This window comes from Scyliorhinus torazame, chromosome 31 (assembly GCF_047496885.1).
Source record: "Scyliorhinus torazame isolate Kashiwa2021f chromosome 31, sScyTor2.1, whole genome shotgun sequence".
Classification (NCBI taxonomy): Eukaryota; Metazoa; Chordata; class Chondrichthyes; order Carcharhiniformes; family Scyliorhinidae; genus Scyliorhinus; species Scyliorhinus torazame.
The window spans coordinates 34,196,701-34,340,148 of NC_092737.1; the positions used below are offsets into that span (position 1 = coordinate 34,196,701).

Sequence of the window (143,448 nt, forward strand, 5' to 3'; positions counted from 1 at the left end):
CTCCCCATTCCCAACTCCCCATCCCCAACACCCCATCCCCAACAACCCGTCCCCAACTCCCCGTCCCCAACTCCCCATCCCCAACTCTCCGTCCCCATCCCCAACTCCCCATCCCCAACTCCCCATCACCAACTCTCCATCCCCAACTCTCCATCCCCAACTCCCCATCCCCAACACGCCATCCCCATCCCCAACACCCCATCCCCATCCCCAGCACCCCATCCACACCTCCCCATTCCCAACTCCTCATCCCCAACACCCCATCACCAACTCCCGAACCCCATCTCCCCATTCCCAACACCCCTTCCCCAACTCCCCTTCCCCAACACTCCATCCTCAACCCCAACTCCACTTCCCCAACACCCAATCCCCATCTCCCCATCCCCAACTCCCCTTCCCCAACTTCCCATCCCCAACGCTGCATTCCCAACCCCAACTCCCCATCCCCACCAACTCCCCATCCCCAACTCTCCATCCCGAACTCTCCATCCCCAACCCCAACTCCCCATCCCCAACTCCCCGTCCCCCACTTCCCATCCCCAACTCCCCATCCCCAACACCCCATCCCCAACTCCCCTTCCCCAACTTCCCATCCCCAACTCTCCATCCCCAACCCCAACTACCCATCCCCACCAACTCCCCATCCCCAACTCACCAACCCGAACTCTCCATCCCCAACCCCAACTCCCCGTCCCCCACTCACCATCCCCAACTCCCCGTCCCCAACACCCCGTCCCCAACTCCCCGTCCCCAACTCCCCGTCCCCAACTCCCCGTCCCCAACTCCCCGTCCCCAACTCCCCGTCCCCAACTCCACGTCCCCAACTCCACGTCCCCAACTCCCCGTCCCCAACAACCCGTCCCCAACAACCCGTCCCCAACTCCCCGTCCCCAACTCCCCGTCCCCAACACCCCGTCCCCAACTCCCCGTCCCCAACTCCCCGTCGCCAACTCCCCGTCCCCAACTCCCCGTCGCCAACTCCCCGTCCCCAACTCCCCGTCCCCAACTCGCCGTCCCCAACTCGCCGTCCCCAACTCGCCGTCCCCAACTCCCCGTCCCCAACTCCCCGTCCCCAACTCCCTGTCCCCAACTCCCCATCCCCAACACCCCGTCCCCAACTCCCCGTCCCCAACTCCCCAACACACCATCCCCAACTCCTCATCGCCAACACCCCATCCCCAACTCCCCGTCCCCAACTCACCGTCCCCAGCACCCCATCCCCAACTCCCCATCCCCAACTCACCATCCCCAACACCCCATCACCAACTCCCCATCCCCAACATCCCATCCCCAACCCCAACTCCCCATCCCCAACCACAACTCCCCATCCCCACCAACTCTTCATCCCCAACTCCCCGTCCCCAATACCCCGTCCCCAACTCCCCGTCCCCAACTCCCCGTCCCCAACACCCCGTCCCCAACTCCCCGTCCCCAACTCCCCGTCCCCAACTCCCCGTCCCCAACTCCCCGTCCCCAACTCCCCGTCCCCAACTCCCCGTCCCCAACTCCCCGTCCCCAACACCCCGTCCCCAACACCCCGTCCCCAACACCCCGTCCCCAACTCCCCATCCCCAACACCACATCCCCAACTCTCCATCCCCAACTCCCCGTCCCCAACTCCCCGTCCCCAACTCCCCGTCCCCAACTCCCCGTCCCCAACACCCCGTCCCCAACACCCCGTCCCCAACACCCCGTCCCCAACTCCCCATCCCCAACACCACATCCCCAACTCCCCGTTCCCAACTCCCCGTCCCCAACTCCCCGTCCCCAACTCCCCAACCCCAATACCCCATCCCCAACTCTCCATCTCCAACTCCCCAACCCCAACACCCCATCCCCAACTCTCCATCCCCAACCCCAACTCCCCATCCCCAACTCTCCATCCCCAACTCTCCATCCCCAACTCCCCATCCCCAACTCTCCATCCCCAACACCCCATCCCCATCCCCAACTCTCCATCCCCAACTCTCCATCCCCAACTCTCCATCCCCAACTCTCCATCCCCAACTCTCCATCCCCAACTCCCCATCCCCAACACCCCATCCCCAACTCCCCATCCCCAACAACTCCCCATTCCCAACTCCCCATTCCCAGCTCCCCATCCCCAACTCCCCATCCCCAACTCTCCATCCCCAACTCCCCGTCCCCAACTCCCCAACCCCAATACCCCATCCCCACCTCCCCAACCCCAATACCCCATCCCTAACTCTCCATCCCCAACTCCCCAACCCCAACACCCCATCCCCAACTCTCCATCCCCAACTCCCCACCCCCAACTCCCCATCCCCAACACCCCATCCCCATCCCCAACTCCCCATCCCCACGAACTCCCCATTCCCAACACCCCATCCACAACTCCCCATTCCCAACTCCCCATCCCCAACACCCCATCCCCAACGCCCCGTCCCCAACAACCCATCCCCAACTCCCCGTCCCCAACTCCCCGTCCCCAACTCCCCATCCCCAACTCCCCATCCCCAACTCTCCGTCCCCAACTCCCCGTCCCCATCCCTAACTCCCCATCACCAACTCTCCATCCCCAACTCTCCATCCCCAACTCACCATCCCCAACACCCCATCCCCATCCCCAACACCCCATCCCCATCCCCAGCACCCCATCCACAACTCCCCATTCCCAACTCCCCATCCCCAACACCCCATCACCAACTCCCGAACCCCATCTCCCCATCCTCAACACCCCTTCCCCAACTCCCCTTCCCCAAATCCCCATCCCCAACACTCCATCCTCAACCCCAACTCCCCTTCCCCAACACCCAATCCCCATCTCCCCATCCCCAACTCCCCTTCCCCAACTTCCCATCCCCAACGCTGCATTCCCAACCCCAACTCCCCATCCCCAACTACCCATCCCCACCAACTCCACATCCCCAACTCTCCATCCCCAACCCCAACTCCCCATCCCCAACTCCCCGTCCCCCACTTCCCGTCCGCCACTCCCCATCCCCAACTCCCCATCCCCAACACCCCATCCCCAACTCCCCTTCCCCAACTTCCCATCCCCAACTCTCCATCCCCAACCCCAACTACCCATCCCCACCAACTCCCCATCCCCAACTCACCAACCCGAACTCTCCATCCCCAACCCCAACTCCCCATCCCCAACTCCCCGTCCCCCACTCACCATCCCCAACTCCCCATCCCCAACACCCCATCCCCAACTCCCCGTCCCCAACACCCCATCGCCAACTCTCCATCCCCAACCCCAACTCCCATCCCCAACTCCCCATCCCCAACTCCCCGTCCCCAACTCCCCGTCCCCAACTCCCCGTCCCCAACTCCACATCCCCAACACCCCGTCCCCAACACCCCGTCCCCAACTCCCCGTCCCCAACACCCCGTCCCCAACTCCCCGTCCCCAACTCCCCGTCCCCAATTCCCCGTCCCCAACTCGCCGTCCCCAACTCGCCGTCCCCAACACCCCGTCCCCAACTCCCCGTCCCCAACTCCCCGTCCCCAACTCCCCGTCCCCAACTCCCCGTCCCCAACTCCCCATCCCCAACTCCACGTCCCTAACTCCCCAACACACCATCCCCAACTCCCCATCCCCAACTCCCCGTCCCCAACTCACCGTCCCCAGCACCCCATCCCCAACTCTCCGTCCCCAACTCCCCATCCCCAACTCTCCATCCCCAACTCTCCATCCCCAACTCTCCATCCCCAACTCCCCATCCCCAACTCCCCATCCCCAACACCCCATCCCCATCCCAACGAACTCCCCATCCCAACGAACTCCCCATCCCAACGAACTCCCCATCCCAACGAACTCCCCATCCACAACTCCCCATTCCCAACGCCCCATCCCCAACAACCCATCCCCAACTCCCCGTCCCCAACTCCCCATCCCCAACTCCCCGTCCACAACTCCCCGTCCCCATCCCCAACTCCCCATCACCAACTCTCCATCCCCAACTCTCCATACCCAACTCCCCATCCCCATCCCCAACACCGCATCCCCATCCCGAGCACCCCATCCACAACTCCCGAACCCCATCTCCCCATCCTCAACACCCCTTCCCCAACTCCCCTTCCCCAAATCCCCATCCCCAACACTCCATCCTCAACCCCAACTCCCCTTCCCCAACACCCAATCCCCATCTCCCCATCCCCAACTCCCCTTCCCCAACTTCCCATCCCCAACGCTGCATTCCCAACCCCAACTCCCCATCCCCACCAACTCCCCATCCCCAACTCTCCATCCCGAACTCTCCATCCCCAACCCCAACTCCCCATACCCAACTCCCCATCCCCCACTTCCCATCCCCAACTCCCCGTCCCCCACTCCCCATCCCCAACTCCCCATCCCCAACACCCCATCCCCAACTCCCCTTCCCCAACTTCCCATCCCCAACTCTCCATCCCCAACCCCAACTACCCATCCCCACCAACTCCCCATCCCAACTCACCAACCCGAACTCTCCATCCCCAACCCCAACTCCCCATCCCCAACTCCCCGTCCCCCACTCACCATCCCCAACTCCCCATCCCCAACACCCCATCCCCAACTCCCCGTCCCCAACACCCCAACTCCCCATCCCCAACTCCCCATCCCCAACTCCCCGTCCCCAACTCCCCGTCCCCAACTCCACATCCCCAACTCCCCGTCCCCAACACCCCGTCCCCAACTCCCCGTCCCCAACTCCCCGTCCCCAACACCCCGTCCCCAACTCCCCGCCCCCAACTCCCCGTCCCCAACTCCCCGTCGGCAACTCCCCGTCCCCAACTCCCCGTCCCCAACTCCCCGTCCCCAACTCGCCGTCCCCAACACCCCGTCCCCAACTCCCCAACACACCATCCCCAACTCCTCATCCCCAACACCCCATCCCCAACTCCCCGTCCCCAACTCATCGTCCCCAGCACCCCGTCCCCAACTCCCCGTCCCCAACTCCCCGTCCCCAACTCCCCATCCCCAACTCCCCATCCCCAACTCACCATCCCCAACACCCCATCACCAACTCCCGAACCCCATCTCCCCATCCTCAACACCCCTTCCCCAACTCCCCTTCCCCAAATCCCCATCCCCAACACTCCATCCTCAACCCCAACTCCCCTTCCCCAACACCCAATCCCCATCTCCCCATCCCCAACTCCCCTTCCCCAACTTCCCATCCCCAACGCTGCATTCCCAACCCCAACTCCCCATCCCCAACTCCCCATCCCCACCAACTCCCCATCCCCAACTCTCCATCCCCAACCCCAACTCCCCATCCCCAACTCCCCGTCCCCCACTTCCCGTCCGCCACTCCCCATCCCCAACTCCCCATCCCCAACACCCCATCCCCAACTCCCCTTCCCCAACTTCCCATCCCCAACTCTCCATCCCCAACCCAAACTACCCATCCCCACCAACTCCCCATCCCCAACTCACCAACCCGAACTCTCCATCCCCAACCCCAACTCCCCATCCCCAACTCCCCGTCCCCCACTCACCATCCCCAACTCCCCATCCCCAACACCCCATCCCCAACTCCCCGTCCCCAACACCCCATCGCCAACTCTCCATCCCCAACCCCAACTCCCATCCCCAACTCCCCATCCCCAACTCCCCGTCCCCAACTCCCCGTCCCCAACTCCCCGTCCCCAACTCCACATCCCCAACACCCCGTCCCCAACACCCCGTCCCCAACTCCCCGTCCCCAACACCCCGTCCCCAACTCCCCGTCCCCAACTCCCCGTCCCCAACTCCCCGTCCCCAATTCCCCGTCCCGAACTCGCCGTCCCCAACTCGCCGTCCCCAACACCCCGTCCCCAACTCCCCGTCCCCAACTCCCCGTCCCCAACTCCCCATCCCCAACACCCCGTCCCCAACTCCACGTCCCTAACTCCCCAACACACCATCCCCAACTCCCCATCCCCAACTCCCCGTCCCCAACTCACCGTCCCCAGCACCCCATCCCCAACTCTCCGTCCCCAACTCCCCATCCCCAACTCTCCATCCCCAACTCTCCATCCCCAACTCTCCATCCCCAACTCTCCATCCCCAACTCTCCATCCCCAACTCCCCATCCCCAACTCCCCATCCCCAACACCCCATCCCCATCCCAACGAACTCCCCATCCCAACGAACTCCCCATCCCAACGAACTCCCCATCCACAACTCCCCATTCCCAACTCCCCATCCCCAACGCCCCATCCCCAACAACCCATCCCCAACTCCCCGTCCCCAACTCCCCATCCCCAACTCCCCGTCCACAACTCCCCGTCCCCATCCCCAACTCCCCATCACCAACTCTCCATCCCCAACTCTCCATACCCAACTCCCCATCCCCATCCCCAACACCGCATCCCCATCCCGAGCACCCCATCCACAACTCCCGAACCCCATCTCCCCATCCTCAACACCCCTTCCCCAACTCCCCTTCCCCAAATCCCCATCCCCAACACTCCATCCTCAACCCCAACTCCCCTTCCCCAACACCCAATCCCCAACTCCCCATCCCCAACTCCCCTTCCCCAACTTCCCATCCCCAACGCTGCATTCCCAACCCCAACTCCCCATCCCCACCAACTCCCCATCCCCAACTCTCCATCCCGAACTCTCCATCCCCAACCCCAACTCCCCATACCCAACTCCCCGTCCCCCACTTCCCATCCCCAACTCCCCGTCCCCCACTCCCCATCCCCAACTCCCCATCCCCAACACCCCATCCCCAACTCCCCTTCCCCAACTTCCCATCCCCAACTCTCCATCCCCAACCCCAACTACCCATCCCCACCAACTCCCCATCCCAACTCACCAACCCGAACTCTCCATCCCCAACCCCAACTCCCCATCCCCAACTCCCCGTCCCCCACTCACCATCCCCAACTCCCCATCCCCAACACCCCATCCCCAACTCCCCGTCCCCAACACCCCAACTCCCCATCCCCAACTCCCCATCCCCAACTCCCCATCCCCAACTCCCCGTCCCCAACTCCCCGTCCCCAACTCCACATCCCCAACTCCACATCCCCAACTCCCCGTCCCCAACACCCCGTCCCCAACTCCCCGTCCCCAACTCCCCGTCCCCAACACCCCGTCCCCAACTCCCCGCCCCCAACTCCCCGTCCCCAACTCCCCGTCGGCAACTCCCCGTCGGCAACTCCCCGTCCCCAACTCGCCGTCCCCAACACCCCGTCCCCAACTCCCCAACACACCATCCCCAACTCCTCATCCCCAACACCCCATCCCCAACTCCCCGTCCCCAACTCATCGTCCCCAGCACCCCGTCCCCAACTCCCCGTCCCCAACTCCCCGTCCCCAACTCCCCATCCCCAACTCCCCATCTCCAACTCCCCATCCCCAACTCACCATCCCCAACACCGCATCACCAACTCCCGAACCCCATCTCCCCATCCTCAACACCCCTTCCCCAACTCCCCTTCCCCAAATCCCCATCCCCAACACTCCATCCTCAACCCCAACTCCCCTTCCCCAACACCCAATCCCCATCTCCCCATCCCCAACTCCCCTTCCCCAACTTCCCATCCCCAACGCTGCATTCCCAATCCCAACTCCCCATCCCCACCAACTCCCCATCCCCACCAACTCCCCATCCCCAACTCTCCATCCCCAACCCCAACTCCCCATCCCCAACTCCCCGTCCCCCACTTCCCATCCCCAACTCCCCGTCCCCCACTCCCCATCCCCAACTCCCCATCCCCAACACCCCATCCCCAACTCCCCTTCCCCAACTTCCCATCCCCAACTCTCCATCCCCAAACCCAACTACCCATCCCCAGCAACTCCCCATCCCCAACTCACCAACCCGAACTCTCCATCCCCAACCCCAACTCCCCATCCCCAACTCCCCGTCCCCCACTCACCATCCCCAACTCCCCATCCCCAACACCCCATCCCCAACTCCCCGTCCCCAACACCCCATCGCCTACTCTTCATCCCCAACCCCAACTCCCCATCCCCAACTCCCCATCCCCAACTCCCCGTCCCCAACTCCCCGTCCCCAACTCCCCGTCCCCAACTCCCCGTCCCCAACTCCACATCCCCAACTCCCCGTCCCCAACACCCCGTCCCCAACACCCCGTCCCCAACTCCCCGTCCCCAACACCCCGTCCCCAACTCCCCGTCCCCAACTCCCCGTCCCCAACTCCCCGTCCCGAACTCGCCGTCCCCAACTCGCCGTCCCCAACACCCCGTCCCCAACTCCCCGTCCCCAACTCCCCGTCCCCAACTCCCCGTCCCCAACTCCCCGTCCCCAACTCCCCGTCCCCAACTCCCCGTCCCCAACTCCCCGTCCTCAACTCCCCGTCCCCAACTCCCCATCCCCAACACCCCGTCCCCAACTCCCTAACACACCATCCCCAACTCCTCATCCCCAACACCCCATCCCCAACTCCCCGTCCCCAACTCCCCATCCCCAACTCTCCATCCCCAACTCTCCATCCCCAACTCTCCATCCCCAACTCTCCATCCCCAACTCCCCATCCCCAACTCCCCATCCCCAACTCCCCATCCCCAACACCCCATCCCCATCCCCAACTCCCCATCCCAACGAACTCCCCATCCCAACGAACTCCCCATTCCCAACACCCCATCCACAACTCCCCATTCCCAACTCCCCATCCCCAACACCCCATTCCCAACGCCCCATCCCCAACAACCCATCCCCAACTCCCCGTCCCCAACTCCCCATCCCCAACTCCCCGTCCCAAACTCCCAGTCCCCATCCCCAACTCCCCATCACCAACTCTCCATCCCCAACTCCCCATCCCCAACACCCCATCCCCATCCCCAACACCCCATCCCCATCCCCAACACCGCATCCCCATCCCCAGCACCCCATCTACAACTCCCGAACCCCATCTCCCCATCCTCAACACCCCTTCCCCAACTCCCCTTCCCCAAATCCCCATCCCCAACACTCCATCCTCAACCCCAACTCCCCTTCCCCAACACCCAATCCCCATCTCCCCATCCCCAACTCCCCTTCCCCAACTTCCCATCCCCAACGCTGCATTCCCAACCCCAACTCCCCATCCCCACCAACTCCCCATCCCCAACTCTCCTTCCCGAACTCTGCATGCCCAACCCCAACTCCCCATCCCCAACTCCCCGTCCCCCACTTCCCATCCCCAACTCCCCGTCCCCCACTCCCCATCCCCAACTCCCCATCCCCAACACCCCATCCCCAACTCCCCATCCCCAACTCCCCGTCCCCCACTCACCATCCCCAACTCCCCATCCCCAACACCCCATCCCCAACTCCCCGTCCCCAACACCCCATCCCCAACCCCAACTCCCCATCCCCAACTCCCCGTCCCCAACTCCCCGTCCCCAACTCCACATCCCCAACTCCACATCCCCAACTCCCCGTCCCCAACTCCCCGTCCCCAACACCCCGCCCCCAACTCCCCGTCCCCAACTCCCCGTCGGCAACTCCCCATCCCCAACTCCCCGTCCCCAACTCCCCGTCCCCAACTCCCCGTCCCCAACTCCCCGTCCCCAACTCCCCGTCCCCAACTCCCCGTCCCCAACTCGCCGTCCCCAACACCCCGCCCCCAACTCCCCGTCCCCAACACCCCGTCCCCAACTCCCCGTCCCCAACTCCCCGTCCCCAACTCCCCGTCCCCAACTCCGCGTCCCCAACTCCCCGTCCCCAACTCCCCGTCCCCAACTCCCCATCCCCAACTCCCCGTCCACCCGTTCCCAACCCCAACTCCCCGTCCCCAACTCCCCGTCCCCAACTCCCCGTCCCCAACTCCCCGTCCCCAACACCCCGTCCCCAACACCCCGTCCCCAACTCCCCGTCCCCAACACCCCGTCCCCAACTCCCCGTCCCCAACTCCCCGTCCCCAACGCCCCGTCCCCAACTCCCCGTCCCCAACTCCCCAACTCGCCGTCCCCAACTCGCCGTCCCCAGCTCGCCGTCCCCAACTCCCCGTCCCCAACTCCCCGTCCCCAACTCCCCGTCCCCAACTCCCCGTCCCCAACTCCCCATCCCCAACACCCCGTCCCCAACTCCCCGTCCCCAACTCCCCGTCCCCAACTCCCCAACACACCATCCCCAACTCCTCATCCCCAACACCCCATCCCCAACTCCCCGTCCCCAACTCACCGTCCCCAGCACCCCATCCCCAACTCCCCATCCCCAACACCCCTTCCCCAACTCCCCATCCCCAACACTCCATCCTCAACCCCAACACCCCTTCCCCAACACCCAGTCCCCAACTCCCCATCCCCAACACCACATCCCCAACACCCCGTCCCCAACTCCCCGTCCCCAACTCCCCGTCCCCAACTCCCCATCCCCAACACCACATCCCCAACTCCCCATCCCCAACTCCCCATCCCCAACTCTCCATCCCCAACTCCCCGTCCCCAACTCCCCAACCCCAATACCCCATCCCCACCTCCCCAACCCCAATACCCCATCCCCAACTCTCCATCCCCAACTCCCCAACCCCAGCACCCCATCCCCAACTCCCCATCCCCAACTTCCCATCCCCAACTCCCCTTCCCCAACTCCCCATCCCCAACACTCCATCCTCAACCCCAACACCCCTTCCCCAACACCCAGTCCCCAACTCCCCATCCCCAACACCACATCCCCAACACCACATCCCCAACTCCCAGTCCCCAACTCCCCGTCCCCAACTCCCCGTCCCCAACTCCCCGTCCCCAACTCCCCGTCCCCAACTCCCCGTCCCCAACTCCCCGTCCCCAACTCCCCGTCCCCAACTCCCCGTCCCCAACTCCCCGTCCCCAACTCCCCGTCCCCAACTCCCCGTCCCCAACTCCCCGTCCCCAACTCCCCGTCCCCAACTCCCCGTCCCCAACTCCCCGTCCCCAACTCCCCGTCCCCAACTCCCCGTCCCCAACTCCCCGTCCCCAACTCCCCGTCCCCAACACCCCGTCCCCAACTCCCCGTCCCCAACTCCCCAACACACCATCCCCAACTCCTCATCCCCAACACCCCGTCCCCAACTCCCCGTCCCCAACTCATCGTCCCCAGCACCCCGTCCCCAGCACCCCGTCCCCAACTCCCCGTCCCCAACTCCCCATCCCCAACACCCCATCCCCAACCCCAACTCCCCATCCCCAACCCCAACTCCCCATATCCACCAACTCTTCATCCCCAACTCCCCATCCCCAATACCCCGTCCCCAACTCCCCATCCCCAACCACAACTCCCCATCCCCACCAACTCTTCATCCCCAACTCCCCATCCCCAATACCCCGTCCCCAACTCCCCGTCCCCAACTCCCCGTCCCCAACTCCCCGTCCCCAACTCCCCGTCCCCAACTCCCCGTCCCCAACTCCCCGTCCCCAACTCCCCGTCCCCAACTCCCCGTCCCCAACTCCCCGTCCCCAACTCCCCGTCCCCAACTCCCCGTCCCCAACTCCCCGTCCCCAACACCCCGTCCCCAACTCCCCGTCCCCAACTCCCCGTCCCCAACTCCCCGTCCCCAACTCCCCGTCCCCAACTCCCCGTCCCCAACTCCCCAACCCCAACTCCCCGGCCCTAACTCCCCGTCCCCAACACCCCGTCCCCAACTCCCCGTCCCCATCTCCCCGTCCCCAACACCCCGTCCCCAACTCCCCGTCCCCAACTCCCCGTCCCCAACTCCCCGTCCCCAACTCCCCGTCCCCAACTCCCCGTCCCCAACTCCCCGTCCCCAACTCCCCGTCCCCAACTCCCCGTCCCCAACTCCCCGTCCCCAACTCCCCGTCCCCAACTCCCCGTCCCCAACTCCCCATCCCCAACTCCCCGTCCACCCGTTCCCAATCCCAACTCCCCGTCCCCAACTCCCCGTCCCCAACTCCCCGTCCCCAACTCCCCGTCCCCAACACCCCGTCCCCAACTCCCCGTCCCCAACACCCCGTCCCCAACACCCCGTCCCCAACTCCCCGTCCCCAACTCCCCGTCCCCAACTCCCCGTCCCCAACTCCCCGTCCCCAACTCCCCGTCCCCAACGCCCCGTCCCCAACGCCCCGTCCCCAACTCCCCAACTCGCCGTCCCCAACTCGCCGTCCCCAGCTCGCCGTCCCCAACTCCCCGTCCCCAACTCCCCGTCCCCAACTCCCCGTCCCCAACTCCCCGTCCCCAACTCCCCGTCCCCAACTCCCCGTCCCCAACTCCCCGTCCCCAACTCCCCGTCCCCAACTCCCCGTCCCCAACTCCCCATCCCCAACACCCCGTCCCCAACTCCCCGTCCCCAACTCCCCAACACACCATCCCCAACTCCTCATCCCCAACACCCCATCCCCAACTCCCCGTCCCCAACTCACCGTCCCCAGCACCCCATCCCCAACTCCCCATCCCCAACTCCCCTTCCCCAACTCCCCATCCCCAACACTCCATCCTCAACCCCAACACCCCTTCCCCAACACCCAGTCCCCAACACCCCGTCCCCAACTCCCCGTCCCCAACTCCCCGTCCCCAACTCCCCGTCCCCAACTCCCCATCCCCAACACCACATCCCCAACTCCCCATCCCCAACTCCCCATCCCCAACTCTCCATCCCCAACTCCCCGTCCCCAACTCCCCAACCCCAATACCCCATCCCCACCTCCCCAACCCCAATACCCCATCCCCAACTCTCCATCCCCAACTCCCCAACCCCAGCACCCCAACCCCAGCACCCCATCCCCAACTCCCCATCCCCAACTCCCCATCCCCAACTCCCCATCCCCAACTCCCCATCCCCAACTCCCCTTCCCCAACTCCCCATCCCCAACACTCCATCCTCAACCCCAACACCCCTTCCCCAACACCCAGTCCCCAACTCCCCATCCCCAACACCACATCCCCAACTCCCAGTCCCCAACTCCCCATCCCCAACACCACGTCCCCAACTCCCCGTCCCCAACTCCCCGTCCCCAACTCCCCGTCCCCAACTCCCCGTCCCCAACTCCCCGTCCCCAACTCCCCGTCCCCAACTCCCCGTCCCCAACTCCCCGTCCCCAACTCCCCGTCCCCAACTCCCCGTCCCCAACTCCCCGTCCCCAACTCCCCGTCCCCAACTCCCCGTCCCCAACTCCCCGTCCCCAACTCCCCGTCCCCAACTCCCCGTCCCCAACTCCCCGTCCCCAACTCCCCGTCCCCAACTCTCCGTCCCCAACTCCCCGTCCCCAACTCCCCAACCCCAATACCCCATCCCCACCTCCCCAACCCCAATACCCCATCCCCAACTCTCCATCCCCAACTCCCCAACCCCAACACCCCATCCCCAACTCTCCATCCCCAACTCCCCATCCCCAACTCCCCATCCGAAACTCTTCATCCCCAACACCCTAACCCCATCCCCAACTCCCCATCCCCAACTCTCCATCCCCAACTCTCCATCCCCAACTCTCCATCCCCAACTCTCCATCCCCAACTCTCCATCCCCAACTCCCCATCCCCAACTCCCCATCCGAAACTCTTCATCCCCAACACCCTAACCCCATCCCCAACGCCCCGTCCCCAACAACCCATCCCCAACTCCCCGTCCCCAACTCCCCATCCCCAACTCTCCGTCCCCAACTCCCCGTCCCCATCCCCAACTCCCCATCACCAACTCTCCATCCCCAACTCTCCATCCCCAACTCCCCATCCCCAACACCCCATCCCCATCCCCAACACCCCATCCCCATTCCCAGCACCCCATCCACAACTCCCCATTCCCAACTCCCCATCCCCAACACCCCATCACCAACTCCCGAACCCCATCTCCCCATCCCCAACACCCCTTCCCCAACTCCCCTTCCTCAAATCCCCATCCCCAACACTCCATCCTCAACCCCAACTCCCCTTCCCCAACACCCAATCCCCATCTCCAACTCCCCTTCCCCAACTTCCCATCCCCAACGCTGCTTTCCCAACCCCAACTCCCCATCCCCACCAACTCCCCATCCCCAACTCTCCATCCCGAACTCTCCATCCCCAACCCCAACTCCCCGTCCCCCACTCACCATCCCCAACACCCCGTCCCCAACTCCCCGTCCCCAACACCCCAACACACCATCCCCAACTCCTCATCCCCAACTCCCCGTCCCCAACTCACCGTCCCCAGCACCCCATCCCCAGCACCCCATCCCCAACTCCCCATCCCCAACTCCCCATCCCCAACTCACCATCCCCAACACCCTATCACCAACTCCCCATCCCCAACACCCCATCTCCAACCCCAACTCCCCATCCCCAACCACAACTCCCCATCCCCACCAACTCTTCATCCCCAACTCTTCATCCCCAACTCCCCATCCCCAACTCTCCATCCCCAACTCTCCATCCCCAACTCCCCATCCCCAACTCTCCATCCCCAACACCCCATCCCCATCCCCAACTCTCCATCCCCAACTCTCCATCCCCAACTCCCCATCCCCAACACCCCATCCCCATCCCCAACACCCCATCCACAACTCCCCATTCCCAACACCCCATCCCCAACTCCCCATCCCCAACTCCCCATCCCCAACTCTCCATCCCCAACTCCCCGTCCCCAACTCCCCAACCCCAATACCCCATCCCCAACTCTCGATCTCCAACTCCCCAACCCCAACACCCCATCCCCAACTCCCCAACCCCAACTCCCCATCCCCAACTCCCCATCCCCAACTCCCCATCCCCAACTCTCCATCCCCAACACCCCATCCCCAACTCTCCATCCCCAACTCCCCATCCCCAACACCCCATCCCCAAAACCCCATCCCCAACTCCCCATCCCCAACAACCCCCCATTCCCAACACCCCATCCACAACTCCCCATTCCCAACTCCCCATTCCCAACTCCCCATTCCCAACACCCCATCCCCAACTCCCCATCCCCAACAACCCATCCCCAACTCCCCATCCCCAACAACCCATCCCCAACAACCCATCCCCAACTCCCCGTCCCCAACACCCCATCCCCAACTCCCCAACCCCAACTCCCCAACCCCAACTCCCCAACCCCAACTCCCCAACCCCAACTCCCCAACCCCAACTCCCCATCCCCAACACCCCTTCCCCAACTCCCCTTCCCCAACTCCCCATCCCCAACACACCATCCTCAACCCCAACTCCCCTTCCCCAACACCCAGTCCCCAACTCCCCATCCCCAACACCACATCCCCAACTCCCCGTCCCCAACTCCCCAACCCCAATACCCCATCCCCAACTCTCCATCCCCAACTCCACAACCCCAACACCCCATCCCCAACTCTCCATCCCCAACTCCCCATCCCCAACTCCCCATCCCCACGAACTCCCCATTCCCAACACCCAATCCACAACTCCCCATTCCCAACTCCCCATCCCCAACACCCCATCCCCAACGCCCCATCCCCAACAACCCATCCCCAACTCCCCGTCCCCAACTCCCCATCCCCAACTCTCCGTCCCCAACTCCCCGTCCCCATCCCCAACTCCCCATCACCAACTCTCCATCCCCAACTCTCCATCCCCAACTCTCCATCCCCAACTCTCCATCCCCAACTCCCCATCCCCAACACCCCATCCCCATCCCCAACACCCCATCCCCAACACCCCATTCCCAACTCCCCATCCCCAACTCCCCATCCCCAACTCCCCATCCCCAACTCTCCATCCCCAACTCCCCGTCCCCAACCCCAATACCCCATCCCCAACTCTCGATCTCCAACTCCCCAACCCCAACACCCCATCCCCAACTCTCCATCTCCAACTCCCCAACCCCAACTCCCCATCCCCAACTCCCCATCCCCAACTCCCCATCCCCAACTCTCCATCCCCAACACCCCATCCCCAAAACCCCATCCCCAACTCCCCATCCCCAACAACTCCCCATTCCCAACACCCCATCCACAACTCCCCATTCCCAACTCCCCATTCCCAACTCCCCATTCCCAACACCCCATCCCCAACTCCCCATCCCCAACAACCCATCCCCAACAACCCATCCCCAACTCCCCGTCCCCAACACCCCATCCCCAACTCCCCAACCCCAACTCCCCAACCCCAACTCCCCAACCCCAACTCCCCATCCCCAACACCCCTTCCCCAACTCCCCTTCCCCAACTCCCCATCCCCAACACTCCATCCTCAACCCCAACTCCCCTTCCCCAACACCCAGTCCCCAACTCCCCATCCCCAACACCACATCCCCAACTCCCCGTCCCCAACTCCCCAACCCCAATACCCCATCCCCAACTCTCCATCCCCAACTCCACAACCCCAACACCCCATCCCCAACTCTCCATCCCCAACTCCCCATCCCCAACTCCCCATCAGAAACTCTCCATCCCCAACACCCTATCCCTATCCCCAACTCCCCATCCCCAACTCTCCATCCCCAACTGTCCATCCCCAACTCCCCATCCCCAACACCCCATCCCCAACACCCCATCACCAACTCCCGAACCCCATCTCCCCATCCCCAACACCCCTTCCCCAACTCCCCTTCCTCAAATCCCCATCCCCAACACTCCATCCTCAACCCCAACTCCCCTTCCCCAACACCCAATCCCCATCTCCAACTCCCCTTCCCCAACTTCCCATCCCCAACGCTGCTTTCCCAACCCCAACTCCCCATCCCCACCAACTCCCCATCCCCAACTCTCCATCCCGAACTCTCCATCCCCAACCCCAACTCCCCGTCCCCCACTCACCATCCCCAACACCCCATCCCCAACTCCCCATCCCCACGAACTCCCCATTCCCAACACCCAATCCACAACTCCCCATTCCCAACTCCCCATCCCCAACGCCCCATCCCCAACTCCCCGTCCCCAACTCCCCATCCCCAACTCTCCGTCCCCAACTCCCCGTCCCCATCCCCAACTCCCCATCACCAACTCTCCATCCCCAACTCTCCATCCCCAACTCTCCATCCCCAACTCCCCACCCCCAACACCCCATCCCCATCCCCAACACCCCATCCACAACTCCCCATCCACAACTCCCCATTCCCAACTCCCCATCCCCAACACCCCATCCCCAACTCCCGAACCCCTTCTCCCCATCCCCAACACCCCTTCCCCAACTCCCCTTCCCCAAATCCCCATCCCCAACACTCCATCCTCAACCCCAACTCCCCTTCCCCAACACCCAATCCCCATCTCCCCATCCCCAACTCCCCTTCCCCAACTTCCCATCCCCAACGCTGCATTCCCAACCCCAACTCCCCATCCCCAACTCTCCATCCCGAACTCTCCATCCCCAACCCCAACTCCCCATCCCCAACTCCCCGTCCCCCACTTCCTATCCCCAACTCCCCGTCCCCCACTCCCCATCCCCAGCTCCCCATCCCCAACACCCCACCCCAACTCCCCTTCCCCAACTTCCCATCCCCAACTCTCCATCCCCAACCCCAACTACCCATCCCCACCAACTCCCCATCCCCAACTCACCATCCCACACTCTCCATCCCCAACCCCAACTCCCCATCCCCAACTCCCCATCCCCAACTCCCCGTCCCCCACTCCCCATCCCCAACTCCCCATCCCCAACACCCCATCCCCAACTCCCCGTCCCCAACACCCTATCGCCAACTCTCCATCCCCAACCCCAACTCCCCATCCCCTACTCCCCGTCCCCAACTCCCCATCCCCAACACCCCACCCCAACTCCCCTTCCCCAACTTCCCATCCCCAACTCTCCATCCCCAACCCCAACTACCCATCCCCACCAACTCCCCATCCCCAACTCACCATCCCACACTCTCCATCCCCAACCCCAACTCCCCATCCCCAACTCCCCATCCCCAACTCCCCGTCCCCCACTCCCCATCCCCAACTCCCCATCCCCAACACCCCATCCCCAACTCCCCGTCCCCAACACCCTATCGCCAACTCTCCATCCCCAACCCCAACTCCCCATCCCCTACTCCCCGTCCCCAACTCCCCGTCCCCAACTCCCCGTCCCCAACTCACCGTCCCCAACACCCCGTCCCCTACTCCCCGTCCCCAACTCCCCGTCCCCTACTCCCCGTCCCCAACTCCCCGTCCCCAACTCCCCGTCCCCAACTCCACATCCCCAACTCCACATCCCCAACTCACCGTCCCCAACACCCCGTCCCCAACTCCCCGTCCCCAACTCCCCGTCCCCAACTCCCCGTCCCCAACTCCCCGTCCCCAACTCCCCGTCCCCAACACCCCATCCCCAACTCCCCGTCCCCAACTCCCCGTCCCCAACTCCCCGTCCCCAACTCCCCGTCCCCAACTCCCCGTCCCCAACTCCTCGTCCCCAACTCCCCGTCCCCAACTCCCCGTCCCCAACACCCCGTCCCCAACTCCCCGTCCCCAACTCCCCAACACACCATCCCCAACTCCTCATCCCCAACTCCTCATCCCCAACTCCCCGTCCCCAACTCACCGTCCCCAGCACCCCATCCCCAACTCCCCATCCCCAACTCCCCATCCCCAACTCACCATCCCCAACACCCCATCACCAACTCCCCATCCCCAACACCCCATCCCCAACCCCAACTCCCCATCCCCAACCACAACTCCCCATTCCCACCAACTCTTCATCCCCAACTCCCCGTCCCCAATACCCCGTCCCCAACTCCCCGTCCCCAACTCCCCGTCCCCAACTCCCCGTCCCCAACTCCCCGTCCCCAACTCCCCGTCCCCAACTCCCCGTCCCCAACACCCAGTCCCCAACACCCCGTCCCCAACACCCCGTCCCCAACTCCCCGTCCCCAACCCCCCGTCCCCAACCCCCCGTCCCCAACTCCCCGTCCCCAACTCCCCGTCCCCAACTCCCCTTCCCCAACTCCCCGTCCCCAACTCCCCGTCCCCAACTCCCCGTCCCCAACTCCCCGTCCCCAACTCCCCGTCCCCAACTCCCCGTCCCCAACTCGCCGTCCCCAACTCGCCGTCCCCAACTCCCCGTCCCCAACTCCCCGTCCCCAACTCCCCGTCCCCAACTCCCCGTCCCCAACTCCCCGTCCCCAACACCCCAACTCCCCGTCTCCAACTCCCCGTCCCCAACTCCCCGTCCCCAACTCGCAACTCCTACTCCCCGTCCCCAACGCCCCGTCCCCAACTCCCAGTCCCCAACTCCCCGTCCCCAACTCCCCGTCCCCAACTCCCCGTCCCCAACTCCCCGTCCCCAACTCCCCGTCCCCCAACTCCCCGTCCCCAACTCCCCGTCCCCAACTCCCCGTCCCCAACTCCCCGTCCGCAACTCCCCGTCCCCAACTCCCCGTCCCCAACTCCCCGTCCCCAACTCCCCGTCCCCAACTCTCCGTCCCCATCCCCAACTCCCCGTCCCCTACTCCCCGTCCCCAACTCCCCGTCCCCAACTCCCCGTCCCCCCGTTCCCGTCCCCAACTCCCCGTCCCCAACTCCCCGTCCCCAACTCCCCGTCCCCAACTCCCCGTCCCCAACTCCCCGTCCCCAACTCCCCGTCCCCAACTCCCCGTCCCCAACTCCCCGTCCCCAACTCCCCGTCCCCAACTCCCCGTCACCCCGTTCCCAACTCCCCGTCACCCCGTTCCCAACCCCAACTCCCCGTCCCCAACTCCCCGTCCCCAACTCCCCGTCCCCAACTCCCCGTCCCCAACTCCACATCCCCAACACCCCGTCCCCAACTCCCCGTCCCCAACACCCCGTCCCCAACACCCCGTCCCCAACTCTCCGTCCCCAACTCCCCGTCCCCAACTCCCCGTCCCCAACTCCCCGTCCCTAACTCCCCGTCCCCAACACCCCGTCCCCATCTCCCCGTCCCCATCTCCCCGTCCCCAACTCTCCGTCCCCAACTCCCCGTCCCCAACTCCCCGTCCCCAACACCCCGTCCCCAACTCCTCATCCCCAACACCCCGTCCCCAACTCCCCGTCCCCAACTCCCCGTCCCCAACACCCCGTCCCCAACACCCCGTCCCCAACTCCCCGTCCCCAACACACCATCCCCAACACACCATCCCCAACTCCTCATCCCCAACACCCCGTCCCCAACTCCCCGTCCCCAACTCCCCGTCCCCAACACCCCGTCCCCAACTCCCCAACACACCATCCCCAACTCCACATCCCAACACCCCGTCCCCAACTCCCCGTCCCCAACTCCCCGTCCCCAACTCCCCGTCCCCAACTCCCCGTCCCCAACTCACCGTCCCCAGCACCCCATCCCCTACTCCCCGTCCCCAACTCCCGTCCCCAACACCCCGTCCCCAACTCCCCGACCCCAACTCCCCAACACACCATCCCCAACTCCTCATCCCCAACACCCCATCCCCAACTCCCCGTCCCCAACTCACCGTCCCCAGCACCCCATCCCCAACTCCCCATCCACAACTCCCCATCCCCAACTCACCATCACCAACTCCCCGTCCCCAACACCCCGTCCCCAACACCCCGTCCCCAACTCTCCGTCCCCAACTCCCCGTCCCCAACTCCCCGTCCCCAACTCCCCGTCCCTAACTCCCCGTCCCCATCTCCCCGTCCCCATCTCCCCGTCCCCAACTCTCCGTCCCCAACTCCCCGTCCCCAACTCCCCGTCCCCAACTCCCCGTCCCCAACACCCCGTCCCCAACACCCCGTCCCCAACTCCCCGTCCCCAACACACCATCCCCAACACACCATCCCCAACTCCTCATCCCCAACACCCCGTCCCCAACTCCCCGTCCCCAACTCCCCGTCCCCAACTCCCCGTCCCCAACTCCCCGTCCCCAACTCCCCGTCCCCAACTCCCCGTCCCCAACTCCCCAACACACCATCCCCAACTCCACATCCCAACACCCCGTCCCCAACTCCCCGTCCCCAACTCCCCGTCCCCAACTCACCGTCCCCAGCACCCCATCCCCTACTCCCCATCCCCAACTCCCCGTCCCCAACTCCCGTCCCCAACACCCCGTCCCCAACTCCCCGTCCCCAACTCCCCAACACACCATCCCCAACTCCTCATCCCCAACACCCCATCCCCAACTCCCCATCCACAACTCCCCATCCCCAACTCACCATCCCCAACACCCCATCACCAACTCCTCATCCCCAACACCCCATCCCCAACCCCAACTCCCCATCCCCAACCACAACTCCCCATCCCCACCAACTCTTCATCCCCAACTCCCCGTCCCCAATACCCCGTCCCCAACTCCCCGTCCCCAACTCCCCGTCCCCAACTCCCCGTCCCCAACTCCCCGTCCCCAACTCCCCGTCACCAACACCCCGTCCCCAACCCCCCGTCCCCAACCCCCCGTCCCCAACTCCCCGTCCCCAACTCCCCGTCCCCAACTCCCCGTCCCCAACTCCCCAACCCCAACTCCCCTTCCCCAACTCCCCGTCCCCAACTCCCCGTCCCCAACTCCCCGTCTCCAACTCCCCGTCCCCAACACCCCAACTCCCCGCCCCCAACTCCCCGTCCCCAACTCCCCGTCCCCAACTCCCCGTCCCCAACTCCCCGTCCCCAACACCCCGTCCCCAACTCCCCGTCCCCAACTCCCCGTCCCCAACTCCCCAACTCCAACTCCCCGTCCCCAACTCCCCGTCCCCAACTCCCCGTCCCCAACTCCCCGTCCCTAACGCCCCGTCCCCAACTCCCCGTCCCCAACTCCCCGTCCCCAACTCCCCGTCCCCAACTCCCCGTCCCCAACTCCCCGACCCCAACTCCCCGTCCCCAACTCCCCGTCCCCAACTCCCCGTCCCCAACGCCCCGTCCCCAACTCCCCGTCCCCAACTCCCCGTCCCCAACTCCCCGTCCCCAACTCCCCGTCCCCAACTCCCCGTCCCCAACTCCCCGTCTCCAACCCCCCGTCCCCAACTCCCCGTCCCCAACTCCCCGTCCCCAACTCCCCGTCCCCAGCTCCCCGTCCCCAACTCCCCGTCCCCAACTCCCCAACTCCAACTCCCCGTCCCCAACTCCCCAACTCCAACTCCCCGTCCCCAACTCCCCGTCCCCAACTCCCCGTCCCCAACTCCCCGTCCCCAACTCCCCGTCCCCAACTCCCCGTCCCCAACTCCCCGTCTCCAACTCCCCGTACCCAACGCCCCGTCCCTAACGCCCCGTCCCCAACTCCCCGTCCCCAACTCCCCGTCCCCAACTCCCCGTCCCCAACTCCCCGTCCCCAACTCCCCGTCCCTAACGCCCCGTCCCCAACTCCCCGTCCCCAACTCCCCGTCCCCAACTCCCCGTCTCCAACTCCCCGTCTCCAACTCCCCGTCTCCAACTCCCCGTCCCCAACTCCCCGTCCCCAACTCCCCGTCCCCAACTCCCCGTCCCTAACGCCCCGTCCCCAACTCCCCGTCCCCATCTCCCCGTCCCCAACTCCGCAAATCCCCGTCCCCAACTCCCCGTCCCCAACTCCCCGTCCCCAACTCCCCGTCCCCAACTCCCCGTCCCCAACTCCCCGTCCCCAACTCCCCGTCCCCAACTCCCCGTCCCCAACTCCCCGTCCCCTACTCCCCGTCCCCAACTCCCCGTCCCCAACTCCCCGTCCCCAACTCCCCGTCCCCTACTCCCCGTCCCCAACTCCCCGTCCCCAACTCCCCGTCCCCAACTCCCCATCACCCAACTCCCCGTCCCCCCGTTCCCGTCCCCTACTCCCCGTCCCCAACTCCCCGTCCCCAACTCCCCGTCCCCAACTCCCCGTCCCCAACTCCCCGTCCCCAACTCCCCGTCCCCAACTCCCCGTCACCCCGTTCCCAACCCCAACTCCCCGTCCCCAACTCCCCGTCCCCAACTCCCCGTCCCCAACTCCCCGTCCCCAACTCCCCGTCCCCAACTCCCCGTCCCCAACTCCCCGTCCCCAACTCCCCGTCCCCAACTCCCCGTCCCCAACTCCCCGTCCCCAACTCCCCGTCCCCAACGCCCCGTCCCCAACTCCCCGTCCCCAACTCCCCGTCCCCAACACCCCGTCCCCAACTCCCCGTCCCCAACTCCCCGTCCCCAACTCCCCGTCCCCAACGCCCCGTCCCCAACGCCCCGTCCCCAACGCCCCGTCCCCAACTCCGCAAATCCCCGTCCCCAACTCCCCGTCCCCAACTCCGCAAATCCCCGTCCCCAACACCCCGTCCCCAACTCCCCGTCCCCAACTCCCCGTCCCCAACTCCCCGTCCCCAACTCCCCGTCCCCAACTCCCCGTCCCCAACTCCCCGACCCCAACTCCCCGTCCCCAACTCCCCGTCCCTATCTCCCCGTCCCCAACTCCCCGTCCCCAACTCCCCGTCCCCAACTCCCCGTCCCCAACTCCCCGTCCCCAACTCCCCGTCCCCAACTCCCCGTCCCCAACTCCCCGTCCCCAACTCCCCGTCCCCAACTCCCCGTCCCCAACTCCCCAAATCCCCGTCCCCAACTCCCCGTCCCCAACTCCCCGTCCCCAACTCCCCGTCCCCAACTCCCCGTCCCCAACTCCCCTTCCCCAACTCCCCTTCCCCAACTCCCCGTCCCCAACTCCCCTTTCCCAACACGCCGTCCCCAACACCCCGTCCCCAACACCCCGTCCCCAACACCCCGTCCCCAACCCCCCGTCCCCAACCCCCCGTCCCCAACCCCCCGTCCCCAACCCCCCGTCCCCAACCCCCCGTCCCCAACCCCCCGTCCCCAACTCCCCGTCCCCAACTCCCCGTCCCCAACTCCCCGTCCCCAACTCCCCGTCCCCAACTCCCCGTCCCCAACTCCCCTTTCCCAACTGCCCGTCCCCAACTCCCCGTCCCCGTCCCCAACTCCCCGTCCCCAACTCCCCGTCCCCAACTCCCCGTCCCCAACACCCCGTCCCCAACACCCCGTCCCCAACTCCCCGTCCCCAACTCCCCGTCCCCAACTCCCCGACCCCAACTCCCCGTCCCCAACTCCCCGTCCCCAACTCCCCGTCCCCAACTCACCGTCCCCAACTCCCCGTCCCCAACTCCCCGTCCCCAACTCCCCGTCCCCAACTCCCCGTCCCCAACTCCCCGTCCCCAACTCCCCGTCCCCAACTCCCCGTCCCCAACTCCCCGTCCCCAACTCCCCGTCCCCAACTCCCCGTCCCCAACTCCCCGTCCCCAACTCCCCGTCCCCAACTCCCCGTCCCCAACACCCCGTCCCCAACTCCCCGTCCCCAACTCCCCGTCCCCAACTCCCCAACACCCCGTCCCCAACTCCCCAACACCCCGTCCCCAACTCCCCAACTCCCCGTCCCCAACTCCCCAACTCCCCGTCCCCAACTCCCCAACTCCCCGTCCCCAACTCCCCAAATCCCCGTCCCCAACTCCCCCTCCCCAACTCCCCCTCCCCAACACCCCGTCCCCAACTCCCCGTCCCCAACTCCCCGTCCCCAACTCCCCCTCCCCAACACCCCGTCCCCAACACCCCGTCCCCAACACCCCGTCCCCAACACCCCGTCCCCAACTCCCCGTCCCCAACTCCCCGTCCCCAACTCCCCGTCCCCAACTCCCCGTCCCCAACTCCCCGTCCCCAACTCCCCGTCCCCAACTCCCCGTCCCCAACTCCCCGTCCCCAACTCCCCGTCCCCAACTCCCCGTCCCCAACTCCCCGTCCCCAACTCCCCGTCCCCAACTCCCCGTCCCCAACTCCCCGTCCCCAACTCCCCGTCCCCAACTCCCCGTCCCCAACTCCCCGTCCCCAACTCCCCGCCCCCAACTCCCCGCCCCCAACTCCCCGCCCCCAACTCCCCGTCCCCAACTCCCCGTCCCCAACTCCCCGTCCCCAACTCCCCGTCCCCAACTCCCCGTCCCCAACTCCCCGTCCCCAACTCCCCGTCCCCAACTCCCCGTCCCCAACTCCCCGCCCCCAACTCCCCGCCCCCAACTCCCCGCCCCCAACTCCCCGCCCCCAACTCCCCGCCCCCAACTCCCCGCCCCCAACTCCCCGCCCCCAACTCCCCGCCCCCAACTCCCCGCCCCCAACTCCCCGCCCCCAACTCCCCGCCCCCAACTCCCCGTCCCCAACTCCCCGTCCCCAACTCCCCGTCCCCAACTCCCCGTCCCCAACTCCCCGTCCCCAACTCCCCGTCCCCAACTCCCCGTCCCCAACTCCCCGTCCCCAACTCCCCGTCCCCAACTCCCCGTCCCCAACTCCCCGTCCCCAACTCCCCGTCCCCAACTCCCCGTCCCCAACTCCCCGTCCCCAACTCCCCGTCCCCAACACCCCGTCCCCAACTCCCCGTCCCCAACTCCCCAACACCCCGTCCCCAACTCCCCAACTCCCCGTCCCCAACTCCCCAACTCCCCGTCCCCAACTCCCCAAATCCCCGTCCCCAACTCCCCCTCCCCAACTCCCCCTCCCCAACACCCCGTCCCCAACTCCCCGTCCCCAACTCCCCCTCCCCAACACCCCGTCCCCAACACCCCGTCCCCAACTCCCCGTCCCCAACTCCCCGTCCCCAACTCCCCGTCCCCAACTCCCCGTCCCCAACTCCCCGTCCCCAACTCCCCGTCCCCAACTCCCCGTCCCCAACTCCCCGTCCCCAACTCCCCGTCCCCAACTCCCCGTCCCCAACTCCCCGTCCCCAACTCCCCGTCCCCAACTCCCCGTCCCCAACTCCCCGTCCCCAACTCCCCGTCCCCAACTCCCCGTCCCCAACTCCCCGTCCCCAACTCCCCGCCCCCAACTCCCCGCCCCCAACTCCCCGTCCCCAACTCCCCGTCCCCAACTCCCCGTCCCCAACTCCCCGTCCCCAACTCCCCGTCCCCAACTCCCCGTCCCCAACTCCCCGTCCCCAACTCCCCGTCCCCAACTCCCCGTCCCCAACTCCCCGTCCCCAACTCCCCGTCCCCAACTCCCCGTCCCCAACTCCCCGTCCCCAACTCCCCGTCCCCAACTCCCCGTCCCCAACTCCCCGTCCCCAACACCCCGTCCCCAACTCCCCGCCCCCAACTCCCCGCCCCCAACTCCCCGTCCCCAACTCCCCGTCCCCAACTCCCCGTCCCCAACTCCCCGTCCCCAACTCCCCGTCCCCAACTCCCCGTCCCCAACTCCCCGTCCCCAACTCCCCGTCCCCAACTCTCCTCTGCCCCCACACCCCCGGGTGTTCCGATATTCCTGGTGAGGAGGAACTCGGATTCTCACCTTCCGCCTCACTGCTGTCCTGCAGCGAATCCGGGTAGAGCAGAAAATCCTCATCCTCGTGGTAAGTATAAGCGGGAGCGGACACCGAGGTTGTGGCGAGCAGCAGGAGGAAGGAGAGGAACATTTCGGGTGAATATTTCTCCCTCTGTTGCTGCCGGGTGTGTTCTCAGTACTGTTCCCTGCCAGCAGGCGAAGGTTCAGAGCAGAATGAATACTCCTCCGATCTGCTGATAAAGTCAGACTGTGACATTCCGGCCCCTCCTCACTGCAACATCATTATCTGATTTAACCCAGGCTCTCACGCTCTCCCAACACACGTGGGCTATAACTGGGGGGGGCTTCTTCCAGAGAAAAGCAGCGTTGAAGAATGCTGGACAAAAAACCACCATCAATACAGCTTCTCTCAGACCTCCCCCCGTCACACCAGATCCACGTCTTCCCTGCCTCGCTCGCGGACTTGACCCCCAGCTCCAAGCTGACCACCCGGGATCGGCGATGGCCCCACACACCAGCCGGGTCAAGAGATGCCGGTCCCCAGAATTGTCTTCACCAAGAGGTCAGACGATCTTACAGACAAAGGTCGTGGCCATAATCGAATCCAGATTTTCCAGCCAAACACAACACGACTTTGTTCAAATCCTGATGTGAATTACAGTGAGGGGTGTGGGGTATATCAGTGTTACAGTGAGGGGTGTGGGGTATTTCAGAGTTTTACAGTGAGGGGTGTGGGGTATATCAGAGTGTTACAGTGAGGGGTGTGGGGTATATCAGTGTTACAGTGAGGGGCGTGGGGTATATCAGTGTTACAGTGAGGGGTGTGGGATATATCAGTGTTACAGTGAGGGGTGTGGTGTATATCAGAGTGTTACAGTGAGGGGTGTGGGGTTTATCAGAGTGTTACAGTGAGGGGTGTGGGGTATTTCAGAGTGTTACAGTGAGGGGTGTGGGGTATATCAGAGTGTTACAGTGAGGGGTGTGGGGTATATCAGTGTTACAGTGAGGGGCGTGGGGTATATCAGTGTGTTACAGTGAGGTGTGTGGGGTATATCAGAGTGTTACAGTGAGGGGTGTGGGGTATATCAGAGTGTTACAGTGAGGGGTGTGGGATATATCAGAGAGTGTTACAGAGAGGGGTGTGGGGTATATCAGTGTTACAGTGAGGGGTGTGGGGTATATCAGTGTGTTACAGTGAGGTGTGTGGGGTATATCAGTGTTACAGTGAGGGGTGTGGGGTATATCAGAGTGTTACAGTGAGGGGTTTGGGATATATCAGCGTGTTACAGTGAGGGGTGTGGGGTATATCAGTGTTACAGTGAGGGGTGTGGGGTATATCAGTGTGTTACAGTGAGGGGTGTGGGGTATATCAGTGTGTTACAGTGAGGGGTGTGGGGTACATCAGTGTTACAGTGAGGGGTGTGGGGTATATCAGTGTGTTACAGTGAGGGGTGTGGGGCATATCAGTGTAACAGTGAGGGGTGTGGGGTATATCAGTGTTACAGTGAGGAGTGTGGGGTATATCAGAGTTACAGTGAGGGGTGTGGGGTATATCAGAGTGTTACAGTGAGGGGTGTGGGGTATATCAGAGTGTTACAGTGAGGGGTGTGGGGTATATCAGAGTGTTACAGTGAGGTGTGTGGGGTATATCAGTGTTACAGTGAGGTGTGTGGGGTATATCAGAGTGTTACAGTGAGGGGTGTGGGGTATATCAGTGTTACAGTGAGGGGTGTGGGATATATCAGAGTGTTACAGTGAGGGGTGTGGGGTATATCAGTGTTACAGTGAGGGGTGTGGGGTATATCAGTGTTACAGTGAGGGGTGTGGGATATATCAGAGTGTTACAGTGAGGGGTGTGGGGTATATCAGTGTTACAGAGAGGGGTGTGGCGTATATCAGTGTTACAGTGAGGGGTGTGGGATATATCAGAGTGTTACAGTGAGGGGTGTGGGGTATATCAGTGTTACAGTGAGGGGTGTGGGATATATCAGAGTGTTACAGTGAGGTGTGTGGGGTATATGAGTGTTACAGTGAGGGGTGTGGGGTATATCAGTGTTACAGTGAGGGGTGTGGGATATATCAGAGTGTTACAGTGAGGGGTGTGGGGTATATCAGTGTTACAGTGAGGGGTGTGGGATATATCAGAGAGTTACAGTGAGGGGTGTGGGGTATATCAGAGTGTTACAGTGAGGTGTGTGGGGTATATCAGAGTGTTACAGTGAGGGATGTGGGGTATATCAGAGTGTTACAGTGAGGGGTGTGGGGTATATCGGAGTGTTACAGTGAGGGGTGTGGGGTATATCAGTGTTACAGTGAGGGGTGTGGGGTTTATCAGAGTGTTACAGTGAGGGGTGTGGGGTATATCAGAGTGTTACAGTGAGGGGTGTGGGGTATATCAGAGTTACAGTGAGGGGTGTGGGGTATATCAGTGTTACAGTGAGGGGTGTGGGGTATATCAGAGAGTGTTACAGTGAGGGGTGTGGGGTATATCAGAGTGTTACAGTGAGGTGTGTGGGGTATATCAGAGTGTTACAGTGAGGGGTGTGGGATATATCAGAGTGTTACAGTGAGGTGTGTGGGGTATATCAGAGTGTTACAGTGAGGGGTGTGGGGTATATCAGAGTGTTACAGTGAGGGGTGTGGGGTATATCAGTGTTACAGTGAGGGGTGTGGGGTATATCAGTGTTACAGTGAGGGGTGTGGGGTATATCAGACTGTTACAGTGAGGGGTGTGGGATATATCAGTGTTACAGTGAGGGGTGTGGGGTATATCAGTGTTACAGTGAGGGGTGTGGGGTATATCAGAGTGTTACAGTGAGGGGTGTGGGGTATATCAGTGTTACAGTGAGGGGTGTGGGGTATATCAGTGTGTTACAGTGAGGGGTGTGGGGTATATCAGTGTGTTACAGTGAGGGGTGTGGGGTATATCAGAGTGTTACAGTGAGGTGTGTGGGATATATCAGAGTGTTACAGTGAGGGGTGTGGGGTATATCAGTGTGTTACAGTGAGGGGTGTGGGGTATATCAGAGTGTTACAGTGAGGGGTGTGGGGTATATCAGAGTGTTACAGTGAGGTGTGTGGGGTATATCAGTGTTACAGTGAGGTGTGTGGGGTATATCAGAGTGTTACAGTGAGGGGTGTGGGGTATATCAGTGTTACAGTGAGGGGTGTGGGATATATCAGAGTGTTACAGTGAGGGGTGTGGGGTATATCAGTGTTACAGTGAGGGGTGTGGGGTATATCAGTGTTACAGTGAGGGGTGTGGGATATATCAGAGTGTTACAGTGAGGGGTGTGGGGTATATCAGTGTTACAGTGAGGGGTGTGGGGTATATCAGTGTTACAGTGAGGGGTGTGGGATATATCAGAGTGTTACAGTGAGGGGTGTGGGGGATATCAGTGTTACAGTGAGGGGTGTGGGTTATATCAGTGTTACAGTGAGGGGTGTGGGGTATATCAGTGTTACAGTGAGGGGTGTGGGATATATCAGAGTGTTACAGTGAGGGGTGTGGGATATATCAGAGTGTTACAGTGAGGTGTGTGGGGTATATGAGTGTTACAGTGAGGGGTGTGGGGTATATCAGTGTTACAGTGAGGGGTGTGGGATATATCAGAGTGTTACAGTGAGGGGTGTGGGGTATATCAGTGTTACAGTGAGGGGTGTGGGATATATCAGAGAGTTACAGTGAGGGGTGTGGGGTATATCAGAGTGTTACAGTGAGGTGTGTGGGGTATATCAGAGTGTTACAGTGAGGGGTGTGGGGTATATCAGAGTGTTACAGTGAGGGGTGTGGGGTATATCGGAGTGTTACAGTGAGGGGTGTGGGGTATATCAGTGTTACAGTGAGGGGTGTGGGGTATATCAGAGAGTGTTACAGTGAGGGGTGTGGGGTATATCAGAGTGTTACAGTGAGGTGTGTGGGGTATATCAGAGTGTTACAGTGAGGGGTGTGGGATATATCAGAGTGTTACAGTGAGGTGTGTGGGGCATATCAGAGTGTTACAGTGAGGGGTGTGGGGTATATCAGAGTTACAGTGAGGGGTGTGGGGTATATCAGTGTTACAGTGAGGGGTGTGGGGTATATCAGAGTGTTACAGTGAGGGGTGTGGGGTATATCAGAGTGTTACAGTGAGGTGTGTGGGGTATATCAGAGTGTTACAGTGAGGGGTGTGGGATATATCAGTGTTACAGTGAGGGGTGTGGGGTATATCAGAGTGTTACAGTGAGGGGTGTGGGGTATATCAGAGTGTTACAGTGAGGGGTGTGGGGTATATCAGAGTGTTACAGTGAGGGGTGTGGGGTATTTCCGAGTGTTACAGTGAGGGGTGTGGGGTATATCAGTGTTACAGTGAGGGGTGTGGGGTATATCAGAGTGTTACAGTGAGGGGTGTGGGATATATCAGAGTGTTACAGTGAGGGGTGTGGGGTATATTAGAGTGTTACAGTGAGGGGTGTGGGGTATATCAGTGTTACAGTGAGGGGTGTGGGGTTTATCAGAGTGTTACAGTGAGGGGTATATCAGTGTGTTACAGTGAGGGGTGTGGGGTATATCAGAGTGTTACAATGAGGGGTGTGGGGTATATCAGTGTGTTACAGTGAGGGGTGTGGGGTATATCAGAGTGTTACAGTGAGGGGTGGGGGTATATCAGTGTTACAGTGAGGGGTGTGGGGTATATCAGAGTGTTACAGTGAGGGTTGTGGGATATATCAGTGTTACAGTGAGGGGTGTGGGGTATATCAGAGTGTTACAGTGAGGGGTGTGGGGAATATCAGTGTTACAGTGAGGGGTGTGGGGTATATCAGAGTGTTACAGTGAGGGGTGTGGGGTATATCAGTGTTACAGTAAGGGGTGTGGGGTATATCAGAGTGCTACAGTGAGGGGTGTGGGGTATATCAGTGTTACAGTGAGGGGTGTGGGGTATATCAGAGTGTTACAGTGAGGGGTGTGGAGAATATCAGTGTTACAGTGAGGGGTGTGGGGTATATCAGAGTGCTACAGTGAGGGGTGTGGGGTATATCAGAGTGTTACAGTGAGGGGTGTGGGGTATATCAGTGTTACAGTGAGGGGTGTGGGGAATATCAGTGTTACAGTGAGGGGTGTGGGGTATATCAGAGTGTTACAGTGAGGGGTGTGGGGTATATCAGAGTGTTACAATGAGGGGTGTGGGGTATATCAGAGTGTTACAGTGAGGGGTGTGTGGGGTATATCAGAGTGTTACAGTGAGGGGTGTGGGGTATATCAGAGTGTCACAGTGAGGGGTGTGGTGTATATCAGGGTGTTACAGTGAGGGGTGTGGGGTATATCAGAGTGTTACAGTGAGGGGTGTGGGGCATATCAGAGTGCTACAGTGAGGGGTGTGGGGTATATCAGGGTGTTACAGTGAGGGGTGTGGGGTATATCAGAGTGTTACAGTGAGGGGTGTGGGGAATATCAGTGTTACAGTGAGGGGTGTGGGGTATATCAGAGTGTTACAGTGAGGGGTGTGGGGCATATCAGAGTGTTACAGTGAGGGGTGTGGGGTATATCAGAGTGCTACAGTGAGGGGTGTGGGGTATATCAGGGTGTTACAGTGAGGGGTGTGGGGTATATCAGAGTGTTACAGTGAGGGGTGTGGGGAATATCAGTGTTACAGTGAGGGGTGTGGGGTATATCAGAGTGTTACAGTGAGGGGTGTGGGGTATATCAGAGTGTTACAGTGAGGGGTGTGGGGTATATCAGAGTGTTACAGTGACGGGTGTGGGGTATATCAGAGTGTTACAGTGAGGGGTGTGGGGTATATCAGAGTGTTACAGTGAGGAGTGTGGGATATATCAGAGTGTTACAGTGAGGGGTGTGGGGTATATCAGAGTGTTACAGTGAGGGGTGTGGGGTATATCAGTGTGTTACAGTGAGGGGTGTGGGATATATCAGAGTGTTACAGTGAGGGGTGTGGGGAATATCAGTGTGTTACAGTGAGGGGTGTGGGGTTTGTCAGAGTGTTACAATGAGGGGTGTGGGGTATATCAGAGTGTTACAGTGAGGGGTGTGTGGGGTATATCAGAGTGTTACAGTGAGGGGTGTGGGGTATATCAGAGTTTCACAGTGAGGGGTGTGGGGTATATCAGAGTGTTACAGTGAGGGGTGTGGGGTATATCAGAGTGTTACAGTGAGGGCTGTGGGGTATATCAGGGTGTTACAGTGAGGTGTGTGGGGTATATCAGAGTGTTACAGTGAGGGGTGTGGGGTATATCAGAGTGTTACAGTGAGGGGTGTGGGGTATATCAGTGTTACAGTGAGGGGTGTGGGGTATATCAGAGTGTTACAGTGAGGGGTAGTGAGGGGTGTGGGGTATATCAGAGTGTTACAGTGAGGGGTGTGGTGTATGTCAGTGTTACAGTGAGAGGTGTGGGGTATATCAGAGTGTTACAGTGAGGAGTGTGGGGTATATCAAAGTGTTACAGTGAGGGGTGGGGGTATATCAGTGTTACAGTGAGGGGTGTGGGGTATATCAGAGTGTTACAGTGAGGGATGTGGGGAATATCAGAGTGGTACAGTGAAGGGTGTGGGGAATATCAGTGTTACAGTGAGGGGTGTGGGGTATATCAGAGTGTTACAGTGAGGGGTGTGGGGTATATCAGAGTGTTACAGTGAGGGGTGTGGGGTATATCAGAGTGTTACAGTGAGGGGTGTGGGGTATATCAGTGTTACAGTGAGGGGTGTGGGGTATATCAGAGTGTTACAGTGAGGGGTGTGGGGAACATGAGAGTGTTACAGTGAGGGGTGTGGGGAACATGAGAGTGTTACAGTGAGGGGTGTGGGGTATATCAGTGTTACAGTGAGGGGTGTGGGGTGTATCAGAGAGTTTACAGTGAGGGGTGTGGGATATATAAGTGTTACAGTGTGGGGTGTGGGGTATATCAGTGTTACAGTGAGGGGTGTGGGATATATCAGTGTCACAGTGAGGGGTGTGGGGTATATCAGAGTGTTACAGTGAGGGGTGTGGGGTATATCAGAGTGTTACAGTGAGGGTGTGGGGTATATCAGTGTCACAGTGAGGGGTATTTCAGAGTGTTACAGTGAGGGGTGTGGGGTGTATCAGAGTGTTACAGTGAGGGGTGTGGGATATATCAGAGTGTTACAGTGAGGGGTGTGGGGTATATCAGAGTGTTACAGTGAGGGGTGTGGGATATATCAGAGTGTTACAGTGAGGGGTGTGGTGTGTATCAGAGGGTTACAGTGATGGGTGTGGGATACATCAGAGTGTTACAGTGAGGGGTGTGGGGTATATCAGTGTTACAGTGAGGGGTGTGGGGTTTATCAGAGTGTTACAGTGAGGGGTGTGGGGTATATCAGAGTGTTACAGTGAGGGGTGTGGGGTATATCAGAGTGTTACAGTGAGGGGTGTGGGCTATATCAGAGTGTAACAGTGAGGGGTGTGGGGTATATCAGAGTGTTACAGTGAGGGGTGTGGGGTATTTCAGAGTGTTACAGTGAGGGCTGTGGGGTATATCAGTGTTACAGTGAGGGGTGTGGGGTATATCAGTGTTACAGTGAGGGGTGTGGGGCATATCAGAGTGTTACAGTGAGGGGTGTGGGGCATATCAGAGTGTTACAGTGAGGGGTGTGGGGTATATCAGAGTGTTACAGTGAGGGGTGTGGTGTATATGAGTGTGTTACAGTGAGGGATGTGGGCTATATCAGAGTGTTACAGTGAGGGGTGTGGGGTATTTCAGAGTGTTACAGTGCGGGGTGTGGGGTATATCAGAGTTTTACAGTGAGGGGTGTGGGATATATCAGAGTGTTACAGTGAGGGGTGTGGAGTATATCAGAGTGTTACAGTGAGGGGTGTGGGGTTTATCAGAGTGTTACAGTGAGGGTGTGGGGTATATCAGTGTCACAGTGGGGGGTGTGGGGTATATCAGAATGTTACAGTGAGGGGTGTGGGGTATATCAGTGTTACGGTGAGGGGTGTGGGGTATATCAGAGTATTACAGTGAGGGGTGTTGGATATATCAGTGTGTTACAGTGAGGGGTGTGGGGTATATCAGTGTTACAGTGAGGGGTGTGGGGTATATCAGTGTTACAGTGAGGGGTGTGGGGTATATCAGTGTTACTGTGAGGGGTGTGGGGTATATCAGAGTGTTACAGTGAGGGGTGTGGGGTATATCAGAGTGTTACAGTGAGGGGTGTGGGGTATATCAGTGTTACAGTGAGGGGTGTGGGGTATATCAGTGTTACAGTGAGGGGTGTGGGGTATATCAGAGTGTTACAGTGAGGGGTGTGGGGTATATCAGTGTTACAGTGAGGGGTGTGGGGTATATCAGAGTGTTACAGTGAGGGGTGTGGGGTATATCAGTGTTACAGTGAGGGGTGTGGGGTTTATCAGAGTGTTACAGTGAGGGGTGTGGGGTATATCAGAGTGTTACAGTGAGGGGTGTGGGGTATATCAGAGTGTTACAGTGAGGGGTGTGGGGTATATCAGTGTGTTACAGTGAGGGGTGTGGGGTATATCAGAGTGTTACAGTGAGGGGTGTGGGGTATTTCAGAGTGTTACAGTGAGGGCTGTGGGGTATATCAGTGTTACAGTGAGGGGTGAGGGGTATATCAGAGTGTTACAGTGAGGGGTGTGGGGTATATCAGTGTTACAGTGAGGGGTGTGGGGTATATCAGAGAGTTTACAGTGAGGGGTGTGGGATATATAAGTGTTACAGTGTGGGGCGTGGGGTATATCAGTGTTACAGTGAGGGGTGTGGGGTATATCAGAGTGTTACAGTGAGGGGTGTGGGGTATTTCAGAGTGTTACAGTGAGGGCTGTGGGGTATATCAGTGTTACAGTGAGGGGTGAGGGGTATATCAGAGTGTTACAGTGAGGGGTGTGGGGTATATCAGTGTTACAGTGAGGGGTGTGGGGTATATCAGAGAGTTTACAGTGAGGGGTGTGGGATATATAAGTGTTACAGTGTGGGGCGTGGGGTATATCAGTGTTACAGTGAGGGGTGTGGGGTATATCAGTGTTACAGTGAGGGGTGTGGGGTATATCAGAGTGTTACAGTGAGGGGTGTGGGATATATCAGTGTTACAGTGAGGGGTGTGGGGTATATCAGTGTTACAGTGAGGGGTGTGGGGTATATCAGAGTGTTACAGTGAGGGGTGTGGGATATATCAGTGTTACAGTGAGGGGTGTGGGGTATATCAGTGTTACAGTGAGGGGTGTGGGATATATCAGTGTTACAGTGAGGGGTGTGGGGTATATCAGTGTTACAGTGAGGGGTGTGGGATATATCAGTGTTACAGTGAGGGGTGTGGGGTATATCAGTGTTACAGTGAGGGGTATGGGGTATATCAGTGTTACAGTGAGGGGTGTGGGGTATATCAGTGTTACAGTGAGGGGTGTGGGGTATATCAGTGTTACAGTGAGGGGTGTGGGGTATATCAGTGTTACAGTGAGGGGTGTGGGGTATATCAGTGTTACAGTGAGGGGTGTGGGGTATATCAGTGTTACAGTGAGGGGTGTGGGGTATATCAGAGTGTTACAGTGTGGGGTGTGGGGTATATCAGTGTTACAGTGAGGGGTGTGGGGCATATCAGAGTGTTACAGTGAGGGGTGTGGGGTATATCAGAGTGTTACAGTGAGGGGTGTGGGGTATATGAGTGTGTTACAGTGAGGGGTGTGGGCTATATCAGAGTGTTACAGTGAGGGGTGTGGGGTATTTCAGAGTGTTACAGTGCGGGGTGTGGGGTATATCAGAGTTTTACAGTGAGGGGTGTGGGATACATCAGAGTGTTACAGTGAGGGGTGTGGGGTATATCAGAGTGTTACAGTGAGGGGTGTGGGGTTTATCAGAGTGTTACAGTGAGGGTGTGGGGTATATCAGTGTCACAGTGAGGGGTGTGGGGTATATCAGAATGTTACAGTGAGGGGTGTGGGGTATATCAGAGTATTACAGTGAGGGGTGTTGGATATATCAGTGTGTTACAGTGAGGGGTGTGGGGTATATCAGTGTTACAGTGAGGGGTGTGGGGTATATCAGTGTTACAGTGAGGGGTGTGGGGTATATCAGTGTTACTGTGAGGGGTGTGGGGTATATCAGAGTGTTACAGTGAGGGGTGTGGGGTATATCAGTGTTACAGTGAGGGGTGTGGGGTATATCAGAGTGTTACAGTGAGGGGTGTGGGGTATATCAGTGTTACAGTGAGGGGTGTGGGGTATATCAGAGTGTTACAGTGAGGGGTGTGGGGTATATCAGTGTTACAGTGAGGGGTGTGGGGTTTATCAGAGTGTTACAGTGAGGGGTGTGGGGTATATCAGAGTGTTACAGTGAGGGGTGTGGGGTATATCAGAGTGTTACAGTGAGGGGTGTGGTGTATATCAGTGTGTTACAGTGAGGGGTGTGGGGTATATCAGAGTGTTACAGTGAGGGGTGTGGTGTATATCAGTGTGTTACAGTGAGGGGTGTGGGGTATTTCAGAGTGTTACAGTGAGGGCTGTGGGGTATATCAGTGTTACAGTGAGGGGTGTGGGGTATATCAGTGTTACAGTGAGGGGTGTGGGGTATATCAGTGTTACAGTGAGGGGTGTGGGGTATATCAGAGTGTTACAGTGAGGGGTGTGGGGTATATCAGAGCGTTACAGTGAGGGGTGAGGGGTATATCAGAGTGTTACAGTGAGGGGTGTGGGATATATCAGAGTGTTACAGTGAGGGGTGTGGGGTATATCAGAGCGTTTACAGTGAGGGGTGTGGGATATATAAGTGTTACAGTGTGGGGCGTGGGGTATATCAGAGCGTTTACAGTGAGGGGTGTGGGATATATAAGTGTTACAGTGTGGGGCGTGGGGTATATCAGTGTTACAGTGAGGGGTGTGGGGTATATCAGTGTTACAGTGAGGGGTGTGGGGTATATCAGAGTGTTACAGTGAGGGGTGTGGGATATATCAGTGTTACAGTGAGGGGTGTGGGGTATATCAGTGTTACAGTGAGGGGTATGGGGTATATCAGTGTTACAGTGAGGGGTGTGGGGTATATCAGTGTTACAGTGAGGGGTGTGGGGTATATCAGTGTTACAGTGAGGGGTGTGGGGTATATCAGAGTGTTACAGTGAGGGGTGTGGGATATATCAGTGTTACAGTGAGGGGTGTGGGGTATATCAGTGTTACAGTGAGGGGTGTGGGGTATATCAGTGTTACAGTGAGGGGTGTGGGGTATATCAGTGTTACAGTGAGGGGTGTGGGGTATATCAGTGTTACAGTGAGGGGTGTGGGGTATATCAGTGTTACAGTGAGGGGTGTGGGGTATATCAGTGTTACAGTGAGGGCTGTGGGGTATATCAGAGTGTTACAGTGAGGTGTGTGGGGTATATCAGTGTTACAGTGAGGGGTGTGGGGTATATCAGTGTTACAGTGTGGGGCGTGGGGTATATCAGTGTTACAGTGAGGGGTGTGGGGTATATCAGTGTTACAGTGAGGGGTGTGGGGTATATCAGAGTGTTACAGTGTGGGGTGTGGGGTGTATCAGAGTGTTACAGTGAGGGGTGTGGGGTGTATCAGAGTGTTACAGTGAGGGGTGTGGGGTATATCAGTGTTACAGTGAGGGGTGTGGGGCATATCAGAGTGTTACAGTGAGGGGTGTGGGGTATATCAGAGTGTTACAGTGAGGGGTGTGGGGTATATGAGTGTGTTACAGTGAGGGGTGTGGGCTATATCAGAGTGTTACAGTGAGGGGTGTGGGGTATTTCAGAGTGTTACAGTGCGGGGTGTGGGGTATATCAGAGTTTTACAGTGAGGGGTGTGGGATATATCAGAGTGTTACAGTGAGGGGTGTGGGGTATATCAGAGTGTTACAGTGAGGGGTGTGGGGTTTATCAGAGTGTTACAGTGAGGGTGTGGGGTATATCAGTGTCACAGTGAGGGGTGTGGGGTATATCAGAATGTTACAGTGAGGGGTGTGGGGTATATCAGTGTTACAGTGAGGGGTGTGGGGTATATCAGAGTATTACAGTGAGGGGTGTTGGATATATCAGTGTGTTACAGTGAGGGGTGTGGGGTATATCAGTGTTACAGTGAGGGGTGTGGGGTATATCAGTGTTACAGTGAGGGGTGTGGGGTATATCAGTGTTACTGTGAGGGGTGTGGGGTATATCAGAGTGTTACAGTGAGGGGTGTGGGGTATATCAGAGTGTTACAGTGAGGGGTGTGGGGTATATCAGTGTTACAGTGAGGGGTGTGGGGTATATCAGTGTTACAGTGAGGGGTGTGGGGTATATCAGAGTGTTACAGTGAGGGGTGTGGGGTATATCAGTGTTACAGTGAGGGGTGTGGGGTATATCAGAGTGTTACAGTGAGGGGTGTGGGGTATATCAGTGTTACAGTGAGGGGTGTGGGGTTTATCAGAGTGTTACAGTGAGGGGTGTGGGGTATATCAGAGTGTTACAGTGAGGGGTGTGGGGTATATCAGAGTGTTACAGTGAGGGGTGTGGGGTATATCAGTGTGTTACAGTGAGGGGTGTGGGGTATATCAGAGTGTTACAGTGAGGGGTGTGGGGTATTTCAGAGTGTTACAGTGAGGGCTGTGGGGTATATCAGTGTTACAGTGAGGGGTGTGGGGTATATCAGTGTTACAGTGAGGGGTGTGGGGTATATCAGTGTTACAGTGAGGGGTGTGGGGTATATCAGAGTGTTACAGTGAGGGGTGGGGTATATCAGAGCGTTACAGTGAGGGGTGAGGGGTATATCAGAGTGTTACAGTGAGGGGTGTGGGGTATATCAGTGTTACAGTGAGGGGTGTGGGGTATATCAGAGTGTTACAGTGAGGGGTGTGGGATATATCAGTGTTACAGTGAGGGGTGTGGGGTATATCAGTGTTACAGTGAGGGGTATGGGGTATATCAGTGTTACAGTGAGGGGTGTGGGGTATATCAGTGTTACAGTGAGGGGTGTGGGGTATATCAGTGTTACAGTGAGGGGTGTGGGGTATATCAGAGTGTTACAGTGAGGGGTGTGGGATATATCAGTGTTACAGTGAGGGGTGTGGGGTATATCAGTGTTACAGTGAGGGGTATGGGGTATATCAGTGTTACAGTGAGGGGTGTGGGGTATATCAGTGTTACAGTGAGGGGTGTGGGGTATATCAGGGTTACAGTGAGGGGTGTGGGGTATATCAGTGTTACAGTGAGGGCTGTGGGGTATATCAGAGTGTTACAGTGAGGTGTGTGTGGTATATCAGTGTTACAGTGAGGGGTGTGGGGTATATCAGTGTTACAGTGAGGGGTATGGGGTATATCAGTGTTACAGTGAGGGGTGTGGGGTATATCAGTGTTACAGTGAGGGGTGTGGGGTATATCAGAGTGTTACAGTGTGGGGTGTGGGGTATATCAGTGTTACAGTGAGGGGTGTGGGGCATATCAGAGTGTTACAGTGAGGGGTGTGGGGTATATCAGAGTGTTACAGTGAGGGGTGTGGGGCATATGAGTGTGTTACAGTGAGGGGTGTGGGCTATATCAGAGTGTTACAGTGAGGGGTGTGGGGTATTTCAGAGTGTTACAGTGCGGGGTGTGGGGTATATCAGAGTTTTACAGTGAGGGGTGTGGGATATATCAGAGTGTTACAGTGAGGGGTGTGGGGTATATCAGAGTGTTACAGTGAGGGGTGTGGGGTTTATCAGAGTGTTACAGTGAGGGTGTGGGGTATATCAGTGTCACAGTGAGGGGTGTGGGGTATATCAGAATGTTACAGTGAGGGGTGTGGGGTATATCAGTGTTACAGTGAGGGGTGTGGGGTATATCAGAGTATTACAGTGAGGGGTGTTGGATATATCAGTGTGTTACAGTGAGGGGTGTGGGGTATATCAGTGTTACAGTGAGGGGTGTGGGGTATATCAGTGTTACAGTGAGGGGTGTGTGGTATATCAGTGTTACTGTGAGGGGTGTGGGGTATATCAGAGTGTTACAGTGAGGGGTGTGGGGTATATCAGAGTGTTACAGTGAGGGGTGTGGGGTATATCAGTGTTACAGTGAGGGGTGTGGGGTATATCAGTGTTACAGTGAGGGGTGTGGGGTATATCAGAGTGTTACAGTGAGGGGTGTGGGGTATATCAGTGTTACAGTGAGGGGTGTGGGGTATATCAGAGTGTTACAGTGAGGGGTGTGGGGTATATCAGTGTTACAGTGAGGGGTGTGGGGTTTATCAGAGTGTTACAGTGAGGGGTGTGGGGTATATCAGAGTGTTACAGTGAGGGGTGTGGGGTATATCAGTGTGTTACAGTGAGGGGTGTGGGGTATATCAGAGTGTTACAGTGAGGGGTGTGGGGTATTTCAGAGTGTTACAGTGAGGGCTGTGGGGTATATCAGTGTTACAGTGAGGGGTGTGGGGTATATCAGTGTTACAGTGAGGGGTGTGGGGTATATCAGTGTTACAGTGAGGGGTGTGGGGTATATCAGAGTGTTACAGTGAGGGGTGTGGGGTATATCAGAGCGTTACAGTGAGGGGTGAGGGGTATATCAGAGTGTTACATTGAGGGGTGTGGGATATATCAGAGTGTTACAGTGAGGGGTGTGGGGTATATCAGAGAGTTTACAGTGAGGGGTGTGGGATATATAAGTGTTACAGTGTGGGGCGTGGGGTATATCAGTGTTACAGTGAGGGGTGTGGGGTATATCAGTGTTACAGTGAGGGGTGTGGGGTATATCAGAGTGTTACAGTGAGGGGTGTGGGATATATCAGTGTTACAGTGAGGGGTGTGGGGTATATCAGTGTTACAGTGAGGGGTATGGGGTATATCAGTGTTACAGTGAGGGGTGTGGGGTATATCAGAGTGTTACAGTGTGGGGTGTGGGGTGTATCAGAGTGTTACAGTGAGGGGTGTGGGGTATATCAGTGTTACAGTGAGGGGTGTGGGATATATCAGAGTTACAGTGAGGGGTGTGGGGTATATCAGTGTTACAGTGAGGGGTGTGGGGTATATCAGTGTTACAGTGAGGGGTGTGGGGTATATCAGTGTTACAGTGAGGGGTGTGGGGTATATCAGTGTTACAGTGAGGGGTGTGGGGTATATCAGTGTTACAGTGTGGGGTGTGGGGTATATCAGTGTTACAGTTAGTGAGTGGTATTAGCGTTGACCAGTAATCGAGAGAGCCAGGGGACTGCTCCCACCCTGGTTGATGGTTAAATTTGAACTCATTAAAAATCCGGAATGAAACGTCTAGCGATGTCCAGAAACCATTGTCGATTGTCGTGAAAACTCATCTGCTTGACTAATGTCCTTTCGGGAAGGAATTCTGCCGTCCTTACCTGGGCCGGGATTCTCCTTTGCTTAGTCCTCATGCTGGCGGGAAAATTGACGCCAATGACTGCGACGTCAACGGGCCCCCCGACGTGAGGCATTCTCACCTGTCTCGGGGGCTTGGTGGACGCCGGAGGGGTTGGGGCCGCTCCAGCCGGCGCTGAGGGGACTGAGCGAGTTTGCGCATGCGGCAAAGGGCCGGCTTGACCTCGCGCGTGCGTGGAATTGGCGGCTTCTCCGCGCCGGCCATGGCGGAGCACTACAGGCTCGGTGGGCCCCGACCGCGGGCCAGGTCCCTCCCCCTCCCCCCCGAGGACTGCCTCAGCCGACTTACCTGCCAAATCCCGCCTGTACGTGAGTTGAGTGATTCACGCCGGACTGTCGAAAAAACGGATGGCCGCTCGGCCCATCGGGGCCTGGAGAATTGCCGGGGGGGGGGGGGGGGCCGCTGCTAACGGCCCCCGACCGGCGTGGCGTGATCCCTGACCCCGGCCGAAAAATGGTGCCGGAGATTCCGACAGCCGGCCGGGGGCTCGGAGAATCCCGCTGCTGGTCTTGTCTACAGGTCTCTCCAGATCCACCGCAATGTGGTTGACTCGAGGGCATTTCTGGATTGGCAAAACGTGGTGAGCTTGCTTGAGGTGCCCATAATCTCATGAATGAATAAAATTAGGATCAGTGGTTTAAAATATTTTATTGTAGAAGAAACTGCACGCTTCGCTAACTGGGATAAATAAGATAATAAACAACTAACACAACAACTATTGTGGATCTACTGCAAAGAGGTCCATCTCCCGACACGACCTACTCCCAACTCCCCGATCACAGGGGCACGTGATGGGTTTACAGTGCCACCTAGTGGTCGGAGGTCATGCATGACATTATGTACAAGCTAGCCTGACGCATAAAATCACAGCGGGCATTTCGAGGCAGTGACTGTAAAAGAGTGAGATTTGACTGGAGTGTGTTGAGTGACGGTCGAGGGGGGGGGGAAATTGGAAGCGGTAAGTGCATGAGTGATGGTTCATTGCTCACTCCTGCTGCCATCCTCTCTGCCCCCACCCCCCTCATTCAGTGCCCCGAGTGTCCACTGGGGGAGGAGGGTGAACGAGGGGTGAATTGTGCAGTCAGATAATTACCTCAGCACCCTCATGACCAGGCATGAGGGCTCCCACCCCCCTGATGTGTTGGGTGTTCTGGATCACATACAGGTCACCAACACTTGAAATAGTGCAACACTATTTTATTGTATCATTAACTGTTTAAACTTACTTCTTGAACCACTTGAACGATTAAACAGAAGAACAGAACAAATCAGAAAGTCCATCAGTCCACATAGTTCACAAATTAAGTCTCTGAGGTGGGCGACGAATTCTGGTTGACCGTCAGGGTGGCACACCACTCATCGTCTGGATCGATGCTGTATACCGACAGCGGCTGGTGTCTTTGCTTCGGGGACAGCCTGTTTTTTGTCACGACACCGACTCGAAAAGGCGCCTTCGGGTCCTCGGTGTCATTGCTGCGTGGGAGGTCTGCATCGGACTCAGTGACCGTGGGTTGAATGGCCCGGACATTCCTGCGAGGCTGGCTGAAGCGATATGAGTTGGCAGGCTGAGCTGCTCGGCAGCAGGCAGCATAGTGGCCAAGTCTTCCACATCGTAGGCATGGTCGAGATTTTGCGGGGCATTGCCGCTTTAAATGGGCGGAGCCCCAGTTGCCGCACGTCGTGACGTCAGCACGTTCACTGCGCCACCGCGCATGCGCGGTGCGGCCGTGCATGGTGCGCGCCTGCGCCTTACGTTCCTCAACGTCGCCGTCCCCTCGTTTGGTGCGTACAAGCGCGGGAGTCCGCGAAAAGCGCGCAAAATGGCCGCCCTCATCCAGGCTGAGGCCCTGGAGGTGCTCAATCACTTGGACCCGTTCTGCCTCGTGGGGACCTTGCCGCGCCGTTTCAGCCGCTTGGATGTGGGAATACTGACTCGTGGCGTTTTCATGTAGGACACAGGTCTCGATGGCGGTCACTAGGGTGAGTTGCTTTACTTTGAGGAGCTGCTGTCGTAGGGGGTCTAAACTAAACACCGAAAACGATCTGGTCGCGTATCATGGAGTCGGAGGTGGGCCCGTAGCTGCAAGACTGCGCAAGGATGCGGAGGTGCGTGAGAAAGGATTGGAAAGGTTCATCCTTACCCTGCAAACGATGCTGGAACACGTAGCGTTTGAAACTTTCATTCACCTCCACGCTGCAGAGTGTCAAACTTGAGGAGGTCCAACACTTGAAATAGTGCAACACTATTTTATTGAATCATTCACTGTTTAAACATACTTAGACTGTGGGTTAACACGATACGAGCTTTAACTAAAGACCTTTGCCTTGTCCTAACCAGTCGATGCACTCAGCACATGCTGAATGTCTGTGTTGCAGGCTGTGAGCTCTGTACTCCTAGCTAGCTGCTACTCGAATGAGCGGGAACTCTGATGCCCCCTGTCTTTATAGTACGTGTGCTCTCACTGGTGATTGGCTGCGGTGTTGTGTGTGTTGATTGGTCCCACTGTGTGTCCATCAGTGTGTGTCTGCACCATGATATACTGGTGTATATTATGACACCCCCCACATCTCCCCGACCACCCATCCCCTTCACTCCACGTGGACACCACCTCCCGGGGGAGGGACAGGGTCGGCAGCTTGCTGTGGGGATCGGGAGACAGGAGGTGGTCTTTCCCCAGCCTCACCTCAGCGGTTGAGACACCTTCCCCGGAGCACCGCACAGACGGAGGGTTACCTGAAAGAACTTAACCTCATTATGAGGTGACTGGAGCGTAGGAATAAGGAATTCACATTCCAGTTGCGCAGGGTTTTGGTGAGACCATGTCTGGAACACTGGGCGCAGATTCCGCCTCCACGTTGAAGAAAAGATAAACTGGCTTTGGAGGTGGTGCGGGGAAGGTTCACTCGACGGGTCACTGGGGTGGGAAGCTGAGGAAATGGCGATTATAGTCTCTGGAGTTCAGAAGAATGAGAAGGCGATTGGGCGGGGAGAGCGTGGGAGGGGGATTGGGAGGGGGAATTGGGGGGAGCTGGGGAGGGGGATTGGGAGGGGGGATGGGGGAGCTGGGGATTGGGGGCTGGGGGGGATTGGGCAGGGGGATTGGGGGGGATGGGGGAGCGGGGGATTGGGGAGAGCAGGGGATTGGGGGAGGGGGGATTGGGGGCTGGGGGGGATTGGGCTGGCGGGGGGATTGGGGGAGGAGGTTTGGGGGGAGGGGGGAAGCGCGGGATTGGGGGAGGGGGGAATGGGGGCTGGGGGGAGGGGGATTGGGGGGGGATTGGGGGCTGGGGAGGGGGATTGGGAGGGGGGATTGGGGGAGGGAGAATTGGGGGAGGGGGGATTGGGGAGGGGGGATTGGGGAGGGGGAATTGGGGGAGTTACAGAGATAGGGAGGGTTGTAGGGGATGGAGGAGGTTACAGAGTTAGGGAGGGTTGGAGGGGCTGGAGGAGGTTACAGAGATAGGGAGGGTTGTCGGGGCTGGAGGAGGTTACTGTGTGAGGCACGATCAATTGCACAAAGACGAGAGTAGGATGTAATCGAGGCTTTATTACACTGAGATGTGTGGCCTCCTACAGCAGCTGACAAAATGGCTGCTGTTCTGGGAGCACACATAGTTATACTCCGCCTACTGGGCGGAGCCAGCAGGCAGGGATCTACCCCCGTACCTGTACTATAGGGGCCTTACCGTAAAACACCCTCCTATATATACAATATATACATCAGTGCTGACTACCACATTCACCCCCTGTTAAAAAAAATGAGTCAGGCGGGGGTGGTGGAGAACTATATACAGAAAGTTGTGTTTTAAAAGTACAGATAATATTACAAAATCAGTCGTTCCGGTGCCTTGACCGCGTTGAGAGCGCCGCAGAGCTGGTGGTGACTCCGGCGGCGGCTTGGTCTTCGGTGACTCCGGGAGCGTGTCAAAATCCTCTTCATCCCCGGGTGTGAGCAAGGGGAGGACGGATTGTCCCGGAACGGGGGCTGCGCCGGGGGAGGGGAGGGTGGCGCCGGGGCCGGGGTGGGGGGGGGGGGAGGGGTGTGTGTGTGTGTGTGGAACCAGCTCCGCCTTGTGGAGTCGGACGTGTCTACGGAGGAGAACGGGTCCTAGAGCTGTGAGCCATGTCGGGAGCGACACCCCGGAGGTGGACTTCCTGGGGAAGGCAAAGAGACGTTCATGGGGGGCTGCATTAGTCCCGCTGCACAGGAGCGACCGAATGGAATGAAGTGCGTCGGAGAGGAACTCCTGCCAGCGGGAGGCCGGGAGGTTTCTGGACCGCAGGGCCAGCTGGACGGCCCTCCAGACCGTCCCATTCTCCCGCTCCACCTGCCCGTTTCCCCGGGGGTTGTAGCTGGTCGTCCTGCTGGGGGCGATACCCCCGCTGAGCAGGAACTGACGCAGCTCATCGCTCATGAATGAGGATCCCCGGTCGCTGTGGATGTAGGCGGGGAAACCGAACAGAGTGAAGATGGTGTTGAGGGCTTTGATGACGGTGGCAGGCGTCAGGTCGGGGCATGGGACGGCGAAGGGGAATCGGGCATTTCATCGACCACACTGAGAAAGTACGTGTTGCGGTCGGCGGAGCGGGGGGGGGGGGGGCCCTTTGAAGTCCACGCTGAGGCGTTCAAAGGGGCGGGAGGCCTTCACCAGGCGCGCACGGTCTGGCCGATAGAAGTGCGGCTTGCATTCCACACAGACCTGGCAGTCCCTGGTGATCGCCCTAACTTCCTCGATGGAGGAGGGCAGGTTGCGGGCCTTGATGAAATGGTAAAAATGTGTGACCCCTGGGTGACCAAGGTTGTCGATAGTGACTACGATAGTGACATTTAAGGGGCATCTTGACAAATACATGAATAGGATGGGAATAGAGGGATACGGACCCAGGAAGTGTAGAAGATTGTAGTTTAGTCGGGCAGCATGGTCGGCACGGGCTTGGAGGGCCGAAGGGCCTGTTCCTGTGCTGTACATTTACATAGAACATAGAACATAGAACAATACAGCGCAGTACAGGCCCTTCGGCCCACAATGTTGCACCGAAACAAAAGCCATCTAACCTACACTATGCCATTATCATCCATATGTTTATCCAATAAACTTTTAAATGCCCTCAATGTTGGCGAGTTCACTACTGTAGCAGGTAGGGCATTCCACGGCCTCACTACTCTTTGCGTAAAGAACCTACCTCTGACCTCTGTCCTATATCTATTACACCTCAGTTTAAAGTTATGTCCCCTCGTGCCAGCCATTTCCATCCGCGGGAGAAGGCTCTCACTGTCCACCCTATCTAACCCCCTGATCATTTTGTATGCCTCTATTAAGTCTCCTCTTAACCTTCTTCTCTCTAACGAAAACAACCTCAAGTCCATCAGCCTTTCCTCATAAGATTTTCCCTCCATACCAGGCAACATCCTGGTAAATCTCCTCTGCACCCGCTCCAAAGCCTCCACGTCCTTCCTATAATGCGGTGACCAGAACTGTACACAATACTCCAAATGCGGCCGTACCAGAGTTCTGTACAGCTGCAACATGACCTCCCGACTCCGGAACTCAATCCCTCTACCAATAAAGGCCAACACTCCATAGGCCTTCTTCACAACCCTATCAACCTGGGTGGCAACTTTCAGGGATCTATGTACATGGACACCTAGATCCCTCTGCTCATCCACACTTCCAAGAACTTTACCATTAGCCAAATATTCCGCATTCCTGTTATTCCTTCCAAAGTGAATCACCTCACACTTCTCTACATTAAACTCCATTTGCCACCTCTCAGCCCAGCTCTGCAGCTTATCTATATCCCTCTGTAACCTGCTACATCCTTCCACACTATCGACAACACCACCGACTTTAGTATCGTCTGCAAATTTACTCACCCACCCTTCTGCGCCCTCCTCTAGGTCATTGATAAAAATGACAAACAGCAACGGCCCCAGAACAGATCCTTGTGGTACTCCACTTGTAACTGAACTCCATTCTGAACATTTCCCATCAACCACCACCCTCTGTCTTCTTTCAGCTAGTCAATTTCTGATCCACATCTCTAAATCACCCTCAATCCCCAGCCTCCGTATTTTCTGCAATAGCCTACCGTGGGGAACCTTATCAAACGCTTTGCTGAAATCCATATACACCACATCAACTGCTCTGCCCTCGTCTACCTGTTCAGTCACCTTCTCAAAGAACTCAATAAGGTTTGTGAGGCATGACCTACCCTTCACAAAGCCATGCTGACTATCCCTGATCATATTATTCCTATCTAGATGATTATAAATCTTGTATTTTATAATCCCCTCCAAGACTTTACCCACTACAGACGTGAGGCTCACCGGTCTATAGTTGCCGGGGTTGTCTCTGCTCCCCTTTTTGAACAAAGGGACCACATTTGCTATCCTCCAGTCCTCTGGCACTATTCCTGTAGCCAATGATGACATAAAAATCAAAGCCAAAGGTCCAGCAATCTCTTCCCTGGCTTCCCAGAGAATCCTAGGATAAATCCCATCAGGACCCGGGGACTTATCTATTTTCAGCCTGTCCAGAATTGCCAACACCTCTTCCCTACGTACCTCAATGCCATCTATTCTATTAGCCTGGATCTCAGCATTCTCCTCCACAACATTATCTTTTTCCTGAGTGAATACTGACGAAAAATATTCATTTAGTATCTCGCCTATCTCTTCAGACTCCACACACAACTTCCCATCCCTGTCCTTGACTGGTCCTACTCTTTCCCTAGTCATTTGCTTATTCCTGACATACCTATAGAAAGCTTTTGGGTTTTCCTTGATCCTACCTGCCAAATACTTCTCATGTCCCCTCCTTGCTCGTCTTAGCTCTCTCTTTAGATCCTTCCTCGCTACCTTGTAACTATCCATCGCCCCAACTGAAACTTCACTCCTCATCTTCACATAGGCCTCCTTCTTCCTCTTAACAAGAGATTCCACTTCCTTGGTAAACCACGGTTCCCTCGCTCGACGCCTTCCTCCCTGCCTGACCGGTACATACTTATCAAGAACACGCAGTAGCTGATCCTTGAACAAGCTCCACTTATCCAGTGTGTCCAACACTTGCAGCCTACTTCTCCACCTTATCCCCCCAAGTCACGTCTAATGGCATCATAATTGCCCTTCCCCCAGCTATAACTCTTGCCCTGCGGTGTATACTTATCCCTTTCCATCATTAACGTAAATATCACCGAATTGTGGTCACTGTCCCCAAAGTGCTCTCCTACCTCCAAATCCAACACCTGGCCTGGTTCATTACCCAAAACCAAATCCAACGTGGCCTCGCCTCTTGTTGGCCTGTCAACATATTGTTTCAGGAAACCCTCCTGCACACACTGTACAAAAAACGCCCCATCTATTGTACTCGAACTATATCTTTTCCAGTCAATATTTGGAAAGTTAAAGTCTCCCATAATAACTACCCTGTTACTTTCGCTCTTATCCAGGATCATCCTCGCCATCCTTTCCTCTACATCCCTAGAACTATTAGGAGGCCTATAAAAAACTCCCAACAGGGTGACCTCTCCTTTCCTGTTTCTAACCTCAGCCCATACTACCTCGGAAGAAGAGTCCCCATCTAGCATCCTCTCCGCCACCGTAATACTGCTCTTGACTAGCAGCGCCACACCTCCCCCTCTTTTGCCTCCTTCTCTGAGCTTACTAAAACACCTAAACCCCGGAACCTGCAACATCCATTCCTGTCCCTGCTCTATCCATGTCTCCGAAATGGCCACAACATCGAAGTCCCAGGTACCAACCCATGCTGCCAGTTCCCCTACCTTGTTTCGTATACTCCTGGCATTGAAGTAGACACACTTCAAACCACCTACCTGAACGCTGGCCCCCTCCTGCGACGTCAAATCTGTGCTCCTGACCTCTATACTCTCATTCTCCCTTACCCTAAAACTACAATCCAGGTTCCCATGCCCCTGCTGCATTAGTTTAAACCCCCCCAGTTTAAAGTTTAAACCCCCCCTTAGTTTAAAGAGCACTAACAAATCTCCCCCCCAGGATATTTGTGCCCCTCAGGTTCAGATGTAGACCATCCTGTCTGTAGAGGTCCCACCTTCCCCAGAAAGAGCCCCAGTTATCCAGAAATCTGAATCCCTCCCGCCTGCACCATCCCTGTAGCCACGTGTTTAATTGCTCTCTCTCCCTATTCCTCATCTCACTATCACGTGGCACGGGCAACAACCCAGAGATAACAACTCTGTTTGTTCTAGTTCTGAGCTTCCATCCTAGCTCCCTGAAAGCCTGCCTGACATCCTTGTCCCCTTTCCTACCTATGTCGTTAGTGCCAATGTGGACCACGACTTGGGGCTGCTCCCCCTCCCCCCTAAGGACCCGGAAAACACGATCCGAGACATCACGTACCCTTGCACCTGGGAGGCAACATACCAAACGCGAGTCTCTCACGCTCCCACAAAATCTCCTATCTGTGCCCCTGACTATAGAGTCCCCAATTACTAATGCTCTGCTCCTCTCCCCCCTTCCCTTCTGAGCAACAGGGACCCGTACCCCATGCCAGAGGCCCGTACCCCATGGCTTACCCCTGGTAAGTCCCCCCCCCCACAAGTATCCAAAGCGGTATACTTGTTTCTCAGGGGAACGACCGCAGGGGATCCCTGCACTGACTGCTTTTTCCCAGTCCCTCTTACAGTTACCCACCTATCTCCAATCTTTGGTGTAACTAATTCCCTGAAGCTGCTATCTATGACCCCCTCTGCCTCCCGAATGATCCGAAGTTCTTCCAACTCCAGCTCCAGTTCCCTAACTCGGTCTTGGAGGAGCTGGAGATGGCAGCACTTCCTGCAGGTAAAATCAGCAGGGACACTAACTGCACCCCTCACCTCAAACATCCTGCAGGAGGAACATTGCACTCCCTTCCCTGCCATTCCTCTAACTTTCTACCAAGATCTGGCTAACAACTAAATTAAATTAAACAAAATAATAATAATAATAATAAAATATGGTACTTACCTCAGACCAATGGGTTTTATTATTAGGTTAGAGGAGGAGGGCGGGTGGGAGACACTACACGTGTAGTGTCTCGGGTTTCCTCTCCACCAGAATTTATTGGTGAGGGTCTTCCCAGATGTCCGCGGGTCGACTTCCTGTTCCCGCCTAAAACACTAATTTAAAAAAAAAACAGCAAAGAGGGACCGAAAACGGGACCAGGTAAGTGTTTACCGCTGAAATTGACCAGCCTGCTCCTGTGAAGGTCTCCCAGAAATCACTAACGCACCGCTCCCGCTGAAATTGACTAGCCTGTGAAGGTCTACCAGAAATCACTAATTCTGGAACTGACCTCTTCATCCACCTGAGGAAGGAGACGCGCTCCGAAAGCTAGTGACATCGAAACAAACCTGTTGGACTTTAACCTGGTGTTGTAAGACTTTGTACTGAAATCACTAACGCACTGCTGTATACAGCTGTATAGAACCTTAGTTAGGCCACACTTGGAGTATAGTGTTCAATTCTGGTCGCCACACTACCAGAAGGATGTGGAGGCTTTAGAGAGGGTGCAGAAGAGATTTACCAGAATGTTGCCTGGTATGGAGGGCATAAGCTATGAGGAGCGATTGAATAAACTCGGTTTGTTCTCACTGGAACGAAGGAGGTTGAGGGGCGACCTGATAGAGGTATACAAAATTATGAGGGGCATAGACAGAGTGGATAGTCAGAGGCTTTTCCCCAGGGTAGAGGGGTCAATTACTAGGGGGCATAGGTTTAAGGTGAGAGGGGCAAGGTTTAGAGTAGATGTACGAGGCAAGTTTTTTACGCAGAGGGTAGTGGGTGCCTGGAACTCACTACCGGAGGAGGTGGTGGAGGCAGGGACGATAGGGACATTTAAGGGGCATCTTGACAAATACATGAATAGGATGGGAATAGAGGGATACGGACCCAGGAAGTGTAGAAGATTGTAGTTTAGACGGGCAGCATGGTCGGCACGGGCTTGGAGGGCCGAAGGGCCTGTTCCTGTGCTGTACTTTTCTTTGTTCTTTGTTCTTTGTTTGTTTGCTCCCGCTGAAATCGACTGGCCTGCTCCGCTCCCGCTGAAATCGACTGGCCTGCTCCGCTCCCGCTGAAATCGACTGGCCTGCTCCGCTCCCGCTGAAATGTTTGTTCTTTGTTTGTTCTTTGTTGTCGTGCAGGGTCCGGAGTCGGTCCACTTGTGCGCTGGCACATGTACCTCGGGATATCGATCCTCCACCTCAAGATTTTATCGTTTTTGATCTTGCCCCGCTGTGTATTATTGAACATGAAGGCAACCGACCGTTGGTCAGTGAGGAGAGTGAATCTCCTGCCGGCCAGGTAATGCCTCCAATGCTGCACAGCTTCCACTATGGCTTGGGCCCCTTTTTCGACGGAGGAGTGCCGAATTTCGGAGGCATGGAGGGTGCGGGAGAAGAAGGCCACGGGCCTGCCTGCCTGGTTGAGGGTGGCGGCCAGAGCGACGTCCGATGCATCGCTCTCGACTTGGAAGGGGAGCGTCTCGTCGACCGCATGCATCGCGGCCTCGATGATGTCGGTCTTGATACGGTTAAAGGCCTGGTGAGCCTCGGCCGTCAGGGGAAAACTGTGGAGTGGATGAGTGGGCGGGCCTTGTCCGCTTGGTTTGACCCACTGGTCGTAATACGGAAATAATTCCAGGCAACGTTTGAGGGCAGTGGGGGAGGGGGAGTTCCATGTGGCCGGGATCGGGCCCCAGAACTCCGTTCTGGACCATGTAGCCGAGGATGGCTAAGCGGTTCGTGCTGAACCCACACTTCTCCTTGTGATACCTGAGGTTGAGGAGGGTGGCGGTGTGGAGAAATTTAGCGAGGTTGGCGTCATGGTCCTGCTGATCGTGGCCACAGATGGTGACATTGTCCAGGTACGGGAAAGTGGCCCGCAGTCCGTACCGGTCAACCATTCGGTTCATTTATCGCTGGAAGACCGAGACCCCGTTAGTGACGCCGAAGGGAACCCTACGGAAGTGGTAAAGGCGGCCGTCTGCCTCGGAGGCAGTGTAGGGCGGTCCGCCTTGCGGATGGGGAGCTGGTGGTCGGCCGATTTCAGGTCTACTGTCGAGAAGACCCGGTACTGTGCAATCTGATTGACCTTATCAGATATGCGTGGGAGGGGGTACGCGTCGAGCTGCGTGGACCGATTGATGGTCTGACTGTAGTCCACGCCCATCCTGTTTCTCTCCCCAGTTTTCACCACAACCACTTGGGCTCTCCAGGGGCTGTTGCTGGCCTCGGTAGATAGGGAGGGGTGTAGGGGCTGGAGGAGGTTACAGAGATAGGGAGGGGTGTAGGGGCTGGAGGAGGTTACAGAGATAGGGAGGGTGTAGGGGCTGGAGGAGGTTACAGAGAAAGGGAGGGGTGTAGGGACTGGAGGAGGTTACAGAGATAGGGAGGGGTGTAGGGACTGGAGGAGGGTACGGAGATAGGGAGGGGTGTAGGGGCTGGAGGAGGTTACAGAGATAGGGAGGGGTGTAGGGACTGGAGGAGGTTACAGAGATAGGGAGGGTGTAGGGGCTGGAGGAGGTTACAGAGATAGGGAGGGGTGTGGGGGCTGGAGGAGGTTACAGAGATAGGGAGGGGTGTGGGGGCTGGAGGAGGGTACGGAGATAGGGAGGGGTGTAGGGGCTGGAGGAGGTTACAGAGATAGGGAGGGGTGTAGGGACTGGAGGAGGTTACAGAGATAGGGAGGGGTGTAGGGGCTGGAGGTTACAGAGATAGGGAGGGGTGTAGGGGACTGGAGGAGGTTACAGAGAGAGGGAGGGGGTGTAGGGGCTGGAGGAGGTTACAGTGATAGGGAGGGGTGTAGGGGCTGGAGGAGGTTACAGAGATAGGGAGGGGTGTAGGGGCTGGAGGAGGTTACAGAGATAGGGAGGGATGTACGGGATGGAGGAGGTTACAGAGATAGGGAGGGGTGTAGGGACTGGAGGAGGTTACAGAGATAGGGAGGAGGTGTAGGGGATGGAGGAGGTTATAGAGATAGGGAGGGATTGTATGGGTTGGAGGAGGTTACAGAGATAGGGAGGGGGTGTAGGGGCTGGAGGAGGTTACAGAGATAGGGAGGGGTGTAGGGACTGGAGGAGGTTACAGAGATAGGGAGGGGGTGTAGGGGCTGGAAGAGGTTACAGAGATAGGGAGGGGTGTAGGGGCTGGAGGAGGTTACAGAGATAGGGAGGGGTGTGGGGGCAGGAGGAGGTTAGAGATAGGGAGGGGTGTGGGGGCTGGAGGAGGTTACAGAGATAGGGAGGGGTGTAGGGGCTGGAGGAGGTTACAGAGATAGGGAGGGGTGTACGGGATGGAGGAGGTTACAGAGATAGGGAGGGGTGTAGGGACTGGAGGAGGTTACAGAGATAGGGAGGGGGTGTAGGGGATGGAGGGGGTTATAGAGATAGGGAGGGGTTGTATGGGTTGGAGAAGGTTACAGAGATAGGGAGGGGGTGTAGGGGCTGGAGGAGGTTACAGAGATAGGGAGGGGTGTAGGGACTGGAGGAGGTTACAGAGATAGGGAGGGGTGTAGGGACTGGAGGAAGTTACAGAGATAGGGAGGGGGTGTAGGGGCTGGAGGAGGTTACAGAGATAGGGAGGGGTGTAGGGGCTGGAGGAGGTTACAGAGATAGAGAGGGGTGTAGGGGCTGGAGGAGGTTACAGAGATAGGGAGGGGTGTAGGGACTGGAGGAGGTTACAGAGATAGGGAGGGGGTGTAGGGGGACTGGAGGAGGTTACAGAGATAGGGAGGGGGTGTAGGGGCTGGAGAAGGTTACAGAGATGGGGAGGGGGTGTAGGGGTTGGAGGAGGTTACAGAGATAGGGAGGGGTTGCAGGGGCTGGAGGAGGTTACAGAGATAGGGAGGGGTGTAGGGACTGGAGGAGGTTACAGAGATAGGGAGGGGTGTAGGGGCAGGAGGAGGTTACAGAGATAGGGAGGGGTGTAGGGGCTGGAGGAGGTTACAGAGATAGGGAGGGGTGTAGGGGCTGGAGGAGGGTACAGGCATAGGGAGGGGTGTAGGGGCTGGAGAAAGTTACATAGATAGGGAGGGTTATAGGGCTTGGAGGAGGTTACCGAGATAAGGAGGGAGTGTAGGGGCTGGAGGAGGTTACAGAGATAGGGAGAGGTGTAGGGAGCTGGAGGAGGTTACTGAGATGGGCGGGTTGTAGGGGCTGGAGGAGGTTACAGAGATAGGGAGGGTTGGAGGGCCTGGAGGAGGTTACAGAGATGGGGAGGGGTGTAGGGGCTGGAGGAGGTTACAGAGATAGGGAGGGGTGTACGGGATGGAGGAGGTTACAGAGATAGGGAGGGGTGTAGGGACTGGAGGAGGTTACAGAGATAGGGAGGGGGTGTAGGGGATGGAGGAGGTTATAGAGATAGGGAGGGGGTGTATGGGTTGGAGAAGGTTACAGAGATAGGGAGGGGTGTAGGGGCTGGAGGAGGTTACAGAGATAGGGAGGAGTGTAGGGGCTGGAGGAGGGTACAGGCATAGGGAGGGGTGTAGGGGCTGGAGAAAGTTACATAGATAGGGAGGGTTATAGGGCTTGGAGGAGGTTACCGAGATAAGGAGGGAGTGTAGGGGCTGGAGGAGGTTACAGAGATAGGGAGAGGTGTAGGGAGCTGGAGGAGGTTACTGAGATGGGCGGGTTGTAGGGGCTGGAGGAGGTTACAGAGATAGGGAGGGTTGGAGGGCCTGGAGGAGGTTACAGAGATGGGGAGGGGTGTAGGGGCTGGAGGAGGTTACAGAGATAGGGAGGGGTGTACGGGATGGAGGAGGTTACAGAGATAGGGAGGGGTGTAGGGACTGGAGGAGGTTACAGAGATAGGGAGGGGGTGTAGGGGATGGAGGAGGTTATAGAGATAGGGAGGGGGTGTATGGGTTGGAGAAGGTTACAGAGATAGGGAGGGGGTGTAGGGGCTGGAGGAGGTTACAGAGATAGGGAGGGGTGTAGGGACTGGAGGAGGTTACAGAGATAGGGAGGGGTGTAGGGACTGGAGGAAGTTACAGAGATAGGGAGGGGGTGTAGGGGCTGGAGGAGGTTACAGAGATAGGGAGGGGTGTAGGGGCTGGAGGAGGTTACAGAGATAGAGAGGGGTGTAGGGGCTGGAGGAGGTTACAGAGATAGGGAGGGGTGTAGGGACTGGAGGAGGTTACAGAGATAGGGAGGGGGTGTAGGGGCTGGAGGAGGTTACAGAGATAGGGAGGGAGTGTAGGGGCTGGAGGAGGTTACAGAGATAGGGAGGGGTGTAGGGGCTGGAGGAGGTTACAGAGATAGGGAGGGGGTGTAGGGGGACTGGAGGAGGTTACAGAGATAGGGAGGGGGTGTAGGGGCTGGAGAAGGTTACAGAGATGGGGAGGGGGTGTAGGGGTTGGAGGAGGTTACAGAGATATGGATGGGTTGCAGGGGCTGGAGGAGGTTACAGAGATAGGAAGGGGTGTAGGGACTGGAGGAGGTTACAGAGATAGGGAGGGGTTGTACGGGCTGGAGGAGGTTACAGAGATAGGGAGGGGTGTAGGGGCAGGAGGAGGTTACAGAGATAGGGAGGGGTGTAGGGGCTGGAGGAGGTTACAGAGATAGGGAGGAGTGTAGGGGCTGGAGGAGGGTACAGGCATAGGGAGGGGTGTAGGGGCTGGAGAAAGTTACATAGATAGGGAGGGTTATAGGGCTTGGAGGAGGTTACCGAGATAAGGAGGGAGTGTAGGGGCTGGAGGAGGTTACAGAGATAGGGAGAGGTGTAGGGAGCTGGAGGAGGTTACAGAGATGGGCGGGTTGTAGGGGCTGGAGGAGGTTACAGAGATAGGGAGGGTTGGAGGGCCTGGAGGAGGTTACAGAGATGGGGAGGGGTGTAGGGGCTGGAGGAGGTTACAGAGATAGGGAGGGGTGTTGGGGCTGGAGGAGGTTACAGAGATAGGGAGGGGTGTAGGGACAGGGGGAGGTTACAGAGATAGGGAGGGGTGTAGGGGCTGGAGGGGTTTATAGAGAATGGGAGGGGCTGTTGGGGCTGGAGCAGCTTACAGAGATAGGGAGGAGTGTAAGGTCTGGTGGAGGATATGGAGATAGGGAGGGTTTGAGGTTGGAGTAGGTTACAGAAGTAGGGAGGGGTATAGGACTGGAGGAGGTAACAGAGAAAGGGAGGGTTGTAGGGGCTGGAGGAGGTTACAGAGATAGGGAGGGGTGTAGGGGCTGGAGGAGGTTACAGAGATAGGGAGGGGTGTAGGGGCTGGAGGAGCTTACAGAGATAGGGAGGAGTGTCGGGGCTGGTGGAGGATATGGAGATAGGGAGGGTTTGAGTTTGGAGGAGGTTACAGAAGTAGGGAGGGGTATAGGACTGGAGGAGGTAACAGAGAAAGGGAGGGTTGTAGGGGCTGGAGGAGGTTACAGAGATAGGGAGGGGTGTAGGGGCCAGAGGAGGTTACAGAGATAGGGAGGGGTGTAGGGGCTGGAGGAGGTTACAGTGATAGGGAGGGGTGTAGCGGCTGGAGGAGGTTACAGAGAGAGGGAGGGTTTGGGGCTGGAGGAGGTTACAGAGATGGGGGGGTTGTAGGGGCTGGAGGAGATTACAAAGATAGGGAGATGTTTGGGGGTTGGAGAGGGTACAGAGATAGGGAGGGGTGTTGGGACTGGAGGAGGTTACAGCGATAGGGAGGGGTGTTGGGACTGGAGGAGGTTACAGCGATAGGGAGGGGTGTAGGGGCTGGAGGAGGTTACAGAGATAGGGAGGGTTTGGGGCTGGAGAGGTTACAGAGATAGGGAGGTGTGTAGGGGCTGGAGGAGGTTAAAGAGATAGGGAGGGGTGCAGGGGCTGGAGGAGGTTACAGAGATAGGGAGGGGTGTAGGGGCTGGAGGAGGTTACAGAGATAGGGAGGGGTGTAGGGGGCTGGAGGAGGTTACAGAGATAGGGAGGGTTTGGGGGTTGGACAGGGTACCGAGATAGGGAGGGGTTGGGGGTTGGAGAGGGTACAGAGATAGGGAGGTGTTGGGGGTTGGAGAGGGTACAGAGATAGGGAGAGTTTGGGGGTTGGAGAGGGTACAGAGATAGGGAGGTGTTGGGGGTTGGAGAGGGTACAGAGATAGGGAGGGGTTGGGGGTTGGAGAGGGTACAGAGATAGGGAGAATGGGTGAAGCCAGGGATGGATTTAGAAAGAAAGTTGGGAATTTGAAAATGTCGATTTATCTTTCAAAGAGTCATATCACAGAACAGACCGTGCAGAAGGAGGCCATTCGGCCCATCGAGTCTGCACCGACCCACTTAAGCCCTCACTTCCACCCTATCCCCAATAACCCCTCCTAACCTTTTTGGACACCAAGGGCAATTTTGGACAAGAAGGGCAATTTATCGTGGCCAATCCACCCTAACCTGCACATCTTTGGACTGTGGGAGGAAACCGGAGCACCCGGAGGAAACCCACGCAGACACGGGGAGAACGTGCAGACTCCGCACAGACAGTGACCCAAGCCGGGAATCGAACCTGGGACCCTGGCGTTGTTTTGCCACAGTGCTATCCACTTGTGCTGCCGTGATGCCCTCAGCAGGGATATGACAAGAAGATGGGCTCCTGCGGTTCTGAATCTCCCCAGAGCTACCTCAGTGCTGACCCTCTGACAGTGCAGCACTCCCTCAGTACTGACCCTCTGACAGTGCAGCACTCCCTCAGTACTGACCCCCTGACAGTGCAGCACTCCCTCAGTACTGACCCTCTGACAGTGCAGCACTCCCTCAGTACTGACCCCCTGACAATGCGGCACTACCTCTGTACTGACCCTCTGACAGTGCAACACTCCCTCAGTACTGACCCTCTGACAGTGCGGCACTCCCTCAGTACTGACCCTCTGACAGTGCGGCACTCCCTCAGTCCTGATCCTCTGACAGTGCGGCACTCCCTCAGCACTGACCCTCTGACAGTGCGGCACTCCCTCAGCACTGACCCTCTGACAGTGCAGCACTCCCTCAGTACTGACCCTCTGACAGTGCGGCACTCCCTCAGCACTGACCCTCTGACAGTGCAGCACTCCCTCAGTACTGACCCTCTGACAGTGCGGCACTCCCTCAGTACTGACCCTCTGACAGTGCAGCACTCCCTCAGTACTGACCCTCTGACAGTGCGGCACTCCCTCAGTACTGACCCTCTGACAGTGCAGCACTCCCTCAGTACTGACCCTCTGACAGTGCGGCACTCCCTCAGTACTGACCCTCAGACAGTGCGGCACTCCCTCAGTACTGACCCTCTGACAGTGCGGCACTCCCTCAGTACTGACCCTCTGACAGTGCAGCACTCCCTCAGTACTGACCCTCTGACAGTGCGGCACTCCCTCAGTACTGAGCCTCTGACAGTGCGGCACTCCCTCAGTACTGACCCTCTGACAGTGCGGCACTCCCTCAGTACTGACCCTCTGACAGTGCGGCACTCCCTCAGTACTGACCCTCTGACAGTGCGGCACTCCCTCAGAACTGACCCTCTGACAGTGCGGCACTCCCTCAGTATTGACCCTCTGACAGTGCGGCACTCCCTCAGAACTGACCCTCTGACAGTGCGGCACTCCCTCAGTACTGACCCTCTGACAGTGCGGCACTCCCTCAGTACTGACCCTCTGATAGTGCAGCACTCCCTCAGTACTGACCCTCTGACAGTGCAGCACTCCCTCAGTACTGACCCCCTGACAATGCAGCAATCCCTCAGTACTGACCCTCTGACAGTGCAGCACTCCCTCAGTACTGACCCCCTGACAATGCGGCACTGCCTCTGTACTGACCCTCTGACAGTGCAACACTCCCTCAGTACTGACGCTCTGACAGTGCGGCATTCCCTCAGTACTGACCCTCTGACAGTGCAGCGCTCCCTCAGTACTGACCCTCTGACAGTGCAACACTCCCTCAGTACTGACCCTCTGATAGTGCAGCACTCCCTCAGTACTGACCCTCTGACAGTGCGGCACTCCCTCAGTACTGACCCTCTAACAGTGCAGCACTCCCTCAGTACTGACCCTCTGACAGTGCGGCACTCCCTCAGTACTGACCCTCTGACAGTGCGGCACTCCCTCAGCACTGACCCTCTGACAGTGCGGCACTCCCTCAGTACTGACCCTCTGACAGTGCAGCACTCCCTCAGTACTGACCCTCTGACAGTGCGGCACTCCCTCAGTACTGACCCTCTGACAGTGCAGCACTCCCTCAGTACTGACCCTCTGACAGTGCAGCACACCCTCAATACTGACCCTCTGACAGTGCGGCACTGCCTCAGTACTGACCCTTTGACAGTGCAGCACTCCCTCAGTACTGACCCTCTGACAGTGCGGCACTCCCTCAGTACTGACCCTCTGACAGTGCGGGGCTCCCTCAGTACTGACCCTCTGTCAGTGCGGCACTCCCTCAGTACTGACCCTGGGCGTGTCGGCCTGGATTATGGGTCCATGGTCTTCTGACCGAGGGTTGGGGGCAGTTCAGTATTAACTGCAAAAGCAAATGAAACCCTTTGAGGGATGACATTGTGCATTGAAGCAAGAGGAGGCCTTCCTGTCCCCGGAGCCTGTCAAACCCTTCAGTTAGATCAGGGGCTGGCCTGTATCTTAACTCCATTTGTAGGTTTCCCTGGTCCCTTAGCCACCCCACCCTGACCCAACACAAATCTTCCAATCTCCACTTTGGCCTTTTCAGTGGACCTCAGAAGAGCCAACCCATCTCCGTGACAACGCGGGCCGCTCCCGACAACGGCCTGGACTTCCTGGGCTCACCGTTAACCCCTCCGCAGTGCCGAGGGAAACAGGACACGTCATCTTTGTGTTAACAAGCTTCCTTTATTTGCAGTGGGTTTCTATAACAATCAGTTGCCATGGGGATGACCACCCCGTCAGACCGGCGAGAGAATCGGTGGACAACACGGAGCACGGTCGCGGCTTGGCCAAGGGTCATGGATCGCGCTCTGTATCCACCCTCCAATGGATTATCGTCAAACGGTCAGAGGTCCCCACCCCCTTCACGATTAGTGTTCCAGCACCGCCCCCCCCCCCCCGCGATGTCAACGTCCCCCGTCGCCGCTCTGGGGCTGTTGGTGAGAACCCTCAATCTCCAACTCTGAGCCTCGCTCCCTCAGAGGCTCGAGAATGTCCGCTCCAGACCCTCATTCCCAGCTCCTGATCTCGTCTTCAGCCCAGGAGAGCCCGTCGCCGGGAAGCCTCCAGTTCAACAGGCAGGCCACTAACTCTAACTGGGCCTAGCTCCCCCCGCCCCCCCCCCCCCCACATCGCCTTCCCTCGACCGATCAGAAAGGGAACAGGTCCTGAAGGTTTTTCACCCTCGTCCTGCGTTAATCATGTCACCAAATAAATCAAAACGTTCAATGAAATTGAGCAGAATTGGGCGATTTATGCTTTTTCTCCTGGCGGCCTGGTCACAGGAGAGGGGCCCGAGGCCTGGGGGATAGCCAATGCGGTGCCATTATTCAGTAACCATGGCAGGGATAAACCAGGAAATTACAGGCTAGTGAGTCTAACTTCAGCAGTCGGGAAAATATTGGAACAAATTCTGAGGGAGGGAATGAATCTCCATTTGGAAAGGCTCTGATTAATCCAGGATGGTCAGCGTGGCTTTGTCAGGAAACGATCATGTCTAACAGATGGGACTGAGTTTTTCGAGGAGGTGACTCGGTGTGTAGATGAGGGTAGTGTGGTTGATGTAGTCTACCTGGACTTCAGTAAGGGTTTTGACAAGGTCTCGCACGGGAGACTGATCCAGAAGGTGAGAGCCCAGGGTAGCACAGTGGTTAGCACTGTGGCCTCACAGCTCCAGGGTCCCAGGTTCGATTCCCGGTTTGGGTCACTCCGACGTGGCCTGGCCCGCGATCCGGGCCTGTGGCTGGGGGCCTCCTTTCCTACCCGCCGGCCCCTGTACTCCTGCGCCGTGTTGCGTCGGGGCCGGCACGTTGAGGGAGCCGCTGTGCACACGCGCGGAATTCGCGCCGGGATCTGCGTGAACCGCTCCAGCCCCGTGCTGGAGGGACCAGAATTGGACGTCGGAGCGGCCCCTTCACCCCGTCGTAAAACGGCATGGACTCTCTGCCGCGGGATTGGAGAATCCCGCCCCCCCCCCCCCCCCCAGTGTCCAGTGGTGTTGCGCAGGGATGGGGGCCGGGTCCCTCGCTGTTTGTAGTCTACGTTCATGCTCTAGACGGGAATGTGTGTGTGTGTCGGGCCGGGGCAGACGGGCCGGGGCAGACGGGCCGGGGCAGACGGGCCGGGGCAGACGGGCCGGGGCAGACGGGCCGGGGCAGACGGGCCGGGGCAGACGGGCCGGGGCAAACGGGCCGATGTAGACGGGCCGGGGCAGACGGGCCGGGGCAGACGGGCCGGGGCAGACGGGCCGGAGCAGACGGGCCGGGGCAGACGGGGCAGACGGGCCGGGGCAAACGGGCCGATGTAGACGGGCCGGGGCAGACGGGCCGGGGCAGACGGGCCGGGGCAGACGGGCCGGGGCAGACGGGCCGGGGCAGACGGGCCGGGGCAGACGGGCCGGGGCAGACGGGCCGGGGCAGACGGGCCGGGGCAGACGGGCCGGGGCAGACGGGGCAGACGGGACGGGGCAGACGGGGCAGACGGGCCGGGGCAGACGGGCCGGGGCAGACGGGGCAGACGGGACGGGGCAGACGGGGCAGACGGGCCGGGGCAGACGGGCCGGGGCAGACGGGCCAGGGCAGACGGGCCGGGGCAGACGGGCAGACCAGTGGGTAACCAGTGGTGGGGGTGGGGAGGAACACAGATTGAAGAGGATCGGGGGTTCCAGGCGACACGGCAGGGAGGTGGAAGTGAGGAACGTCACATCAGCCGTGATCCTATTGAACGGTGGAGCGGAATAGAGGGGCCGAACGGCCTCCACTCCTGTTCCTTGAGGCCTTGTGCTCTTAACCAGAGGGGGAGATGAGGAGAATTTGCACCCAGCGAGTTGTTATGACCGAGAAGGCGCTGCCTGAAGGGGCGACGGAAGCGGATTCAACAGAAACGGACAAAAAGGGAGGAATTGGGGAATTAATCGGGACGTGTCGCTGGAATAGTCGGGAGTGAGCGAGAGCATTTGGCACTAATTGGGTCGATCTATCAAAGTGTTTGCACAAGCAGAGCGGGCTGAATGGTCCCCTCCTGTGTTGCAGAGGGGCCTCGCTGCTACTGGGGGGGTTGTGTATCCAAGGGTCCCATTCTGGCTCTCTCCCCCTCCCCATCCCCCTCACCAGGAGAGAGGGTGGTGTAGTCCCCCAGGATCGGGCCGATCGCAGGCACGTGTCAGAATCGTGTACTCTGGGTTACAGATGATGCCTTATGCAGTTGAACAGCCAACAGGGCGCCCGGTTGAGGCACCAGAGGACGGGCGGGGCCCCATCAAGTGTCGCACATTCCTGGGCCAGGAGGGGTAATGGTGGATGGAAGAATCAAATATTTATTGGTCTCTTTCTTACAGACCTCCCTCCCCCCCGTCAGTAATGGTGCAGACCTCCCTTCCCCCCTGTCAGCAATGGTACAGGCCCCGCCCCACCCCTTCCCCTCAGTAATGGTACAATTACCCCCCCCTCCCGTTAGTAATGGTACAGCCCCCCCTCTCTCCCACTGTCAGTAATGGTGCAGACCCCAATCCCCCCATCCCGTCAGTAATGGTACAGTTCCACCCTACCCCCCGCCCCCCCGTCAGTAATGGTGCAGACCCCGTCTTTCCCCCCCCAGTCAGTAATAGTACAGACCCCACTCCCCGCCCCCATCACCTCCTGTCAGTAATGGTACAGTCTCCCCCCCTCCCCCCACCCCCATGGTAAACGCCTCCACCTCTGCTCCCCACCCCCCACACACGCGCCCATCCCGTTGGCGACAGACGGCGGCTACACCCAGACTTTCCTGGTGGTGTTTGCTGTCCTGAGGCAGCAGAGGCCTGTCCCCTGGTAGTGGGAGGCTGGAAGGTTCCGGTAAACTGCCTTGCTGTAGGGGATGAAGCACAGGCCCAGTTGGAGGTGACGGGCGAGCCGGCAGTAAGCAGCCAGAGCCAGGACTGCCAACGGAGTGACCAACACAAAACCCACCACCATCAGCGCCGTGGAGCTGTTATCGTTCAAAACCTCCTGACAGTGGGCGGCCTGGGAATTCAGAACCTGCAAGTGACAGAGGACAGAGTTACCGCAGAGTTACCGCAGAGTTACCGCAGAGTTACCGAGAGTTACCGCAGAGTTACCCGAGAGTTACCGCAGAGTTACCGCAGAGTTACCGCAGAGTTACCCGAGAGTTACCCGAGAGTTACCGCAGAGTTACCGCAGAGTTACAGCAGAGTTACAGCAGAGTTACCGTAGAGTTACCGCAGAGTTACAGCAGAGTTACCGCAGAGTTACCCGAGAGTTACCGCAGAGTTACCGCAGAGTTACCGCAGAGTTACCGCAGAGTTACAGCAGAGTTACCGCAGAGTTACCGCAGAGTTACCGCAGAGTTACAGCAGAGTTACCGCAGAGTTACCGCAGAGTTACCGCAGAGTTACCGCAGAGTTACCCGAGAGTTACCGCAGAGTTACCGCAGAGTTACCGGAGAGTTACCGCAGAGTTACAGCAGAGTTACCCGAGAGTTACCGCAGAGTTACCGCAGAGTTACCCGAGAGTTACCGCAGAGTTACAGCAGAGTTACCGCAGAGTTACAGCAGAGTTACCGCAGAGTTACCCGAGAGTTACCGCAGAGTTACCGCAGAGTTACCGGAGAGTTACCGCAGAGTTACCCGAGAGTTACCGCAGAGTTACCGCAGAGTTACAGCAGAGTTACAGCAGAGTTACCGCAGAGTTACAGCAGAGTTACCGCAGAGTTACCGCAGAGTTACCGCAGAGTTACAGCAGAGTTACAGCAGAGTTACCCGAGAGTTACAGCAGAGTTACCGCAGAGTTACAGCAGAGTTACCGCAGAGTTACAGCAGAGTTACCGTAGAGTTACCGCAGAGTTACAGCAGAGTTACCGCAGAGTTACCGAAGAGTTACAGCAGAGTTACAGCAGAGTTGCCGGAGAGTTACAGCAGATTTACCGCAGATTTACCGCAGAGTTAAAGCAGAGATACCGCAGAGTTACAGTAGAGTTACAGTAGAGTTACAGTAGAGTTACCGCAGAGTTACAGCAGAGTTACAGCAGAGTTACCGCAGAGTTACCGCAGAGTTACCGCAGAGTTACCGCAGAGAAACAGCAGAGTAACAGCAGAGTTACCGCAGAGTTACCGCAGAGTTACCGAAGAGTTACTGCAGAGTTACCGCAGAGTTACCGCAGAGTTACCGCAGATTTACAGCAGAGTTACAGCAGATTTACCGCAGAGTTACCGCAGAGTTACCGCAGAGTTACCGCAGAGTTAACGCAGATTTACAGCAGAGTTACAGCAGATTTACCGCAGATTTACCGCAGAGTTAAAGCAGAGATACCGCAGATTTACAGTAGAGTTACAGTAGAGTTACCGCAGAGTTACCGCAGAGTTACCGCAGAGAAACAGCAGAGTAACAGCAGAGTTACCGCAGAGTTACCGCAGAGTTACAGCACAGTTACCGCAGAGTTACCGCAGAGTTAACGCAGAGTTACCGCAGTTACCGCAGAGTTACCGCAGATTTAACGCAGAATTACAGCAGAGTTACAGAAGATTTACCGCAGAGTTGTAGCAGAGTTACAGCAGAGTTACAGCAGAGTTACCGCAGAGTTACCGCAGAGTAACCGCAGAGTTACCGCAGAGTTACCGCAGAGATACCGCAGAGATACCGCAGAGATACGGCAGAGTTACAGCAGAGTTAACGCAGAATTAACGCAGTGTTACCGCAGAGTTACAGCAGATTTAAAGCAGAGATACCGCAGAGTTACAGTAGAGTTACAGTAGAGTTACAGCAGAGTTACCGCAGAGTTAACACAGAGTTACAGAAGATTTACCGCAGAGTTAACGCAGAGTTACAGTAGAGTTACCGCAGAGTTACAGAAGATTTACCGCAGAGTTAACGCAGAGTTACCGCAGAGTTACAGCAGAGTTACCGCCGAGTTACAGCCGAATTACAGCCGAGTTACCGCAGAGTTACCGCAGAGTTACAGCAGAGTTACCGCAGAGTTACAGCAGATTTACCGCAGAGAAACAGCAGAGTAACAGCAGAGTAACAGCAGAGTAACAGCAGAGTTACCGCAGAGTTACCGCAGAGTTACCGCAGAGTTACCGCAGAGTTAACGCAGAGTTAACGCAGAATTACAGCAGAGGTACAGAAGATTTACCGCAGAGTAACCCGAGAGTTACCGCAGAGTTACAGCAGACTTACAGCAGAGTCACAGCAGAGTTACAGCAGAGTTACCGCAGAGTTACCGCAGAGTTACCCGAGAGTTACCGCAGAGTTACAGCAGAGTTATAGCAGAGTTACAGCAGAGTTACAGCAGAGTTACAGAAGATTTACCGCAGAGTTCCCGCAGAGTTACAGTAGAGTTACAGCAGAGTTACAGCAGAGTTACAGCAGAGTTACCGCAGAGTTACCGCAGAGTTACAGCAGACTTACAGCAGAGTAACAGCAGAGTTACAGCAGAGTTACAGAAGATTTATCGCAGAGTTAAAGCAGAGTAGGGCAGTAGATGTTGTCTATATGGACTTCAGTAAGGCCTTTGACAAGGTCCCTCATGGTAGACTAGTACAAAAGGTGAAGTCACACGGGATCAGGGGTGAACTGGCAAGGTGGATACAGAACTGGCTAGGCCATAGAAGGCAGAGGGTAGCAATGGAGGGATGCTTTTCTAATTGGAGGGCTGTGACCAGTGGTGTTCCACAGGGATCAGTGCTGGGACCTTTGCTCTTTGTAGTATATATAAATGATTTGGAGGAAAATGTAACTGGTCTGATTAGTAAGTTTGCAGACGACACAAAGGTTGGTGGAATTGCGGATAGCGATGAGGACTGTCTGAGGATACAGCAGGATTTAGATTGTCTGGAGACTTGGGCGGAGAGATGGCAGATGGAGTTTAACCTGGACAAATGTGAGGTAATGCATTTTGGAAGGGCTAATGCAGGTAGGGAATATACAGTGAATGGTAGAACCCTCAAGAGTATTGAAAGTCAAAGAGATCTAGGAGTACAGGTCCACAGATCACTGAAAGGGGCTACACAGGTGGAGAAGGTAGTCAAGAAGGCATACGGCATGCTTGCCTTCATTGGCCGGGGCATTGAGTATAAGAATTGGCAAGTCATGTTGCAGCTGTATAGAACCTTAGTTAGGCCACACTTGGAGTATAGTGTTCAATTCTGGTCGCCACACTACCAGAAGGATGTGGAGGCTTTAGAGAGGGTGCAGAAGAGATTTACCAGAATGTTGCCTGGTATGGAGGGCATAAGCTATGAGGAGCGATTGAATAAACTCGGTTTGTTCTCACTGGAACGAAGGAGGTTGAGGGGCGACCTGATAGAGGTATACAAATTTATGAGGGGCATAGACAGAGTGGATAGTCAGAGGCTTTTCCCCAGGGTAGAGGGGTCAATTACTAGGGGGCATAGGTTTAAGGTGAGAGGGGCAAAGTTTAGAGTAGATGTACGAGGCAAGTTTTTTACGCAGAGGGTAGTGGGTGCCTGGAACTCTCTACCGGAGGAGGTAGTGGAGGCAGGGACGATAGGGACATTTAAGGGGCATCTTGACAAATATATGAATAGGATGGGAATAGAAGGATACGGACCCAGGAAGTGTAGAAGATTGTAGTTTAGTCGGGCAGTATGGTCGGCACGGGCTTGGAGGGCCGAAGGGCCTGTTCCTGTGCTGTACATTTCTTTGTTCTTTGTTCTTTGTTCAGAGTTACCGCAGAGTTACCGCAGAGTTACCCGAGAGTTACCGCAGAGTTACCGCAGAGTTACCGCAGAGTTACAGCAGAGTTACCGCAGAGTTACAGCAGAGTTACAGCAGAGTTACCGCAGAGTTACAGCAGAGTTACAGCAGAGTTACCGCAGAGTTACAGCAGAGTTACAGCAGAGTTACAGCAGAGTTACAGCAGAGTTACAGCAGAGTTACAGCAGAGTTTGGGGCAGAGATACATCAGAGTTACAGCAGAGTTACCGTAGAGTTACAGCAGAGTTACCGCAGAGTTACCGCAGAGTTACCGTAGAGTTACCGCAGAGTTACCGCAGAGTTACAGCAGAGTTACCGAAGAGTTACAGCAGAGTTACCGCAGAGTTACCGCAGAGTTAACGCAGAGTTACAGTAGAGTTACCGCAGAGTTACAGAAGATTTACCGCAGAGTTAACGCAGAGTTACCGCAGAGTTACAGCAGAGTTACCGCCGAGTTACCGCCGAGTTACAGCCGAATTACAGCCGAGTTAGAGCAGAGTTAACGCAGAGTTACCGCAGAGTTACCGCAGAGTTACCGCAGATGTTACAGCAGAGTTACAGCAGAGTTACCGCAGAGTTACAGCAGAGTTACAGCAGAGTTACCACAGAGTTACAGCAGATTTGCCGCAGAGTAACAGCAGAGTTATAGCAGAGTTACAGCAGAGATACAGCAGATTTGCCGCAGAGTGACAGCAGAGTGACAGCAGAGTGACAGCAGAGTGACAGCAGAGTTACAGCAGAGTTACAGCAGACTTACAGCAGAGTTACAGCAGAGTTACAGCAGAGTTACAGCAGAGTTACAGCAGATTTAACGCAGAGTTACAGCAGAGTTACCGCAGAGTTACCGCAGAGTTACAGCAGTGTTACCGCAGCGTTACCGCAGAGTGACAGCAGAGTGACAGCAGAGTTACAGCAGAGTTACAGCAGAGTTACCGTAGAATTACCGCAGCATTATAGCAGAGTTACCGCAGAGATTCCGCAGAGTTAGAACATAAGAACTAGGAGCAGGAGTCGGCCATCTGGCCCCTCGAGCCTGCTCCGCCATTCAATGAGATCATGGCTGATCTTTTGTGGACTCAGCTCCACTTTCCGGCCCGAACACCATAACCCTTAATCCCTTTATTCTTCAAAAAACTATCTATCTTTATCGTAAAAACATTTAATGAAGGAGCCTCTACTGCTTCACTGGGCAAGGAATTCCATAGATTCCATAGAGTTACAGCAGAGTTACAGCAGAGTTACAGCAGAGTTACCGCAGAGTAACAGCAGAGTAACCCGAGAGTTACCGCAGAGTTACAGCAGAGTTACCGCAGAGTTACCGCAGAGTTACCGCAGAGTTACAGAAGATTTATCGCAGAGTTACAGCAGAGTTACCGCAGAGTTACCGCAGAGTTACCGCAGAGTTACCCGAGAGTAACCGCAGAGTAACCGCAGAGTTACCGCAGAGTTACCGCAGAGTTACCGCAGAGTTACAGCAGAGTTACAGCAGAGTTTGGGGCAGAGATACAGCAGAGTTACAGCAGAGTTACCGCAGAGTTACCGCAGAGTTACCGCAGAGTTACAGCAGAGTTATAGCAGAGTTACCGCAGAGTTACAGCAGAGATACAGCAGAGTTACAGCAGAGTTTGGGGCAGAGATACAGCAGAGTTGCAGCAGAGTTACAGCAGAGTTACCGCAGAGTTACCGCAGAGTTACCGAAGAGTTGCAGCAGAGTTGCCGGAGAGTTACAGCAGATTTACCGCAGATTTACCGCAGATTTACCGCAGAGTTAAAGCAGAGATAAGGCAGATTTACAGTAGAGTTACAGTAGAGTTACCGCAGAGTTACAGCAGAGTTACAGCAGAGTTACCGCAGAGTTACCGCAGAGAAACAGCAGAGTAACCGCAGAGTTACCGCAGAGTTACCCGAGAGTTACCGCAGAGTTACCGCAGAGTTACAGCAGAGTTACAGCAGAGTTACCGCAGAGTTACAGCCGAGTTACAGCAGAGTTACCGCAGAGTTACCGCAGAGTTACAGCAGAGTTACCGCAGAGTTACAGCAGAGTTACAGCAGAGTTACAGCAGAGTTACAGCAGAGTTTGGGGCAGAGATACATCAGAGTTACAGCAGAGTTACCGTAGAGTTACAGCAGAGTTACCGCAGAGTTACCGCAGAGTTACCGTAGAGTTACCGCAGAGTTACAGCAGAGTTACAGCAGAGTTACCGAAGAGTTACAGCAGAGTTACCGCAGAGTTACCGCAGAGTTAACGCAGAGTTACAGTAGAGTTACCGCAGAGTTACAGAAGATTTACCGCAGAGTTAACGCAGAGTTACCGCAGAGTTACAGCAGAGTTACCGCCGAGTTACCGCCGAGTTACAGCCGAATTACAGCCGAGTTAGAGCAGAGTTAACGCAGAGTTACCGCAGAGTTACCGCAGAGTTACCGCAGATGTTACAGCAGAGTTACAGCAGAGTTACCGCAGAGTTACAGCAGAGTTACAGCAGAGTTACCGCAGAGTTAAAGCAGAGTTACAGCAGAGTTACAGCAGAGATACAGCAGATTTGCCGCAGAGTAACAGCAGAGTTACAGCAGTGTTACCGCAGCGTTACCGCAGAGTGACAGCAGAGTGACAGCAGAGTGACAGCAGAGTGACAGCAGAGTGACAGCAGAGTGACAGCAGAGTGACAGCAGAGTTACAGCAGAGTTACCGTAGAATTACCGCAGCATTATAGCAGAGTTACCGCAGAGATTCCGCAGAGTTAGAACATAAGAACTAGGAGCAGGAGTCGGCCATCTGGCCCCTCGAGCCTGCTCCGCCATTCAATGAGATCATGGCTGATCTTTTGTGGACTCAGCTCCACTTTCCGGCCCGAACACCATAACCCTTAATCCCTTTATTCTTCAAAAAACTATCTATCTTTATCGTAAAAACATTTAATGAAGGAGCCTCTACTGCTTCACTGGGCAAGGAATTCCATAGATTCCATAGAGTTACAGCAGAGTTACAGCAGAGTTACAGCAGAGTTACCGCAGAGTAACAGCAGAGTAACCCGAGAGTTACCGCAGAGTTACAGCAGAGTTACCGCAGAGTTACCGCAGAGTTACCGCAGAGTTACAGAAGATTTATCGCAGAGTTACAGCAGAGTTACCGCAGAGTTACCGCAGAGTTACCGCAGAGTTACCCGAGAGTAACCGCAGAGTTACCGCAGAGTTACCGCAGAGTTACCGCAGAGTTACAGCAGAGTTACAGCAGAGTTACAGCAGAGTTACAGCAGAGTTTGGGGCAGAGATACAGCAGAGTTACCGCAGAGTTACCGCAGAGTTACCGCAGAGTTACAGCAGAGTTATAGCAGAGTTACCGCAGAGTTACAGCAGAGATACAGCAGAGTTACAGCAGAGTTTGGGGCAGAGATACAGCAGAGTTGCAGCAGAGTTACAGCAGAGTTACCGCAGAGTTACCGCAGAGTTACCGAAGAGTTGCAGCAGAGTTGCCGGAGAGTTACAGCAGATTTACCGCAGATTTACCGCAGAGTTAAAGCAGAGATAAGGCAGATTTACAGTAGAGTTACAGTAGAGTTACCGCAGAGTTACAGCAGAGTTACAGCAGAGTTACCGCAGAGTTACCGCAGAGAAACAGCAGAGAAACAGCAGAGTAACCGCAGAGTTACCGCAGAGTTACCGCAGAGTTAACACAGAGTTACAGAAGATTTACCGCAGAGTTAACGCAGAGTTACAGTAGAGTTACAGCAGAGTTACCGCAGAGTTAACACAGAGTTACAGAAGATTTACCGCAGAGTTAACGCAGAGTTACAGTAGAGTTACCGCAGAGTTACAGAAGATTTACCGCAGAGTTAACGCAGAGTTACCGCAGAGTTACAGCAGAGTTACCGCCGAGTTACAGCCGAATTACAGCCGAGTTAGAGCAGAGTTAACGCAGAGTTACCGCAGAGTTACCGCAGAGTTACAGCAGAGTTACCGCAGAGTTACAGCAGAGTTACCGCAGAGTTACCGCAGAGTTACCGCAGAGTTACCGCAGAGTTAACGCAGAATTACAGCAGAGGTACAGAAGATTTACCGCAGAGTTGTAGCAGAGTTACCGCAGAGTTACCGCAGAGATACCGCAGAGATACGGCAGAGTTACAGCAGAGTTAACGCAGTGTTACCGCAGAGTTACCGCAGAGTTACAGCAGATTTAAAGCAGAGATACCGCAGAGTTACCGCAGAGTTAACGCAGAGTTACAGCAGAGTTATAGCAGAGTTACAGCAGAGTTACAGCAGAGTTACAGAAGATTTACCGCAGAGTTCCCGCAGAGTTACAGTAGAGTTACAGCAGAGTTACAGCAGAGTTACAGCAGAGTTACCGCAGTTACAGCAGAGTTACAGCAGAGTTACAGCAGAGTTACAGAAGATTTATCGCAGAGTTACCGCAGAGTTACCGCAGAGTTACCGCAGAGTTACCCGAGAGTTACCGCAGAGTTACCGCAGAGTTACCGCAGAGTTACAGCAGAGTTACAGCAGAGTTACCGCAGAGTTACCGCAGAGTTACCGCAGAGTTACAGCAGAGTTACCGCAGAGTTACAGCAGAGTTACAGCAGAGTTACCGCAGAGTTACAGCAGAGTTACAGCAGAGTTACAGCAGAGTTACAGCAGAGTTACAGCAGAGTTTGGGGCAGAGATACATCAGAGTAACAGCAGAGTTACCGTAGAGTTACCGCAGAGTTACAGCAGAGTTACCAAAGAGTTACAGCAGAGTTACCGCAGAGTTACCGCAGAGTTATCGCAGATTTACCGCAGAGTTACAGCAGAGTTAAAGCAGAGATACCGCAGATTTACAGTAGAGTTACAGTAGAGTTACAGTAGAGTTACCGCAGAGTTACAGCAGAGTTACCGCAGAGTTACCGCAGAGATACAGCAGAGTAACAGCAGAGTTACCGCAGAGTTACCGCAGAGTTACCGCAGAGTTACCGCAGAGTTACCGCAGAGTTAACGCAGAGTTAACGCAGAATTACAGCAGAGGTACAGAAGATTTACCGCAGAGTTGTAGCAGAGTTACAGCAGAGTTACCGCAGAGTAACCGCTGAGTTACCGCAGAGTTACCGCAGAGTTACCGCAGAGTTACCGCAGAGATACCGCAGAGATACGGCAGAGTTACAGCAGAGTTAACGCAGAATTAACGCAGTGTTACCGCAGAGTTACAGCAGATTTAAAGCAGAGATACCGCAGAGTTACCGCAGAGTTAACGCAGAGTTACAGTAGAGTTACCGCAGAGTTACAGAAGATTTACCGCAGAGTTAACGCAGAGTTACCGCAGAGTTACAGCAGAGTTACCGCCGAGTTACAGCAGAGTTACCGCAGAGTTACAGCAGATTTGCCGCAGAGTAACAGCAGAGTTATAGCAGAGTTACAGCAGAGGTACAGCAGATTTGCCGCAGAGTAACAGCAGAGTTATAGCAGTTACAGCAGAGTTACAGCAGAGTTACAGAAGTGTTACCGCAGAGTGACAGCAGAGTGACAGCAGAGTTACAGCAGAGTTACCGTAGAATTACCGCAGCATTATAGCAGAGTTACCGCAGAGATTCCGCAGAGTTCCCGCAGAGTTAGAACATAAGAACTCGGAGCAGGAGTCGGCCATCTGGCCCCTCGAGCCTGCTCCGCCATTCAATGAGATCATGGCTGATCTTTTGTGGACTCAGCTCCACTTTCCGGCCCGTACACCATATCCCCGAATCCCTTTATTCTTCAAAAAACTATCTATCTTTATCGTAAAAACATTTAATGAAGGAGCCTCTACTGCTTCACTGGGCAAGGAATTCCATAGATTCCATAGAGTTACAGCAGAGTTACAATAGAGTTACCGCAGAGTAACAGCAGAGTAACCCGATAGTTACCGCAGAGTTACAGCAGAGTTACCGCAGAGTTACCGCAGAGTTACCGCAGAGTTACAGAAGATTTATCGCAGAGTTACAGCAGAGTTACCGCAGAGTTACCGCAGAGTTACCCGAGAGTAACCGCAGAGTTACCGCAGAGTTACCGCAGAGTTACCGCAGAGTTACAGCAGAGTTACCGCAGAGTTACAGCAGAGTTACAGCAGAGTTTGGGGCAGAGATACAGCAGAGTTACAGCAGAGTTACAGCAGAGTTACCGCAGAGTTACCGCAGAGTTACCGTAGAGTTACCGCAGAGTTCCCGCAGAGTTACCGCAGAGTTACAGCAGAGTTACCGCAGAGTTACCGCAGAGTTACAGCAGAGTTACAGCAGAGTTACAGCAGAGTTACAGCAGAGTTACAGCAGAGTTACAGCAGCTTTACCGCAGAGTTAAAGCAGAGATACCGCAGATTTACAGTAGAGTTACAGTAGAGTTACCGCAGAGTTACAGCAGAGTTACAGCAGAGTTACCGCAGAGTTACAGCAGAGTTACCGCAGAGTTACAGCAGAGTTACAGCAGAGTTACCGCAGAGTTACCGCAGAGTTACCGCAGAGTTAACGCAGAGTTACCGCAGAGTTAACGCAGAATTACAGCAGAGTTACAGAAGATTTACCGCAGAGTTGTAGCAGAGTTACAGCAGAGTTACAGCAGAGTTACCGCAGAGTAACCGCTGAGTTACCGCTGAGTTACCGCAGAGTTACCGCAGAGTTACCGCAGAGTTACCGCAGAGTTACCGCAGAGATACCGCAGAGATACCGCAGAGTTACAGCAGAGTTAACGCAGAATTAACGCAGTGTTACCGCAGAGTTACAGCAGATTTAAAGCAGAGATACCGCAGAGTTACAGTAGAGTTACAGCAGAGTTACCGCAGAGTTACAGCAGAGTTACCGCAGAGTTACCGCAGAGTTAACACAGAGTTACAGAAGATTTACCGCAGAGTTAACGCAGAGTTACCGCAGAGTTACAGCAGAGTTACCGCCGAGTTACAGCCGAATTACAGCCGAGTTAGAGCAGAGTTAACGCAGAGTTACCGCAGAGTTACTGCAGAGTTACCGCAGAGTTACAGCAGAGTTACCGCAGAGTTACAGCAGAGTTACCGCAGAGTTACAGCAGATTTGCCGCAGAGTAACAGCAGAGTTATAGCAGAGTTACTGCAGAGTTACAGCAGAGATACAGCAGATTTGCCGCAGAGTAACAGCAGAGTTATAGCAGAGTTACAGCAGAGTTACAGCAGAGTTACAGAAGATTTACCGCAGAGTTACCGCAGAGTTACAGCAGAGTTACAGCAGATTTACAGCAGAGTTACCGCAGAGTTACAGCGGACTTACAGCAGAGTTACAGCAGAGTTAAAGCAGAGATACCGCAGAGTTACCCGAGAGTTACCGCAGAGTTACCGCAGAGTTACAGCAGAGTTACAGAAGATTTATCGCAGAGTTACAGCAGAGTTACCGCAGAGTTACCGCAGAGTTTACCGCAGAGTTACCGCAGAGTTACCCGAGAGTTACCGCAGAGTTACCGCAGAGTTGCCGGAGAGTTACCGCAGAGTTACCGCAGAATTACAGCAGAGTTTGGGGCAGAGATACAGCAGAGTTACAGCAGAGTTACCGCAGAGTTACCGCAGAGTTACCGCAGAGTTACAGCAGAGTTACCGAAGAGTTACAGCAGAGTTACAGCAGAGTTACCGCAGAGTTACCGTAGAGTTACCTCAGAGTTACCGCAGAGTTACAGCAGAGTTACCGCAGAGTTACCGTAGAGTTACAGCAGAGTTACCGCAGAGTTACCGCAGAGTTACCGGAGAGGTACCGCAGAGTTACCGCAGAGTTACCGCAGAGTAACCGCAGAGTAACCGCAGAGTTACCACAGAGTTACCGCAGAGTTACAGCAGAGTTACAGCAGATTTACCGCAGAGTTAAAGTAGAGATACCGCAGATTTACAGTAGAGTTACAGTAGAGTTACAGTAGAGTTACCGCAGAGTTACAGCAGAGTTACCGCAGAGTTACCGCAGAGTTACCGCAGAGTTACCGCAGAGTTACCGCAGAGAAACAGCAGAGTAACAGCAGAGTTACCGCAGAGTTACCGCAGAGTTACCGCAGAGTTACCGCAGAGTTACCGCAGAGTTACCGCAGAGTTAACGCAGAGTTACTGCAGAATTACAGAAGATTTACCGCAGAGTAACCGCTGAGTTACCGCAGAGTTACCGCAGAGTTACCGCAGAGATACCGCAGAGATACGGCAGAGTTACAGCAGAGTTAACGCAGAATTAACGCAGTGTTACCGCAGAGTTACAGTAGAGTTACAGCAGAGTTACCGCAGAGTTAACACAGAGTTAACACAGAGTTACAGAAGATTTACCGCAGAGTTAACGCAGAGTTACAGTAGAGTTACCGGAGAGTTACCGCAGAGTTACAGCAGAGTTACAGAAGATTTACCGCAGAGTTGTAGCAGAGTTACAGCAGAGTTACAGCAGAGTTACCGCAGAGTAACCGCTGAGTTACCGCAGAGTTACCGCAGAGATACCGCAGAGTTACAGCAGAGTTAACGCAGAATTAACGCAGAGTTACCGCAGAGTTACAGCAGAGTTACCGCCGAGTTACAGCCGAATTACAGCCGAGTTAGAGCAGAGTTACCGCAGAGTTACCGAAGAGTTACCGGAGAGTTACCGGAGAGTTACCGGAGAGTTACCGCAGAGTTACCGCAGAGTTACCGCAGAGTTACAGCAGAGTTACAGCAGAGTTACAGCAGAGTTACCGCAGATTTACCGCAGAGTTACAGCAGAGTTAAAGTAGAGATACCGCAGATTTACAGCAGAGTTACAGTAGAGTTACAGTAGAGTTACCGCAGAGTTACCGCAGAGTTACAGCAGAGTTACCACAGAGTTACCGCAGAGTTACCGCAGAGAAACAGCAGAGTTACCGCAGAGTTACCGCAGAGTTACCGCAGAGTTACAGCAGAGTTACCGCAGAGTTAACGCAGAATTACAGCAGAGTTACAGAAGATTTACCGCAGAGTTGTAGCAGAGTTACAGCAGAGTTACAGCAGAGTTACCGCAGAGTAACCGCTGAGTTACCGCAGAGTTACCGCAGAGTTACCGCAGAGATACGGCAGAGTTACAGCAGAGTTAACGCAGAATTAACGCAGTGTTACCGCAGAGTTACAGCAGAGTTACAGCAGAGTTACAGCAGAGTTACAGCAGAGTTACAGCAGGGGTACCGCAGAGTTACAGCAGAGTTACCGCAGAGTTACAGCAGATTTGCCGCAGTGTAACAGCAGAGTTATAGCAGAGTTACAGCAGAGTTACAGCAGAGATACAGCAGATTTGCCGCAGAGTAACAGCAGAGTTATAGCAGAGTTACAGCAGAGTTACAGCAGGGTTACAGAAGATTTACCGCAGAGTTCCCGCAGAGTTACAGCAGAGTTACAGCAGAGTTACAGCAGAGTTACAGCAGAGTTACAGCAGAGTTACAGAAGATTTATCGCAGAGTTACAGCAGTGTTACCGCAGCGTTACCGCAGCATTACCGCAGAGTGACAGCAGAGTGACAGCAGAGTGACAGCAGAGTTACAGCAGAGGTACAGCAGAGTTACCGTAGAATTACCGCAGCATTATAGCAGAGTTACCGCAGAGATTCCGCAGAGTTAGAACATAAGAACTAGGAACAGGAGTCGGCCATCTGGCCCCTCGAGCCTGCTCCGCCATTCAATGAGATCATGGCTGATCTTTTGTGGACTCAGCTCCACTTTCCGGCCCGAACACCATAACCCTTAATCCCTTTATTCTTCAAAAAACTATCTATCTTTATCGTAAAAACATTTAATGAAGGAGCCTCTACTGCTTCACTGGGCAAGGAATTCCATAGATTCCATAGAGTTACAGCAGAGTTACAGCAGAGTTACAGCAGAGTTACAATAGAGTTACCGCAGAGAAACAGCAGAGTAACCGCAGAGTTACCGCAGAGTTACCGCAGAGTTACAGCAGAGTTACCGCAGAGTTACCGCAGAGTTAACGCAGAATTACAGCAGAGTTACAGAAGATTTTCCGCAGAGTTGTAGCAGAGTTACAGCAGAGTTACAGCAGAGTTACCGCAGAGTAACCGCTGAGTACCGCAGAGTTACCGCAGAGTTACCGCAGAGATACGGCAGAGTTACAGCAGAGTTAACGCAGAATTAACGCAGTGTTACCGCAGAGTTACAGCAGATTTAAAGCAGAGATACCGCAGAGTTACAGTAGAGTTACAGCAGAGTTACCGCAGAGTTAACACAGAGTTACAGAAGATTTACCGCAGAGTTAACGCAGAGTTACAGTAGAGTTACCGCAGAGTTACAGAAGATTTACCGCAGAGTTAACGCAGAGTTACCGCAGAGTTACAGCAGAGTTACCGCCGAGTTACAGCCGAATTACAGCCGAGTTAGAGCAGAGTTAACGCAGAGTTACCGCAGAGTTACTGCAGAGTTACCGCAGAGTTACAGCAGAGTTACCGCAGAGTTACCGAAGAGTTACAGCAGAGTTACCGGAGAGTTACCGCAGAGTTACCGCAGAGTTACCGCAGAGTTACAGCAGAGTTACAGCAGAGTTACCGCAGATTTACCGCAGAGTTACAGCAGAGTTAAAGTAGAGATACCGCAGATTTACAGTAGAGTTACAGTAGAGTTACAGTAGAGTTACCGCAGAGTTACCGCAGAGTTACAGCAGAGTTACCGCAGAGTTACCGCAGAGTTACCGCAGAGAAAAAGCAGAGTAACCTCAGAGTTACCGCAGAGTTACCGCAGAGTTACCGCAGAGTTAACGCAGAATTACAGCAGAGTTACAGAAGATTTACCGCAGAGTTGTAGCAGAGTTACAGCAGAGTTACCGCAGAGTTACCGCAGAGTTACCGCAGAGTAACCGCTGAGTTACCGCAGAGTTACCGCAGAGTTACCGCAGAGTTACCGCAGAGATACGGCAGAGTTACAGCAGAGTTAACGCAGAATTAACGCAGTGTTACCGCAGAGTTACAGCAGATTTAAAGCAGAGATACCGCAGAGTTACAGTAGAGTTACAGCAGAGTTACCGCAGAGTTAACACAGAGTTATAGAAGATTTACCGCAGAGTTAACGCAGAGTTACAGTAGAGTTACCGCAGAGTTACAGTAGAGTTACCGCAGAGTTACAGCAGAGTTACCGCCGAGTTACAGAAGATTTACCGCAGAGTTATAGCAGAGTTACAGCAGAGTTACCGCAGAGTTACAGAAGATTTACCGCAGAGTTAACGCAGAGTTAACGCAGAGTTACCGCAGAGTTACAGCAGAGTTACCGCCGCGTTACAGCCGAATTACAGCCGAGATAGAGCAGAGTTAACGCAGAGTTACCGCAGAGTTACCGCAGAGTTACTGCAGAGTTACCGCAGAGTTACAGCAGAGTTACAGCAGAGTTACAGCAGGGGTACCGCAGAGTTACAGCAGAGTTACCGCAGAGTTACAGCAGATTTGCCGCAGAGTAACAGCAGAGTTATAGCAGAGTTACAGCAGAGTTACAGCAGAGATACAGCAGATTTGCCGCAGAGTAACAGCAGAGTTATAGCAGAGTTACAGCAGAGTTACAGCAGAGTTACAGCAGGGTTGCAGAAGATTTACCGCAGAGTTCCCGCAGAGTTACAGCAGAGTTACAGCAGAGTTACAGCAGAGTTACAGCAGACTTACAGCAGACTTACAGCAGAGTTACAGCAGAGTTACAGCAGAGTTACAGCAGAGTTACAGCAGATTTAACGCAGAGTTACAGCAGAGTTACCGCAGAGTTACAGCAGAGTTACAGCAGAGTTACAGCAGAGTTACAGCAGAGTTACAGCAGATTTACAGCAGATTTACAGCAGAGTTACAGCAGAGTTACTGTAGAGTTACCGCAGAGTTACAGCAGAGTTACAGCAGAGTTACAGCAGATTTACAGCAGATTTACAGCAGAGTTACCGCAGAGTTACCGCAGAGTTACAGCAATGTTACAGCAATGTTACAGCAATGTTACAGCAGAGTTAACGCAGAGTTACCGCAGATTTACAGCAGAGTTACAATAGAGTTACAATAGAGTTACAGCAGATTTACAGCAGAGTAACCGCAGCGTTACCGCAGAGTAACAGCAGAGTTACCGCAGAGTGACAGCAGAGTGACAACAGAGTTACCGCAGAGTTACCGCAGAGTTACCGCAGAGTAACTGCAGAGTTACCGCAGAGTTACCGCAGAGTTACCGCAGAGTTACAGCAGAGTTACCGCAGAGTTACCGCAGAATAACAGCTGAGTTACAGCAGAGTTACCGCAGAGATACGGCAGAGTTACAGCAGAGTTAACGCAGAATTAACGCAGTGTTACCGCAGAGTTACAGCAGATTTAAAGCAGAGATACCGCAGAGTTACAGTAGAGTTACAGCAGAGTTACCGCAGAGTTAACACAGAGTTATAGAAGATTTACCGCAGAGTTAACGCAGAGTTACAGTAGAGTTACCGCAGAGTTACAGAAGATTTACCGCAGAGTTAACGCAGAGTTACCGCAGAGTTACAGCAGAGTTACCGCCGAGTTACAGCCGAATTACAGCCGAGATAGAGCAGAGTTAACGCAGAGTTACCGCAGAGTTACTGCAGAGTTACTGCAGAGTTACCGCAGAGTTACAGCAGAGTTACAGCAGGGGTACCGCAGAGTTACAGCAGAGTTACCGCAGAGTTACAGCAGGGGTACCGCAGAGTTACAGCAGAGTTACAGCAGGGGTACCGCAGAGTTAAAGCAGAGTTACAGCAGAGTTACAGCAGAGTTACAGCAGGGGTACCGCAGAGTTACAGCAGAGTTACAGCAGGGGTACCGCAGAGTTACAGCAGATTTGCCGCAGAGTAACAGCAGAGTTATAGCAGAGTTACAGCAGAGATACAGCAGGGTGACAGAAGATTTACCGCAGAGTTCCCGCAGAGTTACAGCAGAGTTACAGCAGAGTTACAGCAGACTTACAGCAGAGTTACAGCAGAGTTACAGCAGAGTTACAGCAGAGTTACAGCAGAGTTACAGCAGAGTTACAGCAGATTTAACGCAGAGTTACAGCAGAGTTACCGCAGAGTTACCGCAGAGTTACAGCAGTGTTACCGCAGCGTTACCGCAGCGTTACCGCAGCGTTACCGCAGAGTGACAGCAGAGTGACAGCAGAGTTACAGCAGAGTTACCGTAGAATTACCGCAGCATTATAGCAGAGTTACCGCAGAGATTCCGCAGAGTTAGAACATAAGAACTAGGAGCAGGAGTCGGCCATCTGGCCCCTCGAGCCTGCTCCACCATTCAATGAGATCATGGCTGATCTTTTGTGGACTCAGCTCCACTTTCCGGCCCGAACACCATAACCCTTAATCCCTTTATTCTTCAAAAAACTATCTATCTTTATCGTAAAAACATTTAATGAAGGAGCCTCTACTGCTTCACTGGGCAAGGAATTCCATAGATTCCATAGAGTTACAGCAGAGTTACAGCAGAGTTACAATAGAGTTACAATAGAGTTACCGCAGAGAAACAGCAGAGTAACCGCAGAGTTACCGCAGAGTTACCGCAGAGTTACAGCAGAGTTACAGCAGAGTTACCGCAGAGTTAACGCAGAATTACAGCAGAGTTACAGAAGATTTACCGCAGAGTTGTAGCAGAGTTACAGCAGAGTTACAGCAGAGTTACCGCAGAGTAACCGCTGAGTACCGCAGAGTTACCGCAGAGATACGGCAGAGTTACAGCAGAGTTAACGCAGAATTAACGCAGTGTTACCGCAGAGTTACAGCAGATTTAAAGCAGAGATACCGCAGAGTTACAGTAGAGTTACAGCAGAGTTACCGCAGAGTTAACACAGAGTTACCGAAGATTTACCGCAGAGTTAACGCAGAGTTACAGTAGAGTTACCGCAGAGTTACAGAAGATTTACCGCAGAGTTAACGCAGAGTTACCGCAGAGTTACAGCAGAGTTACCGCCGAGTTACAACCGAATTACAGCCGAGTTAGAGCAGAGTTAACGCAGAGTTACCGCAGAGTTACTGCAGAGTTACCGCAGAGTTACAGCAGAGTTACCGCAGAGTTACAGCAGAGTTACAGCAGAGTTACCGCAGAGTTACAGCAGAGTTACCGCAGAGTTACAGCAGATTTGCCGCAGAGTAACAGCAGAGTTATAGCAGAGTTACAGCAGAGTTACAGCAGAGTTACAGCAGAAATACAGCAGATTTGCCGCAGAGTAACAGCAGAGTTATAGCAGAGTTACAGCAGAGTTACAGCAGGGTTACAGAAGATTTACCGCAGAGTTCCCGCAGAGTTACAGCAGAGTTACAGCAGAGTTACAGCAGAGTTACAGAAGATTTATCGCAGAGTTACAGCAGAGTTACCGCAGAGTTACAGCAGTGTTACCGCAGAGTGACAGCAGAGTTACCGCAAAGTTACAGCAGAGTTACAGCAGAGTTACAGCAGAGTTACCGTAGAATTACCGCAGCATTATAGCAGAGTTACCGCAGAGATTCCGCAGAGTTAGAACATAAGAACTAGGAACAGGAGTAGGCCATCTGGCCCCTCGAGCCTGCTCCACCATTCAATGAGATCATGGCTGATCTTTTGTGGACTCAGCTCCACTTTCCGGCCCGAACACCATAACCCTTAATCCCTTTATTCTTCAAAAAACTATCTATCTTTATCGTAAAAACATTTAATGAAGGAGCCTCTACTGCTTCACTGGGCAAGGAATTCCATAGATTCCATAGAGTTACAGCAGAGTTACAGCAGAGTTACAGCAGAGTTACAATAGAGTTACCGCAGAGTAACAGCAGAGTAACCGCAGAGTAACCGCAGAGTTAGCGGAGAGTTACCTCAGAGTAACCGCAGAGTTACAGCAGAGTTACCGGAGAGTTACCGCAATGTTACCCCAGAGTTACCGCAGAGTTACCGCAGAGTTACAGCAGAGTTACCGGAGAGTTACCGCAATGTTACTCCAGAGTTACCGCAGAGTTACCGCAGAGTTACCGCAGAGTTACCGAAGAGTTACAGCCGGGTTACAGCAGAGTAACAGCAGAGTTACCGCAGAGTTACAATAGAGTTACAGCAGAGTTACAGCAGAGTTACAGCAGAGTTACAGCAGAGTTACAGCAGAGTTACAGCAGAGTTACAGCAGAGTTACAGCAGATTTACAGCAGATTTACAGCAGAGTTACAGCAGAGTTACTGTAGAGTTACCGCAGAGTTACAGCAGAGTTACAGCAGAGTTACAGCAGATTTACAGCAGATTTACAGCAGAGTTACCGCAGAGTTACCGCAGAGTTACAGCAATGTTACAGCAATGTTACAGCAATGTTACAGCAGAGTTAACGCAGAGTTACCGCAGATTTACAGCAGAGTTACAATAGAGTTACAGCAGATTTACAGCAGAGTAACCGCAGCGTTACCGCAGAGTAACAGCAGAGTTACCGCAGAGTGACAGCAGAGTGACAACAGAGTTACCGCAGAGTTACCGCAGAGTTACCGCAGAGTAACTGCAGAGTTACCACAGAGTTACCGCAGAGTTACCGCAGAGTTACAGCAGAGTTACCGCAGAGTTACCGCAGAATAACAGCTGAGTTACAGCAGAGTTACCGCAGAGATACGGCAGAGTTACAGCAGAGTTAACGCAGAATTAACGCAGTGTTACCGCAGAGTTACAGCAGATTTAAAGCAGAGATACCGCAGAGTTACAGTAGAGTTACAGCAGAGTTACCGCAGAGTTAACACAGAGTTATAGAAGATTTACCGCAGAGTTAACGCAGAGTTACAGTAGAGTTACCGCAGAGTTACAGAAGATTTACCGCAGAGTTAACGCAGAGTTACCGCAGAGTTACAGCAGAGTTACCGCCGAGTTACAGCCGAATTACAGCCGAGATAGAGCAGAGTTAACGCAGAGTTACCGCAGAGTTACTGCAGAGTTACTGCAGAGTTACCGCAGAGTTACAGCAGAGTTACAGCAGAGTTACAGCAGGGGTACCGCAGAGTTACAGCAGAGTTACCGCAGAGTTACAGCAGGGGTACCGCAGAGTTACAGCAGAGTTACAGCAGGGGTACCGCAGAGTTACAGCAGAGTTACAGCAGAGTTACAGCAGAGTTACAGCAGGGGTACCGCAGAGTTACAGCAGAGTTACAGCAGGGGTACCGCAGAGTTACAGCAGATTTGCCGCAGAGTAACAGCAGAGTTATAGCAGAGTTACAGCAGAGATACAGCAGGGTTACAGAAGATTTACCGCAGAGTTCCCGCAGAGTTACAGCAGAGTTACAGCAGAGTTACAGCAGACTTACAGCAGAGTTACAGCAGAGTTACAGCAGAGTTACAGCAGAGTTACAGCAGAGTTACAGCAGATTTAACGCAGAGTTACAGCAGAGTTACCGCAGAGTTACCGCAGAGTTACAGCAGTGTTACCGCAGCGTTACCGCAGCGTTACCGCAGCGTTACCGCAGAGTTACAGCAGTGTTACCGCAGAGTTACAGCAGAGTGACAGCAGAGTGACAGCAGAGTTACAGCAGAGTTACAGCAGAGTTACAGCAGAGTTACCGTAGAATTACCGCAGCATTATAGCAGAGTTACCGCAGAGATTCCGCAGAGTTAGAACATAAGAACTAGGAGCAGGAGTCGGCCATCTGGCCCCTCGAGCCTGCTCCGCCATTCAATGAGATCATGGCTGATCTTTTGTGGACTCAGCTCCACTTTCCGGCCCGAACACCATAACCCTTAATCCCTTTATTCTTCAAAAAACTATCTATCTTTATCGTAAAAACATTTAATGAAGGAGCCTCTACTGCTTCACTGGGCAAGGAATTCCATAGATTCCATAGAGTTACAGCAGAGTTACAGCAGAGTTACAATAGAGTTACAATAGAGTTACCGCAGAGAAACAGCAGAGTAACCGCAGAGTTACCGCAGAGTTACCGCAGAGTTACAGCAGAGTTACCGCAGAGTTAACGCAGAATTACAGCAGAGTTACAGAAGATTTACCGCAGAGTTGTAGCAGAGTTACAGCAGAGTTACAGCAGAGTTACCGCAGAGTAACCGCTGAGTACCGCAGAGTTACCGCAGAGATACGGCAGAGTTACAGCAGAGTTAACGCAGAATTAACGCAGTGTTACCGCAGAGTTACAGCAGATTTAAAGCAGAGATACCGCAGAGTTACAGTAGAGTTACAGCAGAGTTACCGCAGAGTTAACACAGAGTTACCGAAGATTTACCGCAGAGTTAACGCAGAGTTACAGTAGAGTTACCGCAGAGTTACAGAAGATTTACCGCAGAGTTAACGCAGAGTTACCGCAGAGTTACAGCAGAGTTACCGCCGAGTTACAACCGAATTACAGCCGAGTTAGAGCAGAGTTAACGCAGAGTTACCGCAGAGTTACTGCAGAGTTACCGCAGAGTTACAGCAGAGTTACCGCAGAGTTACAGCAGAGTTACAGCAGAGTTACCGCAGAGTTACAGCAGAGTTACCGCAGAGTTACAGCAGATTTGCCGCAGAGTAACAGCAGAGTTATAGCAGAGTTATAGCAGAGTTACAGCAGAGTTACAGCAGAGTTACAGCAGAAATACAGCAGATTTGCCGCAGAGTAACAGCAGAGTTATAGCAGAGTTACAGCAGAGTTACAGCAGGGTTACAGAAGATTTACCGCAGAGTTCCCGCAGAGTTCCCGCAGAGTTACAGCAGAGTTACAGCAGAGTTACAGCAGAGTTACAGCAGAGTTACAGCAGAGTTACAGAAGATTTATCGCAGAGTTACAGCAGAGTTACCGCAGAGTTACAGCAGTGTTACCGCAGAGTGACCGCAAAGTTACAGCAGAGTTACAGCAGAGTTACAGCAGAGTTACCGTAGAATTACCGCAGCATTATAGCAGAGTTACCGCAGAGATTCCGCAGAGTTAGAACATAAGAACTAGGAACAGGAGTAGGCCATCTGGCCCCTCGAGCCTGCTCCGCCATTCAATGAGATCATGGCTGATCTTTTGTGGACTCAGCTCCACTTTCCGGCCCGAACACCATAACCCTTAATCCCTTTATTCTTCAAAAAACTATCTATCTTTATCGTAAAAACATTTAATGAAGGAGCCTCTACTGCTTCACTGGGCAAGGAATTCCATAGATTCCATAGAGTTACAGCAGAGTTACAGCAGAGTTACAGCAGAGTTACAATAGAGTTACCGCAGAGTAACAGCAGAGTAACCGCAGAGTAACCGCAGAGTTAGCGGAGAGTTACCTCAGAGTAACCGCAGAGTTACAGCAGAGTTACCGGAGAGTTACCGCAATGTTACCCCAGAGTTACCGCAGAGTTACCGCAGAGTTACAGCAGAGTTACCGGAGAGTTACCGCAATGTTACTCCAGAGTTACCGCAGAGTTACCGCAGAGTTACCGCAGAGTTACCGAAGAGTTACAGCCGGGTTACAGCAGAGTAACAGCAGAGTTACCGCAGAGTTACAATAGAGTTACAGCAGAGTTACAATTGAGTTACAGCAGAGTTACAGCAGAGTTACAGCAGAGTTACAGCAGATTTACAGCAGATTTACAGCAGAGTTACAGCAGAGTTACTGTAGAGTTACCGCAGAGTTACAGCAGAGTTACAGCAGAGTTACAGCAGATTTACAGCAGATTTACAGCAGAGTTACCGCAGAGTTACCGCAGAGTTACAGCAATGTTACAGCAATGTTACAGCAATGTTACAGCAATGTTACAGCAGAGTTAACGCAGAGTTACCGCAGATTTACAGCAGAGTTACAATAGAGTTACAGCAGATTTACAGCAGAGTAACCGCAGCGTTACCGCAGAGTAACAGCAGAGTTACCGCAGAGTGACAGCAGAGTGACAACAGAGTTACCGCAGAGTTACCGCAGAGTTACCGCAGAGTAACTGCAGAGTTACCACAGAGTTACCGCAGAGTTACCGCAGAGTTACAGCAGAGTTACCGCAGAGTTACCGCAGAATAACAGCTGAGTTACAGCAGAGTTACCGCAGAGATACGGCAGAGTTACAGCAGAGTTAACGCAGAATTAACGCAGTGTTACCGCAGAGTTACAGCAGATTTAAAGCAGAGATACCGCAGAGTTACAGTAGAGTTACAGCAGAGTTACCGCAGAGTTAACACAGAGTTATAGAAGATTTACCGCAGAGTTAACGCAGAGTTACAGTAGAGTTACCGCAGAGTTACAGAAGATTTACCGCAGAGTTAACGCAGAGTTACCGCAGAGTTACAGCAGAGTTACCGCCGAGTTACAGCCGAATTACAGCCGAGATAGAGCAGAGTTAACGCAGAGTTACCGCAGAGTTACTGCAGAGTTACTGCAGAGTTACCGCAGAGTTACAGCAGAGTTACAGCAGGGGTACCGCAGAGTTACAGCAGAGTTACCGCAGAGTTACAGCAGGGGTACCGCAGAGTTACAGCAGAGTTACAGCAGGGGTACCGCAGAGTTACAGCAGAGTTACAGCAGAGTTACAGCAGGGGTACCGCAGAGTTACAGCAGAGTTACAGCAGGGGTACCGCAGAGTTACAGCAGATTTGCCGCAGAGTAACAGCAGAGTTATAGCAGAGTTACAGCAGAGATACAGCAGGGTTACAGAAGATTTACCGCAGAGTTCCAGCAGAGTTACAGCAGAGTTACAGCAGAGTTACAGCAGACTTACAGCAGAGTTACAGCAGAGTTACAGCAGAGTTACAGCAGAGTTACAGCAGAGTTACAGCAGAGTTACAGCAGATTTAACGCAGAGTTACAGCAGAGTTACCGCAGAGTTACCGCAGAGTTACAGCAGTGTTACCGCAGCGTTACCGCAGCGTTACCGCAGAGTGACAGCAGAGTGACAGCAGAGTGACAGCAGAGTTACAGCAGAGTTACAGCAGAGTTACAGCAGAGTTACCGTAGAATTACCGCAGCATTATAGCAGAGTTACCGCAGAGATTCCGCAGAGTTAGAACATAAGAACTAGGAGCAGGAGTCGGCCATCTGGCCCCTCGAGCCTGCTCCGCCATTCAATGAGATCATGGCTGATCTTTTGTGGACTCAGCTCCACTCTCCGGCCCGTACACCATAACCCTTAATCTCTTTATTCTTCAAAAAACTATCTATCTTTATCGTAAAAACATTTAATGAAGGAGCCTCTACTGCTTCACTGGGCAAGGAATTCCATAGATTCCATAGAGTTACAGCAGAGTTACAGCAGAGTTACAATAGAGTTACAATAGAGTTACCGCAGAGAAACAGCAGAGTAACCGCAGAGTTACCGCAGAGTTACCGCAGAGTTACCGCAGAGTTACAGCAGAGTTACCGCAGAGTTAACGCAGAATTACAGCAGAGTTACAGAAGATTTACCGCAGAGTTGTAGCAGAGTTACAGCAGAGTTACAGCAGAGTTACCGCAGAGTAACCGCTGAGTACCGCAGAGTTACCGCAGAGATACGGCAGAGTTACAGCAGAGTTAACGCAGAATTAACGCAGTGTTACCGCAGAGTTACAGCAGATTTAAAGCAGAGATACCGCAGAGTTACAGTAGAGTTACAGCAGAGTTACCGCAGAGTTAACACAGAGTTACCGAAGATTTACCGCAGAGTTAACGCAGAGTTACAGTAGAGTTACCGCAGAGTTACAGAAGATTTACCGCAGAGTTAACGCAGAGTTACCGCAGAGTTACAGCAGAGTTACCGCCGAGTTACAACCGAATTACAGCCGAGTTAGAGCAGAGTTAACGCAGAGTTACCGCAGAGTTACTGCAGAGTTACCGCAGAGTTACAGCAGAGTTACCGCAGAGTTACAGCAGAGTTACAGCAGAGTTACCGCAGAGTTACAGCAGAGTTACCGCAGAGTTACAGCAGATTTGCCGCAGAGTAACAGCAGAGTTATAGCAGAGTTATAGCAGAGTTACAGCAGAGTTACAGCAGAGTTACAGCAGAAATACAGCAGATTTGCCGCAGAGTAACAGCAGAGTTATAGCAGAGTTACAGCAGAGTTACAGCAGGGTTACAGAAGATTTACCGCAGAGTTCCCGCAGAGTTCCCGCAGAGTTACAGCAGAGTTACAGCAGAGTTACAGCAGAGTTACAGCAGTGTTACCGCAGAGTGACAGCAGAGTTACCGCAAAGTTACAGCAGAGTTACAGCAGAGTTACAGCAGAGTTACCGTAGAATTACCGCAGCATTATAGCAGAGTTACCGCAGAGATTCCGCAGAGTTAGAACATAAGAACTAGGAGCAGGAGTCGGCCATCTGGCCCCTCGAGCCTGCTCCACCATTCAATGAGATCATGGCTGATCTTTTGTGGACTCAGCTCCACTTTCCGGCCCGAACACCATAACCCTTAATCCCTTTATTCTTCAAAAAACTATCTATCTTTATCGTAAAAACATTTAATGAAGGAGCCTCTACTGCTTCACTGGGCAAGGAATTCCATAGATTCCATAGAGTTACAGCAGAGTTACAGCAGAGTTACAGCAGAGTTACAATAGAGTTACCGCAGAGTAACAGCAGAGTAACCGCAGAGTAACCGCAGAGTTAGCGGAGAGTTACCTCAGAGTAACCGCAGAGTTACAGCAGAGTTACCGGAGAGTTACCGCAATGTTACCCCAGAGTTACCGCAGAGTTACCGCAGAGTTACAGCAGAGTTACCGGAGAGTTACCGCAATGTTACCCCAGAGTTACCGCAGAGTTACCGCAGAGTTACCGAAGAGTTACAGCCGGGTTACAGCAGAGTAACAGCAGAGTTACCGCAGAGTTACAATAGAGTTACAGCAGAGTTACAATTGAGTTACAGCAGAGTTACAGCAGAGTTACAGCAGAGTTACAGCAGAGTTACAGCAGATTTACAGCAGATTTACAGCAGAGTTACAGCAGAGTTACTGTAGAGTTACCGCAGAGTTACAGCAGAGTTACAGCAGAGTTACAGCAGATTTACAGCAGATTTACAGCAGATTTACAGCAGAGTTACCGCAGAGTTACCGCAGAGTTACAGCAATGTTACAGCAATGTTACAGCAATGTTACAGCAGAGTTAACGCAGAGTTACCGCAGATTTACAGCAGAGTTACAATAGAGTTACAGCAGATTTACAGCAGAGTAACCGCAGCGTTACCGCAGAGTAACAGCAGAGTTACCGCAGAGTGACAGCAGAGTGACAACAGAGTTACCGCAGAGTTACCGCAGAGTTACCGCAGAGTAACTGCAGAGTTACCACAGAGTTACCGCAGAGTTACCGCAGAGTTACAGCAGAGTTACCGCAGAGTTACCGCAGAATAACAGCTGAGTTACAGCAGAGTTACCGCAGAGATACGGCAGAGTTACAGCAGAGTTAACGCAGAATTAACGCAGTGTTACCGCAGAGTTACAGCAGATTTAAAGCAGAGATACCGCAGAGTTACAGCAGAGTTACAGCAGAGTTACAGCAGAGTTACAGCAGAGTTACAGCAGATTTAACGCAGAGTTACAGCAGAGTTACCGCAGAGTTACCGCAGAGTTACAGCAGTGTTACCGCAGCGTTACCGCAGCGTTACCGCAGAGTGACAGCAGAGTGACAGCAGAGTGACAGCAGAGTTACAGCAGAGTTACAGCAGAGTTACAGCAGAGTTACCGTAGAATTACCGCAGCATTATAGCAGAGTTACCGCAGAGATTCCGCAGAGTTAGAACATAAGAACTAGGAGCAGGAGTCGGCCATCTGGCCCCTCGAGCCTGCTCCGCCATTCAATGAGATCATGGCTGATCTTTTGTGGACTCAGCTCCACTCTCCGGCCCGTACACCATAACCCTTAATCTCTTTATTCTTCAAAAAACTATCTATCTTTATCGTAAAAACATTTAATGAAGGAGCCTCTACTGCTTCACTGGGCAAGGAATTCCATAGATTCCATAGAGTTACAGCAGAGTTACAGCAGAGTTACAATAGAGTTACAATAGAGTTACCGCAGAGAAACAGCAGAGTAACCGCAGAGTTACCGCAGAGTTACCGCAGAGTTACAGCAGAGTTACCGCAGAGTTAACGCAGAATTACAGCAGAGTTACAGAAGATTTACCGCAGAGTTGTAGCAGAGTTACAGCAGAGTTACAGCAGAGTTACCGCAGAGTAACCGCTGAGTACCGCAGAGTTACCGCAGAGATACGGCAGAGTTACAGCAGAGTTAACGCAGAATTAACGCAGTGTTACCGCAGAGTTACAGCAGATTTAAAGCAGAGATACCGCAGAGTTACAGTAGAGTTACAGCAGAGTTACCGCAGAGTTAACACAGAGTTACCGAAGATTTACCGCAGAGTTAACGCAGAGTTACAGTAGAGTTACCGCAGAGTTACAGAAGATTTACCGCAGAGTTAACGCAGAGTTACCGCAGAGTTACAGCAGAGTTACCGCCGAGTTACAACCGAATTACAGCCGAGTTAGAGCAGAGTTAACGCAGAGTTACCGCAGAGTTACTGCAGAGTTACCGCAGAGTTACAGCAGAGTTACCGCAGAGTTACAGCAGAGTTACAGCAGAGTTACCGCAGAGTTACAGCAGAGTTACCGCAGAGTTACAGCAGATTTGCCGCAGAGTAACAGCAGAGTTATAGCAGAGTTATAGCAGAGTTACAGCAGAGTTACAGCAGAGTTACAGCAGAAATACAGCAGATTTGCCGCAGAGTAACAGCAGAGTTATAGCAGAGTTACAGCAGAGTTACAGCAGGGTTACAGAAGATTTACCGCAGAGTTCCCGCAGAGTTCCCGCAGAGTTACAGCAGAGTTACAGCAGAGTTACAGCAGAGTTACAGCAGTGTTACCGCAGAGTGACAGCAGAGTTACCGCAAAGTTACAGCAGAGTTACAGCAGAGTTACAGCAGAGTTACCGTAGAATTACCGCAGCATTATAGCAGAGTTACCGCAGAGATTCCGCAGAGTTAGAACATAAGAACTAGGAGCAGGAGTCGGCCACCTGGCCCCTCGAGCCTGCTCCACCATTCAATGAGATCATGGCTGATCTTTTGTGGACTCAGCTCCACTTTCCGGCCCGAACACCATAACCCTTAATCCCTTTATTCTTCAAAAAACTATCTATCTTTATCGTAAAAACATTTAATGAAGGAGCCTCTACTGCTTCACTGGGCAAGGAATTCCATAGATTCCATAGAGTTACAGCAGAGTTACAGCAGAGTTACAGCAGAGTTACAATAGAGTTACCGCAGAGTAACAGCAGAGTAACCGCAGAGTAACCGCAGAGTTAGCGGAGAGTTACCTCAGAGTAACCGCAGAGTTACAGCAGAGTTACCGGAGAGTTACCGCAATGTTACCCCAGAGTTACCGCAGAGTTACCGCAGAGTTACAGCAGAGTTACCGGAGAGTTACCGCAATGTTACCCCAGAGTTACCGCAGAGTTACCGCAGAGTTACCGAAGAGTTACAGCCGGGTTACAGCAGAGTAACAGCAGAGTTACCGCAGAGTTACAATAGAGTTACAGCAGAGTTACAATTGAGTTACAGCAGAGTTACAGCAGAGTTACAGCAGAGTTACAGCAGAGTTACAGCAGATTTACAGCAGATTTACAGCAGAGTTACAGCAGAGTTACTGTAGAGTTACCGCAGAGTTACAGCAGAGTTACAGCAGAGTTACAGCAGATTTACAGCAGATTTACAGCAGAGTTACCGCAGAGTTACCGCAGAGTTACAGCAATGTTACAGCAATGTTACAGCAATGTTACAGCAGAGTTAACGCAGAGTTACCGCAGATTTACAGCAGAGTTACAATAGAGTTACAGCAGATTTACAGCAGAGTAACCGCAGCGTTACCGCAGAGTAACAGCAGAGTTACCGCAGAGTGACAGCAGAGTGACAACAGAGTTACCGCAGAGTTACCGCAGAGTTACCGCAGAGTAACTGCAGAGTTACCACAGAGTTACCGCAGAGTTACCGCAGAGTTACAGCAGAGTTACCGCAGAGTTACCGCAGAATAACAGCTGAGTTACAGCAGAGTTACCGCAGAGATACGGCAGAGTTACAGCAGAGTTAACGCAGAATTAACGCAGTGTTACCGCAGAGTTACAGCAGATTTAAAGCAGAGATACCGCAGAGTTACAGTAGAGTTACAGCAGAGTTACCGCAGAGTTAACACAGAGTTATAGAAGATTTACCGCAGAGTTAACGCAGAGTTACAGTAGAGTTACCGCAGAGTTACAGAAGATTTACCGCAGAGTTAACGCAGAGTTACCGCAGAGTTACAGCAGAGTTACCGCCGAGTTACAGCCGAATTACAGCCGAGATAGAGCAGAGTTAACGCAGAGTTACCGCAGAGTTACTGCAGAGTTACTGCAGAGTTACCGCAGAGTTACAGCAGAGTTACAGCAGGGGTACCGCAGAGTTACAGCAGAGTTACCGCAGAGTTACAGCAGGGGTACCGCAGAGTTACAGCAGAGTTACAGCAGGGGTACCGCAGAGTTACAGCAGAGTTACAGCAGAGTTACAGCAGAGTTACAGCAGGGGTACCGCAGAGTTACAGCAGAGTTACAGCAGGGGTACCGCAGAGTTACAGCAGATTTGCCGCAGAGTAACAGCAGAGTTATAGCAGAGTTACAGCAGAGATACAGCAGGGTTACAGAAGATTTACCGCAGAGTTCCCGCAGAGTTACAGCAGAGTTACAGCAGACTTACAGCAGAGTTACAGCAGAGTTACAGCAGAGTTACAGCAGAGTTACAGCAGAGTTACAGCAGAGTTACAGCAGAGTTACAGCAGATTTAACGCAGAGTTACAGCAGAGTTACCGCAGAGTTACCGCAGAGTTACAGCAGCGTTACCGCAGCGTTACCGCAGCGTTACCGCAGCGTTACCGCAGAGTGACAGCAGAGTGACAGCAGAGTTACAGCAGAGTTACAGCAGAGTTACCGTAGAATTACCGCAGCATTATAGCAGAGTTACCGCAGAGATTCCGCAGAGTTCCCGCAGAGTTAGAACATAAGAACTAGGAGCAGGAGTAGGCCATCTGGCCCCTCGAGCCTGCTCCACCATTCAATGAGATCATGGCTGATCTTTTGTGGACTCAGCTCCACTTTCCGGCCCGAACACCATATCCCCGAATCCCTTTATTCTTCAAAAAACTATCTATCTTTATCGTAAAAACATTTAATGAAGGAGCCTCTACTGCTTCACTGGGCAAGGAATTCCATAGATTCCATAGAGTTACAGCAGAGTTACAGCAGAGTTACAATAGAGTTACAATAGAGTTACCGCAGAGAAACAGCAGAGTAACCGCAGAGTTACCGCAGAGTTACCGCAGAGTTACAGCAGAGTTACCGCAGAGTTAACGCAGAATTACAGCAGAGTTACAGAAGATTTACCGCAGAGTTGTAGCAGAGTTACAGCAGAGTTACAGCAGAGTTACCGCAGAGTAACCGCTGAGTACCGCAGAGTTACCGCAGAGATACGGCAGAGTTACAGCAGAGTTAACGCAGAATTAACGCAGTGTTACCGCAGAGTTACAGCAGATTTAAAGCAGAGATACCGCAGAGTTACAGTAGAGTTACAGCAGAGTTACAGCAGAGTTACCGCAGAGTTAACACAGAGTTACCGAAGATTTACCGCAGAGTTAACGCAGAGTTACAGTAGAGTTACCGCAGAGTTACAGAAGATTTACCGCAGAGTTAACGCAGAGTTACCGCAGAGTTACAGCAGAGTTACCGCCGAGTTACAACCGAATTACAGCCGAGTTAGAGCAGAGTTAACGCAGAGTTACCGCAGAGTTACTGCAGAGTTACCGCAGAGTTACAGCAGAGTTACCGCAGAGTTACAGCAGAGTTACAGCAGAGTTACAGCAGAGTTACCGCAGAGTTACAGCAGAGTTACCGCAGAGTTACAGCAGATTTGCCGCAGAGTAACAGCAGAGTTATAGCAGAGTTACAGCAGAGTTACAGCAGAGTTACAGCAGAAATACAGCAGATTTGCCGCAGAGTAACAGCAGAGTTATAGCAGAGTTACAGCAGAGTTACAGCAGGGTTACAGAAGATTTACCGCAGAGTTCCCGCAGAGTTCCCGCAGAGTTCCCGCAGAGTTCCCGCAGAGTTACAGCAGAGTTACAGCAGAGTTACAGCAGAGTTACAGAAGATTTATCGCAGAGTTACAGCAGAGTTACCGCAGAGTTACAGCAGTGTTACCGCAGAGTGACAGCAGAGTTACCGCAAAGTTACAGCAGAGTTACAGCAGAGTTACAGCAGAGTTACCGTAGAATTACCGCAGCATTATAGCAGAGTTACCGCAGAGATTCCGCAGAGTTAGAACATAAGAACTAGGAGCAGGAGTCGGCCATCTGGCCCCTCGAGCCTGCTCCGCCATTCAATGAGATCATGGCTGATCTTTTGTGGACTCAGCTCCACTTTCCGGCCCGAACACCATAACCCTTAATCCCTTTATTCTTCAAAAAACTATCTATCTTTATCGTAAAAACATTTAATGAAGGAGCCTCTACTGCTTCACTGGGCAAGGAATTCCATAGATTCCATAGAGTTACAGCAGAGTTACAGCAGAGTTACAGCAGAGTTACAATAGAGTTACCGCAGAGTAACAGCAGAGTAACCGCAGAGTAACCGCAGAGTTAGCGGAGAGTTACCTCAGAGTAACCGCAGAGTTACAGCAGAGTTACCGGAGAGTTACCGCAATGTTACCCCAGAGTTACCGCAGAGTTACCGCAGAGTTACAGCAGAGTTACCGGAGAGTTACCGCAATGTTACCCCAGAGTTACCGCAGAGTTACCGCAGAGTTACCGCAGAGTTACCGAAGAGTTACAGCCGGGTTACAGCAGAGTAACAGCAGAGTTACCGCAGAGTTACAATAGAGTTACAGCAGAGTTACAATTGAGTTACAGCAGAGTTACAGCAGAGTTACAGCAGAGTTACAGCAGAGTTACAGCAGATTTACAGCAGATTTACAGCAGAGTTACAGCAGAGTTACTGTAGAGTTACCGCAGAGTTACAGCAGAGTTACAGCAGAGTTACAGCAGAGTTACAGCAGATTTACAGCAGATTTACAGCAGAGTTACCGCAGAGTTACCGCAGAGTTACAGCAATGTTACAGCAATGTTACAGCAATGTTACAGCAGAGTTAACGCAGAGTTACCGCAGATTTACAGCAGAGTTACAATAGAGTTACAGCAGATTTACAGCAGAGTAACCGCAGCGTTACCGCAGAGTAACAGCAGAGTTACCGCAGAGTGACAGCAGAGTGACAACAGAGTTACCGCAGAGTTACCGCAGAGTTACCGCAGAGTAACTGCAGAGTTACCACAGAGTTACCGCAGAGTTACCGCAGAGTTACAGCAGAGTTACCGCAGAGTTACCGCAGAATAACAGCTGAGTTACAGCAGAGTTACCGCAGAGATACGGCAGAGTTACAGCAGAGTTAACGCAGAATTAACGCAGTGTTACCGCAGAGTTACAGCAGATTTAAAGCAGAGATACCGCAGAGTTACAGTAGAGTTACAGCAGAGTTACCGCAGAGTTAACACAGAGTTATAGAAGATTTACCGCAGAGTTAACGCAGAGTTAACGCAGAGTTACCGCAGAGTTACCGCAGAGTTACAGAAGATTTACCGCAGAGTTACCGCAGAGTTACCGCAGAGTTACAGCAGAGTTACCGCCGAGTTACAGCCGAATTACAGCCGAGATAGAGCAGAGTTAACGCAGAGTTACCGCAGAGTTACTGCAGAGTTACCGCAGAGTTACAGCAGAGTTACAGCAGGGGTACCGCAGAGTTACAGCAGAGTTACCGCAGAGTTACAGCAGGGGTACCGCAGAGTTACAGCAGAGTTACAGCAGGGGTACCGCAGAGTTACAGCAGAGTTACAGCAGAGTTACAGCAGAGTTACAGCAGAGTTACAGCAGGGGTACCGCAGAGTTACAGCAGAGTTACAGCAGGGGTACCGCAGAGTTACAGCAGATTTGCCGCAGAGTAACAGCAGAGTTATAGCAGAGTTACAGCAGAGATACAGCAGGGTTACAGAAGATTTACCGCAGAGTTCCCGCAGAGTTACAGCAGAGTTACAGCAGAGTTACAGCAGAGTTACAGCAGACTTACAGCAGAGTTACAGCAGAGTTACAGCAGAGTTACAGCAGAGTTACAGCAGAGTTACAGCAGATTTAACGCAGAGTTACAGCAGAGTTACCGCAGAGTTACCGCAGAGTTACAGCAGTGTTACCGCAGCGTTACCGCAGCGTTACCGCAGCGTTACCGCAGAGTGACAGCAGAGTGACAGCAGAGTTACAGCAGAGTTACAGCAGAGTTACCGTAGAATTACCGCAGCATTATAGCAGAGTTACCGCAGAGATTCCGCAGAGTTAGAACATAAGAACTAGGAGCAGGAGTCGGCCATCTGGCCCCTCGAGCCTGCTCCACCATTCAATGAGATCATGGCTGATCTTTTGTGGACTCAGCTCCACTTTCCGGCCCGAACACCATAACCCTTAATCCCTTTATTCTTCAAAAAACTATCTATCTTTATCGTAAAAACATTTAATGAAGGAGCCTCTACTGCTTCACTGGGCAAGGAATTCCATAGATTCCATAGAGTTACAGCAGAGTTACAGCAGAGTTACAGCAGAGTTACAATAGAGTTACCGCAGAGTAACAGCAGAGTAACCGCAGAGTAACCGCAGAGTTAGCGGAGAGTTACCTCAGAGTAACCGCAGAGTTACAGCAGAGTTACCGGAGAGTTACCGCAATGTTACCCCAGAGTTACCGCAGAGTTACCGCAGAGTTACAGCAGAGTTACCGGAGAGTTACCGCAATGTTACCCCAGAGTTACCGCAGAGTTACCGCAGAGTTACCGCAGAGTTACCGAAGAGTTACAGCCGGGTTACAGCAGAGTAACAGCAGAGTTACCGCAGAGTTACAATAGAGTTACAGCAGAGTTACAATTGAGTTACAGCAGAGTTACAGCAGAGTTACAGCAGAGTTACAGCAGAGTTACAGCAGATTTACAGCAGAGTTACAGCAGAGTTACTGTAGAGTTACCGCAGAGTTACAGCAGAGTTACAGCAGAGTTACAGCAGATTTACAGCAGATTTACAGCAGAGTTACCGCAGAGTTACCGCAGAGTTACAGCAATGTTACAGCAATGTTACAGCAATGTTACAGCAGAGTTAACGCAGAGTTACCGCAGATTTACAGCAGAGTTACAATAGAGTTACAGCAGATTTACAGCAGAGTAACCGCAGCGTTACCGCAGAGTAACAGCAGAGTTACCGCAGAGTGACAGCAGAGTGACAGCAGAGTGACATATGAGTTACCGCAGAGTTACCGCAGAGTTACCGCAGAGTAACTGCAGAGTTACCGCAGAGTTACCGCAGAGTTACCGCAGAGTTACAGCAGAGTTACCGCAGAGTTACCGCAGAGTTACCGCAGAATAACAGCTGAGTTACAGCAGAGTTACTGCAGAGATACCGCAGAGATACCGCAGAGTTACAGCAGAGTTACAGCAGAGTTACCGCAGAGTTACAGCAAAGTTACCGCAGAGTTACCGCAGAGTTACAGCAGAGTTACTGCAGAGTTACCGCAGTGCTACAATAGAGGAACAGCAGAGTTACCGCAGTGTTACTGCAGAGTTTCCGCAGAGTTACAGCCGAGTTACAATAGAGTAACAGCAGAGTTACAGCAGAGTTACCGCAGAGTAACCGCAGAGTAACCGCAGAGTAACCGCAGAGTAACCGCAGAGTAACAGCAGAGTTACCGCAGAGTTACAATTGAGATACAGCAGAGTTACCGCAGAGTTACTGCACTGTTACAGCAGTTACCGCAGAGTTACAGCAGAGTTACCGCAGAGGTACAGCAGATTTCCAGCAGAGTTACAGCAGAGTTTCAGCAGAGTAACCGCAAAGTTACAATTGAGTTACCGCAGAGTTACAGCAGAGTTACCGCAGAGTTACAATAGAGTTACCGCAGAGTTACCGCAGAGATACAGCAGAGTTACCGCAGTGATACCGCAATTTACCGCAGAGTTACCGCAGAGTTACCGCAGAGATACAGCAGAGATACAGCAGAGTTACCGCAGAGTTACCGCAGTGATACCGCAAGTTACCGCAGAGTTACCGCAAAGTTACCGCAGAGTCACAGCAGAGTTACCACAGAGTTACCGCAGAGTTACAGCAGTTACCTCAGAGTTACAGCAGAGTTACAGCAGAGTTACAGCAGTGTTACCGCAGAGATACCGCAAGTTACAATAGAGTTACCGCAGAGTTACAATAGAGTTACCGCAGAGTAACAGCAGAGTTACCGCAGTGTTACCGCAGATTTACAGCAGAGTTACAGCAGAGTTACCGCAGAGTTACCGCAGAGTGACAGCAGAGTTACCGCAGAGTTACCGCAGAGTTACCGCAGAGAAACCGCAGAGTTACCGCAGATTTACAGCAGAGTTACAGCAGAGTTACAGCAGAGTTACAGCAGAGTTACAGCAATGTTACCGCAGAGTTACCGCAGAGTTACAGCAGAGTTACTGCAGAGTTACAGCAGAGTAACAGCAGAGTTACCGCAGAGTTACCGCAGAGTTACCGCAGAGTTACCGCAGAGTTACAGCAGAGTTACTGCAGAGTTACAGCAGAGTAACAGCAATGTTACCGCAGAGTTACTGCAGAGTTACAGCAGAGTTACAGCAATGTTACCGCAGAGTTACCGCAGAGTGACAGCAGAGTTACCGCAGTGTTACAGCAGAGTTACCGCAGTGTTACAGCAGAGTTACCGCAGAGTTACCGCAGAGAAACCGCAGAGTTACCGCAGAGAAACCGCAGAGTTACCGCAGTTGTTTTTCAGTTAAAAGTGCAGTTTAGATTAGTGTCTGTTTGGCCGAAGGTGCCCCCACCCTAATTGCTGAGAGGCAGTTACCTGTCAGTCACCTGAGGCCTGTTTAGGGGCACAAATACTGGGCCATTTTTTAGTTTTTTTTTCAGCCCTGCCGTGGCTCTGTTTTTAGTTTCAGTTCGGAGAGTCCTCCTGTGCGTTCTGAGGAAAGGAGGTGCGTTTCCCAGACTTTCTTCTGAAAGCTTCTCTCCCAAGGACTTTGTGAACAAACCTGTAAGCCAAGTGTTCACTTTATTGATCAGTGGATCTGACCTGTGTGTGTGGATTTTGCTCAATTGAAATTTTAGAAGCAGTTGGGAAAATAAACTCAAAGACTTTTATTCTTGTAAAAACTGTTTAACCGTTAATCGAAAAGCTGGTTGTTTTCTTGGATGTGAATGGGGTTAATCCAGTGTCAGTAATAAAGTTTCATTGATTATCATAGAATTTACAGTGCAGAAAGAGGCCATTCGGCCCATCGGGTCTGCACCGGCTCTTGGAAAGAGCACCCTGCTCAAGGTCAACACCTCCACCCTATCCCCATAACCCAGTAACCCCACCCAATATTAAGGGCAATTTTGGACACAAGGGGCAATTTATCACGGCCAATCCACCTAACCTGCACATCTTTGGACTGTGGGAGGAAACCGGAGCACCCGGAGGAAACCCACGCAGACACGGGGAGAACGTGCAGACTCCGCACAGACAGTGACCCAGCGGGGAATCGAACCTGGGACCCTGGAGCTGTGAAGCAATTATGCTATCCACAATGCACCGTGCTGCCCATAAATAGAACATAGAACATACAGTGCAGAAGGAGGCCATTCGGCCCATCGATCCACTTAAGCCCTCACTTCCTCCCTATCCCCCTAACCCAATAACCCTTCGTAACCTTCTTGGACACTAAGGGCAATTTATCATGGCTAATCCACCTAACCCGCACGTCTTTGGACTGTGGGAGGAAACCGGAGCACCCGGAGGAAACCCACGCAGACACGGGGAGGACGTGCAGACTCCGCACAGACAGTGACCCAAGCCGGGAATCGAACCTGGGACCCTGGCGCTGTTTTGATATAAAATATACCTACTGATCAGCGTAATCACTCGTCGAGCGAAGTATCCTTTCCCAATGATTTACAAATAAAAAAATTCTTGGAGGTCTTGTCTGGTTTCCTCAAATGAATTGGGGTCCAGTCCGGACACCGGGGCTCGTCCGGGATTTAAAACTCTAATTCCCGGGTTGGTTGGGGATGATTGAATTTGTACGTTGAGGATGAGGAACTGGTGATTTCTTTGCTGTTGCGTTTGGTTAGTTTAAATAGGGAATGACTGGAAAAATGGCTCTTTCTACGCCGTGAATTTCCTGGGTGTGGAAGCGGTCACTCGGAGTGGTTTACAACGGGTGGTTCAAACAAAGCTTTTGCATTCAGTGAAGAAGCTGCAGTTGACTTTATTTGGAGAGGCGAGGGAGGGAGGGATAGTACCAGCAACAGCTCAGCATTTAAATTTGCCAGAGACACAGGCTGAATCATTAGAATTAGCGAGAATCCGATTGGAAATGAGACAGCTTGAGTTAGAAGCAAGAGGAAATTAGAGAGAGAGAGAGGCAATGGCCAGATAAAAGGGTAGAGAGAGAGAATTTGAATTTCACGAAATGAAAATGAATGAGAGGGAGTTGGAAAGGAAACGGGAAAATCAACTTTAAATGTTGGAGTTAAAGGCAGATGTTGAGGAAGGTCTAGAGGAAGGTTTAACATTTCCTAGACAAAAGCCCAGTGGGGATAATCATTAAATATATCCAAGCACTGTCAACGTTTGATAAGAAAGACGTGGAAGCCTTTTTATATCTCAGAATGGGATTAGACTGGGTGGGATATTAAAGGGTGCGGGGAGTGAGGGGGAGAGTGGGATTAGACTGGGTGGGATATTAAAGGGTGCGGGGAGTAAGGGGAGAGTGGGATTAGACTGGGTGGGATATTAAAGGGTGCGGGGAGTGAGGGGGAGTGGGATTAGACTGGGTGGGATATTAAAGGGTGCGGGGAGTGAGGGGAGAGTGGGATTAGACTGGGTGGGATATTAAAGGGTGCGGGGAGTGAGGGGAGAGTGGGATTAGACTGGGTGGGATATTAAAGGGTGCGGGGAGTGAGGGGGAGTGGGATTAGACTGGGTGGGATATTAAAGGGTGCGGGGAGTGAGGGGAGAGTGGGATTAGACTGGGTGGGATATTAAAGGGTGAGGGGAGTGAGGGGAGAGTGGGATTAGACTGGGTGGGATATTAAAGGGTGAGGGGAGAGTGGGATTAGACTGGGTGGGATATTAAAGGGTGCGGGGAGTGAGGGGAGAGTGGGATTAGACTGGGTGGGATATTAAAGGGTGAGGGGAGAGTGGGATTAGACTGGGTGGGATATTAAAGGGTGCGGGGAGTGAGGGGAGAGTGGGATTAGACTGGGTGGGATATTAAAGGGTGCGGGGAGTGAGGGGGAGTGGGATTAGACTGGGTGGGATATTAAAGTGTGAGGGGAGAGTGGGATTAGACTGGGTGGGATATTAAAGGGTGCGGGGAGTGAGAGGGAGAGTGGGATTAGACTGGGTGGGATATTAAAGGGTGCGGGGAGTGAGGGGAGAGTGGGATTAGACTGGGTGGGATATTAAAGGGTGAGGGGAGAGTGGGATTAGACTGTGTGGGATATTAAAGGGTGCGGGGAGTGAGGGGGAGTGGGATTAGACTGGGTGGGATATTAAAGGGTGCGGGGAGTGAGGGGAGAGTGGGATTAGACTGGGTGGGATGTTAAAGGGTGAGGGGAGAGTGGGATTAGACTGTGTGGGATATTAAAGGGTGCGGGGAGTGAGGGGGAGAGTGGGATTAGACTGGGTGGGATATTAAAGGGTGAGGGGAGAGTGGGATTAGACTGGGTGGGATATTAAAGGGTGCGGGGAGTGAGGGGAGAGTGGGATTAGACTGGGTGGGATATTAAAGGGTGCGGGGAGTGAGGGGGAGAGTGGGATTAGACTGGGTGGGATATTAAAGGGTGAGGGGAGAGTGGGATTAGACTGTGTGGGATATTAAAGGGTGCGGGGAGTGAGGGGAGAGTGGGATTAGACTGGGTGGGATATTAAAGGGTGCGGGGAGTGAGGGGGAGTGGGATTAGACTGGGTGGGATATTAAAGGGTGCGGGGAGTGAGGGGAGAGTGGGATTAGACTGGGTGGGATATTAAAGGGTGAGGGGAGAGTGGGATTAGACTGTGTGGGATATTAAAGGGTGCGGGGAGTGAGGGGAGAGTGGGATTAGACTGGGTGGGATATTAAAGGGTGCGGGGAGTGAGGGGGAGTGGGATTAGACTGGGTGGGATATTAAAGTGTGAGGGGAGAGTGGGATTAGACTGGGTGGGATATTAAAGGGTGCGGGGAGTGAGGGGAGAGTGGGATTAGACTGGGTGGGATATTAAAGGGTGCGGGGAGTGAGGGGGAGAGTGGGATTAGACTGGGTGGGATATTAAAGGGTGAGGGGAGAGTGGGATTAGACTGTGTGGGATATTAAAGGGTGCGGGGAGTGAGGGGAGAGTGGGATTAGACTGGGTGGGATATTAAAGGGTGAGGGGAGAGTGGGATTAGACTGTGTGGGATATTAAAGGGTGCGGGGAGTGAGGGGAGAGTGGGATTAGACTGGGTGGGATATTAAAGGGTGCGGGGAGTGAGGGGGAGTGGGATTAGACTGGGTGGGATATTAAAGGGTGCGGGGAGTGAGGGGAGAGTGGGATTAGACTGGGTGGGATATTAAAGGGTGAGGGGAGAGTGGGATTAGACTGTGTGGGATATTAAAGGGTGCGGGGAGTGAGGGGAGAGTGGGATTAGACTGGGTGGGATATTAAAGGGTGCGGGGTGTGAGGGGGAGTGGGATAATACTGGGTGGGATATTAAAGTGTGAGGGGAGAGTGGGATTAGACTGGGTGGGATATTAAAGGGTGCGGGGAGTGAGGGGAGAGTGGGATTAGACTGGGTGGGATATTAAAGGGTGCGGGGAGTGAGGGGGAGAGTGGGATTAGACTGGGTGGGATATTAAAGGGTGCGGGGAGTGAGGGGAGAGTGGGATTAGACTGGGTGGGATATTAAAGGGTGCGGGGAGTGAGGGGGAGAGTGGGATTAGACTGGGTGGGATATTAAAGGGTGAGGGGAGAGTGGGATTAGACTGGGTGGGATATTAAAGGGTGCGGGGAGTGAGAGGGAGAGTGGGATTAGACTGGGTGGGATATTAAAGGGTGCGGGGAGTGAGGGGGAGAGTGGGATTAGACTGGGTGGGATATTAAAGGGTGAGGGGAGAGTGGGATTAGACTGGGTGGGATATTAAAGGGTGCGGGGAGTGAGAGGGAGAGTGGGATTAGACTGGGTGGGATATTAAAGGGTGAGGGGAGAGTGGGATTAGACTGGGTGGGATATTAAAGGGTGCGGGGAGTGAGGGGAGAGTGGGATTAGACTGGGTGGGATATTAAAGGGTGAGGGGAGAGTGGGATTAGACTGGGTGGGATATTAAAGGGTGTGGGGAGTGAGAGGGAGAGTGGGATTAGACTGGGTGGGATATTAAAGGGTGCGGGGAGTGAGGGGAGAGTGGGATTAGACTGGGTGGGATATTAAAGGGTGAGGGGAGAGTGGGATTAGACTGGGTGGGATATTAAAGGGTGCGGGGAGTGAGGGGAGAGTGGGATTAGACTGGGTGGGATATTAAAGGGTGCGGGGAGAGTGGGATTAGACTGGGTGGGATATTAAAGGGTGTGGGGAGTGAGAGGGAGAGTGGGATTAGACTGGGTGGGATATTAAAGGGTGCGGGGAGTGAGGGGGAAGAGTGGGATTAGACTGGGTGGGATATTAAAGGGTGAGGGGAGAGTGGGATTAGACTGGGTGGGATATTAAAGGGTGCGGGGAGTGAGGGGAGAGTGGGATTAGACTGGGTGGGATATTAAAGGGTGCGGGGAGTGAAGGGAGAGTGGGATTAGACTGGGTGGGATATTAAAGGGTGAGGGGAGAGTGGGATTAGACTGGGTGGGATATTAAAGGGTGCGGGGAGTGAGGGGGAGAGTGGGATTAGACTGGGTGGGATATTAAAGGGTGAGGGGAGAGTGGGATTAGACTGGGTGGGATATTAAAGGGTGCGGGGAGTGAGGGGAGAGTGGGATTAGACTGGGTGGGATATTAAAGGGTGCGGGGAGTGAAGGGAGAGTGGGATTAGACTGGGTGGGATATTAAAGGGTGCGGGGAGTGAGGGGAGTGTGGGATTAGACTGGGTGGGATATTAAAGGGTGTGGGGAGTGAGAGGGAAAGTGGGATTAGACTGGGTGGGATATTAAAGGGTGCGGGGAGTGAGGGGAGAGTGGGATTAGACTGGGTGGGATATTAAAGGGTGCGGGGAGTGAGGGGAGAGTGGGATTACACTGGGTGGGATATTAAAGGGTGCGGGGAGTGAAGGGAGAGTGGGATTAGACTGGGTGGGATATTAAAGGGTGCGGGGAGTGAGGGGGAGAGTGGGATTAGACTGGGTGGGATATTAAAGGGTGAGGGGAGAGTGGGATTAGACTGGGTGGGATATTAAAGGGTGCGGGGAGTGAGGGGAGAGTGGGATTCGACTGGGTGGGATATTAAAGGGTGAGGGGAGAGTGGGATTAGACTGGGTGGGATATTAAAGGGTGCGGGGAGTGAGGGGAGAGTGGGATTAGACTGGGTGGGATATTAAAGGGTGCGGGGAGAGTGGGATTAGACTGGGTGGGATATTAAAGGGTGTGGGGAGTGAGAGGGAGAGTGGGATTAGACTGGGTGGGATATTAAAGGGTGAGGGGAGAGTGGGATTAGACTGGGTGGGATATTAAAGGGTGCGGGGAGTGAGAGGGAGAGTGGGATTAGACTGGGTGGGATATTAAAGGGTGCGGGGAGTGAGGGGGAGAGTGGGATTAGACTGGGTGGGATATTAAAGGGTGCGGGGAGTGAGAGGGAGAGTGGGATTAGACTGGGTGGGATATTAAAGGGTGCGGGGAGTGAGAGGGAGAGTGGGATTAGACTGGGTGGGATATTAAAGGGTGCGGGGAGTGAGGGGGAGAGTGGGATTAGACTGGGTGGGATATTAAAGGGTGAGGGGAGAGTGGGATTAGACTGGGTGGGATATTAAAGGGTGCGGGGAGTGAGAGGGAGAGTGGGATTAGACTGGGTGGGATATTAAAGGGTGCGGGGAGTGAGGGGGAGAGTGGGATTAGACTGGGTGGGATATTAAAGGGTGAGGGGAGAGTGGGATTAGACTGGGTGGGATATTAAAGGGTGCGGGGAGTGAGGGGAGAGTGGGATTAGACTGGGTGGGATATTAAAGGGTGCGGGGAGTGAGGGGAGAGTGGGATTAGACTGGGTGGGATATTAAAGGGTGAGGGGAGAGTGGGATTAGACTGGGTGGGATATTAAAGGGTGCGGGGAGTGAGGGGAGAGTAGGATCAGACTGGGTGGGATATTAAAGGGTGCGGGGAGTGAGGGGAGAGTGGGATTAGACTGGGTGGGATATTAAACGGTGCGCGGAGTGAGGGGAGAGTGGGATTAGACTGGGTGGGATAGTAAAGGGTGAGGGGAGTGAGGGGAGAGTGGGATTAGACTGGGTGGGATAGTAAAGGGTGCGGGGAGTGAGGGGAGAGTGGGATTAGACTGGGTGGGATATTAAACGGTGCGCGGAGTGAGGGGAGAGTGGGATTAGACTGGGTGGGATAGTAAAGGGTGCGGGGAGTGAGGGGAGAGTGGGATTAGACTGGGTGGGATATTAAAGGGTGCGGGGAGTGAGGGGGAGAGTGGGGTTTAGGGAGGGGGGGTTTAGGGAGGGGGGTTTATGGGTTTGAGGAAGGGGTGGTTTAGGGAGGGGGATTTAGGGGGGGTTTAGGGGTTTGAGGAAGGGGAGATTTAGAGAGGGGGGTTTAGGGAGGGGGGGTTTAGGGAGGGGGGTTTAGGGAGGGGGGTTTAGGGATGGGGGGTTTAGGGAAAGGGAGGTTTAGGGAGGGGGGTTTAGGGATGGGGGGTTTAGGGGGGTTTATGGGTTTGAGGGAGGGGGGTTTAGGGAGGGGGGTTTAGGGAGGGGGGTTTAGGGAGGGGGGTGGTTTAGGGAGGGGGGGTTTAGGGAGGGGGTTTAGGGAGGGGGTTTAGGGAGGGGGTTTAGGGAGGGGGGTTTAGGGAGAGGGGGTTTAGGGAGAGGGGGTTTAGGGAGAGGGGGTTTAGGGAGGGGGGGTTTAGGGAGGGGGGGTTTAGGGAGGGGGGTTTATGGGTTTGAGGAAGGGGTGGTTTAGGGAGGGGGGTTTAGGGGTTTGAGGAAGGGGAGGTTTAGAGAGGGGGGTTTAGGGAGGGGGGTTTAGGGAGGGGGGGTTTAGGGAGGGGGGTTTAGGGAGGGGGGGTTTAGGGAGGCAGGTTTAGGGATGGGGGGTTTAGGGAGGGGGGGTTTAGGGAGGGGGGTTTAGGGAGGGGGGTTTAGGGAGGGGGGTTTGAGGAAAGGGAGGTTTAGGGAGTGGGGTTTAGGGGGGCTTATGGGTTTGAGGGAGGGGGGTTTAGGGAGGGGGGTTTAGGGAGGGGGGTGGTTTAGGGAGGGGGTGGTTTAGGGAGGGGGGGTTTAGGGTGGGGGGTTTTAGGGAGGGGGGGTTTAGGGAGGGGGGTTTCGGGAGGGGGGTTTAAGGAGGGGGGGTTTAGGGAGGGTGGTTTAGGGGTTTGAGCAAGGGGAGGTTTGGGGGGGGTTTATGGGTTTGGGGGAGAGGGTTTAGGGAGGGGGGCTTATGGGTTTGAGGGAGGGGGGTTTAGGGAAGGGGGGTTTAGGGAGGGGGGCTTAGGGAGTGGGGGTTTAGGGAGTGGGGGTTTAGGGAGGGTGGTTTAGGGAGGGGGGTTTAGGGAGGGGGTTTAGGGGAAGGGTTTATGGGTTTGAGGGAAGGGGGTTTAGGGAAGGGGGGTTTAGGGAGGGGGGGTTTAGGGAGGGGGGGTTTAGGGAGGGGGGGTTTAGGGAGGGGGGTTTAGGGAGGGGGGTTTAGGGAGGGGGGGTTTCGGGAGGGGGGTTTATGGGTTTGAGGAAGGGGAGGTTTAGGGAGGGGGGTTTAGGGGGGGTTTAGGGGTTTGAGGAAGGGGAGGTTTAGGGAGGGGGTTTAGGGAGGGGAGTTTTAGGGAGGGGGGGTTTCGGGAGGGGGGGTTTCGGGAGGGGGGTTTATGGGTTTGAGGAAGGGGAGGTTTAGGGAGGGGGGGTTTAGGGAGGGGGCTTGAGAGAGGGGGTTTATGGGTTTGAGGGAGGGGGGTTTAGGGAGGGGGGTTTAGGGAGGGGGGTTTAGGGAGGGGGGTTTAGGGAGGGGGGGTTTAGGGAGGGGGGTTTAGGGAGGGGGGGTTTAGGGAGGGGGGTTTAAGGAGGGGGGTTTAAGGAGGGGGGTTTAAGGAGGGGGGTTTAGAGGTTTGAGGAAGGGGAGGTTTGGGGGGGGTTTATGGGTTTGAGGGAGGGGGTTTAGGGAGGGGGGGTTTAGGGGTTTGAGGAAGGGGAGGTTTAGGGAGGGAGGTTTAGGGAGGGAGGTTTAGGGAGGGGGGTTTAGGGAGGGGGGTTTAGGGAGGGGGGTTTAGGGAGGGGGGTTTAGGGGAAGGGTTTATGGGTTTGAGGGGGGGATTTAGGGAAGGGGGGTTTAGGGAGGGGGGTTTAGGGAGTGGGGGTTTAGGGAGGGGGGTTTAGGGAGGGGGGCTTAGGGAGGGGGGCTTAGGGAGGGGGGTTTAGGGGAAGGGTTTATGGGATTGAGGGAGGGGGGTTTAGGGGAGGGGGGTTTAGGGAAGGGGGTTTAGGGAAGGGGGGTTTAGGGAGGGGGGGTTTAGGGAGGGGGGGCGGTTTAGGGAGGGGGGGCGGTTTAGGGAGGGGGGGCGGTTTAGGGAGGGGGGGCGGTTTAGGGAGGGGGGGCGGTTTAGGGAGGGGGCGGTTTAGGGAGGGGGGGCGGTTTAGGGAGGGAGGGCGGTTTAGGGAGGGAGGGCGGGTTTAGGGAGGGAGGGGGGGTTTAGGGAGGGAGGGGGTGTTTAGGGAGGGAGGGGGGGTTTAGGGAGGGAGGGGGGGTTTAGGGAGGGAGGGGGTGTTTAGGGAGGGAGGGGGGGTTTAGGGAGGGAGATGGGGGTTTAGGGAGGGCGGGGTTTAGGGAGGGGGGTTTAGGGAGGGGGGGTTTAGGGAGGGGGGGTTTAGGGAGGGAGGGGGGGTTTAGGGAGGGAGGGGGGTTTAGGGAGTGGGGGTTTAGGGAGGGGGGTTTATGGGTTTGAGGGAGGGGGGTGTAGGGAGGGGGGTGTAGGGAGGGGGGTGTAGGGAGGGGGGTTTATGGGTTTGAAGAAGGGGATATTTCGGGAGGGGGGTTTCGGCAGGGGGGTGTTTAGGGAGGGGGGGTTTAGGGAGGGGGGGTTTAGGGAGGGGTTTAGGGAGGGGGGTTTAGGGAGGGGGGGTTTAGGGAGGGGGGGGTTTAGGGAGGGGGGGTTTAGAGGGGGGGTTTAGGGAGGGGTGGGTTTAGGGAGGGGGGGGTTTAGGGAGGGGGGTGTTTAGGGAGGGGGGGTGTTTAGGGAGGGGGGGTTTTAGGGAGGGGGGGTGTTAGGGAGGGGAGGTGTTAGGGAGGGGAGGTGTTAGGGAGGGGAGGTTTAGGGAGGGGAGGTTTAGGGAGGGGAGGTTTAGGGAGGGGGGGTTTAGGGAGGGGGGGTTTAGGGAGGGGGGTTTAGGGAGGGGGGTTTATGGGTTTGAGGGAGGGGGATTAGGGAGGGGGATTTCTGGGTTTGAGGAAGGGGAGGTATAGGGAGGGGGGTTTGAGGGAGGGGGGTTTGAGGGAGGGGGGTTTGAGGGAGGGGGGTTTGAGGGAGGGGGGTTTGAGGGAGGGGGTTTGAGGGAGGGGGGTTTGAGGGAGTGGGATTTAGGGAGGGGGGTTTGAGGGAGGGGGCTTTAGGGAGGGGGGTTTAGGGGAGGGGGGTTTGAGGGAGGGGGGTTTAGGGGAGGGGGGTTTGAGGGAGGGGGGTTTAGGGGAGGGGGGTTTGAGGGAGGGGGGTTTGAGGGAGGGGCGTTTAGGGAGGGAGGGGGGTTTACGGGATTGGGGAGGGGGGTTTAGGGAGGGGGGTTTATTGGTTTCAGCGAGGGGGGTTTAGGGAGAGGGGGTTTAGGGAGGGGGGGTTTAGGGAGGGGGGGTTGAGGGAGGGTGGGCTTAGGGAGGTGGGGTTTAGGGGTTTAGGGTGGGGGGGTTTAGGGGTTTGAGGAAGGGGAGGTTTATGGAGGGGCGTTTATGGAGGGGGGTTTAGGGAGGGTGGTTTAGGGGGGGTTTATGAGTTTGAGGGAGGGGGGTTAAGGGAGGGGGGTTTGGGGGTTAAGGGAGGGGGGTTTGGGGGTTAAGGGAGGGAGGTTTGGGGGTTAAGGGAGGGGGTTTAGGGGTTTAGGGGTTTGAGGGAGGGGGGTTTATGGAGGGGGGTTAAGGGAGCGGGGTTAAGGGAGGGGGGTTTAGGGGTTTGAGGGAGGGGGGTTTATGGAGGGGGCTTTAGGGAGGGGGAGTTTAGGGGGGGTTTATGAGTTTGAGGGAGGGGGGTTAAGGGAGGGGGGGTTAAGGGAGGGGGGGTTAAGGGAGGGGGGTTAAGGGAGGGGGGGTTAAGGGAGGGGGGGTTAAGGGAGGGGGGGTTAAGGGAGCGGGGGTTAAGGGAGGGGTGTTAAGGGAGGGGGTTAAGGGAGGGGGGTTAAGGGAGGGGGGATTAAGGGAGGGGGGATTAAGGGAGGGGGGTTTAGGGGTTTGAGGGAGGGGGGTTTAGGGGTTTGAGGGAGGGGGGTTAAGGGAGGGGGGTTAAGGGAGGGGGGGGTTAAGGGAGGGGGGGGTTAAGGGAGCGGAGGTTAAGGGAGGGGGGGTTAAGGGAGGGGGGGGTTAAGGGAGGGGGTGGTTAAGGGAGGGGGGGTTAAGGGAGGGGGGGTTAAGGGAGGGGGGGTTAAGGGAGGGGGGGTTAAGGGAGGGGGGGTTAAGGGAGGGGGGTTAAGGGAGGGGGGGTTAAGGGAGGGGGGGTTAAGGGAGGGGGGATTAAGGGAGGGGGGATTAAGGGAGGGGGGTTTAGGGGTTTGAGGGAGGGGGGTTGAGGGAGGGGGGTTAAGGGGGGGGGTTAAGGGAGGGGGGGGTTAAGGGAGGGGGGTTAAGGGAGGGGGGGGTTAAGGGAGGGGGGGTTAAGGGAGGGGGGGGTTAAGGGAGGGGGGGTTAAGGGAGGGGGGGTTAAGGGAGGGGGGGTTAAGGGGGGGTTAAGGGAGGGGGGGTTAAGGGGGGGGTTAAGGGAGGGGGGGTTAAGGGAGGGGGGGTTAAGGGAGGGGGGGGTTAAGGGAGGGGGGGTTAAGGGAGGGGGGGCTAAGGGAGGGGGGGTTAAGGGAGGGGGGTTAAGGGAGGGGGGTGTTAAGGGAGGGGGGGTTAAGGGAGTGGGGGTTAAGGGAGGGGGGGTTAAGGGAGGGGGGGTTAAGGGAGGGGGGGTTAAGGGAGGGGGGGTTAAGGGAGGGGGGGTTAAGGGAGGGGGGGTTAAGGGAGGGGGGGTTAAGGGAGGGGGGTTAAGGGAGGGGGGTTAAGGGAGGGGGGTTAAGGGAGGGGGGGTTAAGGGAGGGGGGATTAAGGGGGGGGGATTTAGGGAGGGGGGTTTAGGGGTTTGAGGGAGGGGGGTTAAGGGAGGGGGGGTTAAGGGATGGGGGGTTAAGGGAGGGGGGGGTTAAGGGAGGGGGGGGTTGAGGGAGGGGGGGTTGAGGGAGGGGGGGTTGAGGGATGGGGGGGTTGAGGGATGGGGGGTTGAGGGATGGGGGGTTAAGGGAGGGGGGGTTAAGGGAGGGGGGGTTAAGGGAGGGGGGGGTTAAGGGAGGGGGGGTTAAGGGAGGGGGGTTAAGGGAGGGGGGGGTTAAGGGAGGGGGGGGTTAAGGGAGGGGGGGTTAAGGGAGGGGGGTTAAGGGAGGGGGGGGTTAAGGGAGGGGGGGGTTAAGGGAGGGGGGGTTAAGGGAGGGGGGGGTTTAAGGGAGGGGGGGTTAAGGGAGGGGGGGTTAAAGGAGGGGGGGTTAAAGGAGGGGGGGGGTTAAGGGAGGGGGGTTAAGGGAGGGGGGTTAAGGGAGGGGGGGTTAAGGGAGGGGGGGTTAAGGGAGGGGGGTTAAGGGAGGGGGGTTAAGGGAGGGGGGGTTAAGGGAGGGGGGATTAGGGGTTTGAGGGAGGGGGGTTTAGGGAGGTGGGTTTATGGGTTTGAGGAAGGGGAGGTTTAGGGAGGGGGGTTTAGGGGGGGTTTAGGGGGGGTTTAGGGGGGGTTTAGGGGGGGTTTAGGGGTTTGAGGAAGGGGAGGTTTAGGGAGGGGAGGTTTAGGGAGGGGAGGTTTAGGGAGGGGGGGTTTAGGGAGGGGGGTTTAGGGAGGGGGGTTTAGGGAGGGGGGTTTAGGGAGGGGGGGTTTAGGGAGGGGGGGTTTAGGGTGGGGGGGTTTAGGGAGGGGGGTTTAGAGGTTTGAGGAAGGGGAGGTTTGGGGGGTTTATGGGTTTTAGGGAGGGGGGTTTTAGGGGTTTGAGGAAGGGGAGGTTTAGGGAGGGGGGTTTAGGGGAAGGGTTTATGGGTTTGAGGAGGGGGGTTTAGGGGAAGGGTTTATGGGTTTGAGGGAGGGGGGTTTAGGGAGGGGGGTTTAGGGAGGCGGGTTTAAGTGTTTGAGGGAGGGGGGTTTAGGGGTTTGAGGGAGGGGGGTTTAGGGTTTTGAGGGAGGGGGGTGTAGGGAGGGGGGTGTAGGGAGGGGGGTGTAGGGAGGGGGGTGTAGGGAGGGGGGTGTAGGGAGGGGTGTGTAGGGAGGGGGGTTTATGGGTTTGAGAAGGGGAGGTTTCGGGAGGGAGGTTTCGGGAAGGGATGGTTTAGGGAGGGGGTTTAGGGAGGGGGGGTATAGGGAGGGGGGTTTAGGGATGGAGGGGGGGTTTAGGGATGGAGGGGGGGGTTTAGGGAGGGGGTGGTTTAGGGAGGGAGGGGGGTGTTTAGGGAGGGAGGGGGGGGGTGTTTAGGGAGGGAGGGGGGTTGTTTAGGGAGGGAGGGGGGGGTTTAGGGAAGGTGGGGGGGGGTTTAGGGAGGGTGGGGGGGGGTTTAGGGAGGGTGGGGGGGTGTTTAGGGAGGGTGGGGGGGGGTTTAGGGAGGGTGTGGGGGGGGTTTAGGGAGGGTGGGGGGGGGTTTAGGGAGGGTGGGGGGGGGTTTAGGGGTTTGAGGGAGGGGGGTTTATGGAGGGGGGTTAAGGGAGCGGGGTTAAGGGAGGGGGGTTTAGGGGTTTGAGGGCGGTGGGTTTATGGAGGGGGCTTTAGGGAGGGGGGGTTTAGGGGGGGTTTATGAGTTTGAGGGAGGGGGGTTAAGGGAGGGGGGGTTAAGGGAGGGGGGGTTAAGGGAGGGGGGTTAAGGGAGGGGGGGTTAAGGGAGGGGGGGTTAAGGGAGGGGGGGTTAAGGGAGCGGGGGTTAAGGGAGGGGGGGTTAAGGGAGGGGGTTAAGGGAGGGGGGTTAAGGGAGGGGGGATTAAGGGAGGGGGGATTAAGGGAGGGGGGTTTAGGGGTTTGAGGGAGGGGGGTTTAGGGGTTTGAGGGAGGGGGGTTAAGGGAGGGGGGTTAAGGGAGGGGGGGGTTAAGGGAGGGGGGGGTTAAGGGAGCGGAGGTTAAGGGAGGGGGGGTTAAGGGAGGGGGGGGTTAAGGGAGGGGGTGGTTAAGGGAGGGGGGGTTAAGGGAGGGGGGGTTAAGGGAGGGGGGGTTAAGGGAGGGGGGGTTAAGGGAGGGGGGGTTAAGGGAGGGGGGTTAAGGGAGGGGGGGTTAAGGGAGGGGGGGTTAAGGGAGGGGGGATTAAGGGAGGGGGGATTAAGGGAGGGGGGATTAAGGGAGGGGGGATTAAGGGAGGGGGGTTTAGGGGTTTGAGGGAGGGGGGTTAAGGGGGGGGGTTAAGGAGGGGGGGGGGTTAAGGGAGGGGGGGTTAAGGGAGGGGGGTTAAGGGAGGGGGGGGTTAAGGGAGGGGGGGGTTAAGGGAGGGGGGGTTAAGGGAGGGGGGGGTTAAGGGAGGGGGGGTTAAGGGAGGGGGGGTTAAGGGGGGGTTAAGGGGGGGGTTAAGGGAGGGGGGGTTAAGGGAGGGGGGGTTAAGGGAGGGGGTGGTTAAGGGAGGGGGGGCTAAGGGAGGGGGGGGTTAAGGGAGGGGGGGGTTAAGGGAGGGGGGGTTAAGGGAGGGGGTGTTAAGGGAGGGGGTGTTAAGGGAGGGGGGTTAAGGGAGGGGGGTTAAGGGAGGGGGGTGTTAAGGGAGGGGGGTTAAGGGAGGGGGGGTTAAGGGAGGGGGGGTTAAGGGAGGGGGGTTTAGGTGTTTGAGGGAGGGGGGTTTATGGAGGGGGCTTTAGGGAGGGGGGTTTAGGGGGGGGTTTATGAGTTTGAGGGAGGGGTGTTAAGGGAGAGGGGGGTTAAGGGAGGGGGGGTTAAGGGAGGGGGGTTAAGGGAGGGGGGTTAAGGGAGGGGGGTTAAGGGAGGGGGGGTTAAGGGAGGGGGGATTAAGGGGGGGGGATTTAGGGAGGGGGGTTTAGGGGTTTGAGGGAGGGGGGTTAAGGGAGGGGGGGTTAAGGGATGGGGGGTTAAGGGAGGGGGGGGTTAAGGGAGGGGGGGGTTGAGGGAGGGGGGGTTAAGGGAGGGGGGGTTGAGGGATGGGGGGGTTGAGGGATGGGGGGTTAAGGGAGGGGGGGTTAAGGGAGGGGGGGGTTAAGGGAGGGGGGGTTAAGGGAGGGGGGTTAAGGGAGGGGGGGGGTTAAGGGAGGGGGGGGTTAAGGGAGGGGGGGTTAAGGGAGGGGGGTTAAGGGAGGGGGGGGTTAAGGGAGGGGGGGGTTAAGGGAGGGGGGGGTTAAGGGAGGGGGGGTTAAGGGAGGGGGGGTTTAAGGGAGGGGGGGTTAAAGGAGGGGGGGTTAAAGGAGGGGGGGGGTTAAGGGAGGGGGGTTAAGGGAGGTGGGGTTAAGGGAGGGGGGGTTAAGGGAGGGGGGTTAAGGGAGGGGGGTTAAGGGAGGGGGGGTTAAGGGAGGGGGGATTAGGGGTTTGAGGGAGGGGGGTTTAGGGAGGTGGGTTTATGGGTTTGAGGAAGGGGAGGTTTAGGGAGGGGGGTTTAGGGGGGGTTTAGGGGGGGTTTAGGGGTTTGAGGAAGGGGAGGTTTAGGGAGGGGAGGTTTAGGGAGGGGAGGTTTAGGGAGGGGGGGTTTAGGGAGGGGGGTTTAGGGAGGGGGGTTTAGGGAGGGGGGTTTAGGGAGGGGGGTTTAGGGAGGGGGGGTTTAGGGTGGGGGGGTTTAGGGAGGGGGGTTTAGAGGTTTGAGGAAGGGGAGGTTTGGGGGGTTTATGGGTTTTAGGGAGGGGGGTTTTAGGGGTTTGAGGAAGGGGAGGTTTAGGGAGGGGGGTTTAGGGGAAGGGTTTATGGGTTTGAGGGAGGGGGGTTTAGGGGAAGGGTTTATGGGTTTGAGGGAGGGGGGTTTAGGGAGGGGGGTTTAGGGAGGCGGGTTTAAGTGTTTGAGGGAGGGGGGTTTAGGGGTTTGAGGGAGGGGGGTTTAGGGTTTTGAGGTAGGGGGGTGTAGGGAGGGGGGTGTAGGGAGGGGGGTGTAGGGAGGGTGGTGTAGGGAGGGGTGTGTAGGGAGGGGGGTTTATGGGTTTGAGAAGGGGAGGTTTCGGGAGGGAGGTTTCGGGAAGGGATGGTTTAGGGAGGGGGTTTAGGGAGGGGGGGTATAGGGAGGGGGGTTTAGGGATGGAGGGGGGGGTTTAGGGATGGAGGGGGGGGTTTAGGGAGGGGGTGGTTTAGGGAGGGAGGGGGGTGTTTAGGGAGGGAGGGGGGGGGTGTTTAGGGAGGGAGGGGGGTTGTTTAGGGAGGGAGGGGGGGGTTTAGGGAGGGTGGGGGGGGTTTAGGGAAGGTGGGGGGGGGTTTAGGGAAGGTGGGGGGGGGTTTAGGGAGGGTGGGGGGGGTTTAGGGAGGGTGGGGGGGTGTTTAGGGAGGGTGGGGGGGGGTTTAGGGAGGGTGTGGGGGGGGGTTTAGGGAGGGTGGGGGGGGGTTTAGGGAGGGTGGGGGGGGGTTTAGGGAGGGTGGGGGGGGGGTTTAGGGAGGGTGGGGGGGGGTTTAGGGAGGGTGGGTGGGGTTTAGGGAGGGTGGGGGGGGTTTAGGGAAGGTGGGGGGGTTTAGGGAGGGTGGGGGGGGTTTAGGGAGGGTGGGGGGTGTTTAGGGAGGTGGGGGGGGTTTAGGGAGGGTGGGGGGGGTTTAGGGAGGGTGGGGGGGGGTTTAGGGTGGGGGGTTTAGGGTGGGGGGTGTTTAGGGTGGGGGGGGTTTAGGGAGGGGGGTTTAGGGAGGGTGGGGGGGGTTTAGGGAGGGTGGGGGGGTTTAGGGAGGGTGGGGGGGTTTAGGGAGGTGGGGGGGGTTTAGGGAGGGTGGGGGGGGGTTTAGGGTGGGGGGTTTAGGGTGGGGGGTTTAGGGTGGGGGGGGGGTTTAGGGAGGGGGGGTTTAGGGAGGGGGGGTTTAGGGAGGGTGGGGGGGGTTTAGGGAGGGTGGGGGGGGGGTTTAGGGAGGGTGGGGGGGGTTTAGGGAGGGTGGGGGGGGGTTTAGGGAGGGTGGGGGGGGTTTAGGGAGGGTGGGGGGGGTTTAGGGAGGGTGGGTGGGGGGGTTATGGAGGGTGGGGGGGGTTAGGGAGGGTGGGGGGGGGGGTTTAGGGAGGGTGGGGGGGGGGTTTAGGGAGGGTGGGGGGGGTTTAGGGAGGGTGGCGGGGGGTTTAGGGAGGGTGGGGGGGTGTTTAGGGAGGGTGGGGGGGGGTTTAGGGAGGGTGGGGGGGGTTTAGGGAGGGTGGGGGGGGGTTTAGGGAGGGTGGGGGGGGTTTAGGGAGGGAGGGGGGGTTTATGGGTTTGAGGGAGGGGGGTTGAGGGAGGGGGGGTTTCGGGAGGGGGGGTTTCGGGAGGGAGTTTTTTTGGGATTGAGGGAAGGGAAGTCGAGGGTGATGGAGGTTGGTTTTGGGATTGGGGAGGGGAGGTTGAGGGAGGAGGGTTTTTGGGGATTGAGGGAGGGGAGGTCGAGGGAGATGGAGGGGGGTTTGGGGGATGAGGGGAGGTTGAGGGAGGAGGGGTTTTATGGATTGGGGAAGGGGTGGTCGAGGGGGATGGAGGGGTGGGGTTTATGCATTGGGGGGAGGGGAGGTCGAGGGGTTTGGAGGGGGGGGTTTATGGATTGGGGGAGGGGAGGTCGAGGGGGACAGAGGGTGGGGTTTATGGATTGGGAGGAGGGGAGGATGAGGGGTTTGGAGGGGGGATTTATGGATTGGGGGAGGGGAGGTTGAGGGAGGAGGGGTTTATGGATTGGGAGAAGGGGAGGTCGAGGGGGATGGAGGGGGAGGTTATGGACTGGGGGAGGGGGGGTTATGGACTGGGGGGGGTAGGTCGAGGTGGATGGAGGGGGGAGGTTATGGACTGGGGGGGGGAGGTCGAGGTGGATGGAGGGGGGAGGTTATGGACTGGGGGGGGGGAGGTCGAGGTGGATGGAGGGGGGAGGTTATGGACTGGGGGGAGGGGAGGTCGAGGGGGATGGAGGGGGGGTTATGGACTGGGGGGGGGAGGTCGAGGGGGATGGAGGGGGGGGGTTATGGACTGGGGGAGGGGAGGTCGAGGGGGATGGAGGGGGGAGGTTATGGACTGGGGGAGGGGAGGTCGAGGGGGATGGAGGGAGGGGGTTATGGACTGGGGGGGGAGGTTGAGGGGGATGGAGGGGGGGGGTTATGGACTGGGGGGAGGGGAGGTCGAGGGGGATGGAGGGGGGGGGGTTATGGACTGGGGGAGGGGAGGTCGAGGGGGATGGAGGGGGCAGGTTATGGACTGGGGGAGGGGAGGTCGAGGGGGATGGAGGGAGGGGGGGGTTATGGACTGGGGGGAGGGGAGGTCGAGGGGGATGGAGGGGGGGGGGTTATGGACTGGGGGGAGGGGAGGTCGAGGGGGATGGAGGGGGGAGGTTATGGACTGGGGGGAGGGGAGGTCGAGGGGGATGGAGGGGGGGGGGTTATGGACTGGGGGGAGGGGAGGTCGAGGGGGATGGAGGGGGGGGGGTTATGGACTGGGGGGAGGGGAGGTCGAGGGGGATGGAGGGGGGAGGTTATGGACTGGGGGGAGGGGAGGTCGAGGGGGATGGAGGGGGGAGGTTATGGACTGGGGGGGGGGAGGTCGAGGGGGATGGGGGGGGTTATGGACTGGGGGGGGAGGTCGAGGGGGATGGAGGGGGGAGGTTATGGACTGGGGGAGGGGGGGGGAGGTCGAGGGGGATGGAGGGGGGGGGTTATGGACTGGGGGGGGGGAGGTCGAGGTGGATGGGGGGGGTTATGGACTGGGGGGGGAGGTCGAGGGGGATGGAGGGGGGGGTTATGGACTGGGGGAGGGGGAGGGGAGGTCGAGGGGGATGGGGGGGGTTATGGACTGGGGGGGGGAGGTCGAGGGGGATGGAGGGAGGGAGGTTATGGACTGGGGGGGGGGGAGGTCGAGGGGGATGGGGGGGGGTTATGGACTGGGGGGGGGAGGTCGAGGGGGATGGAGGGGGAGGTTATGGACTGGGGGAGGGGGGGAGGTCGAGGGGGATGGAGGGGGGGGTTATGGACTGGGGGGGGGAGGTCGAGGTGGATGGGGGGGGGTTATGGACTGGGGGGGGGAGGTCGAGGGGGATGGAGGGGGGGGGGTTATGGACTGGGGGGGGGAGGTCGAGGGGGATGGAGGGGGGAGGTTATGGACTGGGGGGGGAGGTCGAGGGGGATGGAGGGGGGAGGTTATGGACTGGGGGAGGGGGAGGGGAGGTCGAGGGGGATGGGGGGGGGTTATGGACTGGGGGGGGGAGGTCGAGGGGGATGGAGGGGGGGGGTTATGGACTGGGGGGAGGGGGGGTTATGGACTGGGGGGAGGGGAGGTCGAGGGGGGGGTTTATGGACTGGGGGGAGGGGAGGTCGAGGTGGATGGAGGGGGGGTTATGGACTGGGGGGAGGGGAGGTCGAGGGGGGGGGGTTATGGACTGGGGGGGGGTGCCACCTACCTGCGAGTGACAGAGGAACCCGAAGACGACCATGATGGCGGCTGGCAGCAGGACAATGCCAAAGACTGCGGTGATGAGCAGGGTGTTGAAGACACTGACCACCACGTTCTGAGCGGTGACCAGCACAGCACAGGCCCAGCAGTCCAGCGTGCTGCGCAGTTCCAGATCCCCAGCCTGGCCCAGGCCACCGGGCCTGGGAGGCCTCTCTCCGTCCTCTCGGTTGGCCGGCGGGCGGGTGGCAGAGATCGTGCAGTCAGACATGGCGGAAAGAGTCCCAGGACGAAAAACAGCGCCAACTGCCGCTTCACGTGCCCCTCCGGCAGGGTGGTGGAACTTTCTGGAAGCCTGCGGGCCTTTGTTGAGCTCGGCAGAGGAGAGTTTCCCAGAGCGGTTCTCTGGAGACTGCTCCTCTCGGTGTCTCTCACACACTCTGAAGTGAGCAACTCCAGGCCTCTCTCGCTGTGTCGGATCCAGGAGCGGGGCCCCCGCACTTAATCCAGGAATGTCAGATAACCCCCCGCAGTGACACCAGGAGAGGGGCAGGCCTGGGGGGTGGGGGAGCTGAGAGTCAGACTGAGCCTCCCCACTGACACATTCCCCAGGAGGGGGACGTGCCTGGGGGCGACCCAGAGGGGGCCAGCAAGTGTGAACACACACTTCCACTCACACGCTCACACACTGCCTCACACTCACACTGTCTCTCACACTCACACGGTCTCTCACACACACACTGTCACACTGTCTCTCACACTCACATGCTCATGCACTGTCACACTGTCTCTCACACTCACACGCTCACACACTACGTCTCACACTCACATGCTCACGCACTGTCACACTGTCTCTCACACACACTGTCACACTGTCTCTCACACACTGTCACACTGTCTCTCACACACACTGTCACACTGTCTCTCACACACACTGTCACACTACCTCTCAAACACACATGCTCACGCACTGTCACACTGTTTCACACACACACTGTCTCTCTCACACAAACATACTGTCACACTCTCACACACACACACTCACACTGTGTCTCTCACACACACACACTGTCACACTACCTCTCACACTCACATGCTCACACACTGTCACACTGTTTCACACATACACACTGTCACAATGTCTCTCACACACACACACTGTCTCTCTCACACACACACTGTCACACTGTCTCTCACACACACACAATGTCACACTGCCTCTCACACACACACAATGTCACACTGTCTCATACACACTGTCACACTGTCTCTCACACACACGCACTGTCACACTGTCTCTCACACACACGCACTGTCACACTGTCTCTCACACACACACAATGTCACACTGTCTCACACACACTGTCACACTGTCTCACACACACTGTCACACTGTCTCACACACACACACAATGTCACACTGTCTCACACACACTGTCACACTGTCTCATACACTGTCACAATGTCTCTCACACACGCTGTCACACTGTCTCTCACACACACACAATGTCACACTGTCTCACACACACTGTCACACTGTCTCACACACACTGTCACACTGTCTCATACACACTGTCACAATGTCTCTCACACGCACTGTCACACTGTCTCTCACACACACACAATGTCACACTGTCTCTCACACACTGTCACACTGTCTCATACACACTGTCACACTGTCTCTCACACGCACTGTCACACTGTCTCTCACACACACACAATGTCACACTGTCTCACACACACTGTCACACTGTCTCACACACACTGTCACACTGTCTCTCACACACACACTGTCACACTGTCTCTCACACACACACTGTCACACTGTCTCTCTCACACACATTGTCACACTGTCTCTCACACACACCACTGTCTCTCACACACACACTGTCACACTGTCTCTCACACACACCATTGTCTCTCACACACACACTGTCACACTGTCTCTCACACACACCACTGTCTCTCACACACACACTGTCACACTGTCTCTCACACACACCATTGTCTCTCACACACACATTGTCACACTGTCTCTCACACACACCACTGTCTCTCACACACACACTGTCACACTGTCTCTCACACACACCATTGTCTCTCACACACACACTGTCACACTGTCTCTCACACACACCATTGTCTCTCACACACACACTGTCACACTGTCTCTCACACACACCATTGTCTCTCACACACACACTGTCACACTGTCTCTCACACACACCATTGTCTCTCACACACACACTGTCACACTGTCTCTCACACACACATTGTCACACTGTCTCTCACACACACACAATGTCACACTGTCTCACACACACTGTCACACTGTCTCACACACACTGTCACACTGTCTCTCACACACACACAATGTCACACTGTCTCACACACACTGTCACACTGTCTCATACACACTGTCACAATGTCTCTCACACACGCTGTCACACTGTCTCTCTCACACACATTGTCACACTGTCTCTCACACACACCACTGTCTCTCACACACACACTGTCACAATGTCTCTCTCACACACACTGTCACTCTCACACACACTGTCACACTGTCTCTCACACACACACTGTCACACTGTCTCTCACACACACACTGTCACACTGTCTCTCACACACACACTGTCACACTGTCTCTCTCACACACACTGTCACAATGTCTCTCTCACACGCACTGTCACACTGTCTCTCACACACACACTGTCTCTCACACTCACACTGTCACACTGTCTCTCACACAGACACACACACACTGTCACACTGTCTCTCACACTCAGACTGTCACACTGTCTCTCACACAGACACACACACACTGTCACACTGTCACTCACACTGTCACACTGTCTCTCACACAGGCACACACACACTGTCACACTGTCTCTCTCACACACTGTCACACTGTCTCACACACACACACACTGTCTCTCACACACACACACACACTGTCTCTCACTCAGACACTGTCACACTACCTCTCACACACTGTCAGAGCGGGGCAGTGGGATTAGTTTTGGGATTGATACAGGGCTATGGGGAGAGCAGGGCAGTGGGATTAGTTTGGGGATTGATACAGGGCTATGGGGAGAGAGCGGGGCAGTGGGATTAGTTTGGGGATTGATACAGGGCTATGGGGAGAGAGCGGGACAGTGGGATTAGTTTGGGATTGATACAGGGCTATGGGGAGAGAATGGGGCAGTGGGATTAGTTTGGGGATTGAGACAGGTCTATGGGGAGAGAGTGGGACAGTGGGATTAGTTTGGGATTGATACAGGGCTATGGGGAGAGAGTGGGGCAGTGGGATTAGTTAGGGATTGATACAGGGCTGTAGGGAGAGAGTGGGGCAGTGGGATTAGTTTGGGGATTGATACAGGGCTCTGGGGAGAGAGTGGGGCAGTGTGATTAGTTTGGGATTGATACAGGGCTATGGGGAGAGAGCGGGGCAGAGGGATTAGTTTGGGGATTGATACAGGGCTCTGGGGAGAGAGTGGGGCAGTGTGATTAGTTTGGGATTGATACAGGGCTATGGGGAGAGAGTGGGGCAGTGGGATTAGTTTGGGGATTGATACAGGGCTATGGGGAGAGAGCGGGGCAGTGGGATTAGTTTGGGGATTGATACAGGGCTATGGGGAGAGAGTGGGGCAGTGGGATTAGTTTGGGGATTGATACAGGGCTATGGGGAGAGAGCGGGGCAGTGGGATTAGTTTGGGGATTGATACAGGGCTATGGGGAGAGAGTGGGGCAGTGGGATTAGTTTGGGATTGATACAGGGCTATGGGAAGAGCGGGGCAGTGGGATTAGTTTGGGGATTGATACAGGGCTATGGGGAGAGAGCGGGGCAGTGGGATTAGTTTGGGATTGATACAGGGCTATGGGGAGAGAGTGGGCAGTGGGATTAGTTAGGGATTGATACAGGGCTATGGGGAGAGAGCAGGGCAGTGGGATTAGTTTGGGGATTGATACAGGGCTATGGGGAGAGAGTGGGGCAGTGGGAGTAGTTAGGGATTGATACAGGGCTATGGGGAGAGAGTGGACAGTGGCATTAGTTTGGGGATTGATACAGGGCTATGGGGAGAGAGTGGACAGTGGCATTAGTTTGGGGATTGATACAGGGCTGTAGGGAGAGAGTGGGGCAGTGGGATTAGTGTGAGGATTGATACAGGGGTATGGGGAGAGAGCAGGGCAGTGGGATTAGTTTGGGGATTGATACAGGGCTATGGGGAGAGAGTGGGGCAGTGGGATTAGTTTGGGGATTGATACAGGGCTATGGGGAGAGAGTGGGGCAGTGGGATTAGTTTGGGGATTGATACAGGGCTATGGGGAGAGAGTGGGGCAGTGGGATTAGTTTGTGGATTGATACAGGGCTACGGGGAGAGAGTGGGCAGTGGGATTAGTTTGGGGATTGATACAGGGCTACGGGGAGAGAGTGGGCAGTGGGATTAGTTTGGGGATTGATACAGGGCTATGGGAAGAGGGTGGGTCATTGGGATTAGTTTGGGGATTGATAGAGGGCTATGGGGAGAGAGTGGGGCAGTGGGATTAGTTTGGGGATTGAGACAGGGCTATCAGGAGAGAGTGGGGTAGTGGGATTAGTTTGGGGATTGATACAGGGCTATGGGGAGAGAGTGGGGCAGTGTGATTAGTTTGGGATTGATACAGGGCTATGGGGAGAGAGTGGGGCAGTGTGATTAGTTTGGGATTGATACAGGGCTATGGGGAGAGAGCGGGGCAGAGGGATTAGTTTGGGGATTGATACAGGGCTCTGGGGAGAGAGTGGGGCAGTGTGATTAGTTTGGGATTGATACAGGGCTATGGGGAGAGAGTGGGGCAGTGGGATTAGTTTGGGGATTGATACAGGGCTATGGGGAGAGAGCGGGGCAGTGGGATTAGTTTGGGGATTGATACAGGGCTATGGGGAGAGAGTGGGGCAGTGGGATTAGTTTGGGGATTGATACAGGGCTATGGGGAGAGAGCGGGGCAGTGGGATTAGTTTGGGGATTGATACAGGGCTATGGGGAGAGAGTGGGGCAGTGGGATTAGTTTGGGATTGATACAGGGCTATGGGAAGAGCGGGGCAGTGGGATTAGTTTGGGGATTGATACAGGGCTATGGGGAGAGAGCGGGGCAGTGGGATTAGTTTGGGATTGATACAGGGCTATGGGGAGAGAGTGGGCAGTGGGATTAGTTAGGGATTGATACAGGGCTATGGGGAGAGAGCAGGGCAGTGGGATTAGTTTGGGGATTGATACAGGGCTATGGGGAGAGAGTGGGGCAGTGGGAGTAGTTAGGGATTGATACAGGGCTATGGGGAGAGAGTGGACAGTGGCATTAGTTTGGGGATTGATACAGGGCTATGGGGAGAGAGTGGACAGTGGCATTAGTTTGGGGATTGATACAGGGCTGTAGGGAGAGAGTGGGGCAGTGGGATTAGTGTGAGGATTGATACAGGGGTATGGGGAGAGAGCAGGGCAGTGGGATTAGTTTGGGGATTGATACAGGGCTATGGGGAGAGAGTGGGGCAGTGGGATTAGTTTGGGGATTGATACAGGGCTATGGGGAGAGAGTGGGGCAGTGGGATTAGTTTGGGGATTGATACAGGGCTATGGGGAGAGAGTGGGGCAGTGGGATTAGTTTGTGGATTGATACAGGGCTACGGGGAGAGAGTGGGCAGTGGGATTAGTTTGGGGATTGATACAGGGCTACGGGGAGAGAGTGGGCAGTGGGATTAGTTTGGGGATTGATACAGGGCTATGGGAAGAGGGTGGGTCATTGGGATTAGTTTGGGGATTGATAGAGGGCTATGGGGAGAGAGTGGGGCAGTGGGATTAGTTTGGGGATTGAGACAGGGCTATCAGGAGAGAGTGGGGTAGTGGGATTAGTTTGGGGATTGATACAGGGCTATGGGGAGAGAGTGGGGCAGTGTGATTAGTTTGGGATTGATACAGGGCTATGGGGAGAGAGGGAGGTAGTGGGATTAGTTTGGGGATTGATACAGGGCTATAGGGAGAGAGTGGGGCAGTGGGATTAGTTTGGGGATTGATACAGAGCTATGGGGAGAGAGTGGGGCAGTGGGATTAGTTTGGGGATTGATACTGGGCTATCAGGAGAGAGTGAGGTAGTGGGATTAGTTTGGGGATTGATACAGGGCTATGGGGAGAGGGTGGGGCAGTGTGATTAGTTTGGGATTGATACAGGGCTATGGGGAGAGAGTGGGGCAGTGGGATTAGTTTGGGATTGATACAGGGCTATGGGGAGAGAGTGGGATTAGTTTGGGGATTGATACAGGGCTATCAGGAGAGAGTGGGGTAGTGGGATTAGTTTGGGGATTGATACAGGGCTATGGGGAGAGAGTGGGGCAGTGGGATTAGTTTGGGGATTGATACTGGGCTATCAGGAGAGAGTGGGGTAGTGGGATTAGTTTGGGGATTGATACAGGGCTATGGGGAGAGAGTGGGGCAGTGGGATTAGTTTGGGATTGATACAGGGCTATCAGGAACGAGTGGGGCAGTGGGATTAGTTTGGGATTGATACAGGGCCATGGGGAGAGAGCGGGGCAGTGGGATTAGTTTGGGGATTGAGACAGGGCTATGGGGAGAGAGCAGGGCAGTTGGATTAGTTTGGGGATTGATACAGGTCTATGGGGAGAGAGCGGGGCAGTGGGATTAGTTTGGGATTGATACAGGGCTATGGGGAGAGAGTGGGGCAGTGGGATTAGTTTGGGGATTGATACAGGGCTATGGGGAGAGAGTGGGGCAGTGGGATTAGTTTGGGGATTGATACAGGGCTATGGGGAGAGAGTGGGGCAGTGGGATTAGTTTGGGGATTGATACAGGGCTATGGGGAGAGAGCGGGGCAGTGGGATTAGTTTGGGGATTGATACAGGGCTATGGGGAGACAGTGGGGCAGTGGGGTTAGTTTGGGATTGATACAGGTCTATGGGGAGAGAGCGGGGCAGTGGGATTAGTTTGGGGATTGAGGCAGGGCTATGGGGAGAGAGTGGGGCAGTGTGATTAGTTTGGGATTGATACAGGGCTATTAGGAGAGAGCGGGGCAGTGGGATTAGTTTCGAGATTGATACAGGGCTATGGGGAGAGAGTGGGGCAGTGGGATTAGTTTGGGGATTGATACAGGGCTATGGGGAGAGAGTGGGGCAGTGGGATTAGTTTGGGGATTGATACAGGGCTATGGGGAGAGAGCAGGGCAGTGGGATTAGTTTGGGGATTGTAGCGCACTACTACTGAACTGCGGGGGAAACAGTCACGCTTAATAAATTGTGGCGCACAAAGACTCCGAGCGATGAATAGAGTGAAGTCGATGAGGCTTTATTAGGTGTGACTGTTTCCCCCGCAGTTCAGTAGTAGACTGCCTGCGGGGGAGGACTCCAGGTACTTATACTCCGCCTTCAGGGCGGAGCTAGAGGTCAACGTCCAACCAGGACCCGGGATCTGTCAGCCAATGACATCATGGCTTCACAGTCCCACATGACCCCTAATACATTCTACAACAGGGATTGATACAGGGCTATGGGGAGAGAGTGGGGCAGTGGGATTAGTTTGGGGATTGATACAGGGCTATGGGGAGAGAGTGGACAGTGGCATTAGTTTGGGGATTGATACAGGGCTATGGGGAGAGAGTGGGGCAGTGGGATTAGTTTGGGGATTGATACAGGGCTATGGGGAGAGAGTGGGGCAGTGGGATTGGTTTGGGATTAATACAGGGCTATGGGGAGAGAGCGGGGCAGTGGGATTAGTTTGGGATTAATACAGGGCTATGGGGAGAGAGCGGGGCAGTGGGATTAGTTTGGGATTGATACAGGGCTATGGGGAGAGTGTGGGGCAGTGGGATTAGTTTGGGATTAATACAGGGCTATGGGGAGAGAGCGGGGCAGTGGGATTAGTTTGGGATTGATACAGGGCTATGGGGAGAGTGTGGGGCAGTGGGATTAGTTTGGGGATTGATACTGGGCTATCAGGAGAGAGTGGGGCAGTGGGATTAGTGTGGGGATTGATTCAGGGTTATGGGGAGAGAGTGGGGCAGTGGGATTAGTTTGGGGATTGATACAGGGCTATGGGGAGAGAGCAGGGCAGTGGGATTAGTTTGGGGATTGTAGCGCACTACTACTGAACTGCGGGGGAAACAGTCACGCTTAATAAATTGTGGCGCACAAAGACTCCGAGCGATGAATAGAGTGAAGTCGATGAGGCTTTATTAGGCGTGACTGTTTCCCCCGCAGTTCAGTAGTAGACTGCCTGCGGGGGAGGACTCCAGGTACTTATACTCCGCCTTCAGGGCGGAGCTAGAGGTCAACGTCCAACCAGGACCCGGGATCTGTCAGCCAATGACATCATGGCTTCACAGTCCCACATGACCCCTAATACATTCTACAACAGGGATTGATACAGGGCTATGGGGAGAGAGTGGGGCAGTGGGATTAGTGTGGGGATTGATTCAGGGTTATGGGGAGAGAGTGGGGCAGTGTGATTAGTTTGGGATTGAAACAGGGCTATGGGGAGAGAGTGGGGCAGTGGGATTAGTTTGGGATTGATACAGGGCTATGGGGAGAGAGCAGGGTAGTGGGATTAGTTTGGGGATTGATACAGGGCTATGGGGAGAGAGTGGGGCAGTGGGATTAGTGTGGGGATTGATTCAGGGTTATGGGGAGAGAGTGGGGCAGTGGGATTAGTTTGGGATTGAAACAGGGCTATGGGGAGAGAGTGGGCCAGTGGGATTAGTTTGGGATTGATACAGGGCTATGGGGAGAGAGTGGACAGTGGCATTAGTTTGGGGATTGATAGAGGGCTATGGGGAGAGAGTGGGGCAGTGGGATTCGTTTGGGGATTGATACTGGGCTATCAGGAGAGAGTGGGGCAGTGGGATTAGTTTGGGGATTGATACAGGGCCATGGGGAGAGAGTGGCAGTGGGATTAGTTTGGGGATTGATACAGGGTTATGGGGAGAGAGTGGGGCAGTGGGATTAGTGTGGGGATTGATTCAGGGTTATGGGGAGAGAGTGGGGCAGTGGGATTAGTTTGGGATTGAAACAGGGCTATGGGGAGAGAGTGGGCCAGTGGGATTAGTTTGGGATTGATACAGGGCTATGGGGAGAGAGTGGACAGTGGCATTAGTTTGGGGATTGATAGAGGGCTATGGGGAGAGAGTGGGGCAGTGGGATTCGTTTGGGGATTGATACTGGGCTATCAGGAGAGAGTGGGGCAGTGGGATTAGTTTGGGGATTGATACAGGGCCATGGGGAGAGAGTGGGGCTTTGGGATTAGTTTGGGGATTGATACAGGGCTATGGGGAGAGAGTGGACAGTGGCATTAGTTTGGGGATTGATAGAGGGCTATGGGGAGAGAGTGGGGCAGTGGGATTCGTTTGGGGATTGATACTGGGCTATCAGGAGAGAGTGGGGTAGTGGGATTAGTTTGGGGATTGATACAGGGCTATGGGGAGAGAGTGGGGCAGTGGGATTAGTTTGGGGATTGATACAGGGCCATGGGGAGAGAGTGGGGCTTTGGGATTAGTTTGGGGATTGATACAGGGCTATGGGGAGAGAGTGGGGCAGTGGGTTTAGTTTGGGGATTGATACAGGGCTATGGTGAGAGAGCAGGGCAGTGGGATTAGTTTGGGGATTGATACAGGGCTATGGGGAGACAATGGGGCAGTGGGATTAGTTTGGCCATTGATACAGGGCTATGGGAAGAGAGTGGGGCAGTGGGATTAGTTTGGGGTTGATACAGGGCTATGGGGAGAGAGTGGGGCAGTGGGATTAGTTTGGGATTGATACAGGGCTATGGAGAGAGAGAGGGGCAGTGGGATTAGTTTGGGATTGATACAGGGCTATGGGGAGAGAGTGGACAGTGGCATTAGTTTGGGGATTGATAGAGGGCTATGGGGAGAGAGTGAGGCAGTGGGATTCGTTTGGGGATTGATACTGGGCTATCAGGAGAGAGTGGGGTAGTGGGATTAGTTTGGGGATTGATACAGGGCTATGGGGAGAGAGTGGGGCAGTGGGATTAGTTTGGGGATTGATACAAGGCCATGGGGAGAGAGTGGGGCTTTGGGATTAGTTTGGGGATTGATGCAGGGCTATGGGGAGAGAGTGGGGCAGTGGGTTTAGTTTGGGGATTGATACAGGGCTAAGGGGAGAGAGCAGGGCAGTGGGATTAGTTTGGGGATTGATACAGGGCTATGGGGAGAGAGTGGGGCAGTGGGATTAGTTTGGCCATTGATACAGGGCTATGGGGAGAGAGTGGGGCAGTTGGATTAGTTTGGGGATTGACAGAGGGCTATGGGGAGAGAGTGGGGTGGTGGGATTAGTTTGGGGATAGATACAGGGCTATGGGGAGAGAGCGGGACAGTGGGATTAGTTTGGGATAAATAAAGGGCTATGGGGAGAGAGTGGGGCAGTGGGATTAGTTTGGCGATTGATACAGGGCTATGGGGAGAGAGCGGGGAGTGGGATTAGTTTGGGGATTGACACAGGGCTATGGGGAGAGAGTGGGGTGGTGGGATTAGTTTGGGGATAGATACAGGGCTATGGGGAGAGAGCGGGACAGTGGGATTAGTTTGGGGTTGATACAGGGCTATGGGGAGGGAGCGGGGCAGTGGTATTAGATTAGGGATTGATACAGGGCTATGGGGAGAGAGCATTGCAGTGGGATTAGTTTGGGGTTTGATACAGGGCTATAGGGAGAGAGTGGGGCAGTGGGATTAGTTTGGGGATTGATACAGGGCTATAGGGAGAGAGTGGGGCAGTTGGATTAGTTTGGGGATTGATACTGGGCTATGGGGAGAGAGTGGGGCAGTGGATTTAGTTTGGGATTAATACAGGGCTATGGGGAGAGAGTGGGGCAGTGGGATTAGTTTGGGATTGATACAGGGCTCTGGGGAGAGTGGAGCAGTGAGATTAGTTTGGGGATTGATACAGGGCTATGGGGAGCGAGTGGGGCAGTGTGATTAGTTTGGGGAGTGATACAGGGCTATGGGGAGAGAGTGAGGCAGTGGGATTAGTTTGGGATTGATACAGGGCTATGGGGAGAGAGCGGGGCAGTGGGATTAGTTTGGGGATTGATACAGGGCTATGGGCAGAGAGAGTGAGGCAGTGGGATTAGTTTCGGGATTGATACAGGTCTACGAGAAAAGACTGGGGCAGTGGGATTAGTTTGGGGATTGATACAGGGCTATGGGGGGAGAGCGGGGCAGTGGGATTAGTTTGGGATTGATACAGGGCTATGGGGAGAGAGTGGGGCAGTGGGATTAGTTTGGGATTGATACAGGGCTATGAGGAGAGAGTGAGGCAGTCGGATTAGTTTGGAGATTTATGCAGGGCTATGGGGAAAGACTGGGGCAGTGGGATTGGTTGGGGATTGATACAGGGCTATGGGGAGAGAGCGGGGCAGTGGGATTAGTTTGGGATTGATACAGGGCTCTGCGGAGAGAGTGGGGCAGTGGGATTAGTTTGGGATTGATCCAGGGCTATGGGGGGAGAGTGCGGCAGTGGGATTACTTTTGGGATTGATACAGGGCTAAGGAGAGAGAGTGGGGCAGTGGGATTAGTTTGGGATTGATACAGGGCAATGGGGAGAGTGCGGGGCAGTGGGATTAGTTTGGGGATTAATACAGGGCTATGGGGAGAGAGCGGGGCAGTGGGATTAGTTTTGGGATTGATACAGGGCTCTGCGGAGAGAGTGGGGCAGTGGGATTATTTGGGATTGATACAGGGCTATGGGGAGAGGGTGGGGCAGTGAGATTAGTTTGGGATTGATACAGGGCAATGGGGAGAGAGCGGGGCAGTGGGATTAGTTTGGGGATTAATACAGGGCTATGGGGAGAGAGCGAGGCAGTGGGATTAATTTGGGATTGATACAGGGCTATGGGGAGAGAGCGGGGCAGTGGGATTAGTTTGGGATTGATACTGGGCTGTGGGAGAGAGCGGGGCAGTGGGATTAGTTTGGGGATTGATACACGGCTATGGGGAGAGAGCGGGGCAGTGGGATTAGTTTGAGGATTGATACAGGGCTATGGGGAGAGAGCGGGGCAGTGGGATTAGTTTGGGATTGATACAGGGCTATGGGGAGAGAGTGGAGCAGTGGGATTAGTTTGAGATTGATACAGGTCTATGGGGAGAGAGCGGGGCAGTGGGATTAGTTTGGGGATTGATACAGGGCTATGGGGAGAGAGCGGGGCAGTGGGATTAGTTTGGGGATTGATACAGGGCTATGGGGAGAGAGCGGGGCAGTGGTATTAGTTTGAGGATTGATACAGGGCTATGGGGAGAGAGCGGGGCAGTGGGATTAGTTTGAGATTGATACAGGTCTATGGGGAGAGAGCGGGGCAGTGGGATTAGTTTGGGGATTGATACAGGGCTATGGGGAGAGAGCGGGGCAGTGGGATTAGTTTGGGGATTGATACAGGGCTATGGGGAGAGAGCGGGGCAGTGGGATTAGTTTGGGGATTGATACAGGGCTATGGGGAGAGAGCGGGGCAGTGGGATTAGTTTGAGGATTGATACAGGGCTATGGGGAGAGAGCGGGGCAGTGGGATTAGTTTGAGGATTGATACAGGGCTATGGGGAGAGATTGAGGGTGGTACCCTCAATAACGACGCTTAGAGTGTAAACAGTAAAGAAGGCTTTATTAAACTAAGAACTAGACTAGAGCTGTGTGGTGGTATGTATTAGGGGTAATACGGTACACCATGTGCTGACAGGCTATTGGTGGAGGGATGCCAGGTCCTGATAGGATCTGCCACCTACTGGACTCCACCCAGAAATGCCGGTATAAGAACCCAGTTTTCCCTCCATTTCCCTCAGCAGCTGCATTCTGTAACCACGCTGCTGGGGATAAAGTTCTGCTTAATAAAGCCTTCAATTGACATTACCTCAACCTGCCTCGCGTCATATTGACGGTGCTACAATTTATTAAGCAGAATTTAAATTGAAGAAAACGACGTGGGAACATGGAGCTCCGAATCACCCCGGAGTGCCTGCGCATCGCACCCCAAGCAGCTAACTCGGCCTCTATCTTCAAGCACTGGGTGGCATGCTTTGAGGGCTACCTCCGAACGGCCCCCGGCACACCGACAGACGAACAAAAGATGCAGGTCCTCTATTCCAGGGTGAGTCCTGACGTCTACTCCCTTATCGAGGACGAGGACGGTTTCACCGGTGCCATCGCCGCGCTGAAGGATATCTACATCTGGCCCGCCAACCAGGTTTTTGCTCGCTACCAGCTCGCCACACAACGGCAATTTCCGGGGGAAATCGCTGGACGAGTTTTATAACGCCCTGCAGATCCTGGGTCGAAACTGCAACTGCCCGGCGGTACCAGCGAATGAACACACAGATCTCCTGGTCCGCGATGCGTATGTGGCAGGTTTGGCCTCTTCCCAGATCCGCCAGAGCCTTCTGGAGAAAGAATCTCTGGGACTTACAGAAGCTCGGGCCCTGGCGGCATCCCTCGATGTGGCCTCGCGTAACGCCCGCGCCTACGCCCCCGACCGCACTACAGCCCCTTGGGCTCCGTGGACCCCCGCTGCGGTCGACTCTCCGACACCCCCCCCACTCCTGCAAACCTGCGCGGCCAAAACACCAGACCAACCGGGGGGGGCCCCGCTGCTATTTTTGCGCCCAGCCGAAATACCCTCGGCAGCGATGCCCAGCCCGCGCGGCTCCCTGCAAAAGCTACGGGAAGAAGGGCCACTACGCGACGGTGTGCAAGTCCCGCGGGGTCGCCGCTATCTCCGGGGAAGAAACGGGACCACAGACCCAGCCCCCCCAGCGATCCATGTGTGACCAACGGACGCTGCCATTTTGGACCCCGGGCGCCACGAGGGACAGATGGGTGCCGCCATTTTGTCCACCCCCGACCGCGCTCGATCCGTGGACGCCGCCATCTTGGCTGAAGGACCCCGACACAGACGGCCACATACTGCCTGATTACGATGCTCAACTTCAACAACCACGTCTGGCTTCGACGACCCTCGACCAGTCGCGACCCCGGACGCTCCAGACTGCAATCACTACAGTCCTAGTGAATGGCTACGAGACGCCGTGTCTTATCGACTCTGGGAGCACGGAGAGTTTCATTCAGCCGTACACGGTAAGACGCTGTTCCCTCGTAATTCGGCCAAGCACCCAGAAAATGTTCCTGGCGGCGGGATCCCACTCCGTTCAGATCACGGGGTTCTGCATCGCTAACCTAACGGTGCAGGGGAGGGAGTTCCGAAATTACCGGCTGTATGTCCTCCCCCATCTCTGTGGCCCACACTCCTAGGGTTGGACTTCCAATGCAACCTCCAGAGTTTAACATTTAAATTTGGCGGCCCTATACCCCCACTGACTGTCTGCGGCCTCGCGACCCTCAAGGTTGAACCGCCTTCCTTGTTTGCGAACCTCACCCCGGATTGCAAACCCGTCGCCACAAGGAGCAGACGGTACAGCGCCCAGGACCGAGCATTTATCCGGTCCGAAGTCCAGAGGCTGCTGAAGGAAGGCATCATCCAGGCGAGCAACAGTCCCTGGAGAGCCCAGGTGGTAGTCGTTAAGACCGGGGAGAAACAGAGGATGGTCATCGACTATAGTCAGACCATCAACAGGTACACTCAGCTAGATGCGTACCCTCTCCCCCGCATATCCAACATGGTCAATCGGATTGCACAGTACAAGGTCTTTTCCACCGTGGACCTCAAGTCCGCCTACCACCAGCTCCCCATCCGTCCCGGTGACCGCAACTATACTGCCTTCGAAGCAGACGGGCGGTTATACCACTTTTTAAGGGTTCCATTCGGCGTCACGAACGGAGTCTCGGTCTTCCAACGAGAGATGGACCGAATGGTTGACCAGCACGGTTTGCGGGCCACGTTCCCGTATCTCGACAACGTCACCTTCTGCGGCCACGACCAGCAGGACCACGACGCCAACCTCCAAAAATTCCTCCAGACCGCTCACGCCCTGAACCTCACTTACAACAAAGAAAAATGCGTGTTCCGCACCGATCGTCTAGCCATCCTGGGCTACGTAGTGCGTAATGGAGTGATAGGCCCCGACCCTGAACGTATGCGCCCCCTCATGGAGTTCCCTCTTCCCCCACTGTTCAAAGCCCTGAAACGTTGCCTGGGCTTCTTTTCTTATTACGCCCAGTGGGTCCCCCAGTACGCAGACAAGGCCCGTGCACTAATCCAGTCCACTACTTTTCCCCTGACGACAGAGGCATGCCAGGCCTTTTGCCACATCAAAGCGGATATCGCAAAGGCCACGATGCGCGCCATCGACGAGTCCCTCCCCTTCCAGGTCGAGAGCGACGCATCGGATGTAGCTCTGGCGGCCACCCTTAACCAAGCGGGCAGACCCGTGGCCTTCTTCTCCCGAACCCTCCACGCTTCAGAAATCCGCCACTCCTCAGTGGAAAAGGAGGCACAAGCAATAGTGGAAGCTGTGCGACATTGGAGGCATTACCTGGCCAGTAGGAGATTCACTCTCCTCACTGACCAACGGTCGGTTGCCTTCATGTTCGATAATGCACAGCGGGGCAAGATCAAGAACGACAAGATCCTGCGGTGGAGGATCAAACTCTCCACCTTCAACTATGAGATCTTGTATCATCCCGGAAACCGCGGCGAGCCATCCGATGCCCTATCTTGCGGCACATGTGCCAATGTACAAGTGGACCGTCTACAAGCCCTCCACGAGGGCCTCTGCCACCCGGGGGGTCACTCGTTTCTACCACTTCCTTAAGGCCCGCAACCTCCCTTACTCCGTCGAGGACGTCCGAACAGTCACCAGAAACTGCCAGATCTGCGCTGAGTGCAAACCGCACTTTTTCAGGCCAGATAGAGCGCACCTGGTTAAGGCCTCGCGACCCTTTGAACGCCTCAGTTTGGATTTCAAAGGCCCCCTCCCCTCCACCGATCGCAACGCGTACTTCCTGAACGTCGTTGACGAATACTCTCGTTTCCCTTTCACCATCCCCTGTCCCGACATGACCGCGTCCACGGTCATTAAAGCCCTCGGTACCATTTTTACACTGTTCGGTTTCCCCGACTATATCCATAGCGACAGGGGGTCCTCCTTTATGAGTGACGAACTGCGTCAATTCCTGCCCTGCGGGGGCATAGCCTCGAGCAGGACGACCAGTTACAACCCCCGGGGGAACGGGCAGGTAGAAAGGGAGAATGGAACGGTCTGGAAGGCCGTCCTGCTGGCCCTCCGGTCTAGGAGTCTCCCAATTTCCCGCTGGCAGGAAGTCCTCCCGGATGCCCTTCACTCTATCCGGTCCCTGCTGTGCACCACCACGAATCAAACACCTCACAAGCGCCTCCTCCTCTTTCCTAGGATGTCCTCCTCTGGAACGCCACTTCCGACCTGGCTAGCAGCTCCGGGACCCATTCTGCTCCGGAAACATGTGCGGGCGCACAAGTCAGATCCGTTGGTGGAACGGGTGCATCTCCTTCACGCCACCCCGCAATACGCCTATGTGGAGTACCCCGATGGGCGACAGGACACGGTCTCCCTGCGAGACCTGGCGCCCGCCGGAGCTACCCACACTCCCCCAATGCCAATCACCCTCTCCTCACTCCCGCCGGTTCATCCCGCAGCCACCCCCTTCCCGGGGGGTTCGGTTCTCCTCCCAGACCCGCCCAGGAGTAAGGACACAGGGGACAGCGCTACACTCCCAGAGTCGACGGGACTCGAGCCAGCGCCATCACCACCACGCCCGAGACGATCGGAAAGGACGACCAGGGCGCCCATCCGGCTCATCAAATCACTTTAACTCTCAACGTTTTCAGTTATTGTGTCTTGTTATAGTTCTGGCATCATGCCGACCCTGTTTGGCCCGTTGGCCCAGTTGAAGCGATAATTTTGTGTTTTGTTCAAAGTTACGGCACAGTACCGACTCTGTAAACCCCTACCACCATCCCGCCGGGTTTATTTTCAACAAGGGGTGAATGTGGTGGTATGTATTAGTGGTAATACGGTACACCACGTGTCGACAGGCTATTGGTGGAGGGATGCCAGGTCCTGATAGGATCTGCCAACTACTGGACTCCACCCAGAAATGCCAGTATAAGAACCCAGCTTTTCCCTCCATTTCCCTCAGCAGTTGTATTCTGTAACCACGCTGCTGGGGATAAAGTTCTGCTTAATAAAGCCTTCAATTGACATTACCTCAACCTGCCTCACGTCATATTGACGGTGCTACAAGCTGCTTTCCCATCATGGAGATGGGTTTCTCCTTACTGCTGGATAGCCCCATTATCATGTCTATTGTATCTTATCCAGGTCCATTGTGGTTGGTATCGATCTTCCAATCTCGATGCGGGTCAGGTCTGGTGATGTCATCTGCTCCCGGTGTGTTTCAGTTAATCTAATCAGCAGCCCACCTGGTCTCTGACCGTTTGTGAATTCGACTGGGGACTGAGCCTGCTGGGAGAAACAGCCAGTTTCTACAGCCAGACGTGGCCACTTCTACCATTTAAAATGGCCAATGTGCGTTGTACAGCCCTTATAGGTGTTGGTGTTGCCCGAAAAACTTAGAGAGTACCTTTCAGAAATGGATGTGTAAGCAATGTACCTTTATGAAATGGAGCTGATCATATTACTGAAGTGATGTCAGATGGGGGAGAGCTGAGCTCACTTCTGCTTTTTGAGTTTCAGTTTGAGGAGGCAGCTGGGAGTGTCTGTGTTTTGCTGTGAGCTGCAGGAAGAAACACAGAGCTGGTCTGTTGATTTCTGCAATCCAAAGACTATAAATATATTGAATGTAACCTAATGTCTGTTTTTGAAGGTGTGAAGTCTTTTGGATGTTTAAAGGAACAGTTTGAAGGATTATTTAGTGTTGTAGTCTTTTGGGGTTATCTTTGAAGTAATGGGTGTTAAGATATTCAATGTTTGTTTTAAAAAGGTTAACTTGAGTTCATAGAATAAACATTGTTGTGTTTTAAAAACCACTTGTCCATTTCTGCTGTCCTACACCTGGAGAGTACACCGTATCCTTCCCACACCACAATCTATTAAACGTTGTGGGTCGGTTGAACTCCATGAAACACTTTGGGGTTCTGTAAACTCGGACCCATAACAATTGGGGGCTCGAGGGGGATAAAAGTCTATCGATTGGCTTGGCTTAACGAACTTAAAGACAGTGAAGGGCGAGCATATTGTTGTTGTTTTTCCGGTGTGGTATTTTAGTTTAAGTGGGGAGTGTGTTGTGGACAATGGCTCTTTCAGAGGCTCAGGAGTTTTTGGGGGTGGAGACGGTCACACGCAGTACCTTACGGACAGAGACTAAAAGCAGACCGTTAGATTTGGCAAAAGCATTGCAGTTAACATTGCCTGGCAAAATGCGAAAAGATGAGGTACTTACCGCGGTAGCTGAGCATTTAAATTTGCCCAAGATACATTTTGACTCATTAGAAATGTTAAAGCTCCAGTTGCAGATTAAGCAATTTGAACATGAAAAAGAATTAAAGCAGCTTGAATATGCAATGAGAGAAAAAGAAAAGGAGAGAGAAGAAAGAAACAAAGAAAGAGATAGAGAGGAAAGAGAAAAAGAGAGAGTTTGAACTTCATAAAATGGCGATGAAACATGAAAATCAGTTAAAATTGGCAGACGCAAAGGGAAACACAGTTGGATGAGATTGATGAGGATAGTGAGTCAGAGCATCATAGTCGAAGATGTGGTGGGTATCTATTTAAATATGTCCAAGCATTGCCAAGGTTTGACGAGAAGGAGGTAGAAGCCTTTTTCATTTCATTTGAGAAGGTAGCTAAACAAATGAAATGGTCACAGGACATGTGGGTATTACTGATTCAAACAAAGCTGGAAGGTAGAACGAGTGAAGTGTTTGCATCACTACCGGAGGAGGTATCTGGAACGTATGAGGAGGTGAAAAAATCCATCTTGGTGCATATGAGCTAGCGCCTGAAGCTTACAGACAAAGGTTTAGAAATTTAAGGAAAGAATTTGGTCAAACATACATGGAGTTTGAAAGGCTCAAACAGAGTAATTTTGATAGGTGGATAAGGGCTTTGAAAATAGACCAAACGTATGAAGCTCTCAGAGAAATTATACTTTTGGAGGAGTTTAAAAATTCAATTCCTGATGTACATAAGAACTAGGAACAGGAGTAGGCCATCTGGCCCCTCGAGCCTGCTCCGCCATTTAATGAGATCATGGCTGATCTTTGTGGACTCAGCTCCACTCTCCGGCCCGTACACCATATCCCTGAATCCCTTTATTCTTTAGAAAGGTATCTATCTTTTTCTTAAAAATATTTAAAGAAGGAGCCTCAACTGCTTCACTGGGCAAGGAATTCCAGAGATTCACAACCCTTTGGGTGAAGAAGTTCCTCCTAAACTCGGTCCTAAATCTACTTCCCCTTATTTTGAGGCTATGCCCCCCAGTTCTGCTTTCCCCGACCAGTGGAAACAACCTGCCCGCATCTATCCTATCTATTCCCTTCATAATTTTAGATGTTTCAATAACATCCCCCCGCATCCTTCTAAACTCCAATGAGTACAGTCCCAGTCTACTCAGCCTCTCGTCGTAATCTAATCCCCTCAACTCTGGGATCAACCTAGTGAATCTCCTCTGCACACCCTCCAGTGCCAATATGTCCTTTCTCAGGTAAGGAGACCAAAACTGAACACAATACTCCAGGTGTGGCCTCACCAACACCCTATACAATTGCAGCATAACCTCCCGAGTCTTGAACTCCATCCCTCTAGCAATGAAAGACAAAACTCGATTAGCCGCCTTAATCACCTATTGCACCTGCACACCAACTTTTTGCGACTCGTGCACCAGCACACCCAGGTCCCTCTGCACAGCAGCATGTTTTAACATCTTACCGTTTAAATAATAATCCATTCTGCTGTTATTCCTCCCAAAATAGATAGCCTCACACTTGGCAACATTGAATTCCATCTGCCAGACCCTAGCCCATTCACCTAACCTATCCAAATCCTTCTGCAGACTTCCGGTATCCTCTGCCCTTTTTGCTTTACCACTCATCTTAGTGTCGTCTGCAAACTTTGACACATTACACTTGGTCCCCAACTCCAAACCGTCTATGTAAATTGTGAACAACTGCGGGCCCAACACTGATCCTTGAGGGACCCCACTAGTTACAGGTTGCCAACCAGAGAAACACCCATTTATCCCCACTCTCTGCTTTCTGTTAGTTAACCAATCCTCTACCCATGCTACCACTTTACCCTCAATGCCATGCATCTTTAGTTTATGCAGCAACCTTTTGTGTAGTGAGAACTCGTGTGGAAGAACAGAGGGTTAAAACTGCGAGATTAGCAGCAGAAATGGCAGATGATTATGAATTAGTTCATAAATCAAGGCTTGGTTTCCGACATCAGTTTCAGCCGGTGAGGGATAGAAACTGGGGACATGAGAAATACTCAAGTGGTAAAGGTAAAGGTGATCTAATGGGAGACAATAAAGAGAGTCTACCTCAGATTTTTTTTAAATCTAGGAGCGTGGAAGAGAAATGAAAAGTTTCAAATGTTTTCACTGTAATAAACTAGGCCATGTAAAGTCACAGTGTTGGTGGTTGAAGAAAAGCACTGGGGAGGCTGATGTGGTAAAACAGGATAAGACAGTGGGGTTTGTTAGAGTGGTAAAGGTAAGCCCAAGCAAAGCGAAGGAGGTGCAAATGATTGTACAGTCTGTTCAAGAAGTAATTGTTAAGAAGGTGCCAGATGTCTTTAAAGAATTTACTTGTGTGGGTAAAGTTTACTCATGTGTATCAGGAGGAGCAGGTAAAGAAGTCACAATTTTAAGAGATACAGGGGCTAGTCAATCTTTAATGGTAAGAGATGAGGAGTTATGTAGTTTGGGAAGAATGTTGCCAGAAAAGGTGGGAATGTGTGGAATTCAGGGGGAGAGGAATAGTGTTCCATTATATAAGGTAAGGCTGGAAAGTCCAGTGAAGAGTGGTGAAGTGGTAGTAGGAGTAATAGAGAAACTATCTTGTCCAGGAATACAGTTTATCTTGGGCAATGATATAGCTGGATCGCAGGTGGGAGTGATGCCTACTGTGGTTGATAAGCCAGTGGAAAATCAGACAACTTAAGGACGAATATCCTGGGATTCTTCCGGATTGTGTAGTAACAAAGTCAAGACAAGAGGAGAAATCAAAGGCTGAAGATGAAGTGGAAGTGCAATTATCAGAAACGATATTTGATCAGATGGTTGAAAAAGAACAAGAACAGATGGAGGATGAGGCGGATATTTTTAGTTCAGGAAAATTGGCGGAGTTACAACAGAAAGATGTAGAAATAAAACGGATGTATCAGAAAGCATACACGGAAGAGGAATCTTAGTGTATACCAGAGTGTTATTACCATAAAAGTAATGTCTTGCTGAGAAAATGGAGACCTGTACATACGCAGGCGGATGAAAAGTGGGTGGACGTTCATCAAGTAGTATTGCCGGTAGGGTATAGAAAGGAGATGTTGCGAGTTGCACATGAGGTACCAGTGGGAGGTCATTTGGGAATAAGGAAAACTCAAGCTAAAATCCAGAAACATTTTTATTTTCCTGGACTACATAAAGATGCAGTTACATTTTGTCAATCATGTCACACATGTCAAGTGATAGGGAAACCTCAAGCAGTGATAAAACCAGCGCCCTTAATACCCATTCCAGCATTTGAGGAACATTTTCAAGGGTCCTAATCGATTGTGTAGGACCGCTTCCTAAAACAAAAAGTGGGAATCAATATCTTTTGACTATAATGGATGTGTCTACTAGGTTTCCAGAGGCCATTCCAGTACGTAATATTACAGCTAAAAAGATTGGAGGAGTTACTTAAATTCTTTACTAGATATGGACTACCCACAGAAATTCAATCGGATCAAGGATCAAATTTTACTTCAAAGTTATTCAAAGAAGTTATGGATATCTTAGGAATAAAACAATTTAAATCAACTGCGTACCATCCAGAATCGCAGGGAGCGTTAGAAAGGTGGCATCAGACATTAAAGACAATGTTGAGGGCGTATTGTCAAGCTTATCCAGAGGATTGGGATAAAGGAATTCCATTCGTACTGTTTGCAATTAGGGATGCACCTAATGAGTCTACCAAACTTAGTCCTTTTGAACTAATTTTTGGTCATGAGGTAAGAAGACCACTTAAATTGATTAAGGAAAAATTGGTGAGTGAGAATTCGGAAATTACACTATTTGATTACGTGTCAAATTTTAGGGAACGAGTAAATAGAGCAGGTGAATTGGCTAGACAACATTTGAAAGTTGCACAAAATGTGATGAAACGGGTAGTGGACAAAAAATCCAAAGTTCGTAGTTTTGCCAGTGGGGATAAAGTTTTAGTGTTGTTACCAGTGGTAGGGGTGCCTTTAAAAGCTCGGTTTTGTGGACGGTATCAGATTGAAAGGAAATTAAGTGAGGTGAATTATGTGGTAAAAACACCAGATAGAAGGAAGACTCACCGAGTGTGTCATGTGAATATGCTTAAAAGGTACTTTGAAAGGGAAGGAGAGGAAAAGGAGGTTTTTTTTTTATTAAATATTTTATTGAAAATTTTTGGTCAACCAACACAGTACATTGTGCATCCTTTACACAATATTATAACAACACAAATAACAATGACCTATTTTATAAACAAAAAAAATGAATAAATAATAAATAACAAAAATGAAAACTAGCCCTAATTGGCAACTGCCTTGTCACAAGTAACACTCTCCAAAAATATAATTTAACAGTCCAATATATAATTATCTGTAGCAACGACCTATACATACTATACAGTATATATTAACAACCCTGAGAGTCCTTCTGGTTCCTCCCCCCCCCCCCCCCCACCCGATCCTGGGCTGCTGCTGCTGCCTTCTTTTTCCCATTCCGTCTATCTTTCTGCGAGGTATTCGACGAACGGTTGCCACCGCCTGGTGAACCCTTGAGCCGACCCCCTTAGGACGAACTTAATCCGCTCTAGCTTTATAAACCCCGCCATGTCATTTATCCAGGTCTCCACCCCCGGGGGCTTGGCTTCTTTCCACATTAGCAATATCCTGCGCCGGGCTACTAGGGACGCAAAGGCCAAAACATCGGCCTCTCTCGCCTCCTGCACTCCCGGCTCTTGTGCAACCCCAAATATAGCCAACCCCCAGCTTGGTTCGACCCGGACCCCCACTACTTTTGAAAGCACCTTTGTCACCCCCATCCAAAACCCCTGTAGTGCCGGGCATGACCAAAACATATGGGTATGATTCGCTGGGCTTCTCGAGCACCTCGCACACCTATCCTCCACCCCAAAAAATTTACTGAGCCGTGCTCCAGTCATATGTGCCCTGTGTAATACCTTAAACTGAATCAGGCTTAGCCTGGCACACGAGGACGACGAGTTTACCCTGCTTAGGGCATCTGCCCACAGCCCCTCCTCGATCTCCTCCCCCAGCTCTTCTTCCCATTTCCCTTTTAGTTCATCTACCATAGTCTCCCCTTCGTCCCTCATTTCCCTATATATATCTGACACCTTACCATCCCCCACCCATGTCTTTGAGATCACTCTGTCCTGCACCTCCTGCGTCGGGAGCTGCGGGAATTCCCTCACCTGTTGCCTCGCAAAAGCCCTCAATTGCATATACCTGAATGCATTCCCTTGGGGCAACCCATATTTCTCGGTCAGCGCTCCCAGACTCGCGAACTTCCCATCCACAAACAGATCTTTCAGTTGCGTTATTCCTGTTCTTTGCCACATTCCATATCCCCCATCCATTCCACCCGGGGCAAACCTATGGTTGTTTCTTATCGGGGACCCCCCCAAGGCTCCAGTCTTTCCCTTATGCCGTCTCCACTGTCCCCAAATCTTCAGTGTAGCCACCACCACCGGGCTTGTGGTGTAGTTCCTCGGTGAGAACGGCAATGGGGCTGTCACCATAGCCTGTAGGCTAGTCCCCCTACAGGACGCCCTCTCTAATCTCTTCCACGCCGCTCCCTCCCCCTCTCCCATCCACTTACTCACCATTGAAATATTAGCGGCCCAATAATACTCACTTAGGCTCGGTAGTGCCAGCCCCCGCCCTATCCCTGCTACGCTGTAAGAATCCCTTCCTCACTCTCGGGTCTTCCCGGCCCACACAAAACCCATGATGCTCTTTTCAATCCTTTCAAAAAAAAGCCTTCGTGATCACCACCAGGAGGCACTGAAACACAAAGAGGAATCTCGGGAGGACCACCATCTTAACCGCCTGCACCCTCCCTGCCATTGACAGGGATACCATATCCCACCTCTTGAAATCCTCCTCCATCTGTTCCACCAACCGCGTTAAATTTAACCTATGCAATGTGCCCCAATTCTTAGCTATCTGGATCCCCAGGTAACGAAAGTCCCTTGTTACCTTCCTCAACGGTAGGTCCTCTATTTCTCTACTCTGCTCCCCTGGATGCACCACAAACAACTCACTTTTCCCCATGTTCAATTTATACCCTGAAAAATCCCCAAACTCCCCAAGTATCCGCATTATTTCTGGCATCCCCTCCGCCGGGTCCGCCACGTATAGTAGCAAATCGTCCGCATACAAAGATACCCGGTGCTCTTCTCCTCCCCTAAGTACTCCCCTCCACTTCTTGGAACCCCTCAACGCTATCGCCAGGGGCTCAATCGCCAGTGCAAACAATAATGGGGACAGAGGGCATCCCTGCCTTGTCCCTCTATGGAGCCGAAAATATGCAGATCCCCGTCCATTCGTGACCACGCTCGCCACTGGGGCCCTATACAACAGCTGCACCCATCTAACATACCCCTCTCCAAAACCAAATCTCCTCAACACCTCCCACAAATAATCCCACTCCACTCTATCAAATGCTTTCTCGGCATCCATCGCCACTACTATCTCCGTTTCTCCCTCTGGTGGGGCCATCATCATTACCCCTAACAACCTCCGTATATTCGTGTTCAGCTGTCTCCCCTTCACAAACCCAGTTTGGTCCTCGTGGCCCACCCCCGGGACACATTCCTCTATTCTCATTGCCATTACCTTGGCATCTACATTTAGGAGGGAAATAGGTCTATAGGACCCGCATTGTAGCGGGTCCTTTTCCTTCTTTAAGAGAAGCGATATCGTTGCTTCAGACATAGTCGGGGGCAGTTGTCCCCTTTCCTTTGCCTCATTAAAGGTCCTCGTCAGTACCGGGGCGAGCAAGTCCACATATTTTCTATAGAATTCGACTGGGAATCCATCCGGTCCCGGGGCCTTTCCCGCCTGCATGCTCCTAATTCCTTTCACCACTTCTTCTACCTCGATCTGTGCTCCCAGTCCCACCCTTTCCTGCTCTTCCACCTTGGGAAATTCCAGCCGATCCAAGAAGCCCATCATTCTCTCACTCCCATCCGGGGGTTGAGCTTCATATAATTTTTTATAAAATGTCTTGAACACTCCATTCACTCTCTCCGCTCCCCGCTCCATCTCTCCTTCCTCATCCCTCACTCCCCCTATTTCCCTCGCTGCTCCCCTTTTCCTCAATTGGTGTGCCAGCAACCTGCTTGCCTTCTCCCCATATTCGTACTGTACACCCTGTGCCTTCCTCCATTGTGCCTCTGCAGTGCCTGTAGTCAGCAAGTCAAATTCTACATGTAGCCTTTGCCTTTCCCTGTACAGTCCCTCCTCCGGTGCTTCCGCATATTGTCTGTCCACCCTCAAAAGTTCTTGCAGCAACCGCTCCCGTTCCTTACTCTCCTGCTTCCCTTTATGTGCCCTTATTG

At 54.8% G+C, this 143,448-nt stretch overlaps 1 protein-coding gene across 1 annotated transcript; it reads right to left on the reverse strand.

Annotated features, from left to right (window-relative positions):
* Nucleotides 1-62,997: 62,997 nt before the first annotated feature.
* On the reverse strand, nt 62,998-118,428 carry tmem88a (transmembrane protein 88 a). Its single transcript, XM_072493519.1, has 2 exons — nt 117,713-118,428; nt 62,998-63,320 (listed from the first exon to the last, which is right to left on the reverse strand). The coding sequence occupies exons 1-2, from the start codon at nt 117,971-117,973 to the stop codon at nt 63,054-63,056; spliced, it is 528 nt and encodes a 175-aa protein (XP_072349620.1). The 5' UTR covers nt 117,974-118,428; the 3' UTR covers nt 62,998-63,053.
* Nucleotides 118,429-143,448: the final 25,020 nt, after the last annotated feature.

What these genes read in the sequence shown, in the direction of transcription:
- tmem88a (XM_072493519.1), bottom strand. Translation starts at nt 117,973, where the DNA reads ATGTCTGACTGCACGATCTCTGCCACCCGCCCGCCGGCCAACCGAGAG. An exon ending in GGTTCCTCTGTCACTCGCAG is followed by an intron (nt 63,321 to 117,712) that starts GTAGGTGGCACC and finishes TGTCACTTGCAG; the next exon opens with GTTCTGAATTCCCAGGCCGC.